This window comes from Salvia splendens, chromosome 2 (genome assembly GCF_004379255.2).
Source record: "Salvia splendens isolate huo1 chromosome 2, SspV2, whole genome shotgun sequence".
Classification (NCBI taxonomy): Eukaryota; Viridiplantae; Streptophyta; class Magnoliopsida; order Lamiales; family Lamiaceae; genus Salvia; species Salvia splendens.
The window spans coordinates 2548151-2681897 of record NC_056033.1 but is presented as its reverse complement, the minus strand read 5'-3'; the positions used below and the strand labels follow the sequence as shown (position 1 = coordinate 2681897).

At 37.5% G+C, this 133747-nt stretch overlaps 21 protein-coding genes, 1 long non-coding RNA gene and 3 pseudogenes across 24 annotated transcripts; 11 read left to right on the top strand and 14 right to left on the bottom strand.

Annotated features, from left to right (window-relative positions):
- Positions 1-19485: 19485 nt before the first annotated feature.
- On the bottom strand, positions 19486-21582 carry LOC121759375 (early nodulin-75-like). The gene is made up of 2 exons (XM_042154938.1): positions 20006-21582; positions 19486-19585 (listed from the first exon to the last, which is right to left on the bottom strand). Exons 1-2 carry the CDS (start codon positions 21141-21143, stop codon positions 19563-19565), a joined length of 1161 nt encoding a protein of 386 aa, XP_042010872.1. The 5' UTR covers positions 21144-21582; the 3' UTR covers positions 19486-19562.
- Positions 21583-22103: 521 nt separating this feature from the next.
- On the top strand, positions 22104-25450 carry LOC121783295 (tubby-like F-box protein 3). The gene is made up of 5 exons (XM_042181325.1): positions 22104-22798; positions 24025-24112; positions 24238-24370; positions 24450-24629; positions 24783-25450. The coding sequence occupies exons 1-5, from the start codon at positions 22478-22480 to the stop codon at positions 25252-25254; spliced, it is 1194 nt and encodes a 397-aa protein (XP_042037259.1). The 5' UTR covers positions 22104-22477; the 3' UTR covers positions 25255-25450.
- A 66-nt stretch (positions 25451-25516) lies between these two features.
- LOC121783285 (inactive beta-amylase 9-like) lies at positions 25517-28129 on the bottom strand. The gene is made up of 3 exons (XM_042181315.1): positions 27675-28129; positions 26615-27094; positions 25517-26535 (listed from the first exon to the last, which is right to left on the bottom strand). Exons 1-3 carry the CDS (start codon positions 27927-27929, stop codon positions 25660-25662), a joined length of 1611 nt encoding a protein of 536 aa, XP_042037249.1. The 5' UTR covers positions 27930-28129; the 3' UTR covers positions 25517-25659.
- Positions 28130-29886: 1757 nt separating this feature from the next.
- On the bottom strand, positions 29887-34908 carry LOC121783271 (probable serine/threonine-protein kinase At1g54610). Of its 2 annotated transcripts, XR_006046557.1 has the most exons (9): positions 33856-34908; positions 33472-33756; positions 33059-33376; positions 32574-32801; positions 32281-32381; positions 32020-32137; positions 31424-31825; positions 30750-30855; positions 29887-30277 (listed from the first exon to the last, which is right to left on the bottom strand). XR_006046557.1 is itself a non-coding variant. In XM_042181303.1 (7 exons), exons 1-7 carry the CDS (start codon positions 34258-34260, stop codon positions 31520-31522), a joined length of 1761 nt encoding a protein of 586 aa, XP_042037237.1. In that variant the 5' UTR covers positions 34261-34908; the 3' UTR covers positions 31310-31519. The 2 variants fall into 2 exon arrangements, 1 of the variants encoding a protein (XP_042037237.1); XM_042181303.1 differs by lacking the exons at positions 29887-30277; positions 30750-30855 and having other exon boundaries at positions 31310-31825.
- Positions 34909-42112: 7204 nt separating this feature from the next.
- On the top strand, positions 42113-45503 carry LOC121783262. Its single transcript, XM_042181292.1, has 9 exons — positions 42113-42350; positions 43141-43253; positions 43532-43704; positions 44063-44156; positions 44299-44409; positions 44508-44597; positions 44742-44827; positions 44929-44993; positions 45202-45503. The coding sequence occupies exons 1-9, from the start codon at positions 42155-42157 to the stop codon at positions 45306-45308; spliced, it is 1035 nt and encodes a 344-aa protein (XP_042037226.1). The 5' UTR covers positions 42113-42154; the 3' UTR covers positions 45309-45503.
- A 3080-nt stretch (positions 45504-48583) lies between these two features.
- On the top strand, positions 48584-52181 carry LOC121783255 (probable serine/threonine-protein kinase At1g54610). The gene is made up of 7 exons (XM_042181279.1): positions 48584-49462; positions 49575-49859; positions 49942-50259; positions 50366-50593; positions 50848-50948; positions 51062-51179; positions 51660-52181. Exons 1-7 carry the CDS (start codon positions 49070-49072, stop codon positions 51927-51929), a joined length of 1713 nt encoding a protein of 570 aa, XP_042037213.1. The 5' UTR covers positions 48584-49069; the 3' UTR covers positions 51930-52181.
- A 1854-nt stretch (positions 52182-54035) lies between these two features.
- Positions 54036-56527, bottom strand: LOC121759368. Its single transcript, XM_042154927.1, has 4 exons — positions 56260-56527; positions 55974-56129; positions 54633-54881; positions 54036-54464 (listed from the first exon to the last, which is right to left on the bottom strand). The coding sequence occupies exons 1-4, from the start codon at positions 56329-56331 to the stop codon at positions 54195-54197; spliced, it is 747 nt and encodes a 248-aa protein (XP_042010861.1). The 5' UTR covers positions 56332-56527; the 3' UTR covers positions 54036-54194.
- Positions 56528-57581: 1054 nt separating this feature from the next.
- LOC121771542 lies at positions 57582-58916 on the top strand (annotated as a pseudogene).
- Positions 58917-61565: 2649 nt separating this feature from the next.
- On the top strand, positions 61566-62261 carry LOC121793143. The gene has a single exon (XM_042191327.1). It carries the CDS (start codon positions 61566-61568, stop codon positions 62259-62261), a length of 696 nt encoding a protein of 231 aa, XP_042047261.1.
- A 998-nt stretch (positions 62262-63259) lies between these two features.
- LOC121759349 (UDP-glucosyltransferase 29-like) lies at positions 63260-64940 on the top strand. Its single transcript, XM_042154907.1, has one exon. The coding sequence runs from the start codon at positions 63515-63517 to the stop codon at positions 64859-64861; it is 1347 nt and encodes a 448-aa protein (XP_042010841.1). The 5' UTR covers positions 63260-63514; the 3' UTR covers positions 64862-64940.
- Positions 64941-68939: 3999 nt separating this feature from the next.
- Positions 68940-70638, top strand: LOC121763385 (CASP-like protein 1E2). Its single transcript, XM_042159398.1, has 2 exons — positions 68940-69313; positions 70158-70638. The coding sequence occupies exons 1-2, from the start codon at positions 69066-69068 to the stop codon at positions 70495-70497; spliced, it is 588 nt and encodes a 195-aa protein (XP_042015332.1). The 5' UTR covers positions 68940-69065; the 3' UTR covers positions 70498-70638.
- A 344-nt stretch (positions 70639-70982) lies between these two features.
- On the top strand, positions 70983-73418 carry LOC121793142 (annotated as a pseudogene).
- A 959-nt stretch (positions 73419-74377) lies between these two features.
- Positions 74378-76127, bottom strand: LOC121783932 (beta-D-glucosyl crocetin beta-1,6-glucosyltransferase-like). Its single transcript, XM_042182121.1, has one exon. It carries the CDS (start codon positions 76100-76102, stop codon positions 74723-74725), a length of 1380 nt encoding a protein of 459 aa, XP_042038055.1. The 5' UTR covers positions 76103-76127; the 3' UTR covers positions 74378-74722.
- Positions 76128-78272: 2145 nt separating this feature from the next.
- LOC121793140 (beta-D-glucosyl crocetin beta-1,6-glucosyltransferase-like) lies at positions 78273-80399 on the bottom strand. The gene is made up of 2 exons (XM_042191326.1): positions 80284-80399; positions 78273-79661 (listed from the first exon to the last, which is right to left on the bottom strand). Exon 2 carries the CDS (start codon positions 79650-79652, stop codon positions 78273-78275), a length of 1380 nt encoding a protein of 459 aa, XP_042047260.1. The 5' UTR covers positions 79653-79661; positions 80284-80399.
- A 2464-nt stretch (positions 80400-82863) lies between these two features.
- Positions 82864-84980, bottom strand: LOC121769515 (beta-D-glucosyl crocetin beta-1,6-glucosyltransferase-like). The gene is made up of 2 exons (XM_042166347.1): positions 84923-84980; positions 82864-84356 (listed from the first exon to the last, which is right to left on the bottom strand). Exon 2 carries the CDS (start codon positions 84337-84339, stop codon positions 82960-82962), a length of 1380 nt encoding a protein of 459 aa, XP_042022281.1. The 5' UTR covers positions 84340-84356; positions 84923-84980; the 3' UTR covers positions 82864-82959.
- A 1886-nt stretch (positions 84981-86866) lies between these two features.
- On the bottom strand, positions 86867-90830 carry LOC121793139 (UDP-glucosyltransferase 29-like). The gene is made up of 2 exons (XM_042191325.1): positions 89768-90830; positions 86867-87168 (listed from the first exon to the last, which is right to left on the bottom strand). Exons 1-2 carry the CDS (start codon positions 90828-90830, stop codon positions 86867-86869), a joined length of 1365 nt encoding a protein of 454 aa, XP_042047259.1.
- A 1949-nt stretch (positions 90831-92779) lies between these two features.
- Positions 92780-94520, bottom strand: LOC121793138 (beta-D-glucosyl crocetin beta-1,6-glucosyltransferase-like). Its single transcript, XM_042191324.1, has one exon. It carries the CDS (start codon positions 94518-94520, stop codon positions 93147-93149), a length of 1374 nt encoding a protein of 457 aa, XP_042047258.1. The 3' UTR covers positions 92780-93146.
- A 4630-nt stretch (positions 94521-99150) lies between these two features.
- On the bottom strand, positions 99151-100995 carry LOC121783247 (UDP-glucosyltransferase 29-like). Its single transcript, XM_042181266.1, has one exon. It carries the CDS (start codon positions 100639-100641, stop codon positions 99265-99267), a length of 1377 nt encoding a protein of 458 aa, XP_042037200.1. The 5' UTR covers positions 100642-100995; the 3' UTR covers positions 99151-99264.
- A 117-nt stretch (positions 100996-101112) lies between these two features.
- LOC121783239 (UDP-glucosyltransferase 29-like) lies at positions 101113-103188 on the bottom strand. The gene has a single exon (XM_042181254.1). The coding sequence runs from the start codon at positions 103031-103033 to the stop codon at positions 101654-101656; it is 1380 nt and encodes a 459-aa protein (XP_042037188.1). The 5' UTR covers positions 103034-103188; the 3' UTR covers positions 101113-101653.
- A 138-nt stretch (positions 103189-103326) lies between these two features.
- Positions 103327-106028, bottom strand: LOC121793137 (E3 ubiquitin-protein ligase MIEL1-like). The gene is made up of 9 exons (XM_042191323.1): positions 105980-106028; positions 105333-105420; positions 104872-105064; positions 104750-104793; positions 104630-104670; positions 104127-104209; positions 103951-104042; positions 103794-103863; positions 103327-103723 (listed from the first exon to the last, which is right to left on the bottom strand). Exons 1-9 carry the CDS (start codon positions 106026-106028, stop codon positions 103508-103510), a joined length of 876 nt encoding a protein of 291 aa, XP_042047257.1. The 3' UTR covers positions 103327-103507.
- Positions 106029-110041: 4013 nt separating this feature from the next.
- Positions 110042-110583, top strand: LOC121780368. Its single transcript, XR_006046003.1, has 2 exons — positions 110042-110363; positions 110432-110583. It is a non-coding gene; the product is annotated as an uncharacterized LOC121780368 (long non-coding RNA).
- Positions 110584-112195: 1612 nt separating this feature from the next.
- Positions 112196-113465, top strand: LOC121771765 (translation initiation factor IF-2-like). The gene is made up of 2 exons (XM_042168638.1): positions 112196-112906; positions 113245-113465. The coding sequence occupies exons 1-2, from the start codon at positions 112306-112308 to the stop codon at positions 113283-113285; spliced, it is 642 nt and encodes a 213-aa protein (XP_042024572.1). The 5' UTR covers positions 112196-112305; the 3' UTR covers positions 113286-113465.
- Positions 113466-113599: 134 nt separating this feature from the next.
- On the bottom strand, positions 113600-117675 carry LOC121759339 (lipase-like). Its single transcript, XM_042154896.1, has 11 exons — positions 117422-117675; positions 117247-117316; positions 116812-116912; positions 116481-116546; positions 116352-116399; positions 116190-116257; positions 115900-115972; positions 115651-115812; positions 115034-115231; positions 114163-114251; positions 113600-114023 (listed from the first exon to the last, which is right to left on the bottom strand). The coding sequence occupies exons 1-11, from the start codon at positions 117575-117577 to the stop codon at positions 113807-113809; spliced, it is 1248 nt and encodes a 415-aa protein (XP_042010830.1). The 5' UTR covers positions 117578-117675; the 3' UTR covers positions 113600-113806.
- A 2073-nt stretch (positions 117676-119748) lies between these two features.
- LOC121783224 (ISWI chromatin-remodeling complex ATPase CHR11-like) lies at positions 119749-126806 on the top strand. Of its 2 annotated transcripts, none has more exons than XM_042181245.1 (25): positions 119749-120049; positions 120613-120741; positions 120827-120930; positions 121062-121174; positions 121347-121444; positions 121549-121728; positions 121817-122038; positions 122427-122561; positions 122865-123147; positions 123256-123329; positions 123470-123690; positions 123777-123864; positions 123948-124041; positions 124130-124318; positions 124408-124439; positions 124525-124601; positions 124689-124778; positions 124861-124930; positions 125215-125269; positions 125347-125405; positions 125491-125656; positions 125736-125914; positions 126004-126222; positions 126323-126430; positions 126509-126806. In XM_042181245.1, exons 1-25 carry the CDS (start codon positions 119855-119857, stop codon positions 126524-126526), a joined length of 3198 nt encoding a protein of 1065 aa, XP_042037179.1. In that variant the 5' UTR covers positions 119749-119854; the 3' UTR covers positions 126527-126806. The 2 variants fall into 2 exon arrangements, with proteins under 2 accessions (XP_042037179.1, XP_042037172.1); XM_042181238.1 differs by having other exon boundaries at positions 126320-126430.
- A 643-nt stretch (positions 126807-127449) lies between these two features.
- On the bottom strand, positions 127450-130287 carry LOC121764421 (annotated as a pseudogene).
- Between the last annotated feature and the right edge of the window lie 3460 nt (positions 130288-133747).

The window sequence follows — 133747 nt, the reverse complement described above, 5'->3', positions numbered from 1 at the left end:
ATCATAATATTCGAAGTAACATATTGTCAATAGTTATTTTTAATAAAAATGATTATGTTACCATTTTGGTGTTCATAGACAAATATCGGACCAGTCACATTTCTATTATTGAAGGCAGATCTAATTATAAGTTCCACTTCTATGTAGTATGAGTTTAATAAAGTTGTAATAATCAATAATTAGTTTGTCCACATCGATAAGTTATTACCACGACTACTCAAATAAATTGAAAAGGGGGCCACCTTCAATGAATTTGTGAGGCCTGTGACATTCACATATGTAGGAAATTGACAAATTGAAAATTGCATGTTCATTGGAAAGGCATCTTAATAATTATAGCATTTGCTACTGCTCTTATCTTATTACTACTATTATTCTTCATCGGTTTCGTGTACAAATTGGACATGATCCCCCGATTTATCACAACACATCTGTTGATTCTTGTGCTCGTATAAAACTAGCAAATCCGTTTACAAAAAAATTAAAATGTTTATTCAAAAGACAACTATATATATATATAGTCATGATAATCTACAAACTCTCTATAATATAAACTATACAAACTTTAGGCGTTGACATTGTTGACATTCCCCCCAGTGACAAAATTTGTATTATGCGTTGACATTGACATTCCCCCCAGTGACAGAATTTGTATTAGGCGTTGACATTGACATATGAATCTCATTGCTAACCGTTGATTACTTACAAGAAGTGTGTAGGATCAATGTCAACGCCTAATACAAATTCTGTCACTGAGAGGAATGTCAATGTCAACGCATAATACAAATTCTGCCACTGGGGGAAATGTCAACAATGTCAACGCCTAAAGTTTGTATAGTTTGTATTATAGAGGGTTTGTATTTGATCACACCTCTATATATATATATATATATATATATATATATATATATATATATATATATGAACAATGTGATATTTTTGGGAGGAGAAAATTTTTATCACGATTTATGATTACAATAATAGTCGAGTTTCAAATAAGAACTTTTCTTTTCGTGTGAATATGATAATAATGTTTAGTTACGAACAAAGATTTACAGTGAATAAAATTTCCTTTTCTTTTTTGGGTTTAAATGTGTCTATTTACTAATTCAAACACACCCCACGATAAAAGTGTTTTCATTATAATAATGTTGCAATAACATCAATTCTAGTACTAATATTTTGTTGTGAGATGCATGAATTGCCAAATTAAAAGGGAATGGGAGAGTTACTTCTTCCGTACGGAAATTTATTGCGAAAAATTAAAATTATTTCTAAAACTATAAATCAATGATGCTTTTGATTTGCTTTAGTAAATAAAAGTAGGTAGTGAACCATCGATGGGAAAAATATTTTTCTCATATTTATGTGTATATAAGCAGAGCTGCTTTTCTGTCGTTGTATGAAAATTGCTATCTGCAGGACCACGTGGTTTGATTTGTCATGTTCTTGATCATTAAATTCATTAAATATAGTCACTAGTAAATGGAAAAATAAAATGTGGATCCATTGCCTAGTTGTCCAATCTACATCAGACGGTTCAGGTTGATTGATATGAGAGCATCCACAATAAGAATAGCTCAGCAATAACCTAATCATAGCCTAGCTACAAACTCTTCCTGCCACATCATCAACACTAAAAATCCACCTGCCACATCATAAATAGCCCAGCAATAACCTAGTCACATCATAAATAGCCACATCACTAATAACAATTATATAAAAATGAAATAATTAACAATCACACAATATACGGAATTTAATTTACGAGACATATACGGGAAACATTAATAATACTATTAAAATTTTAAAAAGTACAATAATTTTAAAAAAATGTACAATAATTTAAAAAAATTACAATAATTAACAAAAAAAGTACAATAATTCACTCATCTGCTCCGTCGTCGTCTCCTCCGTCGTTGTCGGCACCATCGCCTCCGCCTCCGTCGCCACCATCGTCTCCGCCTCCGTCGCCGCCGCCGCCGCCTCTACTCCCAGCGGCTTCCCTCCGTGCCGCCTCCAAATCCTCCTGCATGCTCAGGAGCAATGTTTGAAGCAAACTCTTCTCCACGGGGTCCACCGCCGCCCGCCATTCGGCCATCGTCTCGACCATCTGAGCGCGCGTTTGTTGACGCGCGAAGAATTTGAGATCCGCTGTGGATTGGCCAAGGGGGGATGCCGACTGGACCTCCTAGGAACCCTCGGCGACCCCATCGCCTCCCGTTGAGCCCGCATGTGCCCAACCGGGCGAGTTTGACGAGCTAACGAACGAGGGGTCGGGACCTCCTGGGCCGTCTCGGGGAGGTCGTGGGAACCACCGCTGCTGCCGCTGAAATCACCGGTATAGTTCAGTCGTTGCTTCTTCGGCCAGCCAGCGTCGACACCTACTCGGAACTTCTCGGAGTCGTTCAGCACAAGATAGCAGTTCCAGTAGGTGAAGTCCTTATACACCCCCTTCAGGGGAAAGGCTTTCTCCGCTATCCTCCTGCAGTCTTCCTCCGTTTGGCCACTGCTCATCATGCGGAGGGAATTGGTGTACAAGCCCGAAAATCGGGAGACCGCAGCCCTGATTCGGTCTCCCTTCCGGCAATCCTCCCCGGTGCATCGCCTCCCCTCCGGGCAAAACCTCTGGTAGGCTGCTGCTATCTTGCCCCACAAGTTGACGATCCTCTGGTTGTTCGAAACGAGAGGATCGTCGCAAACACTCACCCACGCCTTGGCCAGCGCGACGTTCTCCGCGCCCGTCCACCTCCTCCGTACCGAGCTGTCGTCCTCACCCGGCTACGAGGACTCGCCGACCCTCTTCCCCTTGTTTTTCTTCTTTGGGGCGCCACGACCCCGCCCTGCGCCCCCCGTTTGAACGGGAGCATCCGTAACACCGAGAAGCTCTAACCCCAATTCATCGAAGGAGAAAGTGTCAAATTGGGGCAACGGCTGCGCCTCCGTTGGGGTCGATGTGTGCGACGAACCAGTCAAAAAATTGAAACTGGGGCGATAGACGTCCCCCGGCGTCCCCTGAGTCGCCGGGGATCCCCCCGTCGCCGGTACCCCCCGGCGTCCCCTGTGTCGCCGGGGACCCCCCCCCCCCCCCCCCGTCGCCGGTACCCCTCGGCGTCCCATGCGTCGCCTGTACCCCCCCGGGCATCATCTGCATCCCGGGTGCCCACCCCGGCACCGCCTGAAACCCCCCCGGCGGACTCCCCCCGGTTGGCATCCCGGGCATCATCTGCTGCCACTGGTACATGTTGTAGTATGGTGGCATCTGACTCCATCCACTTCTCACGGGGACCGGGGGAGTTTGAGCTTGAAACCCGCTACTCCCTGAAGTAGGCTCGTTGTTAAGATCCATTTACCGTTGTTGATCTTGTACAGAAATTTAGATAGATAGAGTACTCGTTAAAACAAGCGGTGCGAATGAAAATGACGTGCAAGGCGCGTATATGTAGTGTTTCGGAAAAAAAAAATTCGCGCTAGGCGGTGCGCTAGGCGATCCGGACGCTGCAATAGCGCCGAGCGGATCGCCCAGCGCACCGCTTAGCGCCACGGAACCGCCGAGCGCTAGGCGGTTTTTAAATCCGGAAACCGCTAAGCGGTTGCAATAGATCGCCTAGCGCACCGCCTAGCGCCGGCGCTCGGCTAAGCGGTGCGTTAGGCGCTATTGTGGATGCTCTAATCAAAACAAAAAATGAGTGTTGCATAATAAGTTAAATTATATCGTCTGCTCTAATCAGATCTAGAAATATAACTGCAGAAATTTCACAACTTTTGGAAAATCCAATGAAAAATATAGTATCATTTTTTTAATAAACAGACGATATAATTTAACTTATTATACAACACTCATTTTTAGTTCGTATGAAATTCATTTCCAATAGGATGAACGAAAGATGAGGTGAAATCACGTAAAAATTAAGATGGCATCGTCTTTGCTAATAAAAATGAAATAAAAAATGCAAAATTTTCTTCTCTCTATTTTGATTGATAAATCAAGTATCTGAGCTGATCATATATATGCTTGTCACGTTGATTTAGATATGAGATAGGGCGAAGGAACATTTAAAATATTTAATTAGCTTGTATAATGATTTTAGATGACAATGTGTGTTTAAAGCATAATTTATCTTAGTAAAAAGCGAAACTAATCAAAATTAATGGGTCCAAAATGCCTCAAAACATAGTGATATATTTGCAGTTACGGTGGGAAATAAGTAAACATAGTGTAGTGGATTGTGTCTGCTTTTGGTATTTTTCATCATATTTGGACAACAAAATGTGCACTCTTTCTCTTTAGGCAGGGTGTGGCAAACAACATATGATGCTTCATTGTTTTATGGCAGGCAATTGTTATGTTTTAAATAACTTTCGATTGTTTAATGTTTTTCTTAGTGAGGGTCTTAATTATCCACGTGATTAGATTCAATCTATTTGGAGTTTAGTGGACTATGGACATAGAGATTAATGTTTTCAAATAGAGTAATAAATCTTGTGGGTAATAGTATGAGATAGGAGTAATAAATCTTTATGTAGTGGAAGTTCATAGAAACATCTATGCCATAATGTGCAGTTTGGTTGATAAAACATTTATCTTTTGTCTATTAAATTGGAAGTTTGCATAATCTTAGGGTAGATAAGGAAATGATTATTTTATAAAAATAAAAATTGATATGGACATATAAATAGAAAAATAAATATAACTAGAATAATTGAAAGTATGAGTACTATCATAGAGTGCTTGCCTGCTTGGCCACTCTGTACATGCGTCTGGTATTGGTAGATCTCTATTTTGTAAAGATAAATGAAAAAATATTACTGTAAACTTATTATCATATCATTTATTACCTTCAATAAGTACAATAAACGGAACTCGTAGGATTAAATACATTGAAAAAGGTTATCACTGGTAATGGACGATAGATACGAACATAAAACTTAACCCTTCTTTCTCTGAGGATTCATCAACATCTCCAAAATTGGGCATATAAAAAATTCTGAAAGTTATAAAAAAAATTGATATTGAGTGTTGTAATGTGTTAAATGACATCTCAAACGTTCTGTTATTTCTGATGAGTGGTCCTTAACTACGATAATCATATGGTGCAAAAAAAAAAAAACGATTCGTATAAATATAAATTAAATAATTAGATAAAAATTTGAATCTTTTGGATCAATGCATTAGAGCATCTCCAATAGAAATATCCCAGCCATAGCCTAGTCACAAACTCCTCCTGCCACATTAGCAGCACTAAAAACTCCTCCTGCCATATCATCAGGACAAGCAACTAGACAAGCAATAGCCTAGCCACAATAAACAAAATTATAAAAACAAATAATTAACGATCACACAAAATACGGAATTAAATTTACGACACAGATACGGGAAACTCAATAATAATATTGAAATTTAAAAAAGTAAATTAATTAAAAAAATTTACATTAATTCAAAAAAAATCTAACGACGTGCAGTCCTCTGCGCCCACAACTCTTCAAATAAAACAAGCGGTGCGAATGAAAATGACGTGCAAATTGTTGGATATTTTAATGTAATTGGATTAACTTGATTGATCAATATGATCATAATGAGATAACAAATAAGTTGGAAGTGCGGAGTGTACTCTTATTTGAATTCGTTATGATTAGACAGGGGTTCGGGGGCAGCGCCCCTGGCTGGGGTCGAGCTATACATAAATTTTTTATTTCCATTAAAGTTGTTGTACAGAAAATTCATCCGGAAACGTAATTTCCGAAAGTTGAAGGACTAATTTGCAATAATTTGAAAACGAAGAGACGCGACTCTTCGTCTTCAGCCTCTTCTTATGATCGATTTCTGGTTCAAAGTTGAGATCGAAATATAGACATACAGATCGCATATATATAGTGTTTCGAATTTTTTTTTTTTTAAATTTGAGCTGGCCGCGCTCGCCGATCGGCGAGCGCTCGAAAATCGGCGTGCGCTCGCCGCCTGCAATGGTTCGGCGAGCGGACCGACCAGCGCCGGGAATCGGCTAGTCGGTCCGCTAGCCGCCATTGTGGATGCTCTTAGAGCATCAGCAATGGAGGCGTCAAAACCGCGACGCCGATTTTTCGCCGACGCCGGTTCTGACGCCGAACCATTGCGACCGGCGTCGGCGAAATCGGCGTCAATTTCGGCGTACCCATGCCGATTCGTGTGGTGACGCCGATTCTAACGCCGATTCTCACGACGCCATTGTAGGCCACGGATCGGCGTCAGAATTTAATTTATTTTTTTCGAAAACACTATATATACGCGCTTTGGACGTCATTTTCATTCGCACCACTTGTTTTAACGAGTACTCTCACTATCTTTTTTTCTGTACAAGATCAATTTAAGAAATGAGTAATGCCGGTGGTAGTGGTGGTGGTAGTGATGGGGATGCTGATGAGTACGAGCGTATGCTGAACGAAGAGCTAGATGCCTATACGAGTCGTGAGGTTGATCGATGGATGCAGAGTTATATGCAGCCGCCGGTACCTCGCCCACCACCAGTTGTCCGCCGTCGACAAGTGGTTGATCGTGATCATGTAGCTGCACATCAGCGCCTTTTCACAGATTACTTCGCAGAGGAGCCTATATTATCATGCACAACATGATTGTCGAAGATGAAGGTGTACAACTGACTGATTGGGCCAATGACGATGATGAAGCCGGTCCAAGTCACGGCGTCGCCGCCGCCAACGTACGAGGTGGGGTACCTCACGATGAAGAAGCACTCCTCCAAGCACATGCCGACATGCGTAAGACGGAGGCTCATATTCGACTCCAGAAGGATTTAATTGAAGAGTTGTGGGCGCGGAGGATTGGAAGACATTAGTTTTTATTTAAATTTATGTAATTTTTTTAAATGTATTTTTTTAAAATTATTGTACTTTTTGAAATTTTAATAGTATTATTCAATTTTCCTGTATTTATCTCGTAAATTAAATTCCGTATGTTGCTACAATTGTAAATTAAATTTATATAATTGTTATTAGTGATGTGGATAGGCTATGTGAGGCTATTTGATGTCCAGTTGCATGTCCAGATGATGTGGCAAGAAGATTTTTGTGCTGGATGATGTGGTAGTGGGAAGGCTATAGGAGGTCCTAGACCATTGTGGATGCTCTTAGATATTGCCATTAAAGTTAGCACAACTGAATACTAGTATACAGACTATTGAATTACTTATTTCTACAAGAATAAATCCTAGACTGGACTAAGATTTAAGACTAACAAATTAAATTCAAGAAAGCAACATTTAATTGTAACATTTGCTTATGTGGTGGTTATAATTATACATAGAACCATTATTTGTACATATTATCGTTGTTGTTTATATTTTGAATTATTTTTCTACTATTTTGGTGCTCGTCGTTTTTGGGAACATTTTATTTAATAGATAGAAAAACTAACAACACTAGAAAATAACGTGTAGTCCATGTGCATTTTACTTCCTAAATAAATCTCGACTTATTCTGTTTTTCCTTTTTCATGATGCAAATTTTAATAAATGTGATCTGGCTGAAGTAAGGAGATCATCATTCATCATGTGTATCACTCATCAATAATGCATTTGTCTATTAAATAATTATATAAAAATACCTAATAATTTGATTTTTACACACTTGACATTATATATGTAAATGATATCTTGTTAGACCTATACGAATCAGTCCATTCCATTTTAATCTGTGTTATATGGTCGGTGTAGACATAATTTTTTCAAATTTAAATTAGATTTGCCTATTCTAACGATTATCTGGGGAAATATTTAATACTCCGTAGGATAAATTTTATTTATTAGTCTATATAAATCTTATTTGAAGTATCTCCTATTTTCTCATTTTAATACTGCTAGGTCCAAATTACAACTGCACTATAATTGAATAAAATAATTCAAGCTGGGCCTGTTCACAAAGATATACTAATTCTTTTTAATTTAAATTAGAAGATTTGCCTAATCTAACGATTATCTGGGGAAATATTAATAGTATAAATTACATAACACTCAACAAATATTCAAACTATAATTATTTATTAGTATAAAAAAATCTTATTTTAAGTAACTCTTATTTTTTATTATAATACTACTAGATCCAAATTACATACAACTGTAAATAATTCTAGCTGGGCTTGTTCACTATACACATTTAGACCTATTGGTTCGAAATATGTTTATGGGCTATTTAGCCTAATAACACGCAGCAAAATTTTTTTATAAATATTAGTACTACTCATTTAATTAATTTTTGTAAATTGATTTTGAAACTCATTCGGTCATTATAATTATTTCTGGAAGTACTAAAAATGCTATAAAAATTATCATGGACTATTTTTGTTCAATTGTGAAAGATCAAGGACTATTAGCCCACTCTATATTTAAAGAACATAAGAACAATATACATCTAAATGGTCACGTCACGTATAGTTTTCAGCGATTTTCAGCGATTTTCAGTTTATAATCTTAATATTAGTCTGGTTTATTTAAATTATAAATATTAACTGCATTTTAATTATAGTTTGAGTTTTTCACCATTATTTAATTATAGTGAGCAACAACGACAATGCCGAGTTTGAGGCTTATTTTTAGTTATTTTATAACAAGATTTATTCGATTATTGATGTGTGAACTTTGTCGATCAATATCAATGTGTATTTTTACATACTAGGGGCTTCTTGGTATGATAGAATGGAATGGAGACGAGAATGGAATAAAGGTTCGAATGAAAAAGGAATGCAAAAGGAATGAAATTGCTATTCCTTGATTGATTCCATTCATATGTTTGATAACTACAAATTAATATAGAAATATGTTTAAAACTTCACGCACTACACACATTTCAAGCTTCCTATTTTTGATTTTTTTTTCTGATCCAAACCGAACCGAATCGAAAAACTGAAAATTTTCAAAAGTTTAAACCGAATCAAACCGAAAAACTGAACTAAATTTTAAATTTTAGATTGTGTGAAGTGTGTGTGTAGAGTGTGTATTTCGTGTAAAATTTGTAAGTGTGTGTAATGTGTGTACAATGTGTATATTTTGTGTAGTGTGTGTATTTCATGTAAAATTTGTAAGTGTGTGTACAATGTGCATATTTTGTGTATGTTTTGTGTAGTGTGTTTATTTTGTGTGTAATGTGTGTATTTTTTGCGTATAGTGTGTGTGTAGTGTGTGAAATGCGTGTAATGTGTGAACTTTGTGAAATGCGTGTAATGTGTGTAGTGTGTGAAGTGTGTGTAGTATGTGAACTATGTGTAGTTTGTGAAATGTGTGAAATGTGTGTAGTGTGTGAAATGTGTGAAGTGTGTGAAATATGTGAAATGTGTGTAGTGTGTGAAGTGTGTGTAGGTGTGGATTTTTCAGTTATTAAAAATTTTAAAATTTTAATTTTTTATAAAATTGTGATGATATTAAATTTAAACATATTATAAAATAATATTTATATAATTTTGTTAAAATTTAAAATAAGAAGAAAGGAATATGAAATGGAATGGAATGGTCAGTCCTTAGCTAAATGGATGGAATGGATATTTCTATGTGGTATGGAATGGAATGGTGATTCCTAAGAAAAAAATTTACCAAACAAATGAATGGAATGACATACATTCCTATTAATGGAATGGATGTAAGAATGTCATTCCATTCCCCATTCCATTTAATCATACCAAGTAAGGCCTTATAACTTTGATTGAGTATTGGGACTAATTTTATATGAAGATAGAGTATAATTATTGTCACATATTCGTATTGACATGCATAGATCGAATGAATCTTATAAAATAGTAATATAGAAAATTAGCTAGAAATTTGACATTACCGTTATTTCTTGACTATAGTTAAACAATTTTACATGCACTTGGTCTGCAGCATTTAGTAGTTTAATTTGTTATTCAGCATCATCTTTCTAATAAAAATTTATTCTACTAAAATTGCTTAGTATGAGAACGTCAACACATCATTTTTAATATATTCATTATATTACCTGCCTATTTCTTTCCATAACTTCTTAAATTTGACTGTAAGTTTTTCTTAAGTACTATAACATTAATTAAAGACCATAAATACCACATATTAAATCTATAATGTTAGGCGAAGTATCTTGTTTATTGGATAATTACTAATATTGAGCTTTTTAATAATGATTTTAGTAACACAAAACCAAACAAAAACCCAAATTATTGCTCCAGGTATAATTGGTTCCATTGTCCGTAAGTATACTGATGACTTTAGAGCATCCACAACCGTGCTCTTGCCAACGAGCACGGTTGTGGACCCGACCCCACATTTTCTGTTTGCTTTTAGGCAAGAGCACAACACTCACAACCGTGCTCTTCTGCAAGGACGAGCACAAGGGTCTCACCATTCTATTATTCAATTTAAATAAAAACATTTCCATAATGTTAAAATTCATTAAAAAATCGAAATAATATTACAAATTACAAATAAAATAAAAATTACATAATTAAAATCCTAAAAAATAAAAATTACATAATTAAAATCCTAAAAATTAAAAATTACATACTTAAACTCCTACAAATTAAAAATTACATAATTAAACTCCTAAAAATTAAAAATTACATAATTAAAGGCTAAAAATACCCCCGTGGAAGACTATTCATTCGGGGGCACTACCCCCAAATGTTTTTGGAGACCCAATATCATGGCCTCATGCGATCGAAGTTGCGCATGGGTCATAGTTGACCTATCGGCCATATTGAGTTGGGCTAAAATCGCCCACAATGAGTTGGTGGGGGTGGAGGTGGCACATAGGGAATGAGAACGGGAGCGAGTTCTGGAGCATCGCCGGATGGAGTCGCGGCGCGACGGCGGTTGGCCGCCGCCTTCTTCCTTCCTTGCGGTAGGCGTTGGGAACCGCTCGGGCCGGCGGCGGGGCTACCCAAGTTAGCTTTGGCAAGTTGGCTAGCCACGTCTTCGGAGCCGGCATCGGATAGGGATACCGACCTTGACCGTTTGGAGGAGCAGCTAGAGGAGGATGTTACGCCTCCCCTATACTTCGGATGCGACCGCGTCTCCTGCCAAATGTTGAGGTACTTGAACGACTTGTAGTTCATGGATTGGTAGGTCGACAAGGCGGAACTAATGATGACGACCTCGCTCCAGCCGCTCCCCGCCGACCGCTCTTCCTGGAGGTAATACCCCTGGAACTTTTGGATTTCTTCATTGGCTCTGTATATTGCGTTGTGCACCATACTCTGGTTGCGCTCGATTGTTCCCGCCGACCGATTTTCATTATACCGGCGACATATGCGCCACCAATAATGATCGCCGGATTGGTTCGTGCCAACCTCCGGATCTTCGGAGATTGACAAGAACGCCTTGAACAATTGCTCCATCTCTGCCGGAGTGTACGGTGTGCGGACACCGCGAGTAGGAGGAGTCGGAGTTTGGGAGGGGCCGCTCGACCTCGCTCTAGGCTCGGGTGTCCACCCGTATTGCCCTTCAGGGGCATCTTGGTCGTCGATCGGGTAAGGCCGGTAGCCACCCGGAACTCCTGAACTTTGGATTTGAGAAGGTGCCGAATATTCTGTTTCCGGACTAGGAAATGGTTGTGAACCGAACCAATCGGGGTTCCAACCGTGGGAGCCCGGGGGGTGATCGTTGTGGCCGGACATTGTTATGTTGTAGGAGTGGAAGAAAGATTGAGAATGAAGATGAGAGAATGTTGATGAGAATGGAAATGAGAGAATGTACATGAAAATTGTGTAGTGTGGTGTGAATTTTTGGGTGTGAAAGTGGGCGTATTTATAAATGAAAATGTGTATTTTAGGGGGGGGGGAAATGAAAAAAAATTAAAAGTGGGCAGAAAACGGATATTTTTTTGAGAAGTGGGAAAATATTCTTTTTTAGTTTTAATCGTTTTTTAATTAAAAACCAATTTTTTTTTTTAAAAAAAAAACAAAATTGCCAACAGCTAAGTCGTTGGCCAATCCGCGCCTGCCACGTCACCTGCTCGCTGGCACGGACGTGCCAGCGGTGCGAGCGCAGCGGCGGACAGCGTCTCCGTGCCGCTGGCACGGACGGACGCCGTCCTTTTCACCGTTAGCGGCACGGACGGACGCCGTCCTTTTCACCGTTGTGCATGCTCTTATATTGGAGTGATGAACTGCATAGAACCGCAGTAAATGGAACGGCAGAGGTTCTTCAGTCGTTTCCATTGTTGCTTGCGCTCTGTGCTATTCTACAGACTTTTCCTTCTCTGCTAATCAATTATATGAAGCATATTTTTTTCGGAGAAAGAAATTAATCTATTAAAATTTTCAGAAATTTCGTGTTTCACATATCCAGCATTGCAATTTTCTTGATCATGACGAGAGCAGCTCCAATTTCAACTTTGTTTCAGATTTTTCGAATGATTCGGTGAAAATTACTTTCTCAGGAAGAAGTAAGGGGATCGGGAATTAACGCGAGGTAATGACGCTTTAATTTTTAGTACCTTTTGTCGTTGACAAGTTGAAATCCCGAAATGCAAATTCATTTATGTTATTTTCAGTGTGTGTTTGATATAATGATAATGCCGGAGCGGAGGTGTTTTGCCTAGAGCGACGTGTGATGCATTGTGCATGTGGAGATAGTTTGTTTGGTGGTACATTGTGTTGCTGACACTGCACACTGCTCGAGCATAGGAATCAAGATCATGTGTTATTTCACTTCATGTTTTTTTTTGAATTATAAATATTAATAAAAAAATTGAGGTGTTGATGGAGCTTTGGGTAAGTTAGAGGAGCTTAGGGTAAATTAGAGTTCATAAAATGTCTGCGAAACTTGATTCCATATAGTGTGTATAATGGACAAAGGGATTTTTTAGGTGCCTATCTTCCTTTATAGTTCATTTGTCATGATCTATTATACTACTGGTGTTGTTTTCCTGGAGTATATCGTAAAATTGAAATTTTAGTTGTCGGTTTGTACCCTTTGAATTGATGTGGCATGGTTAGTTATTTATTGTTTTTTTTCCTGGATGACACTACTACTTATTTATATCTTGTCGTAGCCAGGTGCTACATGAAGGTAGGATTTGGAAGAATCAGTATTTAGTTAAGTAGAAATAAATCTTCATTTTGTTGGTTGAGTTGAGATCATACTGATAAGGACACCAATCCTACCATGCTTCCACAAAATTAAATAATTAATTTTCTCTAAAATAATGAATATTGGACATCAGTTCGGCATATGGTAGTATTTATCGTCAAATTCTACTTTGCATAGCATTATTATATTATATTCCCTCCGTTATGTAGTAGTAGAGTCATGTTGCCATTTTGGTACGTAGTAGAGTCATTTCCTTTTTTAGTAAAAGTCAAATACATTTATTCTCACTTACTTTACTTTCTCTTACTTTATTCTCTATTCATCTCTCTACCTTTTTCATATCATACTTTATTCTTCATTTACTTAATTCACTTAACACAGTTTTTCTTAATCTCCGTGCCAGAAAGAAATGCCTCTATTACTATGGAACTGAGAGAGTAGTACTTTAAGATTATGTAAGCTCTAATATTACAGGAACGATGATGGCCTGCATTTTTGTTAGAGTCATCAATGATAATTAGAGAAGAAGAAAAGGTAGTGCAAAGATGTGAAATGCATTATGTGGCCTATGTGGACTTTAATAGTTGATAGCTATTTTTGAATCACTCCAATACCTCAATCATTGATAAAAAAAAATGGTTTAAAAAGTCAGTGAATATACTAAACATATGGTGAAAGTGCCTGCCTTGTTTACTGGAATCACTTGAATCATATGAATTATTGGGACGAGTTGGTTCAGAAAATATAAGCCAATAACTTAATCTGTATGGTAACTCCCAATAAAATAGTAGAATATTTAAATAGTTGTGTATAGGCTGCTTCTAATATTGTCAATACTCAATACTCTCCCAGATCTTATTTCCTGTCTTGTTTATCCTACACCATGTGACTCTTTCTTGACGTGAAATCCACAATTCTAGAGTAGTCTTAAGCTACCAAGTATGCTCTAAATTGTTTGCTAGCCAACAATTAGATTAGTGAGGGTTGTTCAATGTGCTTTATGATTGTTGGAGTCTAGATAAATTGGTAAGTATATTATTGGTTTTATCATTTTGTTGGTATTACCATATTGTATGTGGGTGTTGTATTATGTGAGTGGAGACAGCTACCTAATATGATCCCCAAAGGCTAAAGAGATAAGAAAAGAATCATTAGTTGCATCAAATGTGGGTCATGTTTCTATTCCAATGGTTCATTTTTCATTTTTTTTTTCATATTTGATATTTGTCCAGTCAGGAATTACACATTTTAACACATCTATTGTGATGAATCATAATTTTTCACATTCTCTATTATGGAATATAGACATCTGTCCAAACTCTGAGATGAGAATAAAAATATAGTGGTCTGGACATATTAGGGTTTAGGGTTCTGGACATATTACCACGTGGTGTGTTTAGTCAATCACAATAGCATGACTATTCTATTTTCTCATTTCAACACATATTGCCACGTGATTGGATCACCACATGGCAATATGTCCAGACTATTGCATTTTTACTCTCGATGCAGAATGTTGAGTAATCATTTTATTCATATTTTTGAAAGAAAATTATTTTAAATAATTAAAAGGTTGGAGGCCAAACATTGGAATCTTCTGGCTGGTACCAAGCACTACAATTTTGTCAACACTATAGGCATTAAGCAGGCTAAAAATTAAAGGACAAATATAATGATTTAGTCCATAAAATTTTATAATTAATTTTAAGTAACAAATTATATGTGTTTAATTATTCAAATAAAAATGACATGTAATTGATTACCAGCGTAATTGCAATCTGTCTGGATATAGTATCCTATCGCATACCATTTATTGGAACAAAAGAAAAATGTTTAAGTAGTTTGTAGATTTGATGATCATGATCATCATCATAATGAATTATAAGTAAAAAATGAAAAATAAAAAGATGCTATAATTAGCAAGTCAATATTGTATATGGAGTATATAACTATAACGGGGAGCGTTATTCTCCTATTCATCCCTTAGATCATTTATTCTTCTTAATATGGGCCGTTAGATCTCATTCATCAACGGTCCAGATGATATGCATTATTACACTATAATGGTGCATTATTAGTCGGTATGCATTATTCAACTGAAAATCTGCAATATTACGCTATAATGGTGCATTATTAGTCGGTGTGCATTATTCAACTGAAAATCTGCATTATTAAATGACACGTGGCATCAATCTAACCGTCGGATGACAAAATCGTGGGGCTGAGATCAAGAAGGAAAATGAGGAAATATGAAAAAAAAGGAAATGAATACATCCCTATAACTATATATACAATCGACCTCACAATAAAATTAGTGGAAGTCAAGATACATGGACTTTGATCAAAGATTTAGTTTTGGAAATCTTTTTGATCAATATGCGGTGATTCATTGACCTTAGATTTATTTTACTAATACTGTGATTCATTGACCTTAGATTTATATCTAATCCCCTAATAATTTTTGTTTTATCAGATTCTAAACGGTGACAATATGTTTGAACATGGAAATAAAAAACTTCCTAAATAAATACTACATCCAACTGAAACTTTATAATTAAATAAATAAATAATCCATATGTTTCTTATGATATTTGATTTAGTAATTAAAAGCGGTCCTGAATTATTTAACTACCTACTCTTGGGTCCTTGTCAATGATTTGTGGTCCTAAATTAATAATACTAACTTAACAGGAAATGGAATATTAGTTTTAAAAAAAGGAACTTAAATGTGGGTTTATTTTTCGCGGGTTGAAATTGTTGGGTTACAAACTCATCCTACATCGGATAAGGGAGGGAAGTTGGAAGGTGTATATAATCCTGTCCAACCCCAATTAGTTTGAGGCCTTTTGGGAGTGACCCAAAAATAAATCCATGCGGGCTTGACCCAAAGCGGACAATATCAAACTAATGTTGCAGTCGACGATCCTAACTAGTGGTATCAGAGCCCCGATGGCTATAGGTCGGGCCTGGATGAGCCCCGGTTAGGGTCGGGCCCTGAAAGACTCGGGTTAGAGTCAGGCCCAGGATGACCCAGGGGCCAGGGCTGGAACGACCCATGTTCGTGTCGACTGCGTTCTCGATGTGGTCTCGGTTTGAGGGGAGGTTTGTTGGGTTACAAACCTATCCCACATCGGATGAGTGAGGGAAGTTGGAAGATGTATATAATTCATGTCCAACCCTAATTAGTTTGATGCCTTTTGGGAGTGACCCAAAAATAAATCCGTGCGGGCTTGACCCAAAGCGGACAATATCAAACTAATGTTGCAGTCGACGATCCTAACAAGTGGTATCAGAGCCCAGGTGGCTATGGGTCGTGCCTGGATGAGCTTCGGTTAGGGTCGGGCCCTGAAGGACTCAAAGTTAGAGTCAGGCCCAGGATGACCCAGGGGCCAGGGCTGGAACAACCCATGTTCGTGTCGACTGCGTTCCCGATGTGGTCTCGGTTTGAGGGGAGGTTTGTTGGGTTACAAACCCATCCCACATCGGATGAGGGAGGGAAGTTGGAAGGTGTATATAATTCTTGTCCAACCTCAATTAGTTTGAGGCCTTTTGGGAGTGACCCAAAAACAAATCCGTGCGGGCTTGACCCAAAGCGGACAATATCAAACTAATGTTGCAGTCGTCGATCCTAATAGAAATTCGGAATTTAGATGCATAATAAAACTTAAATAAATAGAAAACATGCTATTTAAGATTAAAACCCAAAAAATAACTCAATTTATTTTAATTGGAGATGTCACGCATATTTTAAAATATTGCTCTTACGAAATCACGTTTTACATTTTTGCAATAATAGTACGTCATCCCGTTGGTCTTGATACTTTATTATTAGCATTAGGGGTGAAAGTTGAAACGTTGGAGTAATTCAAATGAAAATTTTGAGTACTATATTGTACAGATTAATATTTATATAATAACAATATTCTAAAATTATGTGGAAAATATAAAAATCGTATTAAATGTGTCACGCCCGCCCACCCCAGGGGTGTTACAAACGAGACGATCGTGACCAAGGGACAAACATTAAGAATAGCATTTAAGGATAACAGTTCATAAGAAAGGCTCAATTTACTTAAAAGAATAATATATATATCAGAGTGTACGATATACAGAGTGCACACTCGAAAAAATCAGAGTGTCTTTTCAACAATCAGCTACTCGAGATAAAATTTTCTCAACAATACTTGGCGGAAGAAACAATATTCAGCGGAAGCATTTCGAGAGTAGAATAATGTCATGTATGAAGACACAACATATTCTGAAACTTTCATAGACATCTTCTTCACTTTTATGCTCAACATCGCCCGCCGTCATCACTGCTCAACCTGCACATTTTTAAAAGAAATGCAGGGCTGAGTACTTGGTGTACTCAGTGGACACGTGCAGAAAATATATTTATAAAAATAAATTTTGTCAAGCCACTCTTTGAGTGAACTCGGAGTTTTAGGAAAAGTCCGAGAACACTAAACATTTTTTTACCTTTTTCAAAAGCGATCTTTCGATCTATTTTCCTGGAACATATGCCGTATCTGACAACCCGATTTCACTATCTCTTGTTCATTCATCAATCCACTCATCATTCCTTTCATCATTCATCATTCCTTAACATTCAAGTGCCGGGGAAGTGGTTACCTCCCACGGTCTCCCATCAATCCATTCCATTCATCGTTGCAGTCAGATAGGCATAGTTCCAAAACAAAATATGGCTTGACATAACCTTTTCAACTTTATTTTCCTCAAAACGTTTTTTTTTAGACATAAATCATTTTTCTCAGTCAAGATCGAGCATCATCTCATATCACATAAACAAGTCGAACAAATCACAAATCACTCGATATATCAACACATATTTCACGTAACATCACTTTCACTTTGATCACATATAACATGATGCTTCGAAAGCCCACGTAAAAACTTCTCGTTAAAAAAAACTGTACGGTAACTAGAAAGCCCACGTAAAAACTTCTCGTAAAAACTGTACGGTAACTAGAAAGCCCGCGTAAAAACTTCTCGTAAAAACTGTACGGTAACTAGAAAGCCCACCTCGTTCGTTTAAAGCCTTCACGCCGTGTTCCTCTCTTTCTCCTCTTCTCTTTCTCGGCTACGCTCACGCCGCCACCACGCTACCGCCACCGCTGCTGTATGCGCGGCGGCTCGCCGTCGCGGTCCGCCCCAGCCACCGTCACCGAGGATCTCCCCCAGCCGCCGACGCCGTTCCCGACAGGTAGGTGGTCGGAAATTCGTTCCTCCATCCCCTCTCTTCTCTCTCTCGGATTTCTCTCGATTGTGAAGTAAATAAATGAAAAGGAGGGAGGTTGTATATATAGAAAATTTTTTCATAAAAGACAAAATTTCACGTATTTTCGTTTTGATGCGACGAGTAATTAATGTGGTCGTCGTTGGAAAACGTGTCTGATGTGACGTGGTTCTTATCCACTTTTCATCTTGATGTGACGCGGTTCTTATCCAACTTTTCGTCTTGATTTGTTGTCGAAAGTGTATTTGATACGTGGTTTATTCTTTCGTGTAGGTATCATTTTGGGCTCGTAACAATTGGGTTTCAAATTGGGCTAGGAAAGAATAATTGTTTGGCCCCAAAAGTGAAATACTTCTCTCGATAAAAGAAACAAGGTCGAAAAATTTTCAAGTGCACAAACGACGGTCATTTCAAGAACACAATAAAAAGGTAGAAAAAGTCGGGGTGTTACAAAAGGTTAGATTGTTTATAAGGATTATTAGCCACGGTGCTGGACATGTCATGAATAGAAGACATGTCTACACAATAATAATAAAATAATAATACTAATACTACTACTACTACTAATAATAATAATAATATATTAATATTAGTATTAATAATTTTAAGGATAAAGTTGCATGTGGTGGTCTTAAATAAGAAGTCATGATTTTACAATAGAGTTGCTTTGTCTTATCATTATAAAATTGACAGCCAACAATAATAAATCGACACCCCATAAAGCATTATTCAATACTCCATTATAAAGCTAACGACAGAAAATAATTTTAACATAAAGGTCTGTTTTCTATATTGCATAAATGACATGACAAAAAAAGGTGACGAAAATTGTACATGTAATTTCATTTGTAATTAATTATATTTAGATGTAATAGAGTAACAATTATAGAATGACTTTAAATAAGATAGTTCATGAGGGTATTCACGTCATGTTTTAATATGAGTGACGATTTTTTTTTAAATTTTATTCGATTCCAGTAGTGGGATTTGATCTTTTGCCATTCATACAAATCTGCCCCTCCGAAATCAACTGCGCCGTCCCTGCTGACGCAACATTATACATATAATACAACTATTACTTGACTTAAGAAAATACTCAAAATTAATAGAATCACCAAACGATTCATCGATCATGCTAATCACATTAAAAGTTAAAACAGTATTATAGTAGGAGTATGATACGAACCTTGTTCGTATCTTTTCTCCGGCGTCCTTGCGTAGGATCGGCGGAGGCGAAGATCTGGCTGTGCGCGGAAGACCTATCCGTCGGGCAGCGCAGAATCTATGTAAAAGATAATTCTCAACTCGTCGTTGGGCAAAAGATTAATATTGTATTTCGTTGATTGAATGAATAAAATGATAACAATCTATCCTATTTATAATACTAGAATACTAGCTTAGGGAACAAGAAATAAATATAAGAAAAGATATGCAAATCTCTAAAATATCTCAACAAATTAATAATTCCTAAAACTAAGACTCGTATCAACTCCCCCACGGTTAAAATCCACCTTGTCCTCAAGGTGGGAACCACGAACTAAGGACGAGAGCTGAAAGCAAAAGCTTGGCGAGGCGTCTCCTCCTGGATCAAACACACACCGAGCAGTTGCTCGTGTCCCTTCATCACCCCCATAAAAAAGCAACGAAGGCCGACTGATGTGGTCACCCCAATTCCATACTAAAACAAAAAGCTTTTCCGTACCTCGCAGAATGCCCAAACATGATGTTGCATTGCGCGGAGGAATCAACCTAGCATCGAGCGATGTTGGTCGATGATTCATACTTGTAACATCACCGACATTCAAATCCATATGGACATAAGCAATCATGGGCAAACCAACGTAAGAACCACCTCCTTTCTTCCCCAATTGTTTAGACTTTAATCTCGGCTCTTCTTCAAACAAGCTTCTCCTCACCTCCATTTTTACCTTAAGGTCCGATTTTGTTGTCTCACCTGCAGTCTTGTACTCAACTATAATATTCTCAATCTTCATTGGCTCTTTTCCTTCTTGTGTATTCGTTTCCCACTCTTTCTTCATGGAGCTCGGGATAGCAGCTGCTGGACGCTGAGTAAAGGTCGCAAATGGTGTCGTCACAGGCGGCGGGGGCACGAGCTGGAAAGGTCCCGGTGCGGAGTCGGACAACAGCTCCAAGGGCGGTGCTGGACTCGGCTGTTGCGGTTGGAGTGGTGGAGCCGCTGAGTCCTTGGGAACAAAACGTGAAGGCCCACAAGAAGCCTCATTATTTCTTGATGGAGGACATGCCATCTTTCGGAGTGGTGCAGAAACATGGGGCTGATCAAGATCGGGCTCGGGCTGCGGTAACGATCGTAATTTGCTGAACCGGCGATTTGTGGCTTCGAACCAAGTTTCTATCTTGTCACATGCTTCCATTAAGCGGTCTAACTTTGCGTTAATCGGGTCCTCCGCTTTGGTGGCTGGACGAGGGTGATATTGAGGCTGCCATGGCCGATATCGGGCGTAGGAGTTTCGCGGCTCGACGTATGAATCCGGGACCATATCTGGATCACGATACGGTGGTGGATAACAGTTATCGGTTCGTTGTCGGGGCGGATCCCAACAAGTGGGGCGGCGCGTCTGGACAGACCCCATTCGGTGAGGTTGCGGCGGACCGTAGGGTTCACGCCTGTACCTGGGTGGTGGCTGATCATAGGGCGGAAAACCCGGTGGATCGCGGCTGCCTGGAGGGTCCCAGCAGGTTGCACGTCGTGGTCGGAATAGCTGCTGTTGATCCAGGGTGTATTGTGCACTACGCCCAACTCCGGCATAGCTGCGTGACACATGGTTCTGGTCGAACTGGCGATGATAGTTGTAGGACATGATAACAGAAGTCGGAGGATGAAATCACTTCGACGAAGCGCGCGGGAATCCTTCCCGTCAGGCGTTGGCGAAGTAAGGTTGTCCGGCGGGATTCGAGATGGTGGGAGGGTCACCTCTCAATGAGAGCACCAGTTGATACGAACCTTGTTCGTATCTTTTCTCCGGCGTCCTTGCGTAGGATCGGCGGAGGCGAAGATCTGGCTGTGCGCGGAAGACCTATCCGTCGGGCAGCGCAGAATCTATGTAAAAGATAATTCTCAACTCGTCGTTGGGCAAAAGATTAATATTGTATTTCGTTGATTGAATGAATAAAATGATAACAATCTATCCTATTTATAATACTAGAATACTAGCTTAGGGAACAAGAAATAAATATAAGAAAAGATATGCAAATCTCTAAAATATCTCAACAAATTAATAATTCCTAAAACTAAGACTCGTATCAGAGTAGTACTACGTGCATTTTATATTATGGTTTACATTAAATAAAAGTTTATGCCAACTGGAAAGAAACAGAGATTAATTAAGGAATATGAATCAATTACGTGATGAGCATACTAATCAAATAAAATAACATTAAAGTCATTATTAAATTAATTGAATTTCTATTAGTTGTACACCTCATAGGTCGACAAATACACCCCATAGGCCATAACTATTTTTCATGCCATCAAAAGCATTATTATTGTGAATAATTTATTGTAATAATTTGTAAAGCAATAAATATTTGAGTATTGCATCACTAGATTTACTACTACTATTTTTTCATTGAAAATGACAATTGCATCTTCCTTGAATTTATTACTCCATTTTTAACCTATTCTAAGTACCAAAGAGTACCAACTATCGTAGGTTTTGTAAGATTAATTTAGACGTTATCCTTTTTTTTTTCTTTGAAAACAAAATATTAATCTTATAAATTAATAAATTGAATTATCAGGAATAGAAAATATAGTAATCCTATATCTATATTTCTATTATTAATCTAAAATTGTAAGCTTTCCGATATATCTCGAATTCTCCATCGTTACTCTCGAAAAAGAAAAACAAAAAATCTCGAAATTCTTGTTTTATCTTCCGTGATGCTTCGATTTCTCAGCTCTCAAAAATCTCTTATTTGAGCCGTTTTCCTCATCAATTTGGCGTGTTTCTCTCGTGTTTTTGGTGAATATAATCATTTCCATTTAGTTATACGTGTAGCTTCGATGTGAAGTTTGAGTTCTACATTTATGAGTATGAAGCTGTGTTTGTTTGTTTGTGCGTGACATTTTGGGGATTTCTTCGGTGGTCGAATTGCGATTTGGAATAAAATCTAGCGGTGTTTGCGCGGCGCAATGATGAAGCTGGGATTGAAATCACGGTCGCGGAGAGTGGTGCAGGACAGCTCAATGGCGGTGGAGAAATCTAAGGTTTTAATGGGCAAAAATAAAAGCGAATCGGACGAAAACTGCAGTTATTTTTGCTGGGCGAGTTTGCCGCCGGAGTTATTGAGGGAAGTATTGATGAAATTGGAGGAATCGGAGTCCAAGTGGCCGGCGAGGAAACACGTAGTTGCGTGTGCGGGTGTGTGCAAGAGCTGGAGGGAAGTGATGAAGGAGCTTGTCAAGACTCCGGAAGCTTCTGGAAAGATCACGTTTCCTATCTCTGTGAAGCAGGTATTGTTTTTTTTTAATTCCTTCTTCAAAAATTGATGTTTGTTGTGTTGGTTATCTGCTGCATTAACACAATTTGCCGCATATGTTAAGAAATTCATCATGAATTGAGGGTAAACGTTGTAGTGGGATTAGAAAAGCTAATTTTGCAGTAGAGAATTCAGGCTTGTTTATGAGAAAATTGTTCTGTGAATATTTGTAATGTATCTCGGTGAATGTGAATTGTAATGTGGGGATTTGATGGTGTTTTGAATGATTGCTAATTTATCCTGGAGCTTTTAAGAGCCTGTTTCTGTAACAAGGGGTTTAGTTTTCTTTCATCATCTTAGATTCTCGAGGTTTCTTCAATGGAGACGAGAAATGTGGAAATGGAGTCGGTTCTGTGGTATAGCTAGATAGATAAATGGTTGGCATTGTTTCCCAGCTTGATTGTAAGGGATATACTGCTAATTAGTTAATTTAGTTTAGTGATTCGTATTCAGTCGAATGCAGAAAGGATTATTTCTTTCTTTTAGTATTGAGAGAAGAAGAAATTGCAGTACAATGAATTGATCTGGAAAGAAATCACTTTTGCCTTATCATGAAAATGTCTGATTATTGAGAGTGTGAGAAGAATTGTTCATGCCCATGATTCGATTAAAGGTTTAATCCAGCAAAATTAAGTGTATCCAAAAAAAATGTGCTATATGCATAGTTTTGTTAAATATTTAAAAGAATATTCAGTGATTTTGTGAAAAATCTCTCTTCTTGCTTCTTGGACTTCCTTGCATTTATGAAGCTTTCCAGATCTAGAAAGTTTATTTGAAAAGCATGATATGGTATATATATAGTTCCTGAATACTGATACGGCTCATGGAAAATCGAGTGGCCAGTAGCAATTAACTTGTGCATGGTTTATTCTGGGAGGATGACATGGCCATTAACAATTTGTAGGCAATCTTGTTTACATTGGTTCAGTAGATTTATTTGAACTACCTCCTCTCCGGGAACATCTTTTTTCGGAATTTCATCAGATATTTTGGCATTTTCACTCCATGTTTTGTGATGGCCGTGCATGTGAAAGGAGAATATTCCAAAATTTTATTGGCATTCTTGATTCTTGTCTTTTCAATCAAGAATCCTCATTTGTTAAATGGATATTCAAACGGATAACCTTTGTGATTAAAACTTTTATTATAGTTACAACTTACATGTTTTGATTCCACTAAAAAATCTCTGTTTTTATGCAGCCTGGCCCAAGAGAATCTCTTATGCAGTGCTTTATAAAAAGGAATCGGTCGAATCAAACATATTATCTTTTTGTGAGCTTAAGTCAAGGTGAATTGTGTTCTCTTAGCTGCTTTCCTGCCAAATAATTTTTGCAAAAGCTTTCTTCTTGATTTATATTTAGCATACATTTCATTGATTTTTTCTTTAACATCCTCCATTGTTATCTGTGGCAGCACTTGCTGATGATGGCAAGTTTCTTCTTTCTGCTCGTAAGTGTAGGCGGCCAACATGCACAGATTACATGATCTCTCTACACGCGGATGATAATACTTCAAAGGGGAGTGAAACTTATGTGGGAAAGCTAAGGTGAGTGTCTATTTTCCTGCTAATAATTGTGAAATTTATGTTAAGAAAAAGAGAAGCTGAAATCTCGTTATCTCCTCAGATCGAATTTTCTTGGAACCAAGTTCGTCGTCTTTGATGCTCTTCCTCCCCATTCTGGAGCCAAGATGGCAAAAAGCTGGTCCACCCGCATGGTCGGCTCAAAACAGATTTCGCCTAAGCTTCCTGCTGGAAACTATAACGTAGCGCACATCTCATACGAGTTGAATGTGTTGGGAGCCAGGTAAAATAATCTTCTTGCAATTGCTGAAATTTTATGTTTTCACCATTGGATATGGGCTTTTATCCGGATCTTGACTCGCCAGACCATGTCACTGAAGATTTTATGTTTTTCATGTAATAAGTTGAATTCTTCAATACTTTATATGATGTGCAGAGGTCCAAGAAGAATGCACTGTGTTATCGATGCAATTCCAGTTTCCGCCATTAAACCTGGAGGCGTTGCTCCAACGCAGACATACTTCCCTCTAACCAGCATCGACTCCTCTCCTGCCCTCCCACTTTTCGGCTTAAAATCAAACTCTTTTAACAAATCCTCTTCCGGCCTGTCAAGCAACCATGCTGATGGACCCCTCGTCTTAAGAAACAAGGCCCCGCGTTGGCACGAACAGCTCCAGTGCTGGTGTTTGAACTTTCATGGCCGTGTGACTGTCGCATCGGTCAAGAATTTCCAGCTGGTTGCTTCCCCTGAGAACGGTGAGGCCGGACCAGAACACGAGAAGGTGATCCTTCAGTTTGGGAAGGTGGGGAAAGACGTCTTTACAATGGACTATCGCTACCCGCTCTCAGCCTTCCAGGCGTTCGCCGTCTGCCTCAGCAGCTTCGATACCAAAATCGCATGCGAGTAGAATTAGTTTGCTGTGGTTAAGAATGGTGTATCCATGTAAAGAGACGTGTATGGTTCTTAACCGCCTTTGTTCGATCAAATTAATACTACAATGTAATGTAAAGATATTGTCTCTTTATGTTCAGTCATTTGCAGAAATGTTGTAAAGAGATAGATATCAGCATGCTAAATTTTTAAATGAAGAAATATGTTTATAATACTGTGTGTGACTCACAGAGTTCTGTTTCTTGGAAGCGCCATTGATGATGGATGATACACAAATGTGAGCCAAAAATAATTTCAAAACGGATTTATCAAGGGTTTTACAAAATATTGTTTCTACTTGTAATATCTATATACTGCCCTCCATTGATTAACACAGAGCAAAATCCAACTATCATATTTACATACACAGCAACTTCTATATTCAAGCCGTCTGCATCTGCATACTCATACCAGAGAGCGATTCTGCACTTTCCTCATCTTCAACAGGCAAATCGTCGGCCAGCGAGGCCGGCTCATTGAGGCCACGTACAAACTGCGTGAAGCGCGGGAAGTGCTCCGGGGAGAAGAACTCCGCTCCCATCCTTTGATACGTGAACAAGTTCGCCACCGCATTTTCGCCCATCAAGTTCTTGCTCATCTGCTCGAAGCTCCTCGGGGCGCCACAGGCCAACGCGTTCTGCCCGGACACAACGGTCTTGTGCTTCCTGCAACTAGCCTGCATCACTGCCAGTAGGGTTTCTGGGCTCGACCAGGACTCAGCTGGCTGCCGGTCGTCTGACAGGTCGAAGCCTGGCAGTATCACCTGGCACGAGTATCTCGAGAACATCTCAGCAACGGCTCCATATCCGTCTCTCCCCGCCGTGTTGTAGAATCCAGCTGTCAACTCCGAAGGGTGAGACCGCGCTTTGCTCCACGAGTGCACCAGAGGGATCTTCCCCGACAACGAGACAGGGTCGTCACTGAAGGTTGAGGCAGCCATAGAGAGAACTCGATCCCCGTGTGATAACAGTTGGCTTGAATACCAAGAGAGAAAGAAATCTCCATACTGATTCTCCCAAGCCCCGCCATTCTCCACAAAGAACCCTCTCGCCATCGGAGACTCGAAGTAGTCGGGGGCATCGTGGGGGCCACCGAGCCCCCACAGAGGGTTCCCATGTGCTTCAGCATGCTGCTTCAGCTGGCTGAGCATATTCACGTCATAGCATTGGAACTCTCCGGCTCCAACGAGACTTGCACTCATTGTCCGATGGGATGGATACCGCAGTTCCCCATCAGGTCCGAGACCAATTGTCAAGCCCTGGATACAAAGAAACTCAGACTATCAGCAACCAAGACAACTTCTTGACATATGAGTATCGAAGTAAACAAGACTCTACCGTGATCGTGGAGCCCATGAAAGGCGAAAACGAGGATTTGAAGCTCTCGAGGAACTCCTTGTACACTTCAAGTGGAGTCATTCCATCTAAAGCAGGAACATCATCCACACCTAATGAGAGACAGTCTTTATACTGCTGGCCCGATTTATCTGTAAAGTAAATGCTCGGGTCCGATTCACCAATCATGGAAACCCATTCTGGGAGAGGCAGCTTGGGATCGTTTGACGCATGGAAACAAAGAGATACATGAAGCTCGAGATCTAAACTTTTCACCATTTCGACTATGGCTAGGTAGCTCGACCATTCGTACTTTCCCCTTGCTTGCTCAGCCACACCCCACCACACCGGGAGCTCCACACCGTCTACCCCTAACAACTTCAGAGCCTTGAGCCCTGCAGCAATGGCCCGAGCATGGTTGATCGAGTTGCAGCTGGAGACGGTGTCAAGTGGCAAGCCGACATACAGCTTTGTACCGTTGATCTGCAAGCACATTAACATGTAAACTTAGTCCATTTGTCTCTTCTTCCACTTGCAAAAGTAATGCAATATAGAAAAGATGAGTAGATACAACAGATTCATGTATAGCTCTACTAAACCAAGATTAAATTACTAAGCATTAGCACTAAAAACAATATCAAACACAGAAATGGTAACAAAACCAAATGCATAGGAGACAGGCTTCACTTTCTTCCTGGCTTATAAAATCCAAGGTCACTATTTCACTACCAAATATTATAAGAAAAACAAGAAAGATGCATCTTTTTAGCTTATTTCAGCCTATTTAAACACAAAAGATATTTGAAAACAAGTTCCAGAGTCAATTGATTAACAGAATATACTGAAATCCAAGGTCACATATTTACTAGCAAATACTCCATATAAGAGGAGGAGGAGAGGGGGGGGGGGGGGGGGTAATTTATTATGACGAACTGCAAATACTGAAAAAACTCTCATCTAACATAACAAACAATTCATGAATTACTATCAAGAAAAACTCAAACCATGACACAACAAACAACAAAATTTATAAAAAATAACAAATTGAAAAGCAAGGACTCACGGTTGTGTTTGTTGCAGTGTTTGAAGCTTTCTGATAAACAAGAGGTTGATTTTGAGCAGAAGAAGATGCCCTAAGACTAAGAATTGCAGATCTTGAAGGCCATAAAAATCTTCGGCTCTGAACAAGATTGCATCCCTTTGAATAACTCTTGAAATTCAAGATGTTAGAATTCCATTTTTTTCTAAGATTGCACAACGCACCATTATCAATCCTTCCAAGATTAAGCTGTGAGCTCCCAATCACGGACACCTCCATACTTGCAAATATCCCAAATAAAAAATAATTAAATCTATTTGCAAGATTTTGGGAAAATTGAGATTTTATGTAAAAGTGAAAAAGACAGAGTTTTTAGGGGATTTGATCAAAGAAATTGGATGAAATCCCACGAAGGTGATTTTTCTTTGATGGGTTTTGATCGAAATCGAGAATTGTGAATTGGAGGGGAAAATGTGAGATTGAATGTTTGGAAGTGGATAGAATTTTATAGAAATATTTGTATGCATTAAAAGAGCAAAGATTGGGCCCCATTTTGGAAAAAAGAAAAAAAGGGAAATCGATGTATTCACAGCTCGACACGTGTCATGGATGAAGTGAAACCTACGGCAGCCGCACAATAATTGAAATGGCGAACTTTTTTTTTTGTATTATTTGTGATTAGTCAAAATTAGCATTTCATTATTTCATTTATACAAAAATATTCTTATTATGTGGATTTCTTTCTCACCTCGAAATAATTTTAAGACATTCTCACCTGCATTTCTTGAAATCAATGTCAATTTCTTTTAAAAATTTTTCATGACCAAACAGAATACTACTAGTATGTAATAACTTTCTCAATGCAAAATGTTTGTTGAATGGTAGTAGAAAATAATGTAGATGTATAAATGGGCAATAAGAGATAAAAAGTAGACATGCTTTACAATTATTTTTCATTACTTTTTTTTTCTATATCTATTAAGTACTTTTCATAAATATGGACTATCTATATTTATGAGACTGAATGAGTATTATATTCTATGTATTTCATTAAAAGTGAGTTGTATGTAATTTTGAACTATGGAAAGACAACTCTTATTTCTTAATTATATGTTTAAATTAAATGTTATTAAATCACACTTATAATGAGAAGGATATAATGACAAAAAATTCTAATTTGTGACAATTAATGTCGAACTGTTTAAGAGTACTACGAATTCTTCTCCCGAACAAAAAAGGGCGATAATAAATAATTCAACTTTGGATGACTAGATAACTCGTAGTGAGATAAAATTAAATAATAAAAATTGGATAATTTATAATTGTGACCAAGTATAATTTGGATAAAAAAAAGTCGTGACATGTAAAGTGCAAGTGGGAAAAAGGGTCGCTAAATAAAGGGCAAAAAAAGGGGAAACAAAAATATTTGGAATTATTGTGTGACACCCAATTTAACGACCACATTTTTTTGGTTTATTTCTCGAAATAAAAGTTAGGTGTTGAACGATGACAAAATTCTGACGCGTATTAATGCATATTTTTCCTCATTATATTATTTGACCGTTTATTTAGAATTATTTCACACCATGGAAACACTAAATCATTGTAAGCCTCAAAATCTTGCAGCTTTGTCATTTTTCTGTGTGTGGAGGTGTTGTATTGTTTTTTCTTTTTGCTATTTTTCATGATTTTGATTTGGTTATGGTTTTGAGATGTTGTATGACTATATCTATATGTATGATATTCTTGTTTTATTCATTTCTTAACAGTATGTGTTAGGTTGGGTGTCCGACGCCTGTAATATCATTTTGATTATATATGGTTTTAAAACGTTATTGTGAAATATTATAGCGAATATTTTACATTAAATGAACACATAAAATATATAAAAAGAGATAAGTGAATCAGTATAAAATTTTGGTTCTCAAATGGGATTCGAGAACAAGGCTAAAATTCCATAAACAAGAGATGCATGCATTTTCAACTAATTCATTTTATATTTCAATTTGTTAGTGAATAATTAACACCACTAAATCAACTAAGTATAAAATTGAAAATCACAAATGAGCACCGATAGTTTTCGTAGTTTTTTGCGATTATTTATATCAACAGATGTCTTTAATTATACACTGCTAATTATAATCGTGGTTTTATATTATTATTTATTATTTATAATACATTGCGTATAAAGTGTGTCACGCATTAATTTAAAATTTCAAAATCATATTCCACAACATATTCATTCTCATATTCGTATAATCGTATATATATATAGGTGGACATTATTAAAACATTTAAAAAAACCAATCTAATTTGTGACACAAGCATTATTAATATACAAAAGGGAAAAACATTATTTCAGTGAAGAAAATGCATAAAATCATCTATAACTATAAGGAAGCGGTGGCGGTTCGTCAGAGTAACCATATGGGCCGGTGTGACTATATGGGCCGGGTGGGCCCGGTGGGCCTCCTATGACAGAGCCCAATATCCCATGATGGTGATGCCCGGTGACCACCGTCGGCGGCGGCGGTGGTGGTTCCGGCGATCCATACGGCGGCCAGGGAAAGCTACGCTGCCCCCCAAAGCAGTCTTCCAACAGCCAGCAACAAGAGAATACATAGCAGCTACCACATGCAAATTCATTCAAAAAACACAATTTTTTTATCTTTTAAAAAAATGAATAATGTAGAGTTTTCAAATATGAATTAAATATTAATAAGTAAATGGGTTGGTTTGATTAAATATCTGGTCAATATCATTATTTTTTTAAAAAAAAAGCTAATTACCAGTACCTTATAATTTTGATATTTTTTTCAGTTACTCATATATATAGATTTGGGAGAAAGTATGTATAATTTGAAAACTAAAATAGTACTATTTTAATACTATTCAGTTAATAATTTTTATGAGTGATATATAAATTAATATAAAAAAATAACAATTCCGCTTCCAAATTTCCTTCAAAATCTATATAATGATACAATTTTTAAAAAATGTCAAATTTGACTATTTTAAAAAATTGAGATTGACCAGAATTTGACAAACTTGATGATTTTTCTAATGATTTACCAAAAAATGTAGAGAAGAAATACTGACCAAGAACAGATAGCAGTGCACAAGTTGTAGAAACAACCATGGAGCAGGCTCGATCTCCGGCCCGGGCCTGGGCCCGGCCCACCATGCCCACTCAGTGGCTTCATACCTTCAATTTTTTGCCAAAGAACATAAATATGAAACCCAAATAAAATGAAAATAAGAAGTGTTTGAGTATATTTATGAGAGTGTGAAACGGTGGAATTTGGAAGATATTGCATGTTGTTGCATGAACATGTCCACGTATCATTTTATTTAGACAACATAAACTCCACATTGTCCTTTTCCATTGGCTTTCTATTTTGCTATGTTTGCAATTTTATTGTTCTCCTAAGGAGTATTTTAATTTTTTCACCTTTTACAAATTCAATAGATGGATGTTGAATTTTACACAACTATCCATCCATGAGCAGTCTCCAACTTAATTTCCAACTTCCATTAAATTTTTACACCATGTAACAAAAATAGAGAATCCCTTAAACTAAAACAAGAACTAATTTCCTCATCAAGAAAAACTTATGCAACAGCAAAAGCTTCAAACAAAGACACTGCACTGATCAATGTAGGCAAAAAAAAGAAAGAATTGTTTTGACATTAGAAATGTATAATAAAGGTAGTCGTGTTACAAAAGAAAGAAATGACATGAACAAGAAGATATATTTTCATATATATGTTACCTCGTAAAACAGTTTGGAAAATTTTCCCGCCAAAGATGATACTATAACACAATAATCTGCACCTTCTTCATGTATGTGATAAGAGTGTGTGTTACATTACAAGTCTTCGCTCTCCTTATTCCGGCTCGAGTTCTTGTCCTTCCGATTATCCTTCTTCGATGGTTTCGACCTCCTTCTTGGGGCTCCGACACCAGCAGGATCCGCCAACGGGCCAGACCAAGTCTGCATCGGGTCTTTAGAGTACGAGAAATTAGTCGAGCTGAAGGGTATGTCGGGAGGATCATAGTTCGGATCGAGGTGCTGAGATGCCCCCAGAGGGTAGCCAAGCCCTCCGTCTTGGTGCGGAGGAGGGAACTTCTCGCTCTTGCTCTTTGCGTTGGCGTGGGAAATCAGACGCCGTCTCTGCTTCAACAAGGCAATAGTTACTCCCAAACCAGTGTTTAGAAATGCCACTAACTATGTCAAACACATAGAATGATAGAAATCACCGGGAGAAACACAATCCGTTGAGATACGTATGGAATGTATAACGGAAGAGAGATGGTACGAAAAAATGCATAAACGTTCCGAATAATAGAAGAAGTTTAACAACTTACATCAATATTAGCCTGAAGCTCAGCATTGGCTTCGGGAGCAGGAACTCCCCGAATTGCCCTTTCACGTGTCCGAGGTTTCTTTGCACCGTCAGCATGAGTTTTACCAGCAGCTCTTAGCCTACAATCGCGCAAACCATGCCGTTAGGTTTTCCAAAAGCAATGCATAATAGATCACAGTAAACAAAAAAGGGAAAGAAACTGCAAAATCAAGACAATACAATGGTGTAACACAGAATTTTGTATGGTGATAGTTTTCCAGACCTTCGGGCTTCTTCATCACGACGCTTAGCATCCATCTCCTTACTAGGTGGATATTTCGGAAGGCTGGAAGGTTCACACGCAAACGGCTTGGTTGTGAAAAACTGCATTGAGGCAAATAGAGAATCCATGTTATTGTTCTTTTATCTCCAAATGTGATCCTCACAAATACATATCAATTAAAAGAATATATAGATTCAACAGTTTCTAAATTTCGCGAGGGGAAAATATTTTATATCCTTCCTCGCTTGTCGTTTCTAGTGTGTGGAGAGAAGATAGGGAGGCAGAGAGCTCACTTCACTCTTTAGCGCAGCCGTAGCAGTTTGACGTTCGCTTGGATCAATTGCCAGTAGAGTATCAATCAAAGACAATGCTGACTGAGGGAAATCTTTAAACGTCTCCTTTATGCATCGTTTATACGAATGCTGAGGTTTGAATATGGTCGCATGAGGAAGCTTCGACTTCTTCCAATATTCTTCAGGTGGAGAACCACATAGCTTGAAGATCCTGTGAAGTTGTTCCACCTACGCGCATAATAATAACGTCGTGTTATGGCTATAAAATCAACAGTGACATTAAAAATTGACCTGTAGATTCAAGAAATACAAGTGAGCATGTTAGATTCAACCATTCAAGATATAAGAATACAGTAAAACACGCCAGAGACGACAATCAGTCTCACTGATGATCATGTGAATAAGCAGGGAAAGAAAGTACAAGCAGCAGTTAGTATGAATGGTTTTCAATGATCAGTTTTAGCATTGATAAAATAAAAGGGCACCTCTGTCCGGCCCGTCATGATTGGCTTCCCAGCAAATAGCTCCGCTAAAATGCAGCCGGCGCTCCACAAATCAATACCCACACCATAGTGAGTGGCCCCAAGAAGCAGCTCGGGCGGCCTATACCACAGAGTGACCACACGGCTAGTCATTGGCTGCTTGTGATTGGGATCAAACGTGGAAGCCAATCCAAAATCGGCTATCTTAAGAACTCCTCCATCACTGATGAGGAGATTCGAGCCCTTAATGTCTCTATGCAAGACGTGGCGGTTGTGACAGTGTTCAAGGCCAGACAACAGCTGATTCATGTAGCACTTGACCTAACATACCAATCAAACTATTGAAACATAAGGAAAACAGTTTCGAATCTCCGAGCAGTCAAGTTAATAAAACAAACAGAGACAGATCACCACACCTGAGGTTCGGTAAACTTGATCCTGGGATTTGAAACAAGACCAGCCAGATCATGCTCCATGTAATCGAAAACAAGGTACAAACTACAAGACATCCTTGATGTCGCTAATCCTTGCAGTTTCAGCACATTGGGATGATCCAGACGACGCAGGATCAAAATCTCCCTAGCCATGAACCTCACACTCTCGGGCTCCAAATTATCGAATCTAACCTTTTTTAGGGCTACAACTTTCCCCGTTATAGCATCTCTAGCTTTATACACATTACTATAAGTACCTTGCCCAATCTAAAAACACAACATAAACAGGAAAAAACCATTAATACATAAAATAAAGTAGCACAAAAACAGAAAGTAGCAACCAAACCACATTCATCAGCCACTTGCCTTATCAATCTTTACAAACGAATCAGCACGACGAGGCGTCCACCCATTGATCGCCTCGCCTGCCACAGCAGAGAGCCAAGAAGGCCATCCAGCAGCCACTTGCTCACCATGGATATTCTTAGGAGGATTGCTCAGCCTCGGATTCGGCCTAGACCGTCTCCTCTCGCCTCTAGGCTGCCGAGCATTCCCTTCCTTCCTCTCCTCCTTATCCCGGCCATTCGGAGCTTGGCTTCCACCACCAACACCAACACTAGCAGCCTCTCCTTCTTCCTTATCTACTGATCCAACAACTACCTTCTCCCTCCTCCCAGAATCTCTCTCTTCCCCTTTCCCTCTCCCCTTTCCAGCTACATCGCCGCTACCTCGCTCAGACGACGAAATCTCTTTCCCAAATACACACCCCATTTCTCAATAACCCTAACTCTCATATCTCACCACATAACATAATCACACAGCTCATTCAAAACCCCAAGAAATCAAAGATTCACCAGAAGGTAGCCAAGGCTCAAACCAGATCAATCTAATTTGGGAAAATTAGGCAAATGGGCAGCCCTAAATTCAATAAAAATGAAATCTTTTATCAAGTAATTCTTAACTAAATTATGATCTTGCACTCCGGTGGGAAGAATCAAGGAAAAGGGAAAAGGGGAAATGTTCAATTAAGTCGCTGCCCCAAAAGAAGAAGCAACAATTATGAATTGAACAAACCCCACAGCTTATGGAGCAACAAGAATAATTAAGAAGCAAATATACCTACAAAAAGCAAAGACAGTAATACTATTATACAGTGGAAAAAATACTTGTAGTGGTTTTATTGCGCTCTGCTTTGTGTGGGACTGAAGATAGATCACAGTGAGCTTATGCCAAAAAGGATAATTCCCCACTTTGGTCAAAAATTAGGATTTTTTTTTGTACTGGTAAGAAAATATGAAGTCTTGAAAATGATCAAGCAGCAGATCTACTCTTACTGTAAGAAGATGTGTGTGTGTGTCTGAGAGAGAGATTGAGAGAGAAGAGAGAGATTTTTTGGCCGGGAGCGAAATGTAAATTGCTGACGTGTGAAGGTAACAGTCAACATAGCTATACAAAATTATGAATTTATTTATGGATAATTAGGTTCCGTATCTTAATACCGTCTCTTAACAATCTATTTCTTTCACTATTCATGTGTCCCACTACACTTTTTACCTCTTATCTCCATCTCTTAATCATCTCATCTCTTAACTATTCATTGAATATCATTTTTTATTTTTATTCCCAACAAATTCAATTAATAAAAACATACTTCATTAAATAAAAGAAAATTACAATTTAAAATCCTAAAAAAATAAAAAAACACATAATTAACATCTAAAAAATGGTGGAAAAAATGTAGAGTTTGTGAGAATGTAGTGTTGGTGTGTGGAAAAAATGGTGGGGGGATTGGGTTATTTATAGATGAATGAGGGGAAAAAAGAAAAAAAAAATTGAAAAAAAACTGTAAAAAAAGGGGCAAAAAAGGTCGAAATTTATTTTTTTCCCAATTTTTTTAAAAAAATAATAATTAAAAACTGTCAAAAAATCGACGCTCACTCGCAGGCCGGCGAGTGAGCGTCACGCACCACTCGCTGCTCGCCACGTGGCCAACGCGCGTGGCGAGACGGGCCGCATCCCACCCCTCCCCCGGGCTACGGGACGAGACAGAAAACTCGCATCGGCGTCTCGATGCCGTCTCATCTCTCCGGGACGAGATAGAGCCCGCATCGAGATGCGGATGCCCTTAGTATTTTGATTTTGGGAGGGGGTTGATAAATATTTTAGGTAAATTTTTCTTTAAAGCCAGAAATTAATCTGTGAAGAATCAATTAATTTACAAGTAGGAAAAAGCGGAAAGAAAATGTTTCTTTGACTAAGTAGGACCATAGATTCCTGTTCATTTTCAACCAAACACATTTTTTAGTAGAATTAAATATGTTGTAAATAGAAAAATGTAAGTGCACCAATAAAAATGACCTCTAGTTAAAATATTGGTTGGGTTTTTCTATTCTATAATGGGAGACCTTGTATACTTTGATTTAAGTGAAGATTTGATTCATATAAAAATGTTTAGAGATCATGCACTTTATTATATTTAGTACAACTAATCAACTATGTATTGAGATTAGCAATTTTAATAAAGACTGTTGAATGATGAATAATTGAATATAAAGAAACTGTCATATAAAATAATGGCACAGGATTTAACATGTTGAGATTGGGTCAAACTAATTCGTAATATACTAGTAGCATTTAGTCATTCTACTGGTTTGATTAAATATTTTCATTATAGGTTTTTTTAGTTACGAACTTTCAATATGAGTATTTTTTTATAATTATTACAAGCCAGGCTTAATTAATATATGGATATGATTTTGTCGTTTTTAGTCATGATTTAAAAACATACTAATATCTTTACCATTGTCTGATTTATTTCACTGTGAAGAATAATTATAATATCCTGTAAATAAATGCGTTTTGACTATTGTGAAATCAGTTTAGAAAAAGAAAGTCAAGATATTATTTTTCAAAGATATGTTATAACTTGAGGTAAATTTGAATGATGCTTGATGGGTATAAGTACGTTTTTGGATGAGTATGTTGTGTGAAATTTGATTTTCGTAATTATAGGGATTGATTGCGTTACATTGATTTATTAGTCAGAACATAAAATATAATTGTAAAATATAGAAATGAAAGTAATACTATTATAGAAACACTATGTCAAAAAAAACCGTTTAATAATAGCATCTTGCTCGGTACACTTTAAAGTAATACTCGTAAACTTTTCTATGTATACTTACTCGTTTGATAAAAAGAAAGGGATATAAGAAGACATGTAATACCAGATAAGAAATACGGGCTTCATGTTAAGATATGCAAATATATGATTTTTTTTCGTTATTGTTTAATAGAAAAGAAATTATCTAAATTTGTATAGTATATTAAATAACATGGCTTAACTTGACAAATTGATAGGTTATATAAACTTGGTTAAAGTTATAATTTTGGTAAGATTGGGGAGGACCCTTGTCTTATATTGTGCTTTGAGTTAAGCTTAACTATAATATCAAACAACTAGAAATGTCCATATATAATTCTCTATCTTGGTATTACCAACTTATCAAACACGTCTAAATGATAGAAAATTTAACTTTAATGTATACGTAGTTGTGAGAAATGATATGCTACATACCTTATATGAGCACCACTCTTGTTTGAAGCATGTTTAGCGTTGTTCGTTTCGATTTATATATTTAGTTTGATTCTAATACATTAAAAAATGTTATTGAAAATTATAATTTCACAAAATTCATAAAAATCAAAGCTTGATTTGTTATTTTATTAATTTATTCAAAGTTATAGAGAAAATGAATAAATCAAGCTTTGATTTTTATGAATTTTGCGAAATTAAAAATTTTAATAACATTTTTAATGTATTTGAATCAAATTAAATATATAAATTGAAACGAACAATGCTAAACGTGCTTCAAACGAGAGTGGTGCTCACATAAGGCATGTAGCATATAATTCCTCACGTAGTTGTTATGATTTTAATAGAATAGTAACTTTAAATAAAATAATAAACACATTCTTCAACAAAATTAATTTTCATAACATGGATTTGAAAATGTGGTGAATCAAAACTTCATGAAATACTATGTGTTTTTAAAATTTATTCAATCCCATAGCTCCTTTCTATTGGTTGATATTTACTCTCTAGTTATTCATTAAGAACTAATTAAACATTGATCATCTCTCATACTACTTATGTTGTAGTGCTTAATTATCTTTCGTCCACTAAGGGCATCAGTAACCCCGTCCCCATTTCCGGCCCCAAGTCCCCTCCACGTCATCATTCCTCTACAGTTGCGGCCCAGGCCCCAACTGCTGTAACCCTGCAGGCCGCAACTCGGGCCGCAACTAATAAATGACACTATTCACAACTCCAACCTATTTAACTCGAAAACGCAATTCGTTGAACAATTGAAACCGGGAAAATGCATTGTTCATTCGAAATTAACATTACATTACTAGACGAAGTAAATTTAAAATACAAGAAACCCGGGCCACGACTACTACTTCTTCATTTGGGCGCGAAGGTAGGCGATCATCTCACGGTGCAACTCGAGCTCCTCGTCCGACATCTTCGATGTATCCCTCGCTGTCAACTCCGTCAGCTGGCTCATCCGCCATGTAATATTCATCTCCGACAAAGTGTCGGACATCTTATCCAGAGACGGATTGGTCGGCGGTGGCACCATAGCGGAGTTGCTCGCAGCTGCCTTCCCCTTTGCTTTCCTCTTGGCCGCCTTTGTTCCTGTCGGGCGGCTCTGAATGCTAGGAGAGGAGTAGAAGACATCGTCGTCCGTCACGTTGAGGTCGATCGCCGGACCTCCTTCGCTCGAAGAGTAGTTTCCAGAGGCGGAAACTTTGGTTCTCTTCGCCGCCCCAGTTGCCGCTGGCTCAGCACCGCTGGTGTACTTCGGGCTCTTCTCGACGAGCTTCCAAACTTCGAAGTACTTGAAGGTCTTCTTCCCGTCAGTGAAGAACGCTTCCTTTGCCTTCTCGACGAGGTCCGCCTCGCTGTGCCCGCTCGGCCACATACGGACTACGTTGGCCCACTTTCCGTTCCACTTGCTCATATCCGCCTGGACCCGGCCCCAATGCTTGCGCAGCTTCACGTAGCTACGCTCGCTCGACCCTTCCGGACGGCCAGCGTTATATTTCTGCGCAATCCGCTCCCAAAAAGCCTTGCCGGTCTGCTGGTTGCCGATGATAGGATCCTCGGAGACGTCGATGTAGTTCCTCGCAAGCCACATTGTCTCGGGCGGAGTGTACTTCTTCGGCCCATCCTCCTCCCCGACCTTCTCCTTTCCCCGCTCTTGAGCGGGCTCCATCTCACTGACCTCGAACTCGTCGGTGTTGACCGGCGATGTAATGTCGCCGTTGCTACCGACTCCCGGACTAGGCTGTGTCTGCGATGGTTGCGATGACGGTATGTACCAATTGTTCGAGTTAACGAACTCCTCCATCTCACGTTGATCGCTGTTGAACCAATCCATTGACGCCGAAAATACAAAGGGTATAATAGAGTATTGAAATGGAACGCGGGATTGAAATGGATGGAACGCAAGCTCGTATTTATAGACATCGAATTTAAAAAAAAAACAAAATTGGATTTGCGTCCCGGCCCGAAGACCGTGTAACGCTGGGCCGGGACGCGGGACTTGCGGCCCGTCACCGTGCAACCCCGTCCCGGGCCGGGACGCGGGACGCTCCCCAGGCCGGTCACGCGTCACCGGGACGGTCCTGAGCCGTGCCGCACTTCCGTGTAATGCATGGGACGGGCCGGGACTCGCAATTTGCGGCCCGGCCCCAAGCGTTACGCATGCTCTAATAGACGTTCTACCAGTTTTAAGACATGTGAAAAATTTAACAAAATTAATTTTCACCAAGGGCGGATCTAGTGTATATACACATGGGGCAATTGCCCCACCTGAGTTATCCATTTATACAAATATATATAGATAATATCACTATAATATGTGTATTTTATACTCCTTCCGTTCCGGGCTACTCGCTTATTTCCTTTTCGGCTCGGAGATTAAGGAATGAGTGTATAGGAAAGTCAAAAATGACGGCTGTAGGTGAAATTTTTTACTAAAAATGGAAAGAGTGCAAGTAACTTGAGACGCCCAAAAAGGAAATAAGTGCGAGTAGTGCGGGACGGAGGGAGTATTACTTTTGCCCCCTTAGTATTTTAATAGAAAAACCTTTATTGCCCCATTTGAAAAAAAAAATGTAAAGTCAGACATGTAATTAGGAGTAATATTTAATAAAACCTGAAAAAGAAAACAAAAAGTCATTGAGTGTTAAAGACCAAAGCTCTGGAACTTGTAGAGAAAAAGCAAAAGAAAAGTTATACGGGTTATTGAGAAAATATGCAATTCTTTGCCCACTCTTGTACAATTTTCTGGCTCCGCCCCTGTTTCACTATGACAAAAAAAAAAGTTCATTGCGATACAAAGGGAGTACATTTTCCTTCAACTTTAATACACAAAATAAGTGATATAGCTACAAAAGTGCAAAAGCTTTCTAATGAATCCAAGGTTGTCCCTAAAATCATTTTATAACTTAGCAAGTTTTTGCACATTTTACATGCTTCACATTATTATAAGCATGCATGTCCCTTATCACTATGCTTTGAACATTAATTATTTAGAAAAAGTAATCGATAATTAACAAATGTTAGGGTACCAACGAAAACAAAGGTTATTCGTCATTGATTAGATTCAAATTTATCGTCACAACAATATTTTATAACACGGGTGGTTGTTTGGATGAAAAATATGACTTTCATTTATTGAACTTTTTATGATTGAGTATATTTTTTTTCAACCAATACTTAGTAGATCGAACCAAATTAATAATAATAGGAGTACAATTTTGTTGATTAGACATTGTTCGTTTAATTAATAAGTTAGACGTTCGAACTCAAGTACGTGGGCGTGGGATGCAACTAAATAGACTGAACAAAATAATAATTTTATAACTTGAAATATCTTCTTATATAGGCTATAGTAGTTGTATAAGATATTATCATAAATAATTTGATGGTGGAATTTTGAATACTCGGAATAGTTTATATATATTGTTTGGAAGAATAAAAGGAAGAATATCCATCTATATACATCTGGTATGGTATGAGTCATGACCCAACATTATTAAATATGGGTTCAACTATTCGAGCTGTTAAATCTCTATATACATATGAAAAGGATATATAAACATAATCTTTGATGGTAATATAACATTATTGATGATGTTGACACATGCTGATTTGTTTTATGTATCAAATGTGGCAACAAAGACATTCACTATAAGTTTTGATAAATTTGACATTGACTCAATAGGAGGCCTTCCATGATGACATGTGTAGGAAATTACCAAAATACACATCAATATAACTGATTGTTTACGTTCCAAATTCAACATAAACAATATATTAATATAAAATTAGAACATGATTAGGTTTGTTTAGGTAGGTTAAGTTGTTACTTAACACATTGTCATTTTATCATGCCTTACAATCATGTGTTTGGCAGCATATATGTAAGAAGCATGACAATTAGTTGGAAAATAAAACGACAAATTATTTAAGAAAGTCATGAATTTTGATTAAATGTTTATCATTATAAAATTGAACACTAAGGGCCTGTTCGATTCCCAAGATAACTTTTATCTTCTCCATTCACACTTTCAACCAAATCTTAGCTAACAATTGTAGATTTGGGCCTGTTTGAATGGGCCCCTTTTCCCCTAATCTCATGACTAACCATCTCACCTCACCCCCTCCTACTAATTTGTCCATCTCGCTCTCCTCATTATTCTCCTCTCCACTCTACTATACAACCATGCATAATACTAATATAATCCTACCCTAGGTCTATTTTAGTGTATCTTAAACTGCATCTCAAGATAATTTTGTTTCATAAACCGAACAGCCACTAATAGTATTATTTAATTTGGTATAGTAACTTTAACATTTTGTGCAATTGTCTCATGGAGTCGGATTAGCGACTAGGGCGTATTCAAACGTAGAGTACCACTAAACAATGATAATTTTAAAACAAGGCATATGCGTATTAACTATATCCAAGGTTACATCAACATCATCGGTGGATCAACAAAACATAATTTGTGAGGCAGAACACATTCAAGAACCAACACATGATTCAAGGGATAAGAAGGTTGTCGTCGATGTTGAATAACAGAGACAATGCAATGATCATTACAGTAATGAATAATATACAATGAATGAAATAACTCTAATTCCAATAGATTGAAATGGAGTTGGCACACCTATCGAGCCAAAAGTAACTCCAAATATGGTTATTCAGTTATCATGGCCAACAATAAAATCAGTTGATCCATAATTTTAAATCCGCTATAAATAAAGACTAAATACTAACAAATGCAAAAAACTAGAACTAAAATTATACTCCTAAGAACACATGAAAAATATAGTTGAACAAAATATTTTTTATTTGATTGAAAAATTTATTTAAAAATCCCGTGTTTATTTTATAAAAAATATTGGGTTGGTGGAGATATAGTAGGGATACAAGTAGACAGTCCAGATGTCAAATTCCTAGTGGGTAAGAGGATTTAGCCTCTGCAGTTGGTGCGCCTCCAATTAATCACAGTTTATGAATTGATTGAAATCCGAACCCTGTTTCGTATCGATTATTCCACAAAGAAAATAAAAAAAAAGTGGAAAATGAGCAGCTTAACCAACTGCACTGACTCCATCACGAATGTTCATAGGCCTAACAACCTCAATTCCGCTACTCTCTCTACTTCCCTTCCGTTTCCTGTGAGCTTCAACCCCAATTCCTTCGGCCGGACTCCTCTGACGACGTCGTTATCCATGGACGCAGCCCTTTCTTCCAGAGTTAAAGCTTCATCCACCATCGGTACTCTCACTCTCTTTATAATTGACTTAAATTATCGCTTCAATGGATCATCTCTTGCGACTGAGTTAGAAATTAGAATTGTGATTCTCGCGGAATATGTTGTGCTTTTGGTGGATGTGGTGGTTGGATGATTGAATTTTTGCAGAATTGTGCCAGAAGTGTATTGCAGCTGAGCGTTTGCTCTCATTTTACGAGATGTTTTTGGTGAATGATTACGTTAGGACAATTCTTCGAGCTCATGTGAATGAGTGGATGTGAATAGTTGAGATTTGAGGGTTGTATTGTTGTACTCTGTTATTGTATATTTGTGGATAAGGCTGTATTCTTATAAGATTATTTTGGATGATAGTTGATTCATTTTAATATGGAGTATTTGTTTATGTTTGTTTTTTGTTTTGATGAAATGACAAACTAATGTTGACCGTTTTTTTGTGATATTTCTCTGGCTTCAGCATTTACCTTAGCAATGATGACATCTGCTTGAGAATATCAGACAGAGCTAGTTTGTTTTTCACTTTGCTCTGTCGATGCTACAGTAGCCTTATGCTTGCTCACAGCTTCGACTCTGACACAAAATTGGCAATGCCTAGTTTCTTGGAGACATTTAATCAATTTGTGTGTTTATGCTGTTATTGGCTGGTTTGTTATGTGAATTTTGTTTGTATAATTGAATGAACTATAATAGTGCAGTGATACCATGTGCTTATGATGAAAAGTAGTATTTGTGTGTGCAAGGCAGTTTTGATTCAAGTTGTTATCAGTCTATTAAATTTGTGCTTAATGTCTGAAGGTGCGCCTAACAACAAATTGGAAGCTTCATCTACTGGAGCAGTTGGAGCTAATGACCTGTTGATAGTTGGACCAGGAGTTTTGGGGCGTATAATAGCTGAAAAGTGGCGAGAGGTAATTTTTGGACCAAATATACGATGAGTATTATTGTTTGCTGAGTTTTCTGCATTAACACAATATTATCTATCTGGTGGATCTGTGACATGTGTTGTAACTTGATCTGGGAAGCTAAGTTTTTTAACAGTATCTCTGCCTAAATTTAAAATTGTCTTTGAGATAATTTATGACTTTCAAGCTTTATCCTAGTATCATGGGCCTTTGCCTTTTTACATTGTTGTCCTGTATGTCAAAACTGACGTACTTCTCTAAAGGTGAGCACTTGAATGTTGCAGGAACATCCAAGTTCTCAAATTTATGGGCAGACTCTTACGAGCAATCATCATGAAGAGTTATTGAAGATGGGGATTACTCCATCTCTGAAGGAAACCAAAGTAACTCATAAGTTTCCCTATGTCATCTTCTGTGCTCCTCCATCTAGAAATGTAGATTACCCTGGTGAAGTCAGGTAAGCATAAGAAAGTCTTGAAATTCACAGCGTGCAGGTTCTATACATTCTTTTTGCAGAGTTTAAGAGAAAAATGGCAGCTAATAATGATCCCCTTAGGAAGTCACTCAGGGCTGTAATGGGTTTGTTTTTTATGTTTAAATGCACCTGACTGACTGTACTCGTCAATCAGATAAGTTATACTTGTCAAAGCTTAGGATAGGCCAACAGGGTTACAATAGCATGTCTTTGCGTTATCATTTTAATACACCAAAATATACTTATTTAATCATGATAAGTTATATATATTTACACTATGTACTAATTGGTAACAATAGAAGCCAAGTTCTAACTTATTTTGTGTAACCAATTTCAATAGAGAAGCAACCTTAAATTGGAATGGTGAAGGGTGCTTCCTTTTTACTTCAAGCTCAGCTCCATATGACTGCAATGATAATGGGTACTGTGATGAGGTATGTAATCTGCCTGACAGGCAACTTTCTGATTATAATCCTTTCAATTAATAAATCTGATATATATTCCTGTGTTGTCTTTATATCAGAAATTCAATAAATGATTCTACTCTTTACTTGATGAGTTTTAATTTCTCTATAGGACACTCCATCTGTACCCATTGGGAGAAGCCCCAGAACAGATAATCTACTAAAATCGGAGAAAGTTGTGCTGGAAGCTGGTGGTTGTGTCGTTAGACTAGCTGGACTTTATATATCCTTCCAAGTGTTACCTAGGGTTGAATCTGCTCAAATCTTCCTAGTTATGGTAATGGAAATGCAGTGTGTAAGAACAACCTTAACTTGCATTACAAGGTAGATAGAGGTGCCCATACGTACTGGTTGGAGAAAGGGACTCTTGAAGTTCGGCCAGATCACATCCTTAATCTCATACATTATGAGGTAATCCCTGTCAATCATGTTCACTGCATGATTAGTTCAAATGACTTAAAAACTTATCATTAGGATTTTTCCCCTGATTGTGGTTTAGTTTGGTTCATTTGTCTGCAAATATGAATTAGTGCAATGTTTCATGTTCCTCCACAGGATGCTGCTTCACTGTCAATTGCTATATTAAAGAAGAATCTTCGTGGTAGGATTTTTCTTGGCTGTGACAATCACCCTCTGTCCAGGTTCCCATTCAACTAAATTTTCGTAAGATGTACATGCAATAGAATCAGCATAAAAGAAATCGAAGAACTGTTGCCAAATATGACATGTTGTATGCATTCAGGCAAGAAGTAATGGAATTGGTTAACAGGAGTGGAAAATATGGTAAGAAGTTTGACGCATTTACAGGTAAACTTGCATATCGGGACTGTGTCACTCATTTATATAAGGGTGCGTTTTGCAAAGAGTATTTACCTTTGAAATGTGCCAAAAGAATTAACATACGTATTTCTTGATCTTCTTCGGCTTATGTGAATGTCCTGGAAGCCATGCAGTGCTCTAAACACCCCATTTGAGAACTCCGACCTTATGACATTTTCTTTCTATTGTTTGGCAGGAACATCAGATCCTCTAGGTAAGAAATTGAACAACTCTAAAACTCGTGCAGAACTTGGATGGGAGCCAAAATATCCAAGCTTCGCGCAATTTCTTGAGACTCTGTGAGTAGGTCGTGTGAAAGAATCCTCATAGAGTGACTTACTTAACGACCTGGTAGTGTGTAGTGAGCGCTGACCATTAAGTATAACTTTTATCTGATTCACGCTACCAGATGTTGCATTCTTTTGGAATTCTCAAATATTTGCACCTTTAGTTCAAAAATCACTAATCATATTAAAATTCCTCACTTGTTCTCTTCAATATGCCCCCATTTTAGCTTTTTTGTTGGATTCATGTGGTTGTTTAACACCTTTTATAGTGGCATAATTTTTTGAGACTCTGCGTGCTTTCTCTTTTTTTTTGAAAAAATTTCAAACTTTTTTTTTTGGATGGACATTTGAATAAGTTACATTTTTAGAAAAGCTTATGTTGAGGAAGCTTTTGAATTTGGTAGCATTTGTTGCTCTCATTTCCACTTGTGGGAGGTTATTTAAAAAGAGTAAAGTCTATTTTTGATCTTAAACATACGTTAATTTTAGGATTTAGATAAAAAAAAACATTAGTTTGTTAGCTTCATATCCTTGGTATGAATTGAATCATTTGAATCCTAAAACTGACAGTATTATTAAATTTGACTGCTAAAGCAATTTTGATCCGATTAGTAAATTAAACATCATTAATTAATCACTTAAACAATAGATTAGAGTTCAGTTTTGATTGTTAACATATAAGCATTTTATGTTTTTGTCTTATAAGAGCATCTCCAATGGCGGCGAGCGGGCCGGCTAGCCGATTTCTGGCGCTCGCCGGTCCGCTCGCCGAACCATTGGAACCGGCGAGTGCCATTTCGGCGAAAAAATCGGCTAGCGTTGGCTGATTCGCGAGCGCTCGCCGATCCGCTCGCCGCCATTGCAGGCTCAGGACTGACAAGCATTCGGCGAGCGAATTTAATTTTTTTTTTAATTTTTGAAACACTATATATACGCGATTTGCACGTCATTTTCATTCACACCACTTGTTTTAACGAGTACTATCTCTATCTTAATTTCTGTATAAGATCAATAACGCCAAATGGAGAACAACAACGAAGGTACTCCAGTGACGAGTGGGTCTCAAACTCCCCCAGTACCCGTGGGAGGTGGATGGGGTCCGATGCCCGGGTACTACAACATGTACACGTGGCAGCAGATGATGCCCGAGGAGTTTTTTTAATAATGTAATTTTTTTAAAATTAATATATTTTTTAATGTACTTTTTTTAAATTAATGTATTTTTTATTGTACTTTTTTTAATTTAAATAATATTATTGAATTTTCTAGTATCTGTGTCGTACATTTAATTCCGTATTTTGTGTGATTGTCAATTATTTATTTTATATAATTAGGGGTGATGTGGCTAGGCTATTGTTTAAAAAGGACATTTTTCTTTGTAGTAGTATAGAAACCAAACAATAAATATTGAAAATCAAGAATGAAAAATGAAAAGCAAAATTGTTTATGCAGTTGCTAACAACCTAAAAAAAATATTCCATTTCAGGTCCACCACATTTTCTAATAAAAATCCTGCAAAATCAAACAACCCCTTTTAACTCATTTTAAATGTCTTAAATCTTTGTTAGATTTTTATTTTTTTGGTATTTATTTTTAATTCTAATTTTTAATTAAATTTTTATTTATAGATGAATAGACTAAATACACAGCGTTCATTTCATTTGCATATTTGACTACCAAATACTTATATTTGCAAACTTATGAAGCACCTCAAACCTCTATTTATATTTGTGATTTTCAAAACTATAAAGATTTTTCAAAAACTTTTTGATCCAATGCATATAACTTACTAGTTTGAAATTCAAATACAAAACTGTCATCCTTACTGTCACCAATGCTTCATCCTTTCTGTCATCAAAGCTTCTACAATAATATCAATACTTTTTTTTTCACTAAAATTATCTAGATTTACTCTTTAAAATATTAAAAAACAAGCAAAATCCTAGATGGCACCTTCTTCCCAAAATCGTATATGCTATCGTCGGACACTTCATCTTCATTTTCACTGAATTATTATCTCATCTTTGAACAAGTCAACAACAACAGCAACAGCATCTTCATTCCAATAGTCAACAACAGCAACTTCTTCGTGATTCTCTCCCTCTTCAAATTCGTTATTTACAGCAATTTCTAACTCACCATTCCTTCTCAAATTTGACACAACCTCCTGCACTTCTCTCTCTCGACCAGAATTCCTCGAATTAGTGAAATCTCCGCCTACTCTCTTATTTTGTTTTCTTGCGCCGTCAACCTCCAGCTCTCGGAGTTCACCCGCCAGTGTCGGCCGTTCACGCTTCTATCCGGTCACAGTGCCGCCTCCGTCGCCGGCGTCCAGCAGCTGTCGCCGCCGCTGCCGTCCCCTATTCCTCTCGTCTTTCTCTCCTTCTATCACTGTCCCAACCGAACAACAACTCCAATTCGTCGCCCCGCACACGCTGCCGCCTGGTCCTCCGTCGTGCAGCGCTGCTGTTCACCCCGGTCCAGCCACCACTGCTCCACCGTCGCACTCTCTAAATCTCCAACCAACCCGGAGGTGCACCAGCGGGGGGGCAGCAAGCTGCAGTCTGAGCGTCCAACTTCCCGAGAGCAGACCGAAACTTAGGGATTGCGATAGGTCGGGGAGGAAGTCGTAGTTGGTTGCGGCAAGGAGGGCGACACGGACTGGATTGGGATAACTGTGAGATGAGGTGCCGGAAGAAGAATCCGAGCAACCAGTCATACGGCAGTGGGAAAAGTGGCTGCCATTTAGTGGAGATCGAATCGCCGGTGGCGATTTGCAGGGTATCCGAGAGGTGTTGGAGCTTATAGGCGGGGACAAGTAAGGGGAACGAGAGAGAGAGGCAGAGGTGGCCAGGTGATCGGGGATTCCGGTGGCTAGCAACTAGTAGTGATGCTCGGAGGCATCGTGGTGGTAGTGCTGCTTTGGATTTTCCAGCGGCGTCATTTTGATGTTTAAGAGGTGAGATTATCAGTAAAAAAAAGGAAGATGAATGCGTTGACAATATTTTGGGAAGAAGGTGTCATCTAGGATTTTGCTTGTTTTTTAATATTTTAAAGAGTGAATACATGTCACTATTTTATTGGTGGAGTAGCAAGTGGTGTAGCATGTGGGGGAGGTGATCCGCTCCGATAAAAATGGGTCTTTTAGTTCTTTATATAGCTTGCCAAGTTATGCCCATAAATTATTGGCCCGGCCCGAATCTTTTTTTAATGAAAAAAGAAAAAGTGGGAATTTTCAAACTCAAATTGGGGATTCAACTTTTAGCTATTTATTTATGTTCATTTCAATTCCGGAAAAAAGAAAAAAAATGAGGACTTCCCCTAAAAAAAATAGGATAAATATGTAAAGCAAAGAAAAGCGACCAATAATTCACTGTATAATTGCCTTTGCTTTTATGGTTTTATGTCATTAGTCTCATTTTTGACCGCCATTATCGCGGGCTTTTACAAAATCATAATTGCTGCTTTTGCTTTCTTCGGTACTCATAATTCATAAATCTAGGGTTTATTGCTCCATTAACACTGCAAAGATTCTTGCTTTATTACTCATATCACTGTTTACAGCAATTCCCCATTTAGGTTATTCGCGTATATATTTGAATTGAGTAATATTTGTGTTTTTATTTTTCCTATTCCTAGCTATAGTTTGAAGTGTGCTTCTTTCCATGCCTGAATGTTTATTTTTAATATAGTTATTTGGTGGTATTTTGGTGGGGTTTTGAATGAGGGGCAAGATTTTGCTATGTGGTGAGAAATGAGGGCTGGAGTGACTGAGAGATGGGGTGTGCTTTCGGGAAAGATATTTCTGATTCTGGCTCTCCCGGTGGGAATGGTGTTGTGGATAGGAGGAGAGAGAAGGGAAGGGAGAGAGAGTTGTCAGTGACAGCTGAGAGTGGGGAGAGAAGAGTGGAGAGTTCAGTAAGTAAAGCAAATGGTGGTGATGTTCAGACTGATGGGGTTAAGAAGGAGGATTTGAAGGATGGGATAGCGAGGCAATCGAGAAACGAAAAGAGGAGGGTGAAGCCGAATCCTAGGTTAAGTAACCCGCGTAATAATGTTCATGGTGAGCAAGTGGCTGCTGGATGGCCTTCTTGGCTCGTGGCAGTTGCCGGTGAGGCTCTCAGCGGTTGGATCCCCCGCCGGGCTGATACATTCGAGAAGCTCGATAAGGCAAGCTGATTTTCAGTTATAGTCATGTTTTGAGTGTGTTTATCTAGTTTACTGGAATGTTTATTTTGTTGTTCTTTTTTTCTGTTGATGTTGTGTGTTTATGCTTGTTTAGATTGGACAAGGTACATATAGTAATGTGTATAAAGCTAGGGATGCTCTAACCGGAAACATTGTTGCGCTGAAGAAGGTTAGATTCGATAATTTAGAGCCAGAGAGCATAAGGTTTATGGCTAGGGAGATTTTAATTCTGCGCCGTTTGGATCATCCAAACGTCATCAAATTGCAAGGTTTGGTAACCTCAAGGATGTCATGTAGTTTATACCTAGTTTTTGATTATATGCCACATGATTTGGCTGGCCTTTCATCGAGTCCCAGCATCAAGTTTACAGAGCCTCAGGTAGGATTCTGCCCGTTGGTGTGATCTAGTATTTTGCCTCTGCGCTAGAATTTGAAGATTTTCGTCTAAATTGATACTGTAGGTGAAATGCTTTGTGCACCAGCTGTTGTCTGGCCTAGAACACTGCCACAGCCGCTATGTTTTGCACCGTGATATTAAAGGTTCCAACCTTTTAATTGACGACGAAGGAGTTTTGAAGATTGCTGATTTTGGGTTGGCTTCCTCCTTCGACCCCACCAACAAACAGCCTATGACAAGCCGTGTGGTTACTCTGTGGTATAGAGCACCCGAGCTGCTTCTTGGCGCCACTGACTATGGTGTGGGAATTGACTTGTGGAGCGCTGGGTGCATCTTAGCCGAGCTATTTGCTGGGAAGCCCATTATGACGGGGAGGACAGAGGTAACACTGCAGCCATTAGATTTTAGGCTCTTCGCGACGTTTATTATAGCCCAAAAATGCTCACTCTAAGTGATGATTGTTGATTTACTCAAATTCTTGTGCTCAGGTGGAACAACTACACAGGATTTTTAAGTTATGTGGTTCTCCGTCTGATGAGTATTGGAAAAAGTCAAAGCTACCGCATGCAACCATATTCAAGCCACAACAAGCATACAAAAGGCGTATAGCAGAGGCATTTAAGGATTTCCCACAGTCGTCACTGCCGTTGATTGAGACACTACTTGCTATTGATCCAGCTGAGCGTCAAACTGCCACAGCTTCTTTAAGTAGCGACGTGAGTTCTCTCTCTATCATGCACACTCACTCACTCTCATCAATCTTGCCTCTAAACATGATAAAAAGAATAAAATCTGTAAACACTATTTATATGATAGACAATCCTCCCAATGTATGAAAGTCGATAGCTTCCCTTCTATTCCCTCAATGGTTTCTTGAATTTGCCTCACTGCACAAATCTTTCTCTGATCAACCTCCCATTTTCTATGTGGTTGTGAGCTAATATGCATTTAATGGTTTATGTTTTGGCAGTTCTTCACTACAAAACCTTATGCATGTGATCCTTCAAGCCTTCCAAAGTACCCCCCAAGTAAAGAGATGGATGCTAAGCGTCGGGATGAAGAAGCTAGAAGGTCTGGTTTGATAGGTGTCAAGTGTCTTATAGCACTAGTTTACCTCTCAGTGTATATAAATAAGTTCGGGCTGTATTAATTTGGAGTAACATGTAATTTATTAAATATTACAGGTTGAGAGCTGGCGGTAAGACAAATGCAGATGGTGTGAAGAAACCACGAACACGTGAACGAGCAATGAGGAAAATGCATGCCCCTGAAGCCAATGCAGAGCTTCAAGCCAACCTTGATGTAAGATTTGTCTTTCAATCACCTCTTTATCTTCTTGCAATTTGTGATCATAAAAATCATGCTTATAAATCCACCGAAACCTTACCTTGGTAATGGACATTAAAACTTTTTTTTCCTGTTCAAGAACTGATGCTTCTCTATCTCTATATGGTGAGCAAAATGATGTTTCTCCATCTTTTTTGTCAGTATACTTTAAACCGCATTTGTTATTAGTGTTAGCATATCTGCCCGGTGTAAAGGTATTGAACATGATCTTATTTCCAATAAATTAATTAATTACCTCTCAAATATTTGATGTTGGGATACTAGTCATTCTCATGATGGCATAAATGCAAAAACTTACAAAAAATACTGCTAGGAGAGATTACATACAGAGTTTCATGTCTATTGTGGAAATCGTAGCATAAAAGTTTCAAAGTTCATTCCGTGTGATGCATTTATCTCTAAACTGGAGCACCTTTGTTTCACTCCTTGAAACAGAGGCGGCGTCTGATCAACCACGCAAACGCAAAGAGCAAAAGCGAGAAATTTCCCCCTCCGCATCAAGATGGAGGACTCGGCTACACCTTGGGCTCGTCACATCTAATTGACCCAGCCTTTGATCCTCCTGACGTCCCGTTCAGTTCCATGAACTTCTCGTATGCCAAAGAACCCATCCAAACATGGTCAGGCCCGTTGGCTGACCCTGCTGGTGTCAGGGCTTCAAGAAGGAAGTCAAAGCAGTCCAAGAAGAGTTCTGTACTGAATTAATCAACTCGGAGGCATCTCACAAGATACGGCACAAGCTCTTTTCCCGGTATGTGCCTCTATTTGAATCTCTTTCCCGGCCAGATAATCTGCTATTCTTTGAGAGAAAAAAACTTATCCCACATTTCTTGTTTCTGTATATTTTTTTGGGATCGTGAGAATATTTACAGTTTCTGTATATACTGAAAAGTTTCCCCTTTCCAATGGAACATACAGTAATCTTGATCTATGAGAGGATTTCAATTTCAATATCAATATATGCAGTCTCCTTTGATCTTCTTGTTTTTTTTGGTTATTATAAATAATTCCACATCAATCCGGCGGTCCATGTCATCTCTACTTGGCCGGTAATTTGAACACGGCCCGTAAAGTTAACATCAGTGCAAAACTCGGGCTATTTTTGTTATATCTTAGATTCGGGCTAAAAATCACCACGAGATCAAGATTCGGGCTATAATTTAAGAATCACTTTGGTTTGTTCATCTCATTGAAATTTTCTTGTTGAAGTATTAATGAGTTTATTTGACCTTGTTGCCAAATTCAATAACAAAAAGGAGCACTATATCTGCTCAAAATATTTGCAACATGTAATAAACTGCAGAAAAGAAGAAAGAATCCAGCAATAGTTATATCTATAGATTTTGATAAAATACATTGACCCCAAAATAATGAATAATGTGTAAAAACATGTATATTGACAAAGATGTTTGGGTAGTTTGTGACATTATTTAATTAAACCTCCTCCAAACTAACTACCACTTCCAATTCTAATATTCTATCAGTAAGTTGACCTACACCAAGACTTCTGTCCTTTATCTCTAAACTCACATAGACCAAGACTTCTGCCCTTTATCTCTAAACTCCCTTCATATCTCTCTCTCTAACCTGCAATGGGGAAGCTCTGCTGTGAGTCAGACGATGGCGGAATCGACATCCAAGGACTTCTCGTTGCGATTTTGATTGCAGTCATACTGATGGCTTTATGCATGCCGGCGCCAAGAAAACGCGTTACGTACGTGTATCGTTGTTAGATCAAGAAAATCGGTATGAAAAATCTTCAAACATTTCTTCTCTGTGCTGTGTGTGTGTGTGGAATGTGAGTTTTGATGATGAAAATGGTAGATTATGATGAGTTGCAGCGTTTAATTTTCAATAGATATATGTTCTTAATAAAACCTACTCCATATTTCTATTGCTAGAATCATTGCACTGTTTCATCCCAAGAATCAAATGCATTTGTGCTGTTACAATAATCTTTAATTAAAAAAAATAGTACTACTAGTTTTTAATGAGCTAATTATAATGTTGGTCTTCTATCAATTTCTGTAACAAAATTATTTTGTAATTGAGGGTGAATGCCTACAACCTTATATCAATTATTATATGGTAGTTGGATTGTCACATATCGCTTCAGTTTTATTATAATCATTCCAAACATAATTAATATTCAGAGTATCCTGACCTAATCTTGTTGAATTTGTCAGTAGTAAAAAAAACTACTATAATAATAAAATCAAATTTTCATAATTTGTGAAAATAGCAATTAATACTATTAAATCAATTGTTTTTGAGTCGAGTCTAACAATTCAAATAATCTGAATTTTCTTGCGAAATTAGTAGGATGTAATTTAAGAGAAGTTAATCTGCTTTTACTAATTGTTTCTTTGTTGCCTTTTTCAGATTTCTGGATTACTGATTAGCCTTGTGAAGTGATGTTCATGGCTCATTTGTTTTTCTTTTTCTTCAATTTTCAGTTTAATTGTCTGGGCATGTATTCAGTTTGATTGAGGAAGATTTGAATTCCCAATTGTATTTGTTTCAGATATTCACATATCCTCCATGTATTTGACAGATAAAAAAATCCTTGATCATATGAAAATAACTTCTTGAACACTTTTTAATATGAAGAAAAAAGAAACTAGATTTATAATTATGCAATTGGGTATGGACTTTATCCTAGTTTGACAACGATATCTTGACCCGTCAGATCGTTTCACACAAAAAATCAAAGAGGTGTGAAACACGACCACAACGAATTCCGCCTCTAACTTATGTGGTTTGCAAGCTATTGCACGTGATCGATCAAAATTTATCGAGAAAAGTAAGGAATTACAAGCTGCAAAGATTTGTACTGTACAAACACATTGTTATCTTTAAGCATAATGCAATCAGTTTTATCTAAACTTTACATGATTATTATACATTTACAAAGAAAATGAAGAAACTGCAACCCCATATATATTTACATTGTTGATCCTTTTCATATCATTACACATGAGCAACTTGGTGAGACCAGGAGGTGTGAGTTGACTTAGCAGCAGAGATCTGTACACGGATAACCTCGTGGACCGCGCCACGATGAAGCACGCCGAAGACATCTTCCTTAGACACGGCGAGATCCCCCAACGAGACGTTCCTCAAGTGGAACTCATCCCTTAGGCGAAACCCGTAGAACCATCTCCCCAGCTTCCACCACTGGACGCACACCTGCCTCTCCGAGACCTCGCTGCTATTGAGTGCTTCGATCACATTCTCAGCCTGAATATGCAATACTACTTTGATATCAACACAAGCAAGAAAATCACAATTTAAATGAATTTTATTCTTGAAGTTTGTCACATATCTATGCAACTTAACAAGTACAGTTATCGGTCAAAATGAAGCACGGACTATAATCAAACGGGCGCAACAGGGGCAGCAAGTTACCGGGATTTCAAGCCAAACGATGCAGTAATGCAAGCCGACCAAGTTAAGCAGCACGTTGAGCTCTGGCTTCAGCAAGAACATCTGAACATCTTTGAATCCAGTCTGATGGGAGTTCAATAGTTCAACTGCCTTCAAATAATTCCCAACCTCGATGGACTCATAAGCTAAAGCTCTTTCAATAAAATCCGCGACTGACCCTACTTTTCCTGCCATCTCGTTGTGCTTGCTAACGTACAAACCTCTCCATCTCTACAGTAATCAAACAACACAAAACCTCTATTAAGAGCCTCATAAGAGTAACTCATACAAAGATTGATGCATAAATCAAGATCGAGTTATCCTAAGCACTATGATCATTCCGAATGCCTTTCTACTAGTCCATCTACAACAGGAGGCAGCCACACGAGAATTCATCCGTTCACAACTCGCACACCATTTCATGTCCCACTCTAGTTATAGAAAAACTCACACAAATGAGATATTCTAAGCACTATGATCATTCCAAATGCGTTTCTACTAGTCCATCTACAACACGAGGCAGAAACACAAGATTCCCCAATTCACAATACTAGAAATGAGCCACTCACCCCTTAAAAGGCCTTATAAGGGGTGAGTGGCCCATTTCTAATATGGTACCAGAGTGGGCCCAAGTCGATGATGGATTTTATCTCTTTATCTCTTCTCTTGCCTGCCCACGTGATGGAAGTTCGATGTGTCATTCCGGCCCACACGTGAGGGGGCGTGTCAAAACTCTTAAATCTTGTCCCACGTCGACTTGGTAATGAATTAATGATCATAGCTCATCTATATAAGTATGGATAACCCTCCCCTTATAAGACCTTTTAAGGGGTGAGTGGCCCATTTCTAATACACAAGTTGTACACCATTTCATGTCCCACTGATTAGTCCACTATTTATAACAGAGGTATCCTTCGTGCTAAGATCATCTTGATTGCCTTTCTACTACTCCCCTGAACGAGGCAATCCTCCAATCCACTATCGTAGGCCGTTTCATATCCATTCTACCAAGAAAGAAACTTTAAGTATAACACAGATCAAAATGAACCCCTAATCATAAAATGCATAACCATTATATGAAGTTTCCATCTGAAATGGAAACTTCAAGAATCTTGAAGTCCCTAATTCCACTTCCAAATGAAGGAAATCAAGCATAGCATTAGTAAGTAATTATAACCCCAAAATTTCAAGGTCACTCAATTTCCATTCAGAAAAAAAAAAACTCAGCAAAAATGAGCCAACATAAAAAATCTGAACTTTACAACAGCATAAAAAAGAATCAACCACAAATAAAACTCAAACTTCTACAAAAACAAAAACAACCTTGGAATTGGGGGTCGATTTGTGATCGTTGGGTTCAGTCTGATCCTCAAAAATTAGAGGCCACCTGTCCTTGCATAGACCTTCCCACACACAATCAGACCCACACAGCTCCCTCCAGAACCTCGAACAACTACCTAAAGAACACACATCAAAAACCTACAAAAAAGAAATAAAGATCAAATCTTTTTCAAAGCCCACTTCATCAAAAACGATTTCCAGCACAATTAAGACAAAATAATAAGAAAAACGTAAAAAAGAATTGATACTCGTGTGAGAAAGAAAGTACCTGAAGAGATGAGGCGATTTTGAGGGCAATATCATAAGGCAGCGAATTCTGTATATTGATTGATCGATGCATGTCGGTGGGCTCTTTCAAGAAAACTTCTTGGAATGAAGGGAGAAAAGGGAGATGAACGAATTCTACAGTAATCAGGTATAGTGTACACGGGATTGTGTCTATTCAGGAAAAGCTTCCATCTCTATTACTCCAAAAGTCGATATTGATTTAAACGTGACTTAGCTAATTGGAGCGCACACGGTTCCCAATCCTTAGGTTTCAATCTCGGTTTCAAGAACATGAATAAGATGGTTATATTTCATTTTTACAATAATTTTTTTTTCCTTTCTATTTTAGTCTATCCTATAATAAGGGTTATATTTCATTTTTACATAAATAGTAAGTAGATTCCACATTTCACTACTTTATTCCACTTATATTTTATTTTAAACTAATGTATATAAGTGAGACTTATATTCCACTAACTTTTACAATCCATTTTTCTCTACATTTCTTAAAACTCGGTCATAACCAAATAAGACTTTTATTGCCAAACGGAGGGAGTAGCATTATTGCGGTTTTTAAACCGTCGTTTGGTTCCAGTTATGGGTTGGAATTGGCAGTTCTGAACCGATGATCAATTGCCGATCCTGGTCCGATTCAATTTGGACGCCATTGCTTACACACATGTACTATATATACATGCTTACACACATGAATATATACATAAGTCGTTTAGTTTTTTTGGTGCAAATGTAAATGGCTCCCTCTCCTATTAATTGATATCAATTTTTTTTTGTTTATGCCTATTTAACTAACATTCTTACATTTTACTATTTCATAAATCTCATATTCCATTAATTCATTCTACTTATATTTAATTATAAAATTAGTAAAAATATATATAAGAGAAATTCATATTCTACTAATTTTTTCCCTCCATTTTTCATTATACTCCACGTCTTAAAATTAGTTTTTTTGGGTAACACTTCAAAAATGGAAAATAGTGCCCCTAATTTTCTAGGGCGAAGGTTCTCATATAATAACACAGAAACTATTATTAAGGAGTACTACTACATAGTAGTAGATCTCAAATAATGTAAATTTATTATTTCGTGATTTGAGATTCAAAGTCGGTAAGTATCGAAAACTTATATTTTCGACTCCATAAATTTTCATGACAATAATTATAAGTTTATAATGGTTCATAGTGAATTTATAGTGTCTACTGAGAATACCACAATACGATTTATACAACGTATACATATACTGTTATATGAGATTAAGAAATAAACTGAGAAATAAACTGTTAGATGAGATTAAGAAATAAACTGAGAAATAAACTGTTAGATGAGATTTAAGAAATGCTCAAAGTGATCTTCCCACCAAATATCAACCATTCATTTGGATTCTACACTGGTTATGCTATTTCTTCACAATCACACCATTCCCTTCAGATTTTATTCAAGTCCTGGAAATGCTGCTTCACATTCATAAATCCAATTTCTCCTAATAAAAATTCAATCTTCAAGACATCAAGAAAATGTCCATTTGCACACCCTTCGACTGCAATGGTCTCAATCTCAACCCCTCAAAATCCAACACCTTCAAAAACCTTCTCACATCTCAATTCATCAGCCAAACAATTCCTCTCCCGTCACTTCATTTGTCCGAATCCTGCAAAGCCAATCGAAAAAGATTCCAACTTGTCACAGCTTCAGCTGCTCCACCGCTTGAATCTCCCAAAACCTCATTCAGAAGCAAAAACCCAAAAGATATCAATGTCCTGGTTGTGGGCTCCACCGGTTACATTGGAAATTTTGTGGTGAAATAGTTAGTGAGGAGAGGGTTTAACTTTAATGTGATAGCCGTTGCTAGAGAGAAAAGTGGGATAAAGGGCAAGAACAGCAAGGATGAGACACTAGGGTTGTTGAGTGGTGCAAATGCTTGTTTCTCCGATGTGACAAGGTTGGAATCTTTGGAGGGAAGCATTGAAAGCCTTGGGGTTTCAATTGACGTTGTTGTGTCTTGCTTAGCTAATAGGAGTGGTGGAGTCAAAGATTCTTGGCTGCTTGATTATGAGGCAACCAAGAATAGCCTTGTTGTTGGTTGGAAATTTGGGGCTAAGCATTTTGTGCTGCTGTCTGCAATCTGTGTGCAGAAGCCCCTCCTCGAATTCCAGCGTGCTAAGCTGAAATTCGAGGCGGAGCTGATAGAGGAGGCTGAGAGAGATGAGTGGTTTAATTGAAAAACAATACGAATAAAATAAGTTTAGTTTTGTTGAGATAGTGGTCATAAGGGCATCGTTAACGCAAGGGGCCGGGCCGCAATTCGAGAGTCCTGGCCCGAGACGCGCATTGGAGGCGACGGAGTTCCGGCCTAGGCCGGTCCCGGGGCCGCAGTTGCGGCCTGGGGACGGTCCCAGGGTCCGGCCTGGCGGGCGATGGAGCTTCCGGTTGGAGGGGATTCGGGCCGCTACTGTTCACCAATTTCTGAATTTTTACAGTTCGGAAGAGGAAGAAGAGGGAGGCGTTATAATTGCGGCCAGGTTTGTGGCCTGCAGGGTTAGAGCAGTTGGGGCCTGGACCGCAACTGTAGAGGAATGATGATGTGGATGGGATCGGACCGAGATTAATGATGCTCTAATGAGATGCAAGATACTTGGACCATGGCATTTAATTATTGCAAACAAGGTAAGAATATGAATATAGTATAAAGTAGTAGTATATTATTTGTGTTCACTTTGTTTTAAATTAAGATAAACGGTTACAACTATGTATGTATATATTAACTATTATTTTGCATAACTATGGGGATGGAACCGTTTGAATTTTTGTATGTTCCAATGGCGTGAACGTAAAAGATTGAATTCTTAATTACTGCAGTTGACGAAATCAAATTAATCATTATTATAATACAGTAGAGATATTTCTTTTTAAAGAAATTACTTTAATCCATGACCATTTTTTTTCTTTTCTATATACTAAGAGCTGACAAAGCGGAAGCGCACAGGGAAATAAAGAAAAGGAAATTCAAGCTAAAATAATACGGAGTATTCATAATTGGAATTAACTCAATCAAATATATAAACAAAAGAATAAAGATAAAAATCTTTATTGAGAGAGCGATTTAGTTGATAAAATACTTCTGATTCATTCCATAGGTTAGATGTTCGAGACACCTCGATAAAAAAAATTAACTATTATTTTATTCATTTTAACAAGAAACAACAATACTTATTATACTAGGAGATGAACTCCTCATTTTTTTTCTTGGCGTAAGTATACTCGTCAATTCATTATCTAAAAAACAAATATTTAGAGAAATTTAATTGGGAAATATCTTGTGAAGATTTTCCCCTGCTGTCGATCCATTAAATTTAGTAGAGTTTGTTGCTACAAACAAGCAAAGTAGTAGTAGTATTATAATGTGGGGACGTCTATAATCAGTATATCTTAATTAATAATTAACATATAATTAGGGTGCTAACTAGACAGGGAGAATTATGGGGTTAAATAAGGCTTTAATTCGAACTTATTAATTTTTGACTAAAATTTATTATTGTGCTTTTCGAATAAATTGATAGACAAATTAAATTAAAGGAGTCTCTTGATTGTATGGGCATGTTTGTTTGGTACGAATTCTCCATACTAAGATAATTAACCTTAAATTAATGATAAAAGCGATAACAATTCTAAAAATAAAAATAATTATAATACAGCTTCATAAGACTAATACTAATGCAACACTACACCACATAACATATTAACATGTATACGAGATTGAACCCATGAGTGATGAGTCCATGACCTTGTATATATGCATCATTGGCTATTTTCTAGTTTTTCTTTGGTATATTTTCTGTATTTTTCAGCATTTTCTTACATATAGTAGTATTTTATAAAAGTGCAAATTATTAATTGTGTTTATTACTGTTATCAGTATCTTATTTAAATAAACTAATTTAAGTAAATTCTACTTTAAATATTAGGGGAAATTTTGTGTAGGACTCATACATTAATTAATTTTAGAGTTTCTGCCAAAATATTTAAAATGTTAATGTGCTAACTAGTATTACTTATTGATTTAAGGCTTTAAGCTAACTATTCCGAGCATAATTATTAGCATTAAGTCGCATCTTAATTTTATTTTTTCCGGTCGTTAATATCATAATTAGTTGATTCTTATTCTCCGAATTAAGAACTATACAAGTGACAAGGTCAAAAAGGAATAGAATATACATAAATTATATTAAAATAATTTATACAATTGTAGTGTCTTAGTGAAGAAGGAGCGACGTACAAAATATTCATGTAATATTGACGTGATAATATATTCCCATGTTTTTCATCTTTAGAGAACATGTGAGAAATGAAAAGGTGTGATAGAGTTTTCTCATATTTTCTTATGCATATTTTTTAATAATAAATTTACAATAAAATAGAAGTCACATCTCATACATGGATTCTGGAGTGTAAAATCTTAAATTTAATACACCGTATATTAAGTTTTTTATTGTTGAATTCCATTTGGGCCGATTCAAAGTACTTGCTTTTAGGATTTAATTGGGTCATAAAATCTAAATCCAATTAATAGGCCTAATTTGCTGGGCCTCCTACTTGGGCAAAATAAAGCAAAAATAGCAATACTCAATATTCTTTTATACATCTCTCTAATTATATACAATGCCATCGAATATAAGACCCAACATCTCGTACCAATTCAAAAAGTCCACGCACTAATAAATTAAGTATTTACATAATTTACGTAATTTTAAGTATTATCCGTAATTTTTGAGCACTAAAATTTACCATTAATACAATTTATTTTAGTCAAATTTATTTTTTTTTCTAAATATTAGTAATATATATGTTCTGATGTGAGTCATGTGGCGGGCTTTGACTAACGATGTGTTCTTACAGGATGCAACACGCAAGCACGATATAATCCATGACTCACAACGGTGGTAGAGCACATCAACACATGCTCAAGAATGATTCGTACAAATAGCCAGGGACGAAGGGACAATGGGGCCTGAGGGCCCAAGGGCCCCTCAACAATTCTGAAAAATATCGATTATTTTCATAATTATTAATTTTAATTAATAAAAAATATTGATTACTTTCTATTTTCTTTCATTCATTATTTTCTATTAATAAAAAATTCTAAATCATTTTGAGTTTATCTTCGTATTGCATCTTACGAGGAAACTCTTGGGAATTACACATGATCTCTCTCAAGTTCTACAAAAGAAGGATCAAGACTTTGTTAATGCTATGAATCTTGTCAAAGTAACAAAAACACGTTTACAAGTAATGAGGGAAAAGGGTTTGGAGGTTTTGCTTACTGGAGTTACAAAGTTTTGTAGAACAACTGAGATTGATGTGCTTGATATGGAAGATGAGTGTGTAGTTAGAGGAAGAGGAAGACGTAAAATTGAGAAAATAAAAAATCTCCACCATTATCGAGTTGAGTTGTTTTGTTCAATCATTGATATGCAAGCTCAAGAGTTGAATCACCGTTTTAATGAAGTCAACACAGATTTACTTCTGTGTATGACATGTTTTGATCCTAGAGACTCATTTTATGCATTTGATTCAGAGAAGCTGCTTCGCCTTGCCAAGTATTATCCATCTGAATTTTTTGAAGTTACTTTGTATGAGCTTGAAAGTCAGCTTGATAACTTTATTTTTTATGTGCGCACAGATGAAAGGTTTTCAAAAGTATCGGGAATTGCAGGTCTTTCTCAGAATATGGTTTCTACAAGGAAACATGAGAATTTTCCGTTGGTTTATTTGTTAATTAAACTGTCATTGCTCTTACCCGTTGCCACTGCTTCAGTAGAAAGAGCTTTTTCAACAATGAAGCTCGTTAAGACTTCTCTACGGAATCGTATGAGAGACCAGCTATTGAATGATTGCTTAGTTCCTTATATTGAGAAGGATGTGTTTGTTAATGTAACTAATGGAGCTATTATGCAGCGGTTTCAGAAGATGAAAAGTAGAAGATGAGTGTTATAATATCATTGTATGGAACTATGTGTTTACAACATTATATTTATATAATGTAATATTATTTATGTTTTATTTTATTATTTGAATTTTTTACTTAGACCCCCAACCATAAAATTCTGGCTTCGTCACTGCAAATAGCTGCATTTCCAATTAGTCTTTACTACATCATTCTTGGCGATAAGATTTAAAGATTGATTTGCAAATCTTTAGAGTGAAGCAATAAAGTGGGATAACTTAATAAATTGAGTCATTGACTAAATGCTAAACATAGTGTCATTTATATAGATAATAGATCAAGAATTAAAAGTTGAGATTAAGACATCCACAATCCCCGAAAGTTTATCGAAACTGAGTTGGATGCCAACATTTGATTTATGGGCAATGCGAATATGCCGAAGACGTACAATTCGATGCTTAAGATGGACAAGTCGGCAATGTCCGATGTCGATCAACAACACGATGAGAACTCCTTCGGCTGTTCGAAAAAAATGGGATTGAGACGTGTTTATTTTTCCCTATTTTTAATTTATATAATTTTTAAAATTTTGTTATTTTTATTTTATGTTTTTAATTTAAATATTTACGTTGTTTTCATTTTAATTAAACTTTTTTACGTTTCTAACATTGAAAATTAAATACATAGGTAATTTAAAATTGATAAAACTGAAAAATTGAATGAGGCATAAATAAAATGACCTTATATTGCGTGCAATGTGACTGAATTATACTTTCGGTTTCTGTCTTATTATATATGATACATTTTTTTTGGGCAAAGATTTTTAAGTAGCCTGTTTGGTTGTTAAATGAAGAGAGAATAAGGTACGTGCGAGAAAAAGTAAGAGAGAGATAGAATGTTGTTTTTTTTACCATAAAAGAAAATATGTTACTTATAATGGGACGGTCTAAAAAGAAATATGTTTCACTTATAATGTGACGAATGGAATAGCTAACTAACATGATACTCCATAGTCCAGTAAAACTGATAAGGTATTTTTTTGAAGTAAGGAATATGTGTTTTTATTAAAAATGGGGAACAATATTGTGGAGGCTCTAGGAGTATCCATAATAGTGAATACACTTCTCGGGACAAGTCAATTTTTATTGTCCTCACCCACTTCTGATTTGTTCACAGCCTCAAATGATTGGAATCAAAACAGTGACATCACCGATCAAATTACTCCACCAACTGTTGGTTAAAATGTCTATACGGAGAAAGTAAATCAGAGGCGACACTTGCATTCAACTCAACCATGGCGGAAGCTAAAACTAAACAATTCACCATCTTAATGTTTCCATGGCTAGCTTACTCACACGTCCACCCCTTTTTCGAACTCGCCAACAATCTCTCCGCTAAAAGCTTCCACGTCTTCTTCTGCTCCTCCGCCGTCAATCTTGACTCCATCCGCAGCAAAATCGCACAAGATTCCCCCACCGCCGTCGATCTAATCGAACTCCCTTTCCCGCCGCTACCGGATCTCCCTCCCCACCTCCACACCACCAAGAATCTGCCGCCGAATCTCACGCCAGCTCTCATACAAGCATTTCAACAAACATCTCCCGCCTTCAACGAAATCATGAGCAGAACCAACCCCGATTTGCTGATCTACGATTACTTCCAGCCATGGGCGGCGAAGGAAGCGAGGCGCCGAGGCATTCCCTCTGTTTACTTCGCCACCGCCGGAGCAGCGCCGTTTTCCTACTTCTACCATCTGTTCAAGCACGGCGGGGATCGACCTTTCCCTCACGAAGAGATATACCTCACCGATCGTGAAAAAGGCGACGATCGCCCTCCGATTAAGTTCGAAATCAAGGATGCGGAGGAAGACGAAGGCGCTTTCTCGTTTGGGGTTTTCGATCTGTCAAACGACGTCGTTTTGATCAGAGGGTTTCGAGGTTTTGATGGGAAATACTTCGATTATATGTCTGAGCTCTGCAACAAGAGAGTTGTGGCGACCGGTCCACTAATTCACGAGCCCAATCATCGAATCGGAGAAGAGAATTCAGAGATTCTGCAATGGCTGAGTAAAAAGGAGCGATCTTCGACTGTTTTCGTCTGTTTCGGCAGCGAACATTTCATATCTATGGATCAAATTAGGGAGATTTCGAAGGGTTTGGAGCTGTGTAAGGCGAATTTCGTGTGGGTGGTGAGACTGCCGGAGGAGGGGGCTTGTTTGGAGGAGGCGGTGGTCGGAGGGTTTGCGGGGAGGGAGAGGGAAAGGGGGCTGGTGGTGGAGGGATGGGCGGCGCAGGCGGAGATTTTGAGCCATGGTAGTATTGGTGGATTCGTATCGCATTGTGGATGGAGCTCGATTATGGAGAGTTTGTGGTGTGGGGTGCCGGTGGTGGCGATGCCAATCAAGTATGATCAGCCGATAAATGCGAGGGTTGTGGCGGCGGCCGGAGTTGGGGTGGAGGTGGCCAGGGGCGGGGATGGATGTTTTAGTGGGGAGGAGGTGGCGGCGGCGATTGATGAGGTTGTTGGGTCGGAGGGGATACGAAGAAGGGCTCGGGATTTGAGTGAGAGGATGAGGAGGGAAGCGGAGGCCGCGGTGGAGGAGACGGCGAATGAGTTGTTGCTGCTTTGTAAGTGCAATTGAGATTTATTAGAATTATTGTAAAATTATCTTTAATTGTAAAATTATCTTTAATTAAATATGATATGATATATTAAATCTAGAGTGTCGTTTTGGAAACATCCCCTAAAATTGGAATGATACATAGAAAAATTAGTATAGCCTAGATGTAAGAATGACACTCTTATGTTATTGATAAATACAGGCTCGAGCGCAAGAATGTTGAACAATCAGTATATAAATAAGCAAAAATTTACAATTTTAAAAATAAAAGAATTGAGGGTTCAAGTCTGGCCCGAATACTCCATAACCCTAGGCCGGGCCGCAACGGGGCGCGGCCTCGGGACTCTCCCCTGTCTTCATGCGCGACCCAGGCCTATCCCCTGTCTTAAATAGATTATTTAAGACTTTTCATAGAAAGGAGTAATGTAAAGAATATTTGTTTGATTCCGATAATAATCAATAAAATGTGGAAATTGAAAGACATTTTGGACCGACTTAAAATTGAAACCCTCAATTATATGTTCTAAACATAGACTGGCAGTGACGGATACAAGATTTTTCATCTGGGGTACGAAAAATACTTATAGTGACTCATAACTTCAAAATCTAAAAAATTCTTTTACTTAAAAAAAACTAATTACTCACTCCGTCCCTCAATAATTGTCTACTTCGATTTCGGCACAGATTTTAAGAAATGTAAGGGCAATAATTGTCCACTTCGGTTTCGGCACATATTTTGAGAAATGTAAAGGAAAATGAGTTGAAAAAATTAATGGAATGTGAGTCCATTTTTGTGTATTAAATTTATAATAAAATATGAGTATAATAAGTTAGTGGAATACGCGACCGACCTATATTATATAGTATATGGTAAAAAGTGAAAGTGGAGAGTTAATAGGGGATTGAGGAAATATATATTATGATGAAACAATATATGATTAAATACATTGGAATATTTAAAAAACTAAAATGTTGAAGATATCAAAAAGCTTTAAAAGATTTGAAAAAATAGAAAAGATTAAATATATGTGTGAGTGTTAATTGTGTATGTTTTATATGCATTCCAATTTCTTTTAAAAACAAAAGACTGAAAATATAAAAATACATAAGATCTATGCATGAAATGTGTTTCTGTTTTCGAATGCATATAAGAATATTTAAGAAATATAAAAGATATGAAATATACATAAAAAGATTTAAACAAACAAAAAACAATTTTCGTATCCAATTCAGAATATTTGATAAACGATAAAGAAATATGAACATATAAAAAATGAATAAACAGAAAAAGGTAGTAAAGCACAAGATTTGAAATTGCATAAAAACCGCCGTTGAGTGAACTTGAACACGGGCATCTAATGTGTACGTTGAGAATTTTACCGCTGGAACAAATATGTGTATTCACAATCGCTATATCTAAATACATTATGACTGAATATTGCCTCCGCATGGTCGTAATCAAAACTAATTATCAAGAATGTCATAAAATAATTATATCCTTGAATAGTCATTTATTCGTCGTGACCTTATTTTTTCTCCAAGAGTAAGATGTCTCAAAGATCGAATTTTTTACTTCAAATTGTTGGAATTTTCGTTTATTATCTGTCACATTATTAATCAGACTAATTATTATTGTGTGTTTATTATATTAATGGGAAATGCAGAGACTATATATTCAATGCATTCCTTCGAATATATGCAGATAAATTACGGTTTACATTAATTGATAATGACAGTTATATGTATTAATGTGCCGTTAGGTTGTCATTATTCATTATTATATAATTATGCATATGATTAAGTTGTAATAGTATTATTTTAGTTGGAAATTGGAATTAAGGATAACTATGACTTATTCTCATATAATTATTGTGCGTATAAGATTAAGTTGTGAAATTCGATCTCATGAACCAAAAATAATACTTACAAATTCATGAGATACAATTTTACAAATCAAACAGTCTCCAAAAAAAAAAGTGAACTTACAAAATCAATTTAGTTTTTGCTTCTTTCACTATAAATTCATTTAGCAATAATTTTTGCAAGTTGGTTAAGTCTTGGCTTCTTCTTGCTTGTGAGCCAAAGTTGAAATTTCTACTAAGTAAGCTCCAATAGTTTTTAAAAGGAGTTTAAATGCAGTATCGATCAACCAATTTCAGATCATCAAAGCTGAATTAATTTATACGCCAACCACTTCCAAAGTCTGGAAATACGAAAATATAATAAATATTTCAACATTATCCTTCAAATTGCTTAATACTCCCTCCGTCCCGCACTACTCGCACTTATTTCCTTTTTGAGCGTCCCAAGTTACTTGCACTCTTTCCATTTTTAGTAAAAAATTTCACCTACAGCCGTCATTTTTGACTTTCCTATACACTCATTCCTTAATCTCCGAGCCGAAAAGGAAATGAGCGAGTAGCCCGGGACGGAGGGAGTATAAAATTCCTCACTTAAGTTTCAACGGAAATACGAAAATATAATAAATATGAAACATTATCCTTCAAATCTGAGCAATTTAATGCAGCAATAATAACCACACAAAAATAGGGTCAAAAATGCGACAGCTGCTCTATGTATCAGCGTTCTTATTTAACAGTCAACAAACTCATCTTATTAGTATTAATGTATTATTGCCTCCGACTTGAAGATAAAATATTTGAGAATTCCAAATGTACATTTTATAAACATCATATGCAATTTTGCATACATGGACCATGGACTCACACATATTATATTTTTCAATAAAGAGAACACTTTTTTAACTGAATATAACAACATTATTCATACATTGAAACTTTAAAAATATCATACTTTATTCATTTAAAATCCATTGTTACATCTCATATATCTAATTTAACTATTTTTTGTATCAAGATTTTGCAATTGTAATGCATATTGCATATTATATTCATAACAAAATAACACGAAAATAGAAAATAGATATTTTTTCCCGTGTTTAACGTATTTATTTTAAAATTTTATTTTGATTCTAATACTTTGAAATTGTTATTAAATGCTTATTTATTTTATAAATTACATGCATTAAAACTTAATTTATTTATTTGATGTTAGAGTTATAATGAATATATTTAACTGTAATTTTTAAAATAAATGATGTTAATAATAATTTTGACATAATATATATTATAACACTATATTCTTTTATCTATAAAAATAAATTTTATTTTCTTATTGGGAATTTTATTTCTCATAGAAATTAAGAAATCGACTGGCGCGTATTACAAGTTAATTTCTCACACGTATCCACACCATGTGACACGCATTAATTTCTCATAACGCCCAATGTCAATGCACCACGAACCACCACCTTTCTCATTCATTATTTCCATTGCGCCAAAAAGGCGATTCCGTAGCCTTGGCGGCCCCCACACTCCGGCGCGACATCATGTGAGGGGGTTCAATCAGGGTACGCAGTAGCCCGTTAAGGGGGAGGCCCTAACCCACTGGCTGCCAGAAGTCCATCTCCCAAGGCCTCACACTTGTGCCTGAGATATGGAAGCAACTACACGACAGATTCGAACTCAGGCTCATTGCAGCAAGATCTGCCCCTCCGTTGTCAACTGCGCTACGCCCCTGCGGGCTCATTCATTATTTCCATATTTGTTCATTCATATACCACACCTTATCATATACTACTGTACACTAATAATGAACTAATATGGAAATAAATACTGTACGTATCAATTAATTATTTTTGTTGTGCTTCACATTATGATCACTTTCTTATTTGTTCTTTTATAATTCAATAAATTAGTCAATTTATAAACTACTCCAACAAATAAATGTATAACATTCTATGCACGCAATGACTGAGCCAGGACTTTGATATAATTATGAAGTATTTTTGTATTCATGAATCAATTTAGATTGATGAAACTATTTTATTAAATAATAGGAGTACTACTAGTACTAGCAAAAAATTATTTAAGAGAGATGGAGATAATAGAGTAATAAATCGAGGGGTAATAAAGTAAGCATATATTAAAATTTTAAAAATGGATAAACCTTACGTTTAAATATTAATGAGATATAAATTACACATATTTCCAATGTCACAGAAGCAAAATCAATTCACACGATCACCTGTCTCTATAAAAGGCGACCGCAGCTCTCACATTGTTCTCGCTCCTCAAGAGAAAGAAAAAAAGGTGAAACAAATAATAGTAATTGTGTAATTTATTTATAGAAAATAAAAAAAAAGATGGATTCTGAGGCAAAAGGGAGCGGTTATGGGGGAATTGAGAGTGGTACGAGGGTTGTGGCTAAGAGGAGAAGTATGTCGGGCTGCGACGTCGTTTTGAGGTTCCTTTCTCTTGCGCTCTCCCTCGCCGCCGCCGTGGTTCTCGGCGTCAACAAGGAGACCAAGATGGTGTCGGTCACTTTGGTCTCCTCCCTGCCGCCGATCAGCATTCCGGCCACCGCCAAATGGAACTACTTGTCGGCCTTTACGTAAGAAATATTCATTCTTTTTCTTTTTTTCGTAGAACTTCAAAATAGATAATTTTAAAATGATATACTGCTTAATTAATAAGTATCAGTAAAGAAAAGTTACTAATAATAAAAAGTTCATTATTTTTATAGGAAGTAGCAAAACAAAAGAATTCTTTACTAAAAATAAAAGTTAATTACTTTTATCGGAAGTAGCAAAACAAAAGAATTTCTATTTTCATTAGATAGGTGGAATACTATTATTTTTGTTTCAAATTTTAAATGTGTTGGAGGCTATGTATGGATTCTCAGAATCTCAACCACAATTTGTCTAAAATTTTAATTACAAAGAAAATAATTCATCACTAACTAGTGTGGAACTTGGGCAGTTAAGTAAGATTAATAAAATAAAACTATTTTTTAAACGATACTGAAGTTATATGGAATCTCGAAGTCTTAGATTAGTTGGTTAGGTATAGTAAAAAAGGTATTTAAGACAATTATTATAAGTAATAAATTGTCTTAAATGAGTAGTTGTTAGTTTATAGGAGTACTTCTTTTTTCATTTATTATTGACTGTGATCAGGGGGCAATTTTAATCGTGTTAGTTGTGCATCAAAATATCCCACTCTAGTTAGACATCGTCAATTAATTATGGATCTCATTTTTCAATTTTTTATTTTATAATATTTTTAAAAAGTTTAAAATAATATAGAATTATGTTGAGGGTAAGACTAAAATATTATAGTCATAGCATAAATGTTTTTATTTTATGTAAGCTAAAAGGAATCTTGATCTTAAATTAGAGATCATTAATGATTCTTTATTTATACTGATATTTCTTTATTAAATTGTTTGATTTTAGGTATTTAGTGGTGGCAAACTCAATAGCATGTGGCTATGCAGCCATTTCATTGGCTCTAACTCTAGCAAATAGAGATGGTACTAAAAAGTGGATCACAATATTGATCAGCATACTTGACCTAATAATGGTTGCCCTCCTATTCTCCGCCATCGGGGCCGCCGGCGCCATCGGCCTCATGGGCTACCATGGAAACTCGCACGTGCAGTGGAAGAAGGTGTGCAATGTGTTCGACAAATTCTGCTCCCAGACCGCGGCCTCCTTGGGCCTTTCCGCTGCGGCCGCGGTGGCGTTCTTCTTATTGGTGGTGCTTGCCACCTACAACCTCCACAAGAGACCCTAGATAATTGGAGAGTTAAATACTTATCCATAGTTAAATTCAAGTTTTTGTAAAATAAGGAGTTTGATTTTTTTAAAAAATGAGGGTGTATTGATGTTTTGCTTTGTTCTGAGCGTTATTTTGAGGATTAAAATTAAATGATCATGATTGTTGTCTAGTTATCTTTCCTTGAAAGATTTATTTTTGTTTATAAGCCCAACCCACAAAATTATGGATTCTCTTTAGTTGGGAAGCTTTGTCATTGGGCCCAATGTTTGCTTCTCAAATCCCTCACGTTAATACTTTCCCAAACTAAAATAATTTCCATCGAAATTTCAAAATATAAAAGCTAATGATCTAGCCACCAAAATACTTTCCCATATCCATTCATATTCATAGATTAGTGATCTAAGGAAACCACTACTTAAATGCAAACTAGAGAACACGAATTTAGTTCACTATAAGAAACGATTTAGTTCACTATAAGAGTGATTTAGTTCACTACAGGAATGCGTGAACCAAAACGCCATTACGGTGAACTAAATCTTTCATGGAGTAAATACTTCACTATGATGGTATTTTAGTTCACTCCTTGTTTTGAAATTCATATAGTGAACTAAAATGCCCATATAGTGAACTAGATCATATTGATCTAATGGCTGAGATTTGTTCTTTAGTTATACACTTAATATTAATTATACTTTGATCACCTCCCCTCATTTTTTATATGCAGTAGAGTAAATGAAGTAGAAAATAAAATCAAATAAGGGAGAGAAAGAAGTAAAGTATGAGAAGTAATAAAGGTTTGCCAAAAAAAAGAAAAAGGTAACGACTCAACGATCTTGGACGGCCAAGCCCAAAAAGCAATACGGCTCAACTACCGTGTAGGACCGGCTGCATCTGGTTTGATTCCCTGATAGTATCATGCATGTTCATGGCAGAAGCAGCAGCAGCAGATCTCACTCTCAACCTAAAAACTCTCATTCTTCTGCTTCATGGCAATCGATTCAGATCGGGCTGGGGGTTCCGAGACGCCCATGTTTTAGGCTGAGAAGTGGCGATTCTGTGGCAGCGAGGTTATGTATGGTTTCTTAAGGAGATATACTACATCACATTCACCTAAAAGTTTCACATTATAAAAGAAAAAATTGACATTAATTCAACTTGATCCTCCTCTCGATGCAACACCTTCTTGTTGCAGCACAATTTTTGCCTTTTTCCAACAAGTCCAAATCTTTACTGTTGTTCACATGTATCTCATTGATAGAGAAATTAATTAAATTAATTTCCATGAAATTGGCATCCTTAATCAGATAATGCAGGCCGATTTGGAATCTCCCTTGAGGAGTAGTTGAGGTTTCCAGACCTAACTCATGCTGACTAGGTTGTAAAGGCAAAATCACTTTAATAATGTGATCAGGATCTTCCATATCTTATTACATGAAGCTTCAAATCAAGAAGATGATACGGTTGGTACAGTGCACATTCCATCGAAACTTATTAGAAAAAGAGTTGCAAGAATTTTTGGTACACTCAATGGAAGTGAACTTAATTTATTTATTTTAGGTCTAAAATCAACTTTAAACACCAAAGTATAGCTAGTAGTCACAGTCAGTTGTACTTATAAAAATCAAATGTAAATAAATAAAAAAAAGCATACTCCAGCCAAATGAGCACACTGAATGGAAGTGAAATTTATTTAATTTATACTAAATCCAAAATCAACTTTTAATACCAAAGTGTAGCTAGTAGTCACAGTCAGCTGTAATTATAAAAATCAAATGTGAATCAGCCAAATGAGCACATTCCACCAAAATGAGTACACTATATACATATATTATACGTTTATTTCACGTGTGAATACACTATTGTAGGCAGTTGTTTTCTCTATTTGTCTAAAAATAGTCACCATAAACATAAAACAAGTTTAATAAGCAATGTAGGGTCATATCATTAATCTCCTTTTCTATGAGTTCATGGAGATCTCAACGCTCTAAACCAACCTAATTAATTTTTTGAGCTCCACAAAAATATACCTATTGAAAAATGCTTCCCTTTCAACAAAGTTATGAGTTGGGTTTTGAAACCCCCAGGGATTCCAAATCCAGGATGATCCGGGTTTTGGAACCCCTCAGGGATTCCATATCCAGGATGATTCGGGTTTCAGAACCCCTCGGGGATTCCATATCCAGGATGATCTGATTGGGGATTATAATTTCTTGGAAAATAATATGATCGATTTCTCAGTGGAAAATAATTTGATCGATTTTCTCAGCCAGCAAGAACGTCAAAGAAGAAAGCAAAACAACAGAATTAACAAGCAAGAAGGATATGCATCGAGAGGTGGAGAGGAAGAGGAGGAAAGAACTCTCAGATCTTTATGCCTCTCTCCGCTCTCATCTTCCCCATCATAAGATCAAGGTGAGTTAATTAGTACTACTAGTTCATGTGGATATTATTAATATTGGAACTACTAATTAAGGTTGGTTTTGCACTTAATTTAAAGGGAAAGCAAAGTGTATGTGATCATGTACAAGCTGCAACGAGCCACATAATACGGATGGAGAAGAATATCCAAGAGCTCGGAATTCGCAGAAACAAGCTGAAGAGTTTGGTTGAATAAAAGTTCAGTTGATGTGGATGTAAAAATAGTCTCTGATGGAATAATGGAGATTCTCGTATCCAATAGCATCGATGATAATATAGGTTTGTCGCGAGTTCTTGCTGAATTACAGAGAAATCATGAACTTGATATGGTTAGCAGTGTTCAGACAAGAATGAAGGATAGGTTTGTCCACAAAATACAGGCCGAGGTAAAAATTTTTGAGAAAAATGTATATGCATTGAAGATATATAGAACTAGGTTTCATTTTATTGATCATTCTTTTGGTAATTGAATTACTAATTAATTATAGATATATGTACTTTCATTTGAGGTAGAGAAACACATATGGTTTGAAGTATTTTTTGGTTTTGGTTGAACTTTTACATAGCAATATTATGTGTGAGCAACATTATTACTTACTATTAATTGTTGGGACAACTTCGGTTTCTGCTGATGGTATGAACCCCACTTGGAGTGTCAGAAATGACTAATTAATAGTATCACTTAATTATCATGGAATTTTTCTTTTCTTGTTAACCAAATTAATCCAATCCGAATCTTATTCTGTATTTCGGGACTTGAGTACATGGAAAAAGAAATCCAATTTTAAATATGAGTAGTCATCATTCTATAATTTCCAGACATATAATAAAGAGATATTATATCTGTAATTAGTCCTCACTTAGTATTGATTTGAATCCTAATACGAGTATAATGTATGGTGAAATGAAACAAATCCATTCAATCATCATCTATAGTTTCCAAACATATTTTGAGATACATGATTTCATCATGTTGCTATATGCATGCACCCGTGATACGAGTAAACCCGTATCGAGTGATAACTGCAGGAGATTGCAGGGAAGATATTGGTTCATTCGCGGGAGAGGTTCCCGTCGAGCAGCCAACAATCATTCACTAGGGTTTTGGAATAATAAACTTGCTGAGAAAGTAAATAGCGTAAAAGTAAAAGACTGAAAATTAAACAGGGGTAATTGAGAAAATCGGAAAATTAAAGCAGAGTAACTGAAGATTTGTTCTAGGAATTATGGAGGGATACAGTGATTCTGCAATAGTGGCAGCGTTCCTTCCCTGTTTACGGCGCATAAGGTGATCTCTCTCTCTTTTTCTCTCCGGATTGTTGAATCGGTACATGTGATTGTTGCTGTTAACGAGGTTTGATTTTTGCTGATTAGACGGAAGGCTATTTTGAATATTAGCTATGTGCTATTGTTTTAGAATATTATTGATCGATTTGTTATGATTTCTGTTTGATCATCTGAACTGATTGTTTCTCTTTGTGTGAATAAAATTGATTGAATTTCCCGCAAATTTTGGGGATGATTGCGATGGAAGAAATCTGATCATTTAGTCCATTTAAATCACATTGGAATTTGGTATATAAACACAGATTTCTCAATCTAGATTTTAACCGTTAAATGCTGCAGCCAATGATATTAGATGATACAGAAAAATACATCTAATACCTTCAGAAAAATACATCTATTGTTCTAGACTTTGATTTTAGGTTGTGTTTGCAGAGCTCTCATTTGCTAAAGCAGATAGTTTTATTCATTTATTGATTAATTTATTTGATAACATTGTTATGAAGCTCACTCCATAAGCTTCTTTGAGAAGGTGTTACTACTTCCTCTGATTATGCTCCAAACAAATTTTCCTCAGTTCGTCTGCTGCTTCATTCGTCACACGTTCATCTTCATTTTTCATTTTCTCACTCAGTTCAGCAGCCTTCTCCCTCATTTCTTGGCCCGCTTCCTCAACAATCACCTTCTTGATTGCATTGGCAAACTCCTGGCTACTGAAATTTCCACTTCCATCCCTTACCACCTCAACAGCCACACCAGCCTCCACCATTAACCTGGCATTCAGTGGCTGGTCGAGCTTGAAAGGCATGCTTATGACCGGCACACCAAAATGAATGCTCTCGAGTGTTGAGTTCCAACCACAATGACTCACAAAAGCACCAATACTAGGATGTGCTAGAATGCCACCCTGTGGTGCCCATCCTTGAATAATCCGGCCTCTCTCTCCCACTCTGTCGAGAAATCCCTTTGGCAGCATCTCGTCTAGAGAAACTCTCTCCCCTTGAGGAAACCTCACAACCCATATGAAGTTCACCTTGGAAATCTCCAGCCCCTTAGCTACCTCTTGAATCTGATCCTTGGACAAGTAGTTCTCACTCCCACAAGAGATGAAAACAGTCGAAAACCGGTTTTTGCAGCTCAGCCATTGCAAGATCCCTGAATCATCATCTTTACCCATGGCTTGTACAATAAGTGGACCAACAGGGACAATTTTTTTCTGCAGCAAGCTAGATAAGTAGTCGACGTACTTCCCTTCGAAACTCCTACTTGTCTTTACCAAGATAATGTCTTGAGATAGCTTGAAATGACCATATCCAGAATGTTGATCATCTTCCTTAATGACCTTTAACACGACTGCATTGGCAGAGGGCTTTTCTTCATAGTTTCGAAGATACAATGCATCATAAGGGAAAGGTGAGTCCGTCATTCCCGCGAGGTGGTAGTAAAATGAATGCACGGCAGCTGCTCCAGGTGCAAAATGAACGGCGGGAATGCCTAGAGACAAGGAGGCGGTGGCTGCCCATGTCTGAAATCTGTCGTATATCACCATATCAGGTTTTAGGAAGGAAAGTATGTTAGAGAAATTGGATTTTGACTGGCTAAAGGCCTCAAAGAGTTGGGGAATGAGATTTGGTGGTATATTTTTCGTTGTGTGGTACTCTGGAGGAAGCTCGGGTGATGATGGCAGATGAAGCTCGACTAGATGGATGTTGGCACCATCTGAGTTCCTTGCAAGGGCTCCTCTGACTGACTCGAGACTGACAGGTGTTGAACAAAAGTATATTTTGAAGTTTCTCTTTGAGAGATTTTTGGCTAGTTGAAGATAAGGGGCTACATGTCCATGCCCCAACCATGGAAACATTAGAATGCTCAACATAGTTTGATTAGCCTCCATTGATGGAATTCCGTTTTCAGTCATTTCTCTATCATGATATTCTGCAAAAAACAATAGGGAACCGATATGAAAATCATGATAAGGGGCGGATGCAGAAAATTAATTTATAACTTTTCTACATAAATATACAAGTATATAGTGTGCATGCATGCAGTTATACTATATATATATATTACCGAGAGCGTGCTGAGAAAAGAGGGAAGGAGAGGAGGAGTCGAGATGCAGAGCGTTGGCGGCCATAGCAGAGAACTACGACTGAGACGGCGGTGAAACTGCGGAGGGAAGCAGAAAGAGAAGGAGAGAGACGAGTGAGGAAGCGAGGGGTTAATATGTTGTGCATTTTCTTTTACTTCTCTATTTATAGAGTGTCTACTCACTTTTAAGGTCAAAGGCAGTTCATTAAGCTTACATCATATCCCAAAATTAGGCAATAAACATCAGCACCTTTTAATGAAGTGAGTGTCTACTCACTTTCAAAGTCAAAGGCAGCATATGTATACTGAGGACTACAAAAGAATCTATCTCCAAAAATAGAATAAAAGAAATCGATACTTACAATGTTAAGAAGGAAATTTTTAAGTACTTCTCTCTAATTTACTTCTCTTACTACTCATATGTTTATTTTTATAGTATTAATTTGAATCTTTCTTTTCATTCTAATACAAATACTTAGTGAACTTATATTTATTTATGTTTATTATTACCTGGTATGAATTAATTATAAAAAAAATCTTGAATTATTTATTTTCTTATTAGAATAGTAATTTCAGTCTAAGCATTAAAAAAACTAATGATTCTAATGAATTCCAAAATCAAGTGAGATGAGAGAGAGAGAGAGAGAGAGAGAGAGAGAGAGAGAGAGAGAGAGAGAGAGAGAGAGAGAGAGAGAGAGAGAGAGAGAGAGAGAGGGGTGAATGGGTTGTGCATTTATTTTTAGTTATGTATTTATTGAGTGCCACTCACTTTCAACGTCAAATGTCAAAGGTAGTTCTTAAGCTTACATCATATCCTAAAATTGAGAAAAAAACATCGACATCTACCTATTAATGAATGGAAATTTATTAGGTTCTACTGCTACATATCTACAAAAGAATCAGTCTCCAAAAATAAAATAAAATAAGTCGATACCTTATACAATGTTAAGAATCTAACTCTAACTACTCATATGTTTATTCTTATAGTATTAAATATTAATCAATTTGAATCTTTCTTTTCTTTCTAATTCAAATACTTAAATTCTTTTTATTTCTAGTCTAATTATATTTATCCATGTTAATTGTCACCTGGCCTTGAATTAATTTCTGAAAGTGAACTCTTTGTTAGTATTCACTAATTACTATTCATAAAGAGTAATAGTATTTTACAAATTACTAATCGTGCTCAGTAAATTCTCCATAGTTAAATATATTATCAATTATACTTATCCTATACCACATTTTCATGATCAAATATCTAAATAAATTCATTAGCCAAATTAATTTATTCAACAATCTTTATAATGTCAATAAAATCACATTATATGCATTCCAAATAATAAAATGAGTTCATAGCATTAAACCCCGACGCATTCATGCAGATTTTAATTTAGACGGAGCTATATTTGGAGTATTAGCTATGTGATTCATTTGATTGCATTCTGTTTTAGAATATTATTGCTCGATTTTGTTACGGTTTATATTTGTTCGTCAGTATACATGATTCAAGCTAGCATTTCATGTTGACATAAATTGATTGAGTTCCTCGCTATTCAACTGCCCTCTTGGCGTGGCTCAGTGCTAGACATGCTGAGGGTTCTAGAGAGGCATGGGGGTGAAGTTACGGAGGCAAGGATCGATGTTATAAGTGACGACATTCACAGCCACAATTAGGTTTGGAGGTTATATATGGAAGCAGCTCCATCGATGATATGCTTAGACAACATATACTAACTTCATTATTGAACATCAATTGATTTAGAAACTTTGGTTTCTATATAAGATTTCTTGATTGTGATTGGGTTCATAAGTATATACAATATCAGTATATGAGAAGACATGACTGGAGTGGTCTATTGTTATAAACCTTGATTTTAGCTTGTGTTTGCAGAGCTCTCATTTTGCTAAAGCAGATAATAGTTTTATTCATTTATTCATTGCATTTATTTGATAACATTGATATGAAGCTCACTTCATATGTTTTGTTTGAGAAGGTGTTACTACTTCTTCTGCTTATGCTCCAAACAAATTTTCCTCAGTTGCTCTGCTGCTTCATTCATCACACGTTCATCTTCGTCTTTCATTTTCTCACTCAGTTTTGCAGCCTTCTCCCTCATTTCTTGGCCCGTTTCCTCAACAATCACCTTCTTGATTGCATTGGCAAACTCTTGGCTACTGAAATTTCCACATCCATCCCTTACCACCTCAACAGCCACACCAGCCTCCACCATTAACCTGGCATTCAGTGGCTGGTCGAGCTTGAAAGGCATGCTTATGACCGGCACACCAAAATGAATGCTCTCGAGTGTTGAGTTCCAACCACAATGACTCACAAAAGCACCAATACTAGGATGTGCTAGAATGCCATCCTGTGGTGCCCATCCTTGAATAATCCGGCCTCTCTCTCCCACTCTGTCGAGAAATCCCTTTGGCAGCATCTCGTCTAGAGAAACTCTCTCCCCTTGAGGAAACCTCACAACCCATATGAAGTTCACCTCGGAAATCTCCAGCCCCTTAGCTACCTCTTGCATCTGATCCTTGGACAAGTAGTTCTCACTCCCACAAGAGATGAAAACAGTCGAAAACCGGCTTTTGCTGCTCAGCCATTGCAGGATCCCTGAATCATCATCCTTACCCATTGCTCGTACAATAAGTGGACCAACGGAGACTATTTTTTTCTGCAGCAAGCCAGATAAGTAGTCAATGTACTTCCCTTCGAAACTCCTACTTGTCTTTACCAAGATAATGTCTTGAGATAGGTTGAAATGACCATATCCAGAATGTTGATTATCTTCCTGGATGACCTTTAACACGACCGCGTTGTCATAGGGATTTTCTTCATAGTCTTGAAGATACAATGCATCATAAGGGAAAGGCGACTTCCTCATTCCCGAGAGGTGGTAGTAAAATGAAAGCACTGCAGCTGCTCCTGTTGCCAAATGAACGGCGGGAATGCCTAGAGACGAGGAGGCTGTGGCCGCCCACGGCTGAAATCTGTCGTAGATCACCATATCAGGTTTTAGGGAGGAAAGTATGGTAGAGAAATTGGATTTTGACTGGCTAAAGGCCTCAAAGAGTTTGGGAATGAGATTTGGTGGTATGTTTTTCGTGGTGTGGTATTCTGGAGGAAGCTCGGGTGATGATGGCAGATGAAGCTCGACTAGATGGATCGTGGCGCCATCTGAGCTCCTTGCAAGATCTCCTCTGACTGACTCGAGACTGACAGGTGTTGAACAATAGTATATTTTGAAGTTTCTCTTAGAGAGATTCTTGGCTAGTTGAAGATAAGGGGCTACATGTCCATGTCCCAACCATGGAAACAATAGAATGCTCAACATAGTTTCATTTGCCTCCACTGATGGAACTCTGTTTTCAGCCATCTATATGTCCTGAATAGGGAACCATCACGATAAGGGCAGGCGCCCGCGGAAAAATAATAGAACAAATATAAAAATTGGTTGGAACGGAATATATTGATGCGTAACAATTATGATTATAACACCCGCTACTTAACCGAAGATTAACTGAATAGTAGATGCCACAATTCCAGTACTATAAAGCATAGTGAATAAAATTCTATTTTCGCATACTAACTGATACTAAGACTAGCGGATGTAAGTATACTAATTATATGTACCCATGCAATATAACCATAGTGTGTAGATAATTTATAGCACATCAGAATCAGAAAATACAAAAGTTAATCCTACATGATATATGTGCCAAAATGAACCGCCATATATCTCAGTAAACATAACTTCATAAATATTAAAGCAAGTCACTGAATCCATATATATGGCATAATTAACTCCAAATTTATGTTCTCAAATATATTATGCTACTAACAAACTTTCAATTATGTTAAATTTGCTTTAATTTGTATTTCTATTTTTGCTCAAACATCAAATATTACCCCAACTTAATTCTTAATCCTGCAATTTGTAAAGGTGCATTTATAATTTTTCTACATAAATATATGAGTATATAGTGTGCATGCATGCAGTTTTTTACCGAGAGAGAGCTGAGAAATGAAGGAGGGAAAGGAGGAGATGCAGAGCGTAGGCGGCCACGGCAGAGAACAGCAACCGAGACGGCGGTGAAACGGCGGAGGCAAGCAGAAAGAGAAGTAGAGAGATGGGAGAGAGAGCGAGGGGTGAATGTGTTGTGCATTTTCGTCTACTTATATTAAGCGTCTACTCACTTTTAAAGTCAATGATAGTTCTTAAGCTTACATCATATCCTCAAATTAAGAAAAAAACGTCGACACCTATTAATGAAGGGAAATTTTACATATGTCTACATACTGAGGATTACAAAATAATCTATCTCCAAAAATAAAAATAAAAGAAATCGATAAAAATTCATAGCATTAAACCCCTAGGAATGCATATTTTCGGTCACCATAATCTTGACCATACATTTCACTTTCCATACAATTCTCAAATTCAATCATATTAATTTATATCATATACTTCTATAATCATTCTAACCACTATATATATAACAATATTTTCGATCCTTCTAGATTCTACAACTACAAGTATGTTATTTTAACTTTGAATATAAGTATCAAGGCATGCTTATTCTATTCTAGAATCACATACTAGTATTATCCAATAATTCAAGATTTTACACATGCTAAAAAATCATCCTCAAAATTTTCGAAGCATAGCAACTATCAAATTAGATACTTAACACTTTCATAACTATGAAAATAAGTTGGAATTGAAGATTACCTCGGATTACAATATGCGTATCTGACTAATTCACCTTCAAATGAGCCCAAAGATGAATATCTCTTGTATGTGTGAGGGAGTGAAATTAACGTATTTATATTCTTGTTAATTACATAAGTATATAAAAGATTCTTTAATATCTATCTCCTAATTAATGTAGATAATTCATTCAACTTTTTAATGAAGTCGAACTTATCATTTTATCTCTTATTTCATCTCTAAAGTCTTTATTCTTGTTGCATAGTACCTATAATATTCTTTAATATTATCTCCTAATTATTGTAGATATATTATTCCATCAACCTTTTTTGTTAAGTCTAACCTATCATTTTATCTCTTGTTTGGCTGCACTCTTTTTCTCTAGAAGATGACTATTTTAGATTTGAAATTATCATATTACCCTTATAACTAGTTGTATTTACAAAGTTGCTATTTTTCTATACTTTTTGTTCTTATTTTATTTTCTCATCATATAATTTAACATATCTCGGTACCTAGCTACATGTAGCATTTAAATCCTAGTTATCAATATATTAGAATCGAAACATTGCTCAGTCGTTACAATGTTTAATTTTTTCAAAAATGACAACTTAATTACCAAGGCTCGTTTTAATCATTCTAATTTTCACACTATACTTATTTTAACTCCTCTACATCCTATAACATTATATTTATTTATTTTAACTTATTTAGTGAACAAATTATATTCGCTCTAAATTAAATCGGTGATTTTTTTGCATCGGAAAACTATTCTCGACCAAGAGTTGGTTTGATTTGACAAAAAAAGGTCCAGACCCGTGAGCCCCCTCCAACGCATCTTGGATATGTTTCATTCCGTGGATCATGACCCATCCCACATTGCGGATGCCTCGGCAAGGACCGCAAAATGTCTCGCATTAACCTATGGGACGGACCAAAGCCACTGCGTTATCGTATCGATGTTGAGGCTGCTTTCTAGGTGGAAAAGACAACTCTACCCCTGTTGGAAATTCCTCTCTCACATAAATCACACAAAAATAGATAAACGTAAAACCCCGCCAAAATCGAAGTTAAAAGAGGGAAATCAAGGAATAAAAAAATTAAAGAAAATCTCCCCTATAGAAATCCCCAATCAGAAAGAAAACAGCCAGAATTCGAGAAGGACGCAGAAAATTGAATCCGAAAGAGAGCAAAATGCATAAGGTCATCTCTCTCTCTCTCTCTCTAACTGGAATTTGTTGAATCGGTACATGTGATTGTTGTTGTCAACGAGTTTTATTTCTGCTGATTAGATGGAGAGGTTAACTGGATTGAACTGTACTTTTAGTTGTCGATACTGAATTGGGGGCTAAATCAACTGGATCAGTGTAAATCTGCTGAGCTATTTTGAATATTAGCTATGTGATTTATTTGATTGCATTCCGTTTTAGGATATTATTGCTCGATTTTGTGAAGATTTCTATTTGTTCGTCAGTTTTCATGTTGACAAAAAATGATTGAGTTTCACGCAAATTTTGTGGCTGGATTGCAATGAAAGAAATTTGATTATATAATGGAATTTAGTCTATGAAAGAAGATTTCTCAGTCTAGATTTTGGCCGTGTGAAATGTTGCAGCCCTGCAAAGAACAGTTTCAGAGCAAATACCTGGAAAGGTCTACTCTCTTAGAATGCACAAATCACAACTCTATCAATGTGATTTAGAAATTAAGGTCTACTAACTTCATTGCTGAACATCAATTGATTTAGAAATTTTGGTTTCTATATAAGATTTCTTAATTGTGATAGAGTTCATAAGTATATTAGTATATGAGAAAATATGGCTGATTGGTGTATTGTTATACACCTTGATTTTAGCTTTTGATTGCAGAGCTCTCATTTTGCTAAAGCAGATAGTTTTATTCATTTATTCATTGCTTTTATTTGATAACATTGATATGAAGCTCACTTCATATGCTTGTTTGAGAAGGTTTACTACTTCTTCTGCTTATGCTCCATGCAAATTTTCCTCAGTTGCTCTGCTGCTTCATTTATCACACCTTCATCTTCGTTTTTCATTTTCTCACTCAGTTCTGCAGCCTTCTCCCTCATTTCTTGGCCCGTTTTCTCAAAAATCACCTTCTTGATTGCATTGGCAAACTCTTTGCTGTTGAAATTTCCACTTCCATCCCTTACCACCTCAACAGCCACACCGGCCTCCACCATTAACCTAGCATTCAGTGGCTGGTCGAGCTTGAAAGGTATGCATATTACCGGCACACGAAAATGAATGCTCTCAAGTGTAGAGTTCCAACCACAATGAGACACAAAAGCCCCAACACTAGGATGTGCTAGAATGCCATCCTGTCGTGCCCATCCTTGAACTATCTTGCCTCTCTCTCCCACTCTGTCAAGAAATCCCTTTGGCAGCATCTCATCTAGAGAAACTCTCTCTCCATGAGGAAACCTCACAACCCATATGAAGTTCACCTTGGAAATCTCCAGCCCCTTAGCTACCTCTTGCATCTGGTCCTTGGAAAAGTAGTTCTCACTCCCGGCAGAGATGAAAACAGTTGAAAACTGGCTCTTGCTGCTCAGCCATTGCAAGATCCCTGATTCATCATCCTCACCCGCTGCTCGTGCAATAAGTGGACCGACAGAGACAATTGTCTTCTGCAGCAAAACTGATAAGTAGTCCATGTACTTCCCTTCGAAACTTCTGCTTGTCTTTACCAAGATAATGTCTTGAGATAGCTCGAAATGAGCAAATCCAGAATTTTTATCATCTTCCTGGATGATCTTTGACACCACTGCGTTTTGAGAGGGCCTTTCTTCGTAGTCTTGAAGATACAATGCTTCATAAGGGAAAGGTGAGTCACTCTTTCTCAAGAGGTGGTAGTAAAATGCATGCACTGAAGCTGCTCCTGGTGTAAAATTAACGGCGGGAATGCCTAGAGACGAGGAAGCTGTGGCCGCCCACGGCTGAAATCTATCGTATATCACCATATCAGGTTTTAGGGAGGAAACTATGGTATAGAAACTTGATTTTGATTGGCTAAATGCCTCAAAGAGTTTGGGAATGAGAGTTGGTAGTATATTTTTCGTGGTGTGGTACTCCGGAGGAAACTCGGGTGATGATGGAAGATGAAGCTCGACTAGATGGATCGTGGGGCTATCTGAGCTCCTAGCAAGGGCTCCTCTAATTGAATCAAGATTGACAGGTGTTGAACAATAGTATATTGTGAAGTTTTTCTTTGAAAGATTCTTGGCTAGTTGAAGATAAGGGGATACATGGCCATGCCCCAACCATGGAAACATTAGAATGCTCAACATAGTTTGATTTGCCTCCATTGATGACACTCCGTTTTCAGCCATGTCTCTGTCCTGATTTTCTGAAAAAAACAATAGGGGCCATTATGATAAGGGCTAGCGCAGAAAGATAAGATCACATAATCTTAATAGCGTCAATAACATTAGACAATCTAACCTATTATAAATGGGATCTTTCACCTCCTTAAAAGACCTAATAAGGAAGATGGTTATTCACACTTATACAGATAAGAGAGAATCATTACCTATCATCACCAAGTCTATGTTAGACAAGATTTTAAACATTACCTTATTTTATACAGATAGCTCCACTAATGTGCTTGGTCTTAAAACATGGGTACACAAACAATTTACCAACAATAGATTAATAGCATGTGTCGATAGCACATTAGCATGTATTATCATAACACATGCCACTTTTTTACACCTATAGTTCTAGCAGTATTTTAATCCTATCACATACCAACTATACTCAATGAATCGACTAAGCTTCGGACACAACCACATATAAACATATTCTTTCACTTTTATACTTATCAAGCATGCAACTATCAATTTAGATACATTTATCAATTTTTGAGCTATGAAAATAAGTTAGAATTGAAGATCGCCTCGAATTACTACTTACATACGCATTTATCCGAGGATTCACCTTCAAATGAGCCCAGAGATGAATATTTCTTGTGTGTGTGTGTGTGTGTGAGGGAGTGAAATGACAGTCTTTTTATTCTTGTTACATAGTATCTGAATATTCTTTAATATTTATCTCCTATTTTTTTGTAGATAATTCCATCTACTTTTTCAATTAAGTCTAACTTATCGTTTTATCTCTCATTTAATCTTCAAAGTGATTTTATTCTTGTCATATAGTACCTAGATATTCTTTAATATTTATCTCCTAATTTTTGCAGATAATTCCATCAACTTTTTAATGAAGTCTAACTTATCATTTCATCTTCAAAGCACATGGCTGCACTGCACTCTTTTCTCTAGAAGACAAATATTCGAATTTGAAATAATCATAATGCCCCTATTTATACTTATTAAATTACTAATATTTGCAAAGTGCTGTTTTTTATATACGTAGTTTTCATATCTTATTTTATCTTCTCATCATATAATTTCATATACTGTAGCATTTCTCTATACGAACATATAGCATTTAACCTTCTTTAACTTCATACTTCCTTTTTTTTCATTCAAAAAATCTTCCATTGATAGCTTCAAATACAAAGATAGCAATACAAAATTTCAACTTGCTTTGAACCTTCCCTCTTTAAAACTAACGATCTTTATATGCATATGCTATATGCAATACAAAGTGATATATTAGATGCTAACTAGATTAAATATCGTATAATGTTACTTAAATTGTACTACTAGCAGTATTTGTAAAAAAGTATTGTTTAATTATGATATTTGTTATTTCGTCCGATCCCATGGAAATTAATTTGTCGATCTGTCATTAGTATCATGCTTATATACGTATTTTAAAAAACAGTCAAATATTATCATATGATATCTATCATATACTATATCAGTATATAGGTATTATAAATATATAATCTTCCCTCCGTTCCATGGAAATATGCACTTTGAGAATGATAATAGGAGATAAGGAGAAAAGAAATTGAAATAATGTTAGCAGACGGTGGGATCTACATTATTAGTAGTGGTAGTGAATTTTGTAAAAGTTTTCATAAATTGACATAGGATTATTTTCACGGAACAGACGAAAAAGAAAAATAGTGTCTATTTCTATGGGATCGAGGGAATATCAAATTCTCTCACACAATATTAGTATACCATATGGTTTTCTATGCCAGTATTATGCATTTATAATAACAGATTATGCCACACACAATATTAATCTCTTTAACATATAGTATCAATATAAATATTGATGGGTTTTTCACATAGCGCTTCAATAAACAATTGTATCATTCTCACATTATTATAATTAAAAACCATATATAATTTAGTTAAAAAATGTGACTTGTGTGTATCGAATCATTCAACAAATAGGATTGGTTCTATATTAAGAAGATTTCTTAAAAGATCACAGTATTCTCCTAATTAATTATACCAAAAAAAAAGCAGGGGCGAATCTATATTATGTCTAGGTGGAGGTGGGGCATTAGCCCCTCCTCATTTTCCAGCACATGTATAAATATTACCTATGATAAATTTTATTTCATTCAATCTCTTACTAAATGCCCCTCTTCAAAAATATTTAAAATTCCTTCGTACAAAAATTTGCCCCCTCTCTACAAATTCCTAGCTCCGCCCCTGCAGAAAAGGATTATTATTTGTATCAACCAAGTAAATTTTTTTACTTGATCTTGTATCAATATATCATGAAACCTTAAAACAGGTCGAGAAGAGTCTTTAAATCACTTCCAAATGATTAATCTATATATATTCATGAATGTATAATGAGTCACAAAATTGTCATTCCATTTAGTTATTCAACGAACCAGCCTGAACCAAGCCCCAATCATAAACAAAACAAAAAATACAACAACAACAGCAGCAGCTAATGTTGTTTATCTATCAAACCAAACAAGTGAACTCATGTCATCCTCTTGTTCTTGACACAAATGTCGAAAAGCCTAGAAGCCATTTCTCTCACCTCCTCTCCCTCCTTTTGTCTCATCAGCTCACTCAAACTCCTAGCCCTACTCCTCAAACCCTCCTTCTCCACCACCATCACCTTCTCAATCCCCCTCCCAATCTCCTCCCCTAAATACACCCCTACCCCACCCTCCCTCTCAACCTCCACCCCCACCCCCAGCTCCTCCACCCATTGCGCATTCAACGGCTGCTCCACGTTCATCCCAGCCCCCACCACCGGAATCCCAAAATACAAGCTCTCTGTAATGTCCGTTTTTTTTAATTAAAGGGTGTTTGCTTTTTGTGTATATCTTGTTTAAGATATGGTGTGGTATGTTTTATTTGTTTTACATTATTTATGGGTGTGAATATTTAGTTTATGGTTTTTGAAAAGCAAATTAATATCCTAATTAATAAATTAAATATCTCTCTCTCTCTCTCTCTCCCTCTCTCTCTCGGTTCTCTCCCTCACCCCACGATCTTCTCAACCCCCCCCACTCCCACAAAACCGATATCTTTCCCTTCCCAATCACAATCAATCATCGGTTCTCTCTTCTCCCTCACAATCTCAACACCGGTAAGCTTCCTCCCTTCTCCCTCTCGGTTTTTACCTTCTTCCATTCACTCCCTCTCATCATCTTCTTGGATTCCTCAAGGTGATACCCTCCTTCGTCGTGAATCGGAGTCGTAAGAGGAAGTAAAGCTTTTACACTACGTTGAACTATCCGGGAAAGGTAATACAAGGCCTCAACTCTCGTTTAATTCGAAAAACATGCATGTAGGACGTTTTGGGAAGGTTTAGATGCTGAATAGGTTTTGTGATTATGTGTTGTTGTCGAGCATGTTTTGTTAGTAACTGACAGTGGGTTCCGACCCCGTTTTGACTGAGCAAACGATCTCCTTTTGGTACGAAATTTTAACCGTATAAACTTGGATGTGTCTTCGGTGTGGTGTGTAAATTTCAGCTTCATTGGATGTCGTATGATTTTACTATGATTTTTGCAAGTAAACTGCGCAGTTCTGCGTGTGGTGTGTTCTGGGTGATGTTTGTGTGTGCTTTGGGTGTGTTTCTGAGTGTTGTGTTTTGTGAAGCATGTGGGTGTGTTTGGCCAAGAGATGGCTCGGGAAAATCAGTGTTTGGTTCGAGGGTTTTCGTGTGTGTTGGCCGAGAGTTGTTGGGTTCAGCCTAGGGCAGATTTGTGGAGAGTCTGGAAGGGATGATCCCAGGTGTTTGGGTGTGTTTTGGGATGTAGAATGCGTGGTGTGTTTGTCGTATAGGGTTTGAGAATCGGAGGTTGGAGGAAAGTGAGTGTACACTGGACTGTGCCGAGACAGGTGCCGAGCTGTGCCGAGACAGGTGCCGAGCTGTGCCGAGACAGGTGCCGAGCTGTGCCGAGACAGGTGCCGAGCTGTGCCGAGACAGGTGCCGAGCTGTGCCGAGACAAGTGCCGAGCTGTGCCGAGACAGGTGCCGAGCTGTGCCGAGACAGGTGCCGAGCTGTGCCGAGACAGGCGGCCGAGGTGCCGAGCCAGGCGGCCGAGACGGTCGGCCGAGGTGCCGAGCCAGGCGGCCGAGGTGCCGAGCCAGGCGGCCGAGACGGTCGGCCGAGGTGCCGAGCCAGGCGGCCGAGACGGTCGGCCGAGGTGCCGAGCCAGGCGGCCGAGACACCGAGCCAGGCCGAGACGCCGATCCTTTTTCCGAGCTTTTTCCGAACCTTTTCCGAGCCAAGTGAGCCGTTGCACAGTAAGGGTATGCCAGGAGTTTGAGTGTTGTGTGTGTGTCGTGTGCGCGTTTTGAGTACGTCGTATGCGTGTCGGGTGCGTGCGGGGTGTGTTTTCGGGCGTGTCTTTGTGTGTTTGGCTTATGAGATGTTGTTAAGTGTGTGTTCGTGTAACGTGCTAGATGTTGAAGTCGTCCACGTAGGAATCATGCATTGTCGTTTAAACATCGTCTACCCTGACTCTAATCATGATTTATTTATCTTTCAAAAGGGTGATCTTTTTCGAGGAAAGTGTGGTTGAAGGGAACTGTTTTAAAAGCTAAGCAATCGAGGTGGGCTTTTCTACCCTACTTTTATGTGGGTTATCTTTAAATACGGACTTTGTTCCGGAAATGTTTATGGAGGTGAACTGTTTGTCTTGCCAATTGTTTTGTTTTGAAACCTATCTGAAGTGGTTTACCACATATGTTTAATCGAATTCGGGTCTGTTGGGCTGCGAACCCTCAGGCTAGTGTACACGAGACCGGGAGCCATCTGAGAGCAAGTTGGCCGGTCTAGTTGACCTGGGGTGTGGCCACGCCCCTTGTCATGGTTGGATCAGATAGTGTATGATAGTGGGAATAAGGGTGGCAATATCTGAAAATGACTGCGCAGTCGAATTTATGAAATATATTTTGTGTACTTGGGTTACTTTCTTACACTTAAAACCCCAAGGTTACACTGATGTGGCATGACAAACTATGATTTTGGCGTGTGTCCACTGAGTGCAATAAGTACTCAGCCCTGCATGTTGTTTTCTTAATGTGCAGGTTGAGCGGCGATGGGGATGACGGATGTTGAGCAGTGAAAGCCAAATGAGTGTTTTACTTGGTCTTTTGGATGGTGTCGTGTCGTCATACCCGGCATCATCTGTCTTTTGGTCTTTTCCGCTGCTTTGTAATCCGATACATTGTTTTTATTTAACTCTGTTTACATTAACTTTAGAAATGTCTTCTTAGTACAATGTTTGAAGTGAACTTCTTTTTAATAAATGCTTTTGGGTCAAATATTCCTGTTCTCCCCTTTCTTCCCCGCTTCTTTATTCCTCCCCTAGTCGCGGTCCACCGTACTTCCTATCCTTAGGAAATGCGGGCGTGACACTCTCCGTCACCGAGCTCCTCCCACAATGGCTCAAAAACCCTCCAACACTCGGATGCCCTAATACCCTCCTCTGCGCCGCCCATCCCGTCACCACCAAACCCCTCTCCCCCACCTCTTCAAGAAACCCTACCGGCATCTCTTCCTCGATCCTCCTCCCCCTCTCCTCAAAAGGGAACCTCACCACCCACAAAAAGTTCACATCTTTAACCAGGAGCAGCCCTTTTGCTATCTCCCCAATCTGCTCTTTCGATAAAAAGCATTCACTCCCAAAGGAGATGTATATGGTGGAACCAACCTCCTTCTTGTCCAGCCACTCCATGACCTCCGACTTCTCAAACCTGTCGTCCTCATCAGCATCGGAAGCAATCATTGGACCAGTGCAAACGATCCTTTTCTTGCATAATTTCGAAAGATAGTCCACATATTTCTCTTCAACACATCTACAGCTCTTCACCAATGCAATGTCTGTGGATATTCTATAATTCCCAAAGGGATAGTCATCATCTGCCCCCTTTATATTCGGCCGAACCGGGTTCCTCATCCGGGCTATCTCCGACTCCGGCATGCTCAGCGCCGGAGACGGGAATCCGGCGTCAGTTCCGTAGGTGTGGACGTGGTGGAGGTAGGAGATGGAGGAGGCGCCGCAGACGGAGAAGTAGACGCTAGGTATCCCCAAGGAAGAGGCGATCTTGGGTGCCCACGGCTGGAAAGTGTCGAAGATGACGAGGTCCGGGGTTAGGGTTTGGAGGGTTTGTGTGAAGCTGGGGGTTGATTCTTGGAAGGCGTTGATGAGGGTTGGGATGAGGCGGGAGGGGAGGTTCTTGGTGGTGTGGAGGTGGGGAGGGAGCTCGGGGGGAGATGGCACGTGGAGCTCTACTAGGTGGAGAGAGGCGGTGGCGTGTTTGGAGAGGTGGTGGAGGTTGACGGCGGTGGAGCAGAGGTAGATGCTGAAGTTGTGTGTTGCTATGAGGTTTTTGGAGAGCTGGAGGTATGGGAAGATGTGGCCGTGAGCTAGCCATGGGAACATTACGATTTTGAAGCTTTCTTGTTTCTCTCCGGCCATGTGGCTAAGTGGACTGTGGTGAACTCTGCGAAATTTTCGAAATATAGCAACTATCATAATTCAACAGTATTTAAACTACGGAAATAAGTTAGAATTGATGATTACCTCAGTTTACAATTGGTTACGATCTGACAAATTCACCTTCAAATAAGCCCAAAGATAAATAGTAGTTCTTGTTTGTGTGAGGAGTGCAATGATAGTCTTTATATGGAGTACTTGTTAGTACATTGTACTACTTAGTATCTTTAATATTTATCTCCTAATTGTTGTAGATAATTCCATTAACTTTCTAATAAAGTCAAGCTTATCATTTTATCTCTCACAACAATGATTCCATCAACTTTTTATTAAAGTCAGACTTATCATTTTATCTCTCATTTCATCTTTAAAGTACTTTTATTCTTGTTACATGCTAACTCCCTTCATCCCCATTAATAATTATTTAAGTCACAAAATTTAATCAAATTTTAATATGTTCTATAATTTTAAAATTAGAATATTATTATATCACGGAGTTTCATTTTTTTCCTCTTTCATCCAAGGACATATCGATACCTTTTTGTTAGGTTACAAATGATATTTCAATAAAATAAAAGAGAAATGACAAAATAAAAGAATCTAAAAGAAAAAATATTTATAAGTATTAATGAAACATTTTTAATATTGTTAAAAGATGAGATTTTGTGAATGAATGAAAACCATTAAGAAAAATAAAAACTTCATTATTTAATATTTCAATTTTAAAGTTTATGGTATAGACTAGAATTTGACCAAACTTCGTGATTTAAATGACTATTAACCCTTTACCATTTGCGTCTGATCTCCATTAATTGTCTCATTTCATTTTTATTATAGTTGGTAAGTGGACCCAATATTTTACCAACTCATTCTACTTACCATTATTATAAAATTAATATGCATACGCATGATTCACATTCTACTAATTTTTTCCTTTCATTATTCATAATAAAGTCAAATAATTTCTTAAAATCCACGATCGTGAAAAAATGTGACAAATAACGAGAGTCCGAGTGAATATTACTCATAATCTTTAATATTTATCTCCTGATTTGTGTTGATGATTCCATCAACTTTTTTTTATTGATTTTTGTAGATAATTCTATCAAATTTCATCACTTATTGTCACGCTTAATTATTTTAATTGAACGGTTTACGATTGAGTATTTCAATTAATTTTGGATTCATATGAAAAAATGGGATTTCAAATGATTTTAGACGAAAACTGCATCGTGAATGGTTTCTCGGTTGAAAAGACTACTCTACCCCTATTGGAAAACCCCGCCAAAATGTGAAGGGAAAATCGAGGAATTGAATAATTAACGCAAAGAACTGAAAGATTTGTTTTAGGAGGGATACATGGATTCTGTAATTTCACCCTTGCCATACTTCTCCACACTCCACTCCAGAAATCCCCAATCAGAAAGAAAACAGCCAGAATTAGAGAAAGACGAAGACAATTGAATCTGAAAGAAGGCAAATGCATGAGAATTTTTCTCTTCTTCAAGCAAAATGCATAAGGTCATCTCTCTCTCTCTCTCTCTCTCTAACTGGGATTTGTTGATTCGGTACATGTGTATGTTGTTGTCAACGCGCTTGATTTATGCTTATTAGAATTGAATTGTACTTTTAGTTTTCGATACTGTTTAGGGGCTAAATCAACTGAATCAGTGTAATTCAGCGGAGCTATTTTGAATATTAGCTATCTGATTTATTTGATTGCATTCGTTTTAGAATATTGTTGCTCGACTCTGTTACGATTTCTGTTCGTTCGCCAATATACATGATTCAAGCATTTCATGTTAACAAAAAGTTGATTGAGTTTCACGCAAATTTTGTGGCTGGATTGCTTTGAAAGAAATTTGATTATATTTTGGAATTTAGTCTAAATTGGAAGATTTCTCAGTCTAGATTTTGGCAGTGTGAAATGTTGCAGCCCTGCAAAGAAAGTAATCTTTGATTCTGCAACGTTCCTCGCCATTCAACTGCCCTCTAGGCGTGGCTCAGTGCTCGATTCTAGAGAGCATCATGCTGAAGTTATGGATGCAAGGATCGATGTTCGTGATGAGAAGGTGATGACATTCACAGCCACAATGAGGCTTGGAGGTGATGGAAGCAGCTCAATGATATGCTGAGGCAAGATATACTAACTTCATTATTGGACATCAACTGATTTAAAAAATTTATTTCTATATCAAATATCTTAATTGGGATTGAGTTCATAAGTAGATAGTTTTATTCATTTATTAATTGCATTTATTTGATAAGGCTCACTTCATATGTTTGTTAGATAAGGTGTTACTTCTTCTGCTTATGTTCCAAGCAAATTTTCCTCAGTTGCTCTGCTGCTTCATCTATCACACCTTCATCTTCCTTTTTCATTTTCTCACTCAGTTCTGCAGCCTTCACCCTCATTTCTTGGCCTGATTCCTCAACAATCACCTTCTTGATTGCTTTGGCAAACTCTTGGCTGCTAAAATTTCCACTTCCATCCCTTACCACCTCCACAGCCACACCGGCCTCCACCATTAACCTGGCATTCAGTGGCTGGTCGAGCTTGAAAGGTATGCATATAATCGGCACACCAAAATGAATGCTCTCAAGTGTAGAGTTCCAACCACAATGACTCGCAAAAGCACCAATACTAGGATGTGCTAGAATGCCATCCTGTGGTGCCCATCCTTGAATAATCCGGCCTCTCTCTCCCACTCTGTCGAGAAATCCCTTTGGCAGCATCTCATCTAGAGAAACTCTCTCCCCTTGAGGAAACCTCACAACCCATATGAAGTTCACCTTGGAAATCTCCAGCCCCTTAGCTACCTCTTGCATCTGATCCTTGGAAAAGTAGTTCTCACTCCCACAAGAGATAAAAACAGTCGAAAACTTGCTCTTGCTGCTCAGCCATTGCAAGATACCTGAATCATCATCCTCATCCGTTGCTCGTGCAATAAGTGGACCGACAGGGACAATTGTTTTCTGCAGCAAGACAGATAAGTAGTCAATGTACTTCCCTTCGAAACTTCTGCTTGTCTTTACCAAGATAATGTCTTGAGATAGCTTGAAATGAGCAGATCCAGGATTTTGATCATCGTCCTGGATGATCTTTGACACGACTGCGTTTTCGGAGGGCCTTTCTTTGTAGTCTTGAAGATTTAATGCATCATAAGGGAAAGGTGAGTTTCTCCAGTGGTGGTAGTAAAATGCATGCACAAAAGCTGCTCCTGGTGTAAAATTAATGGCAGGAATGCCTAGAGACGAGGAGGCTGTGGCCGCCCATGGCTGCAATCTGTCGAAGATCACCATATCAGGTTTTAGGGAGGAAAGTATGGTAGAGAAACTGGATTTTGAGTGGCTAAAGGCCTCAATGAGTTTGGGAATGAGATTTGGTGGTATATTTTTCGTCGTGTGGTACTCTGGAGGAAGCTCGGGTGATGATGGCAGACGAAGCTCGACTAGATGGATCGTGGCGCCGTCTGAGCTCCTTGCAAGAGCTCCTCTGACGGAATCGAGACTGACAGGTGTTGAACAATAGTATATTTTGAAGTTTCTCTTAGAGAGATTCTTGGCTAGTTGAAGATAAGGGGATACGTGGCCATGCCCCAACCATGGAAACAGTAGAATGCTCAACATTGTTTGATTTCCCTCCATTGATGGAACTCCGTTTTTTGTCATCTGTCTGTCTTGATTTTCTTCAAAAACAATAGGGAACTGTTAGGATATGGGCGGGAGCAGAAAATTAATTTTAAAGAGCTATCTATGATTAATTTTAAATTCTTGTTGCAAGCAAATTTTGGAAGAAATTGATTGGAATAGAATAATAATATGCAAAATTGGTTGGAACAGAATATTTCAGATGTATAACATCTATGGTTGTAACATAGTACAACTTAATCAAAGGTTGACTAAATAGTAGATGCCACAATTACTAAGTATGGTGTATTAAATTCTATTTTCACATACAAGTATATTAATCAAACATTCCCACGTCAATATAACCATAGTGTATTAAAATGATATATGTGCCCAAAATGAAACTCGATTGTTGACCAACAAGGAGAGTGTTGACGTAGAGATATGTAAATAAAGTATGATAATATATGAACATGTAAATTCTCAAACAAGATCAGACAATCACTACTTTGAATAATTCAAGATTTTTTTACACTGCTTTGACGTAGACTAGTTTAACTTTGAATATTAAGGCATGCTTATTATATTATTTTAGAATCACATGTTATCCAACAATTCAAGATTTTGCACTTGCTAATTCATCCTCGTAATTTTAGTAGCATAGCAACTACTATCAAATTAGATATAGTACTATTCAACAGTTGTTTAACTACGAAAATAAGTTTAGAATTGAAGATTACCTCAGATTATAATTGCATGCGATCTGACGAATTCACCTTCAAATCAGTCAAAATAAATAGTATTTATTGTATGTGTGTGGGAGTGAAATGAAAGTCTTTATATTCTGGTTATATAGTATCTAGAATATTCTTTAATATATCTCCTAATTATTATAGATAATCCTTCTAACTTTTTAATAAATTCAAACTTATCATTTTATCTCCCAACAATAAGTCCAATAACTTTTTAATAAAATCAAACTTACTGTTTTATCTCTCATTTCATCTTTCTTTTTATTCTTGTTACATAATATCTATAATATTCTTTAATATTTATCTCCTGATTTTGTAGATAATTCCATTCATTTTATAAGAATATACAATTAAACACGATTTAGTGTAGAGAAAAAAAAGATATTTTGTGGAGTACTATATAAACATAATTAATTCAAATTAAATTGATTGTTATATACTCTCTCACAAATTAGTTAAGTAATATCTATTGGGAAAATTGTCAATTATTCCCTCCGTTCATGATTTAAGTGTCTTAAGTTTCCTATTTCTCCCGTTCACAATTAGGTGTTACATTTACTTTTTACTAATTTTGGTGACGGACCCCATATTTCATTTACTCATTCTACTAACATTTTATTTTAAAACTAAAACAAATGTAGGATCCACCCTCTACTAACTTTTTCTATCTACTTTTCATTACATTTCTTAAAATTTGTATCAAGTCAACTTAGGACACTTTATTGTGGACAGAGGGAGTAAACCATAACTTTGGTTGACGACTTCTCACTACAAAAAAATCGCCAATTAGTGACAGAATAGTGACAGGGACAGTTAGCTCAAGAATTAGTGACAGACAAAATGACTGAAAACCGCCAGACACTAATTAGTGACGGATAATTCCGTCACTAATACTAACTTACCATTTATGTTTTCCGTCAACGAGTGGATTAGTAACTTTAGTGACAGATAAATCGGTCACTAAAGTTTTATAGTGAAAAGTTTTTTAATGACGGATTTGCCAATACTCATTCTGCCACTAATCATGTTAAGTGCCTAAATTTCGCTAATTAGTGATATAATTATATGTCACTAATTAGCGAGTTTTTTGTAGTGTCTGCTTTATCCCACAAAATACAAAGTTGGCTAATTAAATCATAACTTATGACACGTTTGCAATTGTCCCATAACTTCAAATTTCCGACAACTACGTGGCATCATTTAGTGACGTGCCATTTATGTGGCATAATATATAATGACATGACATTCTGATGTGATATTATAGGATTTAAAAAATGATGGAATGATCGAACCAAGAACGGTTTTATTTTGAAAAACCCTAAATTCTAAAAATGACGGAATGGAACGGTTTCGTTTTGAGGGGTGTTGATACGGCGTCGTTTTAACTAAATGACGTTTTATGTCCACATAGGAAAACACGGGCGTCCACCACTACAAAAAAAACACTGTTTACCTAGCACAAAATTCCGAGCACCAATACGTGCACGTCACCACATATTTGCCGAAAATTTTAAGTTATGGGACAATTGCGAAAGTGTTATAATAGTATGATTTAATTAGCTAACTTTAAATCAGAAGTCAACTAAAAGTTGTGATTTAATTGGTAATTTTCTCTATTCTATTTTGGGATGTCCCAAATTAGAGTTGAGTAAAAAAAATATCTAATCATTCTTATTTTATTCACTTTTATACTTTACTCTATTTTATTTTATTAGAGTATCCATAACTGTGCTCTTAGCTAAGAGCACGGTGTGAGCCCGGTCCCACTTTTATAAAAATTTTAATTCTGTGCTCTTAGCTAAGGCACAACACCCTCAACCGTGCTCCTCCCTAAGAGCATGCTCTTCACTATTCAGGGGTTCCACTATTCTATATTTCTATTATTCAATTTAAAAACTATAATTACTAAAAACATTTCATTAACAATTAAGCTTCATTAAAAACCCAAAAATGCAATTACAAATTCCTAAAAAAAATTAAAACTTACATAATTTAAATCCTAAAAATTAAATAGAGGTAGGAGTTCTTTAACGACGATGATGTGCGCATGAAGAAGTATGATTGATAGATAATTTGGTTTGATGTAAAAAAATGGGTGATCATAAATGGGGGTATTTATAGATAATTTGGATGAATTGGGGATAACAATTAAAAAAATTAAAAAAATTTGAAAAACTGTTCATAAAATGGCCCTATTTTGAAAAGTGGGAAAATGGATTTTTTTTTCAATTTTTTTACAAATTTTAAAAAAATATAAAAAAATGCATCAGAAGCACGCCCACACGCAGAGGGGGCAGGTGGGCGTCACCGCTAGCCCACGCCGCACCACGTGGGCTGGTGTGTCATGCAACTGCAGAGAGCGCTCGTGCCATCGGTATTGTAGATGCTCTTATTTCTCTATTCTATTTTATGTTTATTTACAATTCTCTTTTTCTTAGAGTCAAAAAAATGCTTTAACTAATTAAGATGTGATAGAGTGAGTATATTTGTTTTGAAGAAAAGGATACTTGATATTGGTAACATCCAAACAAGGCAGCCGGCTTATAGAAATATTGTACATACTACAATATACTATTCCCCTTGACTTGGAACCATCAAAACTTTGATTATATATTCAAACTCCCCCTCCCCTCAAAGTATTAACTCATCCACCTCATATTAAAACTAGTAGTAACATATTTTGTGTACTCCATTTGTGTTGATCAATGGAGTCAAATGAAGCAAGTCTCTCCATCCTAATGTTCCCATGGCTAGCTCATGGCCATGCCTTCCCCTACCTTGAGCTAGCCAAGAATCTCACCAAACACAACTTCACCACCCTCATCCCCCTCGGTTTTGTTAAACATGACGCAATAGAGAATAATAGCTTAGGTTCGACCTTGTTTCATTAGAGCATCCACAATGGTCTAGGACCTCTCATAGCCCTCACATAGCCTTCCCATTGTTACATCATCCAGCACTAAAATCCTCCTGCCACATCATCTGGACATGCAACTAGACATCAAATAACCCTCACATAGCCTATCCACATCACTAATAACAATTATATAAATTTAATTTACAATTGTAGCAATATACGGAATTTAATTTACGAGATAAATACAGGAAAATTGAATGAAAATGACGTCCAAAGCGCGTATATATAGTGTTTTCGAAAAAAAAAATTAAATTCTGACGCTGATCCGGGGCATACAATGGCGCCGTGAGGATCGGCGTTAGAACCGGCGTCACCACACGAATCGGCATGCGTACGCCGAAATTGACGCCGCCGACGCCGGTCGGTTCGGCGTCAGAACCGGCGTCGGCGAAAAATCGGCATCGCGGTTTTGACGCCTCCATTGCTGATGCTCTTAGTTGGTGGTGTGACGATCTCAAATTCCATGATTTTTTGAGTTAGTATTTTGTGGTTGATTTTTCCTTTTTGTGTTGGTCGGAGTCATTTGAATTTGTGGTTACCGAGTGCGTTAGTTAATTCTTACAAATTTTAAATATTTATAATAAGCTGGACTATTATATATCGCGTACAGTTAGCATTTCCGTATATTTACGTAAAGAATTATAAATATGAATTTTGGTGTTTGTAATGTAATTTTAAAAATTAGTCGAAGAATTATAAATTTTAAATTTATTCACAATTATTACATGACAATAAATAAATTTTAATTTGTCTCAAACTACAAATAGTTATTCCGAGCCTTGTGACATGCCCCCTATAATTTTATATTGATGCTTGTTTTCTTCTCAATTGTTGTTCTCTTTGTCATATGGTAGTGATGCCCATTTATCGAATTAAATTTTATGGCCGGCTACGTTCAACAAAATAGAATTTAAAAATGCCATGATTTTTATAATTTGGTATTAACAATGTTGCTTCGTGCATTTGACTTCACCGATATGTTTCTATTTCTTCTCCATATTCATACAGAAACAGAATAGAAATGTTGTTGCAGTTAATCTTGAACAGAATAGAATACACCTTTTGTTGATGAATCATAAAAACACACAAATCCTAAACCAGAAACAGTTTGCCACATTTATTTCTTGTTCTTGGCACAAATCTTGAATAGCTGCTGAGCTACTTCATTCACTTCTTCGCCTTCCTTCTCTCTCATCGTCTCACACAATCTCCGAGCTCTGCTCCTCAGACCTTCATACAACGCGTTCTTCTCCACCATCACCCTATTCATTGCTTTGGCAACCTCCTCTCCCACATACACTCCATTTTCGTGATCCTTTTCCACCTCCACACCAACACCGAGCTCCACCATTAACTGAGCGTTCATAGGCTGGTCAACATTCATGGGCATAGCTATAACCGGAACACCAAAATACATGCTCTCTGTGATGGAACTCCTTCCACAATGACTCACAAAGCATCCTATACTCGGATGGTCTAAAATCTTCGTCTGTGGCGCCCATTTACTCACAACCAACCCCCTCTCCTTCACCCTTTCAAGAAACCCTGCAGGTAGTTCTTCTTCGATCAGTCTGATGCCCGTGCCCGCCTCCTCAGCAGGAAATCTGATCACCCACAAGAAGTTAGCATCACAAAGATCTAGCCCTTTTGCTATTTCTGCAATCTGCTTCTTGGATAAAAAGCATTCACTGCCAAAGGAGATGTATATGGTAGAATCAAGAGTCTTCCCATTTAGCCATTTCATGATCTCTGAGTCATCGTGCTTCTTAGCATCAGCAGCGATTAAGGGGCCGGTGCAAACTATCTGCTTTTTGCTCAAAGCAGAGAGATAGTCTGCATACTTCTTCTCAACATACCTGGAGCTCTTTGACAAGACTATGTCTGTTGATCTTGCCATTGCTCCATATGCAAAATCATCATCTGCGTCCTTCAAATTTTGCGCGAGAAGGGCTAGCCGCCTGGGCAGATCATCATCAGGAAGACTTATAGCTGGAAATGGGAAGGTAGCACCACTCCCCACTGTATATAAATGGTGGAGGAAAGACAAGGCCGTTGCGCCAGAGGTTGAGAAGTAGATACTAGGTATACCTTTGGATGAAGCGATCTTGGGCGCCCATGGTTGGTATACGTCGAATATGACAAGATCTGGCTTTAGGGAATCCATGATATCTGAGAAGCTTGATCTTGATTCTTGAAAGGTTTTCATGAGGGTTAGGAGAAGATGGGAAGGGAGATTGCTTGTGGTGTGGAGGTGGGGAGGGAGTTGAGGGGGAGATGGCATGTGCAGCTCTACTAGTTTCACTGATGCAGCTGCATCATCTTCGGACAAGATGCTGGATTTGATTGAATCAAGGTTGACAGTGGTGGAGCATAGGTACATGGTGAAGTGGTGTGTTGTTGAGAGGCGTTTGGCGAGTTCGAGGTACGGGAATATGTGTCCATGAGCTAACCATGGGAACATGAGGATTTTGAAGCTTTCTTTCTTCTCTTCCATGGTTATTAGTGATGAAAGCTCTCATCCCACCAGCTACACTTATAGTAATGCTTCTTGAAGGAAAGATCTCAGGCCTGCAGCTGTTAGTTAAATTCAATGCTTCACAAAATAAATTAAAAAAATATATTGCTGACTTAGCAAGACTTATAAAATTTCAAAAGAAATGTAGTTTCAGGTGATTAAAATACTGTCTTCTTCTTAATGGTGTTTAGCAAATAGAGGATTGTGATGAAGTTTTCTTTGCCTCATTTCCTACAAAGAGAATAGAACATAAGTGATACAAGATTAGGTATCATTTTTAACAAAAAAAACAGCAAGTAATATTATTGTAAATTATGCAATTATAAAGTGAAAACAACAATAGCAAGACAAATGAAGTAACAATTTACAGATAATAAAAAAAAAGTTTAGCAAGAGAGGTTATGGATTTATCAACTCAACCTCTAACTTGATTTATTTCTCTTATTGCAGCCTGCAAGGTCAGCTTCATTTTTGCCTGAAGCTCTAGGTACAGCCGTTTACCTTATAAAACGCCTCCCTCCCAAAATTTTATTACTTCAAAGGGAAAAAAACCTAATCTTGGGGTCTAATCATAATCCATATCAGACTCTCGAGGAGGCTATCTGTACGCTAGGATGCCGGTGGAGGCTGGCAGCTGTGTGGAGGTGTCAACAAATGAGAATGGAGTGTTTAAAGCGGATGAGATAGGTAAGACTATTAGGAAGGTGGTGGAGAAGGGAGGGCGTCGCAGAGCTGAGGCATCGTGCTCGTGGATTGAGTGAGAGGCTAAAGAGGGAAGAAGGATAAGTGCTGATCATTTAAGCATCTAAGTTCCAATATTGTTATGGCTTGCTATATGCCTATATATATGCTTCTATTTCCATGTTGATTAAGAAATCTGACAACTGACAGAAACCGATATCTTGTTGCAATTAATCTTGAACAGGACAGAACAGCAAGAACACCTTCAATCATAAAACACAAATGATAAACCAGAAACAGTTTGCCACACTTATTTCTTGTTCTTGACACAAATCTTCAATAGCTGCTGAGCTACTTCATTCACCTCTTCTTCTTCCTTCTCTCTCAGCGTCTCACTCAATCTCCGAGCTCTGCTCTTCAGACCTTCATACAACGTGTTCTTCTCCACCATCACATTATTGATTGCTTTGGCAACCTCCTCTCCCGCATACACTCCATTTTCGTGATCCTTTTCGACATCCACACCAATACCGAGCTCCACCACTAATTGAGCATTGAAAGGCTGGTCAGCATTCATGGGCATGGCAATAACCGGGACACCAAAGTACATGCTCTCTGTGATTGAACTCCTTCCACAATGACTCACAAAACCACCTATACTGGGATGGCCTAAAATCTTCGCCTGTGGCGCCCAGCTAGTCACAACCAACCCTCTGTCCTTCATTGTTTCGAGAAACCCTGCAGGCAGTTCTTCTTCGATCAATCTGATGCCCGCGCCCACCTCCTCAGCAGGATATCGGATCACCCACAAAAAGTTAACATCACAAAGCTGCAGCCCTTTCGCTATTTCCACAATCTGCTTCTTGGATAAAAAGCATTCACTGCCAAAGGAAATGTATAAGGTAGAATCAATATTCTTCCCATTTAGCAACTTGATTATCTCGAAATCATCGTGCTTGTTAGCATCAGCAGCAATTAAGGGGCCAGTGCATACTATCTCCTTTTTGCTCAAAGCAGAGAGATAGTCTGCATACTTCTGTTCAACATGCCTAGAGCTCCTTGACAAGACTATGTCTGTTGATCTTGTCATCACTCCGAATACAAAATCATCATCTGCGTCGTTCAAATTTTCCGCGAGAAGAGCTACCTGCCTGAGCAAATCTTCATCAGGCAGACTTATAGCTGGAAATGGGTAGGTGGCCCTACTACCCAGTGTATATAAATGGTGGAGGAAAGACAACACTGTTACACCAGGGGTTGAGAAGTGGACACAAGGTACACCTTTAGATGAAGCGATCTTGGGCGCCCAAGGTTGGTATACGTCGAATATGACAAGATCTGGCTTTAGAGAATCCATGATATCTGAGAAGCTAGAGCTTGATTCTTGAAAGGTTTTCATAAGGGTTGGGATAAGATGGGAGGGGAGATTCCTGGTGGAGTGGAGGTGGGAAGGGAGATGAGGAAGAGATGGCATGTGCAGCTCTACTAGTTTCACTGATGCAGCAGCATCATCTTCGGACGAGATACTGGATTTGATTGAATCAAGGTTGACAGAGGTGGAGCATAGGTACATGGTGAAGTGGTGTGTTGTTGAGAGGCGTTTGGCGAGTTCGAGGTACGGGAATATGTGTCCATGAGCTAACCATGGGAACATGAGGACTTTGAAGCTTTCTTGTTTCTCTCTCTCCATGGATATAAGTGAATGAAAGCTCTCATCCCAGCAGCTATACTTATAGTATGCTTCACAAATTAAAAAACAAAAAAACTTGCATTGGCTACTTGCAAGATTATAAAATTTTGAGGAAATGTATTTTACTAAAGGCAAGGGATTCAGGTGGAATAAGATACTGATTTGGAACACAAGACAACAATAGACTGATAGAGTTCTTTAACCAATGCAATATAAGGAGTATTAAAAAAAGCTCTCAGGCCTGCAATAGATTAAGGCTTCACAAAATACAAACAAATATTGCCAACTTAGCATTTAGCATCATTTTGGAGTAAATTATGAACTACACAAATCAATGAATCTTTGTACATATCAATACAGAGTCACTGAGCTCGGTAATTTTTTCCCACATATTAATAGGAAGAGTAGGAAGAGCAATAAAATAGTGTATATCATGCATATAAAAAAGACGAGAAACAATGGATATCAGTCATACTACACCAGCTTTTCCGTTGCATCAGAGCAAAATAATGGGAGTTTTGAAACTGTTTTCACTGAGGAAGGAGCAATTGTCCTTGTATTATACGATTCACAATGGCTGCATTTCCAGCCAATTATGTGGAAGTAGACTTCAGTAGTGTCGTTGCAGTCGTTGCACATAATCCACACCTTCTTGTATCTGTATTCCTCAGGCATCATGGTTGCTTCAATCTGCACCAAGGAAACGTTCTCTCAAGTTAAAATACATTCAATCTGATAACAGTCTGTGAGGGAGACTTACTTCCTCGTCTATTCTCCACCACACGATAGACATGTCCATGATCGACTTGGAACAAATTGGGCAGCAGAACCTGTGACAAAAAAGTGGGAGAAGCTGTTTTTGGCTGTAAAACAAGCAAAGACGCGGTGGTGACTCTGAGACGAGACAAGTTCATTACCTGTCACGCTTTATTAGCTCATGGTAACATTCAGAATTCATGGTGTGTCCACATTTCATGACCGTTACATCTTTGAGGGGGTCGAACAGATACTGTGAAATGCAAGAATCACTGACATTCGCAGCATAACACAGAAGTTTGAAGAGAGAGAAAGAAAGAGAAAGCTAAGAAGAAACCTCAAAGCATATAGGGCAGTGATGCCTCATGGAATCCTCCACACAGAGGTGGTTGTTGCGTAAACTGATTGAATACCACAAGCCTGCGTGGTTAGCAAGAACAGGATGAGGAAAGGATTCGTCTAATTAGTCGAAGATAAACTGCAAAGCAATCCAAAATGAGGAAAAAAACATTCTTCAATCAATCATGTTGTAGCAACAAATCTACCAAGCTTGCCCTTCTCATTTTTCGACCCCAACTCCGCCAATCTTCATCACACACTCATATATATATATATATATATATATATATATATATATATATATATATATATAGAGAGAGAGAGAGAGAGAGAGAGAGAATATTGAAACAAAACACATATACATATATACACTGTTAGAATATGGATACCAATAGTTGTTAATAGATCAAATGTGCATTCAACAGATCTGACCTATTGGTTCGAGTAGTCAAGTATATATACAGCTAGTATGAACGAAAGGAAATGCAATGAGTCACATACCACACTTCTTGCAGTGAAAATAGTTCTCCCGACCTCCAATCCTGCAAACCACAAGCATAAATCAGCACTAACGAAATACGCAGTTTGATATAAACAAGTTTGAATACTCATGTTAATTGCCTGCAGATTCCACAATCATCACAATGGAAGTGTCTTTTCTCAATCTGCATCAAGCAAGAATGCCTATTACACATAGAAGAGACAGAGATAGAGAAACAAAGAAAGGTTGTGAATCACATTACATCATCATCGTAGAATTTGCAGATTTCGCAAAAATACTCTCCCATATTGACACCACAGTTTACACAAACATGTGCAACCTGGATGAGACAGTAAAATATTAATATACAGATTGTAGGAAAGAATCGACTACGATTCAGTACTAAGGTCGAGGGGAAGTACAGGTTGCTCAGTGTCACAGACAGAGCAAATAACCTGCAATCAAACCAAGAATGTCATCAATTTCGATCAGGAAACGAGAAAAGCAAAAATGACATATACAAAGCAAGTCAGAGTAGAAGCAATTTTCTGCAAATGACATACTTATTTCACATCACTCCGGACGAGATCATGATGATCATAAATATTGCGCTGGATGCTCTGTTGTTTCAAAAAGAATCAAGCAACAATTATAATACCGGGCTTTTGGTAACAGATCACAGATGTTGGGTGTACAGCAGATGCATCATTGAATAATCCATACCGTGGCTTCATTGTGACAATGGCGGCAATCATAGACTTCGTTACAGCATGGAGCTCGAATCTTGCATCTTCTTCTATAATGCTTGCATCTATATAAAACAGTAACAACAAAATCAGTGATTTGGATTTGTCTATAATATTGAAACCCTCAATAGCAAACAACTCACTAATTTATCCAATAACTGAATCCATATTAGCTACATATGATATGTGAATGCTGCGCTTATTTCCCAAATCAGAAAGAACCCATTAAAACACACATGGGTATATAAACTATCATAGTTTCAATTACTGGACAAGATCAAGCAAGAAAACAGTGGAGAATTTACCACCAAACACAAGGAACAAAAAAGATTTTATTTTTTTGAAGACACATAAACACACATGGGTATATAATCAATATGACATAAATATAAAAAAAATTACATTTTTTCTGCATACATATGAAGACAGATTGATTATAACCATATATTATGTATAAAAATGGAATCTTTCTATGTTCCTTGTGTAACACAATCAATACTTCAGCTCTGAAACATTGATGTCAAGATCTAGAAATCAATGTCACTCTAAAACTTCACTACAATACTGCAGTTAAAAAGATGAAGAATTGAACGTCTTGAGAGAGAGAGAGAGAGTACCCATAACCCATCTTCCCAAAAGTGAGGCGATCACTGGGGCTGCCTTCCATCAGCATATTTCCAACAGCGGCAGAGACTCCCAAATGAAAGGGCACAAAGTGGGATGCAAGAAGAAGATGGGGCGACCTAATAATATCAAATTAAGAGGGACATGGAGTCAAATGGGGAGAGACTGATTATATACACTTGAGAATTAATGGCAAAACAGACGCCTTTCTTTATATTGTTACTACTATTAACACCCGTATGCACGGATCACGTGATTTTCACTTAATGAATACAAATTCTAAATAATTCAATAAAAATAAGATTAATATAATTAAGTACATTTTCTAAAAAGGAAATGTATTTCTTTTGTCCCACTCTAATTCTTATTCGTTGTAGATTTTGTAGTATATTCTTATTTTATGAATTGAGTGAATAAGGAATAATAAGATAAAGAATATTTGGAGATAATGGTGTTTCCAATTAAGAAAATGTGTTATTTTGAATAACACTTTAGTAGATATAAAGTACTCCATAAAAATGTTTCAAAAAAAAACAAATGCTAATTATAGTACTCCGTCAGTCCCATTGGAGATGACTCATTTTTCTTTTTGATTTGTCCCAACTAAGATGACATATTACTAAAATTGAAAACATCTTTTATCTCTACTTTATTCTCTCTCTCTTATTTTGCTCTCTCCACTTAACACACAAAATAAAGTCGCATAAAATTTCGTGTCATCTAAGAAAGCGGTCATCTTCCTTGAGATGTAGACTATTTTTCAAATTTCAAATAAAAACATTACAATCATACTTTATCCACGTGTATGCTAATGCACAACATGTATACTTAAATACAAACTTAACTTGGAATAATAACAATGAAGCCGTAGTTAATGCGCTTCACTTGCCCGAAACAAAATTCTACTCTCTTCGTCCGCCATTAGGAGTCTCATTCCATGGCGGCACTGGTTTTAAGAAATGTTAAGAAAAGTGGGTGGAAAAAAAGTTGGTGAAATAGGGGTTCTACTTGTATATATTAGTTTTAAATGAAATGTAGGTGAAATGAGTTAGTGGAAGGTGAGACTCTATTACCATTTATGGTAAAAGTGAACCGGGACTCCTATTCGCGGACGGTCTAAAATGGAAAAACGGGACTTCTATTCGCGGACGGATGAAGTATAATAATACTTGTATCACCAAACGCTTCGTTAAAATCTTTCACCACCAATACCGCAACCTCAAACACAGTCGGTAGGTATATAAGTTCTTCTATCGCTACCTCTCTTATAAACAACCTTAAATTTACATCTTGTCTTCTTTCTTGGTCAATCTTTTGCTTTGCTATTCGACACTTTATACCTAATACAATAAACATATAGTAATAATTACCTACACAAAAAATATTTTTCATTACATTAACCTAAAATTTAATTAATTGAAAATATGTATACTAAATTAATATGTCAAAAATAGATAAATATGAAAAAATTAAAATCATTTCATTAAAGAATTAATGGGAAAAAAGTTGTGCTTGATTGAACAATATTAACATGATTCATAATGTTAATATTCATTTACAACAAAAAAGCGATAATAAATAGTGCCTTCGTCTTGAATCAGAGTTGATAAATGCAAATTAGTTCACATTAGATGAATTATTTTCTTCTATAACAATATCACTTATAGTTCTGAACGGATCCAACTACATCAACTACAAAGATTGGTACAATAAAAGATTTACCAGAAAAAAAAATTACAAAGAAAATTGATGAAAATAAATTATTACGTTGGATTGAACAAAATTTAACCTATTCATAATTTTAATATTATTCACAACAAAAAATTGCTAATAAATAGTGATATCAATTAATTAGTCTGATTCACATTAGATAAATTCTTTTTACATAAAAATATCACATATAATTATCGAACTCTAAATAGATCGAATTACATCAGCTACAAAAAAATATGATATAACACATTCATAATGTCAATATTATTTTTTAAAAACCTAATAAATAGTAGTGTCACTAATAATTAGTCTGATTCACATTAGATAAATTCTTTTCATCTATAAGAACAACGCTCATAATTATCGGACTATAAACAGATCGAACTACATTATCTATGTAAAAATGAGATACATTCAAGAGAAACAACGATCTTTCATTCTTTATGGTAACCCACATGCATATGCACATATGTTTTACTTCAAAATAATTTATTGCTTTAATTTCTTCAAACATGTATAAAAATGAATTTATTTATATAAATTTGTTGGAAATCCCACCAATTTCGACCATATTATCTTTTTGGTCGGCCTTAGAATTTTCATAAATAAATTGAAGTAGCAACAATCAAAGATTAATAAATAATTTCATTTTCCATTATTAATAACGATAAGTATTTTATTGATAGTTATATTCCATAAAACAATACTCTTAATTTGGATCATTTCATATTCTCATTCTAAAAAAATATTAAAAAATAAATAAAAGTATTATTCAATAAAACTATAATACAAACAATATTAATATTGGACCAATCATAAATTCATAGCCCTAAAAAATTGAATCAACCCATTAATATGCAAGAAAAAATAAAAATGACATACTTGATGAATATGAAATTCATAGGAGTACAAAACATTCCAAAATATCAAACCCCCAATGGAGTAACATATGCAACCACGCCTCTCATTTTTCTCTCTCTGTAAAATGTTACAGTACAACTTTCTTGCCTCCATTAACCTTAAAATTGTCAAAATAATAGTCTTCCTCCCTCAAGGAATCCGGATGCGGCCCCTCCTGGAATCCCACCATCCTCTACATCTATAACGCCGCTCCTCCCCGGCGATAGTGTTCTTGGTAATTTGGGTAGTGATGGTTGAAATTGGAATCTAAATCTTGAAAATAACCAAAATCTTTTTCTTCATCATGTTGATGTGTTTCTTTTCTCATATCTGGTTTCAATTTCTACTCTTGGTCGAACTGAGCTTTTGCCCAAGGAGTTTTTGGATAATGATGTTATGGAAAACTTGAACTGGTATTTGTAGAAGTTTAAAACTTCAGTGAGAAGCCAATTTCTTTACATTGTATTGGACCATATTTTTGTCCAATAAAATTTGCATTTTAATTTAATCAATGCTCTAGCAGCTTTACAATTCAACAGAACCGAGACTTTGATACTAACCATAATTATTCGGGACTTTGATACTAACCAAAACTTGTTTTATGCATAAAATTAATTTAATATAATATCAATGACGTTAATGGAGTTTCCCGGCTAATCTCACTTTTATAATTATATTTCAAATATTAATTAAGTAGAATTTATATTAACAGATTTTAAAATTGTATTGTTCATGCTAATTTGCCAACATATACACAATAAATTAAATAGTTCATTACTCCATAGCATATATTAATTTGCTGCATTTCAGTATTAAACAAACATACGACATTTAATGGAATTCATTATAATAATATTACAAAAGTTAATGGAATTATAAAATAGAATTACCACATTAGAAGACAGGTAAGAGCATTGGAAATATAATTACTGTCAGCTTTTTTTTGGATATAATGAAGATTTTGTTTTTGTAAATCAATTAAAATAAGGCTTTTTTATAGCTGCTATTCACAATACATAGGTTCTGTTTTCTATGGTGGCATAAAATTTTTTTTGGTATATACTTGCAGTTAAAGGAAATAATTATAGTGCATGCTCATAAAAGTACAAGTCAAAATTTTCGTGTATTTTATAACGGTTCCCGCCAAAACAGTCCTCAATGACAATCTTGTTATTTTTAAGACAATTCTCACTTTATATATAAGGCTAAAGGCCAAAATTGGTCCTGAACATATGTTCATTTTATCATTTTGGTCCTGAACTTTATCTTTTGAATTTTTTGGTCCTGTACATTTCAAATTGGATCACAATTGGTCCCCCGTTAACAATTCCGTTAATATTTAACGGTCAACGATTTTAATCACCATTTTGACCAACTAAAACAATTTTTAATTATTTAATCATCAAATTATTTTTAAAAATAAAATTATAAATTATTTCTTCTTCCTCGTCACCGGCCTTAACCACTCCACTTCGAAACCCCAGTGCCAAATCCATGGAGCTCCGATCAATCCTTCTTCAACCCCAATTCCTCCCTAATCCACCAATTCCCTCATTTTGACTCATCTTGGACCTCAATTTCCTCCTCCTCCTCCGCTGCCGCCCTCGCCGCCGATCGGCACCCTGGCCTCGCCGCAGCCCTTAAAAATTCAGGCGAAATTCCTAGATCCGGCGGAGAATCCTCCGTCTCCGACCCGTTTCCAGCAAAGATGAATTCTCGGAAAAGAAAGGGGATTTCCAGAGCCAAGAGAAAAGACAACAGATCGAATTCGGTAAAGGTTCGAATTCAACTCTCATTTTATCAATTAATGAATCAAATTCAAAGATTCAATTTTTTTAGGAAGCCGCCAATGACGGGAGCTCAAGCGATCGAAGCAATAGGAAAACAGCGAAAACGAGGAAGAATGTACTTAATAAATTATTTGAGGGAAGAAGAAATAATTTATGATCTTATTTTAAAAAAAAATGATGATTAAATAATTAAAAAAGGTTTAAGTTGGTCAAAATTGTAATTAAAATCGCTGACCGTTAAATATTAACGGAATTGTTAACGGAGGGCCAATTGTTATCCGATTTGAAATATACAGGACTAAAAAATTCAAAAGATAAAATGATAAAATGGCCGTATGCTCAGGATCAATTTTGGCATTTACTCTATATATAACGATAGATTATATTCGTAACTTGCTAAATCTGGAAAGAGCTTCCACCATAATATAATGAATTGCTTTGAGGTGCCTGTAGGGATGTAGCGCAGTTGGCAACGAAGGGGCAGATCTTGTTGCAATGAATTGCTGCGAGACAGAGGACAGGAGTGGGGTGGCTGTGTGGGACCGAGTACCGCTCATTCTAACCAATTAGAGAATCTCAGACATTGAAAGCAATCTCTCGAGAAAATTGAAGTGAACTGTTTCTTGACGACAGTTAAATCCCTGTGAAGCTGTTGCTTCCATGTTAACTGTTTCGTATTTGTCAGAACAAGGTGGTTGGAAACTGATTCTTGGATATTGATTTCAACTGAAACTTACAATTCTCATGTTTAAAAGTTGGGGTAATATATATTTTGAGTAATTAAATTTGGTCTAATTATTGTCTTGGAATCCCAATATTAATTTACCAAGTTTCAAAGTCTTATCTATTTACGAAACATTATATTTTGTGAAGCTGTGATGCTCAAAACAATATTGCTTCGTTAGAATAAGAAAAATTCATTCTTTTGATAGCATAAATACAAATAAAACAATCGTGAAAAATTGAAATTATTGATGCTTGTAAGTTTAATTAATATTACTACTCTTAAAATTTATTTAACGATATATATTAACTAAGTAAGAAAAAAATGATTCTGGGAAAATCCATCCACACAAATCCTAAATAAATGCATGTAGAAGCAAAAGTTGTATACAACGAAATTAAATATGGCTTTACAATTCAGTATTGAACTTAAATATTTAATGGAGGAAAGCCATAGACTTGGGTATCAATATCATCAACTGTCGCACACGCAGCCTGCAGGCTATCTAAATTTATTTTCATATTCATGTATGTGTTCACTTAGCTTGGTTAATAGCCAGACTATCTTGTGCTTCAAAGGCATGCATCATTTATAGACAAATGAAACGTCAAGAAAATACATTTTTGTTTAATACTCAGAGATTATAATGACAAAAATAAACTTTTAGTACATGATAAAAAGACAAATTACAAATGTTCTTTCATGAAAATAAAAAGCTTAATGCAAATAACAGCGGTATAATTTTCATCATGAGTAAGAAAAACCATTTGTCTTTAATTTCCCTATAAATACAAATTAAACAAAAAAGCTATGATATCCAACTAGTAGATACTTCACTAAACAAACGAACTAGTTTAATTATTTGTCATTAATAAAAATGTATAACACTATTAGTCAAAATTAATTTTTACATATTTTCTTTAACTGCATTTGTATGTATATATATATATTCTTGAGTGTCCATAATTACTCATGAAAATATTTTTATCTTCAAAATACCAACAAAAAAAACGTTGCTTACACCCTCTTAAATCAGAACATAAATTGTAGGGAGAAACTCAGAAGAGAAATCAGGGGGAAAAAGTTTCACCATTTTCCTCTATTTCTCTTTCTTCCCATATTTCAAGACTCCATTTTTCACTCCCTTATTTCAAGACCCCATTTTTCACTCTCAACCTCATAAAACACACACTCACAAAATGGGGTGTGGCAAATCAAAGCACGCTGTGGCAACACAAAACACCATCACCAAGAGCAAGAGCAGGAGCATCAAAAAGCAAGATCCAAAAGCTGCTGAAATTCCCAGAAATGCTGGAACTGTGGCTGAAAATAATGCTGTTAAGGATTCAGTTATTTTGAAGAAGAATGAAATCCTAGCTCCCAACAAGATGGAATCCGAGTTTGTTGAGGCCGAGGAAGAAGAAGTCAAGAAAGAGAAGAAAGAGGAGGCTGCTGCTGTTGCAGAGATTATGCATGAGAAAAAGGAAGAAATCATTAAGTGTGGGGAATTAAAGGAAGAGAATAAAGAGGAGGTGAAGGCTGATGTTGAGGAGCGAGAGAGCGCTGCAGTCATCGAGGCTGTGAGGGAGAGAGAAGAAGAGAAAGAGATCAAGAATGAGGAGTTGAAGGAAGAGAAGAAAGATGAGGTTAAGGCTGATAAAGACGATGTGGTTTCTCAGCAAGTAGGAATCGCTTCTTCTGCTTCTAGTGCTGTGGAGAAGATCTCTGGAGATGAAAACGGCGTGGTTAAGGAAGAAAGCAAGGTTGCAGTTGCGGGGGGAGAAGGGAACGAAGGAAAAGGTTTGTATACATATGGAAATTATCAGATGATTTAGAATTTAGATCGTGTTGTTTGATTACATAAGGTGGTTTTATTTATGTTTGGTCATTAATTATTCAAATTTATGTTGTTTTTTTGGTTTGTAGAAGAGTTGTATCAAGAAATAAAACCTTCTCTAGAAGAGAATAATCATGCTGATGAAAAATGTATGGATCTAATTCTAATTTTGGTGTCTAAACCTTCTCTAGAAGAGAAGAATCATGCTGATGAAAAATGTATGTATCTAATTCTAATTTTGGTGTCTTGAATTCGAACATTATGATCTCTTACTGTAGTGTTCGTGTCGATGATTCTGCAGGAGGATATGCAGCAGCAGCAGCTGATGTGAAGGGAAACTGAAGAAGAAAAATCATACTTATACAGTCTTCAATCCTTGTGTATCGTCATCTTCTAGACTTGCACTCATGTATTTGATTATTCATAATGGTGAATTTGTCACACCCCTCAAAATTTCAGACCATATGTACCTCAAAACTAAGTTGCTTTGATACATTATGAAAAATTTATGTGTTTTCTTGATGTTTTTATGTGGAGAGGAATATATAGATACGTCACATATATATACATTTCATCCGCTGTAACATGTAACGAGCAACCTAACTCCAACACAGGTCTAAAACTTGATAAATCAGCTGATTGCCACAAATATGAAATTGCAGAGAAAAGGACTTTATTTACAAGTGCAAATTCTGTCTACTAATACATGCTGTGAGAGCTGTTATTTACAGAAGACATTTTTGGTGTTACATGTGAATAAGATGTATGTACAGTTTCTTATTTTTTGCTTTTTTGAATGAATATGAGCTCTGATTACAATCCACCTCAAGAAAAATTGGTGTGGTTGGCCCGATTCAGCACATCTAAACCAGGGTGTGTCGATTGCCTCCGTCTGCATTTAATTTCAAGACCGACTTTGGTGGATCCCTCAATATGACGAAATTCCCATCTACATCTGTCGAGCCATAGGCAGCAAGACCCCGGTCCATCACAATCCTGCACGTGCTAGTCGACTCATTGCATCCCATTTCAACGCCATAGTATATCAAGTGATCAGCAATGCTGTTTCCCCTCACCGATCTACAGAACGGTTTTGAGAAACGCATGAAACATTTTGAATATAGATGGACAGTTCGAAACTTCGTGTAATAGAAATAGCAAGAATCCAATGGATCACAAACACAGTTCCTTAAGAGTTTAGAGGGAAATATATACTTGCCTGCTACATGTTGGATCTTCCCCAGAACCATCACAAACCTTCTCGACTGTATAAACAAAGCTTCCAAATGCAAGATCGCGGATCCAGACCTGAATGGCAAATGGGACGAAGTCTAAGGATGAAACTTATTGCAAAAAAGTGACATTGAACACCTATACGGGACATGTATCAAGCACAAGCGAATAGACATAAAAGTAACCTTAGTAGAGACCGAGTGTGCAAGCCTCGGAAGATTTTCCAATTCAACCCTTATCTAAAGAAGTTAAGACTTGAGAGTGATTTGATAGGTAGATTCTAGATTTTGTAATATTCATAAATGATAGCAACATTCTTTGTGATAAGTGTTTGGCAGTAATTGGCGCTGGATACGATTGAAATCTAAAAGATGTTCTGGTATTCAATAAAAATCATTTCAAAAGAAGAAGGAAACGGACCAGAAACTCAAGAAAGGACAGGCGGTAACTAAGAATTAAGGCACGCACACATGCATATATATATATATAGGGATGTAATCATTTCCATTTTGTATCTTTTGTTCTATTGTTCTTTTTAATCTCAGCCCAACGATTTTGTCATGCGACGGTTAGATTGATGCCACGTGTCATTTAATAATGCAGATTTTTAGTTGAATAATGCACACCGACTAATAATGCACCATTATAGTGTAATAATGCAGATTTTCAGTTGCATAATGCACACCGACTAATAATGCACCATTATAGTGTAATAATGCAAATCATCACAACCATCCAATTCAATGATCCAAGGGTTGTGATTAAAAAGAAGCTTGTACTGAAAAGTTGCGAAGGACCTTAACACACCCCTATATATATATATACACACGGATGTAAACATGGTGTAAAACCATTACCTCTCTTGGGAAGTGATGGTATGTCTTCTGTGGAAAATAAGAGTAATAGGGGGGCAAATGAGGCACCATATCATTTCCATGTGTGACACGAAAGGTGTCCGGGACAACTTGGCTATAGTATGATGCAAAAACAGCATTTCCAATCCTAGGTTGCCCAAACGTCATGACCTGGACTTTCTGCTGCTCTCCAAGAGTGAGCTGAAAAGGGACAGAAATTCAGAGCACAATTCCCATAGGAATAAAAATAGCGGTACTAAAATCATAATCCAATATGAAACATGAAAATTCACACACTAATCATGTGGATATTTCAAAACAATTTCACATGAAAAATGGATTTTTTTTGGTACAGTAAATGGAAAGAGATTGCATATAGCTCTCATTTCATGAGTTAGCCAAAAGCAATAAATTGCCAAACACCTTGGGATGGTCCAATATCCAACTAAATTAAACTAGATTATCAAAAGATGAAAAAAAATGCGATTGCCAAAACCATTTTAATTACTGAAGCTGAAGACTGAATTAAACCTCAGAGACCTCTTTTCTCTATTGATATACAATACTATAAAAGCCAAAATACATCATAAGCATGAAAATTAAAGGTTTTGGACTATTACACGAAGATCAAGTCCACATAATGCAGCCATTGCTCCTCCCATTGAGTGCCCTGTTACCATGATGTTAGTGTCTCCATATAGCTCCTTTGCTAGTTGAACAGCACTTAGAACTCCAGGACGTAATGAAGAGTCATTATAAGCATTATAAAAACCATGATGAACCTAAAGCAACGGAAAATGAGTCGATGATAAAAGCATTCTGCAAATACTTATTTTTCATAAAGAACAACAGGAGTTGATGGTACATACCATTGCACCGTCAACTCCAGGATAATTGATATCAAGCTGCTTCCAGAACAAATCTTCCACCCAATTCTGAATACTGCAATCATAGTACAATAATACATATGAAATGGGAAAACTAAAATTTAATTACATGAATATTGTGCAGCTATTGAAATCAAGTAGATACTCCAGCATCATTCTTGAATAGCTTCAATGTATTTGAAATTGGATCACTTAATCGTGAAACAGCTTTGAGGTAAATTAAGGAATCATGGAGGTGATAGAACGCGATATGCTCAAGAGAAATAGCAAACCTGGTTTCCTGTGTTCCCCTGAATGCAATAACAACAGCATTAAGATTAGCTGCAAAACCAACAAATCCCTGTCACACATAAATAAGCATTCCAGTATTAGAGCTTGTATAAGTAACATCTAGTATAAAAGTTTAAGGACTAAGGATGACTCAAATTCCAGACCTGTAGACACCATTTTACGTCAACGATCAGCTCAAGTATTTCAAAGCCCTGCATCCAAGAGCAACTGTTTCAGCCTTCATTATAAGGTAAAGTTATGGGTCTTATTCAACTACCATCTATCAGTTCTACCTCTGTTAAACCATTACATCTTGAGCAAGTCCATGCAAACAACTCAGTCAAGTCTGACATATATACCTGCAAGGTAACAGTTGATTGATTGATGTGTAAGAAGTTTAGAAATGACCATTAAACCCACAAAACTTGTCTCCTGAATTGTTTCAGGATAATCCTATTTATGCGAGTAAAATACAAAATATTTAAATCAAATACTGCGAGAAGGTGTTCAACACACAGCTTACATTGGAATAATTTGGCTAGAAAACCAATTTATCAAACATGCAAAAATCATATTTTTGAATCTAACCAGCAACGACATAATGCATTTCAAGATGACTCTTACTGCTGAAGCATATTGCACCAATATTGTTGCAAGAGTGTGATTGTACTTTGCCGAGTCATGCTGCTTATGGTTGTGCTTATGCTTGACTGTCACCTTGAGTTCTGCAACCAAAGGGTAGATTTTCCAACCATGAATAAAATTCAAGATCGAAATATAAATTCAATTCAAAAGCATCGGTTTTCAGGTTATCAATTTATTCATTTACCCATACTAGGATCAAACTATTTGGTGAATAAAAACTCGCAAAATCGAAAACTAAAAGTCACAAAAATATTGCTAAAAAGAGAAGGAATAATTTCAGAACACTCCAATTAAATACTTCAAAGTCACCCTACAAGAATTCGTGCACGGAAACTAATTTGCTTCCACGATTACCAGAGATATAAACGGCAAAGCTACCTAGAAATTTCACATCCAAAGTAAAAAAAGGATTACCTCTACATGATGATAAAGTCACCGAACATACGAGAATTGCAATAATCAGCCAGCTCCTGCTTTCCATGCCCTGCAGAAGAAACCAATTTAAGAAATGGATTGAACTCGGAATAAACTCAAAATTTGAAGTTTGACCTCGACCATTGATGTATAACAAAAAATGCAAGCAATTCACCTTATTAAAAAGTTCCCTAAAATCGAATTGCGCGCTCCAATTTGAAAAGGGGCAGTCGTTTTCCGGCGAACGTGAGCCGGTGGAAGGTTGCCAAGTGGAGATGGGAAGGCGCAAAACGACGTCGAAAAAGGGATTGATCGAATTGATTAAGGGCATGTGGATAATTGATGTTTCGTGCAAGTATTTGAAAAATATGGGCCTTCTTCAAAATCCAACATGAGTATTTTATTTTGCCGAACCTACCCTGACGAAACCGGTTTACGAAGGAGCGGCATGTACTTGGATGAGGGTATTTTAAAGTTTTACAGGGGTGAAGCCGTAAATTAAGCATATTGCTTGGAAACTAAATGTTTTGTCTGTTAGAAATATGATGACTATGGAATAGAGATGATTCACGAAAAAATCTTACACGTGCACGGCACGTGGAGGGTGTTTTTGGCTAAAAAGTAGTAGTACTAGAAGATAAACCGTGAATGAATGTTACTACCACAATAGCTCAATGGTATTCTTCACTTCACCTCTTAAAATGAAAATCGAGACGAGAAGAAGAAAACGGCGTTTCATCCTCATCTGTATAAGTTGGGAAATGATTAGAGTTGAATATGGTTGTTGGTCAAGCTAAATTTAATTTCAACTAATGTACTATTACTTAATGGGTTTATAATATTTAGATAGAAATTATTGTTCCTTGTTAAGCTAATTTATTTTGATATTATTACTTAATTTACTTTGAAATTTTATTCAAAATATCTATCTTACAAGATGATCGAGTTGAGTAGTACTCCCCATCTGTTCCACCTTAACAGAGGTTTATTCTTTACTTTACTCCTTCTTCACTTAAATTATTTATTAGGAGTACTATTATTTTTTCAAAACAAATGCTAACAATGATACGTCTATACTAACATGTAACAAAGGGGGTATTACTCAGAAAGAACACGTCAAATCTTCAAATCGTGCCAAACATGATCAACTTTTTGCTCTTTATTGGTTTTTATCTCTTTCTAGTTTCATTATGGACCTCAACGTCTTCATTATCGGCTTAGAGGTCATTGGGATAAAAGTCAACTTTGATTGACTCAATCGCACTACTGAACGTTGAGCCTTTTCCCTTAGCCTTTTCTCATGACAGCTTTGTGGCCAGTGGGACGATCTTCTCTTGGCACAATGTCGTAGTGCTTAAACTCGTGATTTGCTGATATCGTAGTATTTGAAGTCTTTTTGTTCTTAGTAGAAGATCCCGCTACGTGAACCAACGAATTTTATTCTGATCACAACAAAATCTATTCATTATCTAGTCATTTATAATATTTCAGTTTTGACTTCGGTTTCAAATCCATAACCTGAATCTATCTAACCTGACCCAAATGACATGTTTCATGTCCGATACAACTAGACTTGTTCATTCTTTTATTTTTATCTTCACATTTACAATTTCCCATCCTTTTTTCCCATTTTTTCTTTTGTTTCTTATAATCCATTCAAGGTTCTATTCCCATCAGTCCATCAAATCCATTATATATAGAGTATCCCCAAATTCCTATCCGTGACCGTTTGACGGGTCTCAATTTGGGATAAACCCAATTGCATATTGATGTTTGTATGAGGGCATCCGCAGTGGTGCGGATGTCCCGACGCCCTTTCCCGTGGAATTTCCACTGCCACGTCATAAGGACTTTCCATTGCTCTGCTGCGTCATAAGGACTTTCCACTGCACAGTGGCGGAATTCCCCTACGGAATTCCCGACGGAATTCTCACATTTAAAAAAATCACAAATTCACAAATGAACCAATTTTCGGAAGTAAACAAGTTACGGAATTAAATTACGACACAAATAGGGAAAAAAATCCATTTAAAAAAGAAAAGAACATTTCACCAAATTTTAAAAAAATACATTTCAATAATTAAAAAATAAATAAATAAATCAGAATTCCGCGGGAGTCGACGCAACGGCGGACGTCCCTACGGAATTCCGCAAGGAATTCCGCGGAAGGCCGCGGACCTGCGACGTCCTCAGCTGAATTCCGTATCCGCGCCATTCGTGCCTAATGACGGACGTCCGTCACGGAATTCCGGCAAATCCGTGGGAATTCCGCGGCGAAGTCCGCCATTGCGGATGCTCTTATCTGGAGTATTCAAATTAAAACTCTGAGTAGATTTAAAACAAAATTCATAGCCCATTAGCCCAACCCAGTGGAAGGAATATTAATTTTTTTTACCCCAAAGCAAATGGCGGGAAAACGTCCAACAAAATAAATTTCCAAACAATTTTGGGGCAGCTATTTAAACCCAAACCCGCTAGCGCAATTGGTCGGTTGCATTTCAATTTAAGTATTTCCATTTTTACATTTTTTTCTTTCTCCGCTTTTTCCCCTAAAACCGCAAACGCTACTGCTTTTCGAAGCGGAGCTGAATCACAGAAACCCTCGGAAATGGCGAAGCCCTCGCGTGCAAAGGACTCATCCGACGACTCGTTGACCAGCTCCTCGGCCGAGGAGGAGGTGGTCAAGGACCAGGTCAATGACGAAGAAGACGACGACGAGCTCGAGGCGGTGGCTCGCACCGCTGAAGATTCCGACGACGAGGATGCTCCCAATGATGCTGTTCAGGACGATGATGAAATTGAGGTTTAATTACTTTGAATTTGCGGGTTTCGTCTTTTTTTGTTGTAATTGTTTGCTGTCTTACTACTGCACGGTGTAGCTTGACGGATCTGTGGCCAGGTTGTGGTCGTTGGCAATTGAAACTAAAAATATAACATATAACTGTCCCACATCGGTGTCAAGATAAAACTGAAACTAGTATATAAGTCTCATGGGCCCCTCCTCCTATCACCAATTGGTTTTAGGATGGAACCCACGGATTTCTATCAGTGGTTGAGTTGTGTTTTCTTCTTATTTGTAGGATGGAACTAGCTAGGTTTGTTTTTATCTGGTTTGCTAGTTGTAAAAGAGTGTAGAAACGGGGTGGGGATAAATTTACTAGTTAGACAATAAGTTTAATTGTTCTTATAATTTGGTTAAATTTGGAGAATTTTAAAAAAATAAACAACAGTATAGTTGCATTTCCCCCATTGAGATACATTTGATTTTTTTATTTATTAGCTACGCAGATTTATGTTTCTATAACCATTTTATCGTTGGTGTATTACTATTTAGAGATGTACTGAAGCTTTCGTTTGTGGTTTCAGGAAGAGGATGTTGTTGCAAATGAAACTGCAAAGCGTGAAAGAGCAAGGCTTAAAGAAATGCAGCGGGTAAAAAAGCAGAAAATACAAGAAATACTTGATGACCAGAATGCTGCTATTGAGGCTGACATGGTGTGTTTTCCCAATATGAATTGGTACTTGATAATGAATACATTGGCGTTGCATATTATAAATGATTTGATCTACCTTGTTTCAGAACAACAAAGGAAAGGGTCGATTGAACTATCTGTTACAGCAAACTGAGTTATTTGCTCACTTTGCCAAGGGTGATCAATCTGTTCAGAAAAAGGGCAAGGGAAGGTGGGTAGTGTCATTTTGATTTGATTATCTTTCTTATTCACATTGTTAATATAGTCATCATCAGTAGCCAAACTAGATGCTAGCCTGAAATAAATCTTATGTTTCTTGTGCTCTCCAATTGCACCTTTTAGGGGTCGCCATGCGTCGAAGATAACTGAAGAGGAAGAAGATGAAGAGTGTCTTAAAGAGGAAGAAGATGGCCTTTCTGGCACTGGAAACACTAGACTATTGGTGCAGCCCTCTTGTAAGATTTCTTCTAGATTGGTTCACTGCTATGTGAGTGTCATAGTCCTATGTTTATTTTCTATTGTATAAGTTTCTAATTTGGTGGCAACTATGTAATTGTATTTGGTCCCTATAATGTTATTTAGAGAAATGGTGTGGCATCCTATGCTAAATTTTTACCTTTGTTGCAGGTATTCAGGGTAAGATGAGGGACTACCAGCTAGCTGGTTTAAATTGGCTGATTCGGCTGTATGAGAATGGCATTAATGGGATACTTGCTGATGAAATGGTATATATGGAGAGTAGTGGAATTTTCAAACATATTGGTGCATCTTTCCCCCTTTTATTGATAATGGTGTTTGTATTCATATCAGTGTGTTGTATTTCGATTAGGGTCTTGGTAAAACTTTGCAAACAATATCCTTGATGGGCTACTTGCACGAGTTCAGAGGAATTACAGGTCCTCACATGGTTGTTGCTCCAAAATCCACACTTGGAAATTGGATGAATGAAATTAAAAGGTTTTGCCCTGTACTGCGTGCTGTAAAGTTCCTTGGAAATCCTGATGAGAGGGTAAGCTTGCCCTGCCAATTTTAGATATTTTTTTCAGGCCTTGTGCTCTAACTGATTTGATTTAAAAAATCTTATTTATGTTTTCCAGAGATATATTCGTGAGGAGTTACTTGTTGCTGGCAAGTTCGATGTCTGTGTAACAAGTTTTGAGATGGCTATCAAAGAGAAGAGTATGCTGCGCCGATTTAGTTGGCGCTATATCATTATTGACGAAGCCCATAGAATTAAGAATGAGAATTCCCTTCTTTCAAAAACGATGAGGCTCTTTAATACTAACTATCGACTTCTTATTACTGGAACACCACTTCAGGTGATGATTTATTTTGTCACAGTTGCTAAGTCTGAAAAATTTTTATGAGCTTTGCAATAACTGTTACACTAGTAGTGTTCTGGATTTGAGGTATGGTATGGTATAAAATCATGTTTTCTTTGGAACTTTACAAATCTAAAATGTAATTTGATGTCCAATTAGTTTGAGGTTATTTTCGTTGCAGGAACTTTTATTTCTCTTGAATTTGGTCCTATGGAATCTTCAAGATTTACACTTTGTGAAAGTATTTTTGGTTGGGGTTTTTTATTTGGTCTGTTATGCCTGCTGATGTATGATTTATTTATAGGAGATTTATGTTTGATTATATTCATGTCTTTTGAGATGTGATGTTAGTTTTTTGTATGTCTGCTGTTTTTCCCCTTTGCAGAATAATCTTCATGAACTCTGGGCTCTCCTCAACTTTTTGCTTCCAGAAATATTTAGCTCTGCAGAGACGTTTGATGAGTGGTTCCAAATTTCTGGTGAAAATGACGAACATGAAGTTGTCCAACAGCTTCACAAGGTATGCAATTGTTCTGTTATGATAATTCTGTATGGAAAAATGCGTAATTCTTATTTTTGATAATAATCAAAAAGTGCATGAAAGTTGTAGGCTGATCAATTCATAAGCATCTCCGATCTATATGTTGGATAATCCAATTGTTGTATTACATCACAAAGAGTTCTGCAATTCCTATGCCATTTTCTCTTGTATAGTGAAAATATTTATGCTGTTATCTGTTTCCTTGGGCACAAAATTACTAGAATTAGATATAAACTTGTCTGACTGAATCTATCACTGTGGTCCTTTTTGGTGATATACCAGGTTCTCCGGCCCTTCCTTCTTAGAAGGCTAAAATCTGATGTCGAGAAAGGTTTACCTCCCAAGAAGGAGACAATACTTAAAGTTGGTATGTCCCAAATGCAAAAGCAATACTATAAGGCGTTGCTACAGAAAGATCTTGAGGTGGTAAATGCTGGTGGAGAACGCAAACGCCTTCTTAATATAGCCATGCAGCTCCGAAAATGTTGCAATCATCCATATTTGTTTCAAGGTGCGGAGCCTGGCCCACCTTATAGCACAGGGGAACATCTAATTGAAAATGCTGGTAAGGTTATCAGACTATCAAGGAGGAAAAAAGCTCTATATGCTCTAATTTGTGTTCTCCTTTTCAGATTTGTTTAGTTTGAGAGTTTTCTATCTGTTGTGGTTGCAGGCAAGATGGTTCTTCTTGATAAGTTGCTGCCAAAACTAAAGGAGCGTGATTCCAGGGTTTTGATATTTTCCCAGGTTGGAACCATGACCGACTTTGTCTCTACTTTCAGAATTTTATACCTCTTACCGATTGACTAGATTTATTGTATGTTTTTTTATCCCTTTTACTTTTGGATTTCCCCATAATGCATTACTTCTTTTATTTCATACATCAGATGACAAGGCTGCTAGACATTCTCGAGGACTACTTAATGTTCCGTGGGTACTTCTATTGCCGAATTGATGGAAATACAGGAGGAGAAGATCGAGATGCTTCCATTGAATGCTTCAATAAACCAGGAAGTGAGAAATTTGTCTTTCTGCTATCAACTAGGGCTGGAGGTCTTGGTATCAATCTGGCAACTGCTGACGTTGTCATTCTTTATGATAGTGACTGGTAAGAGTTTGCTTCTCTACTGTTTTGGTTTTAAGGCTATTGAATTGGCTTTTGAAATTATAATGCTAGGCTCAATATGATTGCAGGAATCCACAGGTTGATTTACAAGCTCAGGATCGAGCTCATAGGATAGGGCAGAAGAAGGAGGTTCAAGTTTTCCGGTTCTGCACGGAGGTTTGTCTTGTCATTATTTTATAGTTATATCAAGTGCTCTGGAGGTCCAATGTTTCTATGACTTATCATTTGATACTATGTAGTACACAATTGAGGAGAAAGTTATTGAAAGGGCGTATAAGAAGCTTGCTCTTGATGCGTTGGTTATCCAGCAAGGGAGACTAGCAGAACAAAAGAGTGAGAGTCATTTGCATTCACTAATATTGCTTCCTTCACTGGCAATATTGATGTGAATTATTTATGTATTTGATTCTCTGTGTTGCAGCTGTGAATAAGGATGAGTTGTTGCAAATGGTAAGATTCGGAGCTGAAATGGTTTTCAGCTCCAAAGATAGCACGATCACTGATGAGGATATAGATCGAATAATTGCCAAGGGAGAAGAAGCAACAGCTGAACTTGATGCCAAGATGAAAAAATTTACTGAAGATGCCATCAAATTCAAAATGGATGACAGTATGTTTCATATTCTTGACCTCTTATGGTTTTTGTCCATTTATTTATCTTTTAGTAGTTTGTCTAACATAGCTATGAACTTTCTCCAGCTGCTGATTTGTATGATTTCGACGATGATAAGGTGTAGATACTGTGCTTATTGCTGGCTATTATGGTTTTATGTTATTCCTGCCCCCAACTAATTTGTATTCTTTTCACTTGTGAAGGATGAAAATAAGTTAGATTTTAAGAAAATTGTCAGTGATAATTGGGTTGAACCTCCAAAAAGAGAAAGGAAACGCAAGTACGTTTCTTCAACCTCTCTAATCACATGCTTAATTGTCAATTTGTTGTCAGCTAGACTAATCCATTTGTTGTTACTTATGTGTAGCTACTCAGAATCAGAGTACTTCAAGCAGACAATGCGTCAAAGTGGTCCTGCTAGGCCCAAGGAGCCTCGAATTCCTCGCATGCCGCAATTGTAAGTGTTTTATGTTCATTGTTTGAATTGTTGAGTACTTTTAAGACTTATGTATGTTAAAGCTCATGTCACCTTTTGTCAGGCATGATTTCCAATTCTTCAACACACAGCGTCTTAGCGAGCTTTATGAGAAAGAAGTGCGTCATCTTATGGTACGGGTCCAGCTTATTCCTGCTCCCTCTGTCCCATTCAAAGTGTCTCACTTTCCTTTTTAGTTGTCCCATTCCAAGTGTATCATTCCATTTTAGGGAGCAATAAGGACTTCTAATTGTGCAATTGCCTTTGACTTTTCTCTCTCTCCTGCTCTCTCTTAAAACACATGTAGGCCAATGCACTTGATACTCCAATTATCTTTTCGTTAATACCCGTGCTTAAGAGAAATGAAACACTTAAATATCTGCACTTTATCACTTCTTACTTGTGTCTTTGAATTCAGCAAACACATCAAAGAAATCAAATAAAAGATACCATAGACGTGGATGAACAAGAAGGTTTGTTCTTTCTTGAGAATTTCATGTACTTATTTGCCTGAATCATATGCTGATTATGTTTCCTGTACTGTACCTAGATGTGGGAGACCCGTTGACGGTTGAGGAGCAGGAAGAGAAAGAGCTGTTACTGGAAGAAGTAAGTTAACTTGCCTTGCTCATTGCTTGATGTTAGCTTGAGCTTTACCTGATTTTTTGTTATTTAATTTAATTTTGGTTTTTAGGGATTTTCGGCTTGGAGCAGAAAAGACTTTAACAGCTTTATTAGGGCCTGTGAGAAGTATGGTCGGAATGATGTTAGTGGTATTGCTTCTGAAATGGAAGGGAAAACAGAGGAAGAAGTTGAAAGATATGCCAAAGTTTTTACGGATAGATACAAAGAACTCAATGGTAAGCATTGAGGTTTCAGCTTTTAGTGACATTATGACTTTAATTTCAATTCTACACTCGTATAACTTTTTTTCATCAGATTATGATAGGATCATCAAAAGCATTGAAAGAGGAGAGGCCAGGATATCACGGAAGGATGAGATCATGAAAGCAATTGGGAAGAAGCTGGATCGCTATAAAAACCCTTGGCTGGAATTGAAGATCCAGTATGGCCAGAACAAAGGGAAGTTGTACAACGAGGAATGTGATCGCTTCATGGTTAGACTCTGACTAATCAGCTCGACTCTTTGAATACGTTGGATCTCTTGTTTACCATTCCTGTAATAACTGGTGTTTGTTCATCTCAGATATGCATGGTCCATAAGCTTGGATATGGTAACTGGGATGAGCTTAAGGCAGCCTTCCGTACTTCACCCTTGTTTCGCTTCGATTGGTTTATAAAGTCTCGTACCACACAAGAACTTGCAAGGAGATGTGATACACTAATTAGGCTGGTAGAGAAGGAAAACCAGGAATACGATGAGAGGGAGAGGCAGGCACGCAAAGAGAAGAAACTAGCTGCCAAGGTGCATAACTGCATATGCTGTACCTTCCTCTTCAATCATTGGAATAACCATGTTGTCTTTGGCTCAGTTTCTTAGCATTTCTTCTCTTTCGTCTCAGCAGAACAACACAACCCCATCCAAGCGCTCTGCTGCTAGACAGGCTGCAGAGAGCCCCCCATCAACAATGAAGAAGCGGAAGCAATCATCGATGGATGACTATGTGAGCTCGGTATGTTTCTCTGGATATATTCTATTAACTGCTATATATTATATGATGTTAACCATTTTTCTCCAAACCTTTTGCCAGGGAAAGAAGAGGAAATGATTGATCACAAATAGGTTGCAAACTGCTTTTGTTATTGGTAATGATAATAGACGCTTTAGTTGTACAAATTCAGAATATATGTATACGAGGTAATGATCCATTTAACTGTCTTAAAATTGAGCCTCGTCTATCCACTTACTAGTTAAGCTACTGTGACTCTTATGTAGTGTTATTAGCTGAAGGAAATTATTTACTTTATGATGGATGATGGATATCTTTTGTTGTATCAATGTGCAAACCGTAATGGCATTTGTTATATACAAATGTTGTGTTTTTAGCATTTGTTATGAAATACAGCTTTTTAAATCCCCCACTCCGTCCTAGTTGCTGTCGACTAGCACAGAGTATGACACATTTCAAGTTCGTGTTAATTGAAGACTCTGTCATGTGTTTTTTTTTTGTTTTTTAAGAACTTGACAGTTGAGTTGCTATGCAACTACTTTTTCTAGGTGATATTTTGTCCATTTACTACTATTTTCTTGTGTTTTTGATCAATTCTTTCCCTGGCAAAAGATTTTTGATGTTGTTTAGTGATTTTGGAAAGCTTCTTTTGTTTATAGTATGTTATTTTTGGATCTTTTGTTGTTGTTATTCGTCAATCTTTAGAGCATTTCTTCGAATAAAAAACAAACTTTTGTGGATATGTATATGATCTCTAATATCATGTGCTATACTACTTGATTCTTCCTTCATTTTGTCATTTTGAAAAGTTCAATATTATGTCCCATTTGACTTTTACAATATTGGTAACTAGGTTTTATCACTTTATGCTCCACTAATTTATTCCACTTCACTTATATTTTCTAGTAGTATCATAGTATGTATGTCCTACCCTACAATGAGTAAAATATTGCAAACATGGATATGCCAACTGAATATTCATTTTTAGAAATAATATTTCTTGTCAATTGAGATGTGAAAAATGGATGCCAGAGCTAACTGTATGGACAAGATTGGACAAACATGAGACCAAAAAAATGATTTAGACAAATATTACTCCCTCTCCCTATTAGGCTTAGCTACATAATCGAATCATCAACCAACATTTTTATACACCAATGGCTCATCAATATATTGTAGCCAAGACTCGAGAGGACAGCCAACCATACCAGGTTTTATTCACACTTGTCGTTGCCCGTGTCATCACTCGTCCGCTTCTTCTCCCTCCCGCTCTCTCCCCACGCTTTGGCTGCAGCGACGGCCCTCTCTCTGTCCAGGCTCACCCTTTTAGAATCAGAGTCTCTCGAGTTATTGTGCACTGAAGGTGAGCCTTTTCAGCCTCCTCGCCCCAAATCTTCCAAGCTGTCGGCATCAGATATTCTCCTGCATGTATCCCTGTGCCTTGGCGTACCTCCTCGGCTCAGGGAGGCGGGTGCGTTGGGGTCGTACCTTTGCGATGTCAAATATGTCAAAGCAGTAACAACATCACCTATTAGAGGCCTCAATGCAGCTTGCTCTTGCACGCACATGGCTACCACCGATAGTGCCCGATAGAGTCCACGAATCGGGTAGTGCCTGGAAACTTCTTTCGGTCCTTGAGAAACGGCCTCGCCTGTGTCCATTTCAAGATGAGAATCGGAGTATAAATAATATATCTCGGAAAAAAAGGACGATTGAATATGTTACCCATGCGACGAGATTATACTCCCCTCCACCCACGTTGCCGACAGCCCTTCGCCCCGTGATGATTTCAAGAAAGACAACCCCAAAAGTATAGATGTCTGACTTTGGGGTGAGCTTACCAGTCAGAGCATATTCCGGGGCACAATAACCTTCCGTCCCCATCACCCTCGTAGTGACGTGAGTTTTATCCCCAATAGGGGCCAGTTTGGCAAGCCCGAAATCAGACAACTTTGGGAAGTATCCCTCACCAAGAAGAATATTAGAAGGTTTCAAGTCTCTGTATGACTGGTGGATTCGCTTTGTCGTGCAAGTATTCTAATCCCTTTGCTGTTCCAGCTGCTATCTTCATCCTTGTATTCCAGTCCAAGGGCTTTTGACCCGGTGGAAGATCTACGAAGAAATATCGTAACGAATTAGGTTAGTAAATAGAAAGGCGTTTCACACAAAGTATACAAATCATTGTTTCATTCAAGAAAAGTGTCAAAGTTTACATTTTTCATAGCAAACAGATTCTCACGCCAATCAATATAGTTTCAGTTTGTTAATTTTTGGCAGGCCTTCACTACTTCAATCATCATCTACACACTTAAAATAGACAAGAATTGCTAGAGAACTAAGTATATCAATGAGGTCTACATGCTACATAAATGAATGATTATCTGCCTTCCGTTGATACTATTATTAGTAGAATGACTGTTCTAACACTTAATACAAGAATAACAAGCTAATCTGTATTGCTAGAAGATATATCAGTTTAAGTCCAAATGCTACACAAAGAAGTTAAGAAAAGTTGTAAGTTGCCAACTAACTCAAATTTATGAGTAATGTTTCACGATGATGAGATAATCCAGGATAGACTATCAGGATACACAAGTGACAAAATCTCTCTTTCGATATCAATATACAAAACAAACTTTTGCAAATCAAAAGCACTTTGGCAGTCGAAAGAATTACTAACCATGTAAATGGTCTTCCAGCGATCCCAATGGCATGAACTCATATACTAGAAGACGTTGGGAACCCTGAGAACAATGCCCGATCAATCTGATAAGATTTGGATGGTGCAAGAGGCTAAGCATGAGAATCTCCACTGAAAACTCTCGACTCCCTTGATCGCCATGCCGATCAAGCTGTTTAACTGCAACAGTCTACACAAGGCAACTATTCTCACAACCATATAAAGCATGTCAAATTCAAGAAGTAACGAGGGTAGCCAACCTCTCCCGTGTCTAGTTGACCTTTGAAAACGCGTCCAAACCCGCCCTCACCCAGCAAGAACTCTGGTCTAAAGTACTTTGTTGCTACAGAAAGCTCTTCGAATGTGAATATGCGCGCAGGATGTTTCGTAACTGTCATTTCCTTCTTACTATCCTTACCATCCTGAGATCTTGATTTATCTGCAAGATATCAATGTATGCATAAAACAATCAAGAATGTATTTTCTAATCACATCCACAGCTTATCCCATACCTTCATTGATCACATATCCTAAGCTAAAAAGCAAAATTCCGATGAAACAAGCATTCATTCACTGATAAAACAATGAAACAGTAATCACATTTATAAAAAAAACGAATATCACCAAGAACTCCAAAATCGACATATCAAGAATGGAGTTTCTCATCATATCCACAGCTTATCCCATACCTTCATAAATCTTATAATTGGCTAATCTAAAAAGCAAGATTTTAATGAATATGTCAAATACCACTAACAATTTCCCTCTAAGCAAGCATGCATTCACTGATGAAACAAAGCAACAATAATCACATTCAGAATATTACCAAGAACTCCATAATCCAGATATCAAGAAACCCAAATCATTTTTAATTTTTTCAAAATTCAACCAAACACAGGAAATCCTGGCAATGCACAAACCAAGTTAGCTGAATTCAGGGTATTAACAATGGAATTGGACTGACCTTTTGAACCCTCTTTGACAAAATCCTTCTTTGACGCTTCTTTGCTACTCTTGTTTACTTCCTTCTCCGATGATCCGAAGCAGGAAAAACACCCCATTTTTCAACTGACTCACCCCAAAAAGAGGAACACACCCAAATTCTCTAACTATTCTATATATATATATACGCGAATTTCGAGCATCAGAAACGTATTCCTATCCATGCAAAGCAGCCCATTTCATCAATAACTCGCTTCTTGAAAACTCTTGATGGACCAACGGGTAAATCTTGATTGATCAACGGTGAAGAAAGATAAGAGTAATAAAAATGGATAAATGAAAGTTTTTTTTTTTTGCAGTTAAGCCCATCCACTACCCTGTCTCTATACCGTCCTTTAACCGTCCCTTAGAGCATCTCCAATGGCGGACGTCCGGTCGGACATCCGGTCGGACATCGCGACGGGCGACCGGGACGTCCGCCATTGTGGCGTTTAGGTCGGATACGGACGTCCCGTGAGGACGTCGGGTGTCCTCGGACGTCCCGGCGACGGGCGGGCGGACGTCCGCCACTGTGGCAAGGGTCGGACGTCCCGGTCGGACGTCCGGAATTTTTTTATTTTTTTTAAAAACTCTATATATACGGCTCTTTGAACTTCATTTCAACGCGGAGTGAGCCGGGGATGTTGGATTATGTAGAGGTTTAGGATGAAACGTTGCATCCCTTCATTTCACAACCGAAAATAACTGATTGTTGGCGGGTTATAAAATTGCAATTTGGTCCTTCAGTTCGACCCCAGCCAGGGGCTGCCGCCCCTTGGACCCTGATGGATCCGCGAATTTCTGATGTTAGTAAATGCTGGTAGAGAATGAAAATTACGACACAAAGAATTTACGTGGTTCGATTTACTGAGGTAAATCTACGTCCACGGGAAGAAGGGAGGGCAAGATTGTATTGCTTGATCTGGGATTACAGCTTACAACACAGACTTGCTATATGGTATTTTATCTCTAGAGAGCTTAACCCTTTTCTATCTGATCTAAGTTCTATTTATACATTGAACTAAGGTCGTGGTTTGCAGCCCCACTAACAAGATCGTGGGTGAGCAATAACTGCTCAATAACTGCTTCGTACCACTAAATAGATCGTGGGTATAGCGGAGGTCGTGGAGGCCTTTCATGAGTCCACTAACTCCTAGTTCGGTCGAATGCTGAGACCGAACTGCTGGACTTTACCGATCAGCTCTTGCCGATCTGAGAGGAGAGCTTGACTGGTCGGCTTTTACCGAGCTGTAGGCCGAGTCCGAACTCTTTGGTCGTGCCGAACTCTTTGGTGCCGAACAGATACTCTTTCTTGGGCTCTGGGCTGATGGGCCGTCACTATTATTGGGCTTGCCATTAGGGTTTAGTTCGTACCCCATCACTACCCCCCCCGAAAAGCGAAGTGAATCACTTCGGCGAGGTGAGTCACTTCGGCATTCTGGATAATGGTAAGGGGGAGGCTGACGTCAGGGGACGTGCCTTGCGCGTGCCTGCATTAAATGCGACAGTAAAATCCGGCCGTTGAATCCTGAAAAGGTGGGATTCGAAACGGCGCAACGATCTCGAAATCTTTCCCGAATCTGATAAATATGCTCCTTTTTCCTCATTTGAACACCTTTGCTGTTGCGTCTTCTATACTCTCTCTTTCTCGAGAAATTTTCTTCCGCTTTCACGAGCTTCTTCAGACTTTCTTCGCCTTCAAAAAGTAAGAAAAATGTCTTCTTCTTCTTCGGAGTCGGGTAGCGGTAGGAAAGGGGATAAGGGGTCTTCTGGCCGGAAAGAGTCCGGGGAGAAGACCGTAGAGTATTTCCATAGTATTTTGAGTAAGGATACTGTGATATCCCTACCCGAAAAATACTTTTTTCCTGGGGGGAAGGCGGTGGTACCTGACGGTGATCATAGGGCTGACTCCCCGCCGGAGGGGTACGCCACCGTGTACGAGGCCTGCTTAGAATGCGGGCTTCGTTTCCCCCTCCCTTCCGCCTTTATAGATTTACTAGATTTTTTTCAGCTTCCTTTAGGCCAAGTGACTCCGAACTCTTGGAGGCACTTGTCGGCCTTCGCTGCCGAACTCCGTAGGTTAGGAAGGGATTTGTCTTTGAAGGCGATCCTTAAATTTTTTCAATTTAAGAGGAAGGGGTCTTGGTTTTACTTGATCCCTTTACAGCCCTTTAGGGCCTTTTGTAAAACGAAGTGGCCGAAGTGGCAAAATCGCTTCTTCTACTATGATAGGACCGCGGCTCCTAGTTTTCCCTGGAGAGGGCCGGAGTCCGTTATCCGTCACCCTCGGCCTGAACCGTTGGACGCGCTCGATGGCGAGCTCAACAAGATTCCCATAGTTAGGAAACAATACACGGAGTCTGAGCTCGTCAAGGGCGACGTCGTGTTCGACATCTCGTCTTCGGACGAAGAGGCCGAGGGTGAGGATTTCTCTTTATCTTTATGCTCTACTGCTTTAACGAAGAAAATCTGACTTTGCTTTCTTGCTTTTTGGCAGTGTACATGCTGAGTAAGGCTAGCCGCAAATCTTCGGAGTCCAAGGAGCCGGAGAGGCCGAAAACCACCAGCTCGGCGTCTGATGCCGAGAGGACTCCGAAAAGGCAAAAAACCTCTTCGGATCCGAAGAAGCCGGAGTCGACTTCGGCAAAGGGGAGGGGGAAGGCCCAGAAGCCCCCGAGAGCGCCAGAGAAAGACGTGGTCTTGGCGCCTCCTTCGGAACATATCTGTGAGCCGTTTTTATGGCCCACGGACTTCGCCGAGGTGAATTCTCTTCTTGATTTTCTGGCCTTGCTTTTTTCCTGTATTTTTTGTGGCCCCTTTGTTGACTTTTTTCTTTATCCATTTTCAGAGGAACGATATGCTCTCCAAGCTCGTCGCCGTCGAACTCTCCAAAGCGTCCAATGACTATGCTGAGATGCAGAGGAAGTTGGCGGCTGCTTGTCATCGGGCCGAACAGGCTGAGGCTAACTTTGAGAAAGCCAGAGCTGCTAGGATTTCGGCCCAGGATGAAGCTCAGTTTGCCAAAAACCAGCTCGTCATCCAGCAAGAGCAGACGAAACGGAGGGATGCTGCCGCCGTGGCTGCCCAGGGGGAGGCTCTCCGTGTTTACACGGAGAAACTCTTTTTGAGCAGCCAGTTCTCGGCCTTTGTCGGTAGTCTGGTAAGGCTAATTGCCGATAAGGGCGAGCAGGGGGCCGACGTCGTGCTGCCTCTGTACAGCCGAGAGATAGCAGCTCGGCTTCAGAATCTGCCGCTCCTTGAGGAGCTCGCTTCATCCTCGGTCCTGCTTTCTGCAGACCGAGTCCGGAGTTGTCGAGCTGATCGGGACGAGAACCTGGAGGCTATCTTTGCCTCCGTGGGACCCGTTTCACCCGCTTCGACTTACAACGGAGAGGGTGAGGCCGAGCCGCTGGAGCTGGAGGTCGAAGTCGAGCGGGCCGGGCATCCGGAGAAGGAAGCCGATCAGGAGGCGGAGGCGAGGCCGGCAGGAGGCGAGGCCGAGGCTGAGGTAGCTCAGGAGAAAGAAGCTGAACCAGACCAAGGAGCCGGAGACGAAGCTGGTGGAGTATGATTTCGTCTCCCTTCTCTTAGTCTAGTTTCTTCCTTGTAAAATGGCCTTGAAGCCCTCTTAGTGTAAAAATTTTCCTTGTGAATGAAAA

What these genes read in the sequence shown, in the direction of transcription:
- LOC121759375 (XM_042154938.1), bottom strand. Translation starts at nt 21,143, where the DNA reads ATGTCCTACAACTATCATCGCCAGTTCGACCAGAACCATGTGTCACGC. An exon ending in ATGTTTGGGCATTCTGCGAG is followed by an intron (nt 19,586 to 20,005) that starts GTACGGAAAAGC and finishes TCTTTTACATAG; the next exon opens with ATTCTGCGCTGCCCGACGGA.
- LOC121783295 (XM_042181325.1), top strand. Translation starts at nt 22,478, where the DNA reads ATGATGAAGCTGGGATTGAAATCACGGTCGCGGAGAGTGGTGCAGGAC. An exon ending in TTCCTATCTCTGTGAAGCAG is followed by an intron (nt 22,799 to 24,024) that starts GTATTGTTTTTT and finishes GTTTTTATGCAG; the next exon opens with CCTGGCCCAAGAGAATCTCT. An exon ending in TTGAATGTGTTGGGAGCCAG is followed by an intron (nt 24,630 to 24,782) that starts GTAAAATAATCT and finishes TATGATGTGCAG; the next exon opens with AGGTCCAAGAAGAATGCACT.
- LOC121783285 (XM_042181315.1), bottom strand. Translation starts at nt 27,929, where the DNA reads ATGGAGGTGTCCGTGATTGGGAGCTCACAGCTTAATCTTGGAAGGATT. An exon ending in ACACTGCAACAAACACAACC is followed by an intron (nt 27,095 to 27,674) that starts GTGAGTCCTTGC and finishes ATGTGCTTGCAG; the next exon opens with ATCAACGGTACAAAGCTGTA. An exon ending in TCATGGGCTCCACGATCACG is followed by an intron (nt 26,536 to 26,614) that starts GTAGAGTCTTGT and finishes CTTTGTATCCAG; the next exon opens with GGCTTGACAATTGGTCTCGG.
- LOC121783271 (XM_042181303.1), bottom strand. Translation starts at nt 34,260, where the DNA reads ATGGGGTGTGTATTTGGGAAAGAGATTTCGTCGTCTGAGCGAGGTAGC. An exon ending in CGGCTGCGCTAAAGAGTGAA is followed by an intron (nt 32,382 to 32,573) that starts GTGAGCTCTCTG and finishes GCCTCAATGCAG; the next exon opens with TTTTTCACAACCAAGCCGTT. An exon ending in CGTGATGAAGAAGCCCGAAG is followed by an intron (nt 32,138 to 32,280) that starts GTCTGGAAAACT and finishes GCGCGATTGTAG; the next exon opens with GCTAAGAGCTGCTGGTAAAA.
- LOC121783262 (XM_042181292.1), top strand. Translation starts at nt 42,155, where the DNA reads ATGAGCAGCTTAACCAACTGCACTGACTCCATCACGAATGTTCATAGG. An exon ending in TTAGACTAGCTGGACTTTAT is followed by an intron (nt 44,410 to 44,507) that starts ATATCCTTCCAA and finishes AACTTGCATTAC; the next exon opens with AAGGTAGATAGAGGTGCCCA. An exon ending in GAAGTTTGACGCATTTACAG is followed by an intron (nt 44,994 to 45,201) that starts GTAAACTTGCAT and finishes ATTGTTTGGCAG; the next exon opens with GAACATCAGATCCTCTAGGT.
- LOC121783255 (XM_042181279.1), top strand. Translation starts at nt 49,070, where the DNA reads ATGGGGTGTGCTTTCGGGAAAGATATTTCTGATTCTGGCTCTCCCGGT. An exon ending in CAGCTTCTTTAAGTAGCGAC is followed by an intron (nt 50,594 to 50,847) that starts GTGAGTTCTCTC and finishes ATGTTTTGGCAG; the next exon opens with TTCTTCACTACAAAACCTTA. An exon ending in AGCTTCAAGCCAACCTTGAT is followed by an intron (nt 51,180 to 51,659) that starts GTAAGATTTGTC and finishes TCCTTGAAACAG; the next exon opens with AGGCGGCGTCTGATCAACCA.
- LOC121759368 (XM_042154927.1), bottom strand. Translation starts at nt 56,331, where the DNA reads ATGCATCGATCAATCAATATACAGAATTCGCTGCCTTATGATATTGCC. An exon ending in AAATCGCCTCATCTCTTCAG is followed by an intron (nt 56,130 to 56,259) that starts GTACTTTCTTTC and finishes TCTTTTTTGTAG; the next exon opens with GTTTTTGATGTGTGTTCTTT. An exon ending in AATCGACCCCCAATTCCAAG is followed by an intron (nt 54,882 to 55,973) that starts GTTGTTTTTGTT and finishes TGATTACTGTAG; the next exon opens with AGATGGAGAGGTTTGTACGT.
- LOC121793143 (XM_042191327.1), top strand. Translation starts at nt 61,566, where the DNA reads ATGAGGGAAAAGGGTTTGGAGGTTTTGCTTACTGGAGTTACAAAGTTT.
- LOC121759349 (XM_042154907.1), top strand. Translation starts at nt 63,515, where the DNA reads ATGGCGGAAGCTAAAACTAAACAATTCACCATCTTAATGTTTCCATGG.
- LOC121763385 (XM_042159398.1), top strand. Translation starts at nt 69,066, where the DNA reads ATGGATTCTGAGGCAAAAGGGAGCGGTTATGGGGGAATTGAGAGTGGT. An exon ending in AACTACTTGTCGGCCTTTAC is followed by an intron (nt 69,314 to 70,157) that starts GTAAGAAATATT and finishes GTTTGATTTTAG; the next exon opens with GTATTTAGTGGTGGCAAACT.
- LOC121783932 (XM_042182121.1), bottom strand. Translation starts at nt 76,102, where the DNA reads ATGACTGAAAACGGAATTCCATCAATGGAGGCTAATCAAACTATGTTG.
- LOC121793140 (XM_042191326.1), bottom strand. Translation starts at nt 79,652, where the DNA reads ATGGCTGAAAACAGAGTTCCATCAGTGGAGGCAAATGAAACTATGTTG.
- LOC121769515 (XM_042166347.1), bottom strand. Translation starts at nt 84,339, where the DNA reads ATGGCTGAAAACGGAGTGTCATCAATGGAGGCAAATCAAACTATGTTG.
- LOC121793139 (XM_042191325.1), bottom strand. Translation starts at nt 90,830, where the DNA reads ATGGCCGGAGAGAAACAAGAAAGCTTCAAAATCGTAATGTTCCCATGG. An exon ending in GAGGAGCTCGGTGACGGAGA is followed by an intron (nt 87,169 to 89,767) that starts GTGTCACGCCCG and finishes CGGACATTACAG; the next exon opens with AGAGCTTGTATTTTGGGATT.
- LOC121793138 (XM_042191324.1), bottom strand. Translation starts at nt 94,520, where the DNA reads ATGACAAAAAACGGAGTTCCATCAATGGAGGGAAATCAAACAATGTTG.
- LOC121783247 (XM_042181266.1), bottom strand. Translation starts at nt 100,641, where the DNA reads ATGGAAGAGAAGAAAGAAAGCTTCAAAATCCTCATGTTCCCATGGTTA.
- LOC121783239 (XM_042181254.1), bottom strand. Translation starts at nt 103,033, where the DNA reads ATGGAGAGAGAGAAACAAGAAAGCTTCAAAGTCCTCATGTTCCCATGG.
- LOC121793137 (XM_042191323.1), bottom strand. Translation starts at nt 106,028, where the DNA reads ATGCTGATGGAAGGCAGCCCCAGTGATCGCCTCACTTTTGGGAAGATG. An exon ending in ATTGTCACAATGAAGCCACG is followed by an intron (nt 105,065 to 105,332) that starts GTATGGATTATT and finishes GTTTGATTGCAG; the next exon opens with GTTATTTGCTCTGTCTGTGA. An exon ending in GCAAATTCTACGATGATGAT is followed by an intron (nt 104,794 to 104,871) that starts GTAATGTGATTC and finishes TGCTTGATGCAG; the next exon opens with ATTGAGAAAAGACACTTCCA.
- LOC121771765 (XM_042168638.1), top strand. Translation starts at nt 112,306, where the DNA reads ATGGGGTGTGGCAAATCAAAGCACGCTGTGGCAACACAAAACACCATC. An exon ending in AGAAGGGAACGAAGGAAAAG is followed by an intron (nt 112,907 to 113,244) that starts GTTTGTATACAT and finishes ATGATTCTGCAG; the next exon opens with GAGGATATGCAGCAGCAGCA.
- LOC121759339 (XM_042154896.1), bottom strand. Translation starts at nt 117,577, where the DNA reads ATGCCCTTAATCAATTCGATCAATCCCTTTTTCGACGTCGTTTTGCGC. An exon ending in GATGTAATGGTTTAACAGAG is followed by an intron (nt 116,400 to 116,480) that starts GTAGAACTGATA and finishes TCTTGGATGCAG; the next exon opens with GGCTTTGAAATACTTGAGCT. An exon ending in ACGTAAAATGGTGTCTACAG is followed by an intron (nt 116,258 to 116,351) that starts GTCTGGAATTTG and finishes TATGTGTGACAG; the next exon opens with GGATTTGTTGGTTTTGCAGC.
- LOC121783224 (XM_042181238.1), top strand. Translation starts at nt 119,855, where the DNA reads ATGGCGAAGCCCTCGCGTGCAAAGGACTCATCCGACGACTCGTTGACC. An exon ending in ATTCCTCGCATGCCGCAATT is followed by an intron (nt 124,779 to 124,860) that starts GTAAGTGTTTTA and finishes ACCTTTTGTCAG; the next exon opens with GCATGATTTCCAATTCTTCA. An exon ending in TAGATACAAAGAACTCAATG is followed by an intron (nt 125,657 to 125,735) that starts GTAAGCATTGAG and finishes TTTTTTCATCAG; the next exon opens with ATTATGATAGGATCATCAAA.